Source organism: Vigna unguiculata, chromosome 4 (assembly GCF_037176805.1).
Source record: "Vigna unguiculata cultivar grain cowpea cultivar isolate G323 ecotype 2 chromosome 4, ASM3717680v1, whole genome shotgun sequence".
NCBI lineage: Eukaryota > Viridiplantae > Streptophyta > Magnoliopsida > Fabales > Fabaceae > Vigna > Vigna unguiculata.
In genome coordinates, this window is record NC_140795.1 from 12,176,795 (window position 1) to 12,320,973 (window position 144,179).

At 34.6% G+C, this 144,179-nt stretch overlaps 4 protein-coding genes, 1 long non-coding RNA gene and 5 pseudogenes across 8 annotated transcripts in view; 6 read left to right on the forward strand and 4 right to left on the reverse strand.

Moving 5' to 3' along the window:
• The window catches only part of LOC146886799 (uncharacterized), a 2,060-nt gene extending 1,244 nt beyond the window's left edge, over positions 1–816 (forward strand). The window contains exons 1-2 of the long non-coding RNA XR_014994210.1: positions 1–240; positions 381–816. The exon at positions 1–240 is cut by the window's left edge and continues 1,244 nt beyond it. This is a non-coding gene — a long non-coding RNA (uncharacterized LOC146886799). The remainder of the gene's footprint in view (positions 241–380) is intronic.
• Positions 817–10,643: 9,827 nt separating this feature from the next.
• LOC114181472 (putative disease resistance RPP13-like protein 1) lies at positions 10,644–15,055 on the forward strand (annotated as a pseudogene). Its single transcript, XR_014994284.1, has 2 exons — positions 10,644–14,547; positions 14,654–15,055. The product of XR_014994284.1 is annotated as a putative disease resistance RPP13-like protein 1 (transcript).
• Positions 15,056–26,511: 11,456 nt separating this feature from the next.
• On the reverse strand, positions 26,512–28,455 carry LOC146886800 (uncharacterized; annotated as a pseudogene).
• Positions 28,456–28,764: 309 nt separating this feature from the next.
• LOC146886801 (uncharacterized) lies at positions 28,765–29,503 on the reverse strand (annotated as a pseudogene).
• Positions 29,504–30,001: 498 nt separating this feature from the next.
• On the reverse strand, positions 30,002–34,711 carry LOC146886802 (uncharacterized; annotated as a pseudogene).
• A 23,552-nt stretch (positions 34,712–58,263) lies between these two features.
• SOX (sulfite oxidase) lies at positions 58,264–65,771 on the forward strand. The gene is made up of 12 exons (XM_028069242.2): positions 58,264–58,474; positions 58,580–58,695; positions 58,773–58,835; positions 60,349–60,385; positions 60,479–60,560; positions 60,973–61,091; positions 61,206–61,301; positions 62,851–62,961; positions 63,047–63,148; positions 63,700–63,747; positions 64,463–64,678; positions 65,403–65,771. The coding sequence occupies exons 1-12, from the start codon at positions 58,400–58,402 to the stop codon at positions 65,517–65,519; spliced, it is 1,182 nt and encodes a 393-aa protein (XP_027925043.1). The 5' UTR covers positions 58,264–58,399; the 3' UTR covers positions 65,520–65,771.
• A 19,987-nt stretch (positions 65,772–85,758) lies between these two features.
• On the forward strand, positions 85,759–99,497 carry LOC114182701 (Ribosomal protein S24e family protein). The gene is made up of 7 exons (XM_028069626.2): positions 85,759–85,875; positions 86,066–86,248; positions 88,204–88,339; positions 89,101–89,185; positions 89,289–89,336; positions 97,930–98,030; positions 99,026–99,497. The coding sequence occupies exons 2-7, from the start codon at positions 86,083–86,085 to the stop codon at positions 99,165–99,167; spliced, it is 678 nt and encodes a 225-aa protein (XP_027925427.2). The 5' UTR covers positions 85,759–85,875; positions 86,066–86,082; the 3' UTR covers positions 99,168–99,497.
• Positions 99,498–112,596: 13,099 nt separating this feature from the next.
• LOC114181894 (SWI/SNF complex component SNF12 homolog) lies at positions 112,597–115,715 on the reverse strand. 2 transcript variants are annotated; one of them, XM_028068544.2, is made up of 3 exons: positions 115,429–115,715; positions 113,601–115,191; positions 112,597–113,117 (listed from the first exon to the last, which is right to left on the reverse strand). In XM_028068544.2, exons 2-3 carry the CDS (start codon positions 115,169–115,171, stop codon positions 113,045–113,047), a joined length of 1,644 nt encoding a protein of 547 aa, XP_027924345.1. In that variant the 5' UTR covers positions 115,172–115,191; positions 115,429–115,715; the 3' UTR covers positions 112,597–113,044. The 2 variants fall into 2 exon arrangements, with proteins under 2 accessions (XP_027924345.1, XP_027924343.1); XM_028068542.2 differs by having other exon boundaries at positions 113,601–115,715.
• An 11,594-nt stretch (positions 115,716–127,309) lies between these two features.
• LOC114181009 (DNA polymerase alpha-associated DNA helicase A-like) lies at positions 127,310–133,311 on the forward strand (annotated as a pseudogene). Its single transcript, XR_014994254.1, has 9 exons — positions 127,310–127,566; positions 128,598–129,173; positions 129,378–130,203; positions 130,339–130,663; positions 130,817–131,072; positions 131,157–131,373; positions 131,602–131,966; positions 132,062–132,400; positions 132,737–133,311. The product of XR_014994254.1 is annotated as a DNA polymerase alpha-associated DNA helicase A-like (transcript).
• Positions 133,312–135,282: 1,971 nt separating this feature from the next.
• LOC146886803 (uncharacterized) lies at positions 135,283–136,386 on the forward strand. The gene has a single exon (XM_085671876.1). It carries the CDS (start codon positions 135,283–135,285, stop codon positions 136,384–136,386), a length of 1,104 nt encoding a protein of 367 aa, XP_085528002.1.
• The last annotated feature ends 7,793 nt before the right edge of the window (positions 136,387–144,179 follow it).

The window sequence follows — 144,179 nt, forward strand, 5'->3', positions numbered from 1 at the left end:
AGTTGAATGGAGGACGGGTTTAGTGTATGTCTCGTTTTCAACCATTAATGCAACAACGGTCTCCACACATAAACATATTGGAATCGTGAACCAGTAACAGATCAAATACAACCAATCCAACACACAACTAACAACTAATCAAGTTGACACATAAGTATTGAAGGTACAAACGATGCTTACTTCTCGGAAGCTCCTGGTGGTGGTCTTGGTCTGTTCGTTCAAGATGCAAGTGTACCTCTTGTACATCCTCAATGCCTATGACAGTTCCTTTCTTCTCGCCCTCCTCTGTTCTGTTCTTCTTCTTTTTATCTCTCATTTTTGTTCTCTTTTTGTGCTCTCACCGTGTGTGCTTTTCTGATACTTGGAAGTTGCGTGTGTAGGTGGAGGAGAGTAGACTTTGGGTTGTTGTTCAGTGTGAGTAAGTGTTGGGCCTCCCAGGACAGATAAAGGAAACGTGTTATAGGAGAGAAAAAATCCTTGTTGGCGGTTGCGTGTTGATCATTGAGGAAACCACAAGAACGACAACTTTTTGATTAAAACAGAGGAGATGTATGAAGATTAATGCATGGAACCGAGGGTTAATGCATGAAATCTACGTGGAGAAGCGACAATGTAAGAGAGAGTTGCAGCGGGTAGGTTGTGCTGGTGCAGAGAAAAAAAGAAGCCTTTTTTGCATGTCTAGAAAATAAGTTGAGAGAGAAAACATGGGACCCGTGGCAATGTGGTAACGTGTGATTGGAAGAATCTTAGAGTGCAAAGAGAATAAAGGTGGGTGTAAAAAATAAGATGATATGAACATGATAGAAACTTGTTACACTTTTAACAGAATGAAAACAAGGTAAAAATAAAGAAAAAGAATGCTGCAGGTACATAAAAATGAATTAGGTTGTTACGAAAATGAAAATGGATATGCATAAAAAAATGGAAAACGACTAAATAAAAAAGAACAAGATAAAAAGCAAATATGAAATAAAAGTGCAGTAAAACATATTAAACTCAAAGAACATAAAATAAAACAACAAAATAAAAACGAAACTAAATAAAGAGAAAGAATAAAATAAAATAAAATAAGACAAAATAAAATAAAATAAAAAAGGTTAAAATGGATATAAAAATAATATAAGATAATAACAATAATAACATTAATAAAATAAAATAAAGTGAAATAAAAGCCATAAAATAAAAACAAAACGAACAAAACAAAAACAAGATGAAAATAAAGTTGAAATAAGATAAAAAGTAAAAAAAGAAATATATATTTATGCTCAATTAAATATTCATTTTTTGTATTATTTTTTTACTTTCTTCCTAATTATTATTTAGGTCAAAATTTATTTTTTTTATTTTTTACCCGGACGAAATTGGGTGTTAACATTATGGTCATGCAATATACACAAATAGTTGGTGCTATTGTTGCATTATTTGTATTGGTTATACATGTATATGTATGTTTGATATATTTTTGTGTGTTTTAATTGTTAGCTCACCCTATCTGCTTGTGTTTGGCGATAATCGTGTACGCGGTACACGTGAGCTGGTAATGATGCAGGTGGAGCTGGTGAGGTTTAGCTGCGGAGAGGGGATGATTATGGGAACTTTTATGTTTATGTCTTTGTTATTCCATTTTGAAAATCTGATGTAAAGGCTCATGGCCTACTTGACTAAACTCACCATTTTGTATTTGTGGACTTACTGGTAACTTAATGAACTTTTACATTTCCCGTGGTTTGGGGAAACGAGATATTATTATTAAATGAGATTTAATAAATGATGCTGACGTATTTAATTCTAATTTTTTTAATTCGTAATATCCGGGTGGGATGTTACAGTGGTGCCTCATCTAATGGACTTAATTCCATGAACCTCGAGGTGAGAGTTCATGGTGGTGCCTCAGCGGCAAGACATAATTCCACGAGGGTAACGTGGTGGTGCCTCAAGGCCAAGATGTAATTTCACGAAGGCCACGTGGTGGTGCCTCATGTAAGGATATAATTCCACGAAGGCCTCGTGGTGATGCCTCACTGCTAGGACATAATTCCACTGTCGCCTGGTGGTGCCTCATTATGCGTATCCGGATAGTCGAGTCTTGGGGTCTTAAATGATTTGGTAATCCATGTGTGAATGTCTGTTATTTATGTTTGATCCTGAAACTGCATGTTGACTGTGATGATATAAGATTCCTTTACACTAGCTTACCCTTTTGCTTGCTTGTATGTTGTGTGTGGCTTTCTCTATTGCGATGATCATCAATTTTATTGATGTGAGTAGACGTGAGAATCCCTGACATTGGTAATGATAGTAGAGACGCTGCAGCTTGAGGGTTGGACGGGTTTTGGGCTCACTATGGAGCCTACAACTGAAGAAGACCTAATAGTTTATGATTCTCTTTTTTTGGACAAGACCTTGTACTACCTTTAGAACTATTTCACTTTGTTTTAGGCAGTCTGGTGCCTCTTCTCTTTTATTATGGATATGTTTGGTGTACTGTGTACCTTCATATCCCAAACTCCATACTCTCTGATTATTCATGTATGCGACGCTTTATTAAATTGGTTTTATCTATTTAATTGGGACGTTACAAGCCTTATCTCAAATCTATCTCTTCAACTGAACACAGACTTAGTGAACTACGAATAATTAATTGTCCAAAAGTGGAGATGTTCCCAGTTGGAGGTTTGCCACCAAATGTAAAACCGGTGTCTCTTTCAAGTTTCAAACTTATGGCCTCCCTAAAAGAGACCTTGGGTACCAACATATGTCTTGTAAGCTTGTCTATTAAAAAGATGGATGTGGAGTTTTTTTTTCCCGATGAAGTTTTGCTACCACACTCTATCACTTTTATAAAAATCTTTGATTGCCCAAATCTTAAAATGATGGAGTACAAGGGTCTCTGCCACCTCTCCTCTTTCACACTTCATCACTGTCCCAACCTCCAATGCTTACCAGAGGATGGTCTCCCCAAATCGATCTCCTCTATTAAAATCTGGAATTGTCCATTGTTGGAACAATGTTGTTAGAATCCCGAAGGCCAAGACTGGAACAAGATTGCTCACATTGAAGACCTAAGTGTTGGCTCAAAAGTTTAAAATTAGATGTGCAATAATTCTCGTTTGTCTGCCTCTTCAACAGGTGTTGATACTCCACATTATCTCTCTACCTTTTCAATTACAATCTTGTTAGGCGAAAATATTTGACTATGTAAATGGAATTTACATTGTTGTGCTAATACATTCATCATTTTGTCTAATGATTTCTTTTGTTAGTTGTTGATTGTTAATTTTTAAACTAATGATTTAATTGGAAGCCGACATCTGCTGCTAATCGTATTTATCTTTGTACAACATTCCTATCTGAATCTGAAGGGAGTAGAAGACTAGGGATGGCAACGGGGCGGGGCGGGTACGGGTATCATGATCCCATCCCCATCCCCATAATAAAAATTCATCCTCATCCCCATCCCCAAACCCAACGGGTATACAACTTTTGACCCATCCCCATCCCCACCGGGTAACGGGTATTTTCTTATACCCATACCCATACCCATTTTTTTATTGTTCCATATATCAATTAAATATTTTTTATAAAAAAAATTTAAAAATCACACCAACGGAATCATGATACTATCAAAATATTCAATATTAAAATAACATACTCTTTTTGATTTTCATGATGTCAAATATTAAGAAAAATATTATAATAGTATAAATCTCAAATTAAAGTATCAAATAACAACTAAATAAAATTCAAATAATTATATAAAAGCTAAAAAATTACACATTACTAAAATTTTATAATAACCAAAATATTTATTAATTTTACAAATGATCAGTGGTTTCATTTGCATTCGATCCACCTACACATAGAAAAAAAATGAAAAATTAGATATGATATAATAATTGAAATTGAAAATTTTAATTACTAGAATATAATGTACCTTCTTCATCAGATTCATTTTCACTCATGAGAACATCTTTTCCTTTTAATTTTTTAACACCTACAAACACCAAATGTAGAATATTAGATGAGAATTCACAAAAAATACTAACAAAAAATATTAATAAATTTGAGTAACTTACCTAGATGGTTTGAGTTCCATATCCAACTTCATGTACACATCAAAGCCTCTATAGTAATATGATGAAGTCGACTACGGTGAGAAGTTAATATCTGACCACCAGTACTAAAAGCAGATTCAGAAGCTACAGTTGTTATTGGAATAGCTAAAACATCCCTTGCAATTGCTTGAAGGGTTGGAAACTTTAACCCATTTGTTTTCCACCATGATAGGATATCAAATTCTTGTGTAACCGGTAAATTATCTTCTTCCAAGTAATAATCCAACTCTGTTTTCATAACTGTAGTTCTAGATTTTTTCTTTTTTGCCATAAACTCTAAAAATTCATTCGCATCATTATCAACATCCTTTCCCAACTCCAATGATGTAGCTCTATAAGAAGAAGTTTCATTCTTTTTTTATTGATATTCCAAAACCAAATCATAGCACATTTGACGAATCCTACTAAGTTTCAGATCAAAATCATTACCATACAATTTATAAAAATAATATTCTAACATGTCCATCTTGTACCTTGGATCTAAAACTGAAGCAATTGCCAATATGTTATATAACAAAAAACAAAGAGAATGAGAAATATGTTATATATATATATATATATTTATAGATATATATTTATTTTAAGTATATATTATATTATATTATATAATAATATAAATATAATAATATATATTATATTATTATGTATATATATTATATGTATATACGTAGATATTTTATGCTTTTATATATATATATATATATATATATTTCTTTTAAATTTTTATAAATTTGTAATGTTATAAATTTGTTTATAAAAGATCTCACTAGTTAAATGATTAATTTGTTTTATACGTATATATTATATATATTATATTATATTATTATGTATATATATTATATGTATATTATATTATATTATATTATATTATATTATATTACATGTATATGTGTAAATATATATATATATATATATAAAAGTATATTTTATTTATATGTATATATACTATATTATATTATATTATATTATATTATATTATATTATATTATATTTTATGTGTAAATATATTATTTATTTATATATATTTTTTAGATTATTTAATAAATTATAAATAGTTTAGTAATTTAAGCGGGGACGGGTATTTGGGCGGGTATATATATATCCCCATCCCTAGTTGAAAATTTCGGGTATTACCCATACCCATACCCATACCCAGTCAAAGCGGGGATTCCCCGTCAAAACGGGGACGGGTTCGGGTGATACCCACGGGCACGGGTTTATTTGCCATCTCTACAGAAGACACCTTTATCGGCTGACCCTTGACTTGATTCTAAGCTGGACACTGAACAGAGTAAGTAGTTGTTCAGGGACATTCTTCTTGAAACAAATACAATTGTGAAAATGCAAGTACTTTTATACTTCCTTTTAGAGTAAGTAGTTGTTCAGGGACATTCTTCTTGAAACAAATACAATTGTGAAAATGCAAGTACTTTTATACTTCCTTTTCTTGGGACTTGAACATGTATCTATTCTCATCTTGTTGAATTTAAATTCTCTATTGATTTTTTTTGTGTTATTTGTCTGTTATACTTTTAAAATACACTGATAATGACTGATATCTCAAAAAATAATGTGTTTTTAATACTTAATAGAGAACAGAAAAAAAAAAATAAACAGAAAAACTGGACTTAGTTTTGGGAATTGGCATTAAAACAGTGGACATTACAATAATAGCTTTCACTACTTACGTTACAATTTTCTTCCCCAACTTTCCATTTATTTACTAAATTTGCAGGGGCAGGATTTTATGTAGTTGTCAGAAAACATGTAAAGTTTGTGTAATTGTTGAACTGTAAAACGTGTACGTGTTTGTTATTGGAAAGGATAATGATACTTAGATATTTTACAATTTTAGATAAATGATCTCTACATAAATATCTAGATTCCCCCTTTAATGTGATACACATGACAGTATAAAACAAAACCATTGTCTCCTCATCTAGTTTCTGCCCTGCATGGATTTTACTTGCTATCAGAAGAATAAAAATGTTGTCTTGTGTGAATATTCAAAGCAAAGGACGCTTATATACTTATTGGAGGAATCATAAATGTAAATAAATAGAAGGCAAAACCATTTTTCCACAATATGCCACATGATTGTTGTTAAGTTTTGGAAATATGACACAGCCAACGCCCTTTAGAGGTTTTGATTTTATTATATGATATTTTGTAGTTATATTTTGGTTATCATCTCTTCTCATATCATGTTTATTATAAAGGATTATTGCAAGAAATTTAAAATAAAATAAGGAGAGAAAAATTTGCTAGTGTATATATCACATCAACTAAAACCTTTGATGAGACACAAGATGAAGTGAAGAAGTTAGACTAATTGCATAACTAGTCTATTGATGGTTTTCTTATTTTAGAATAATCTTTCTTGTTTTACACGATGGAGAATGAAAAATTTTGATGGAACAGAGTCATCACATATAGAAAACATTATCATATGACATCTAAGTTTAAGAATGACGAGGAAATTAAAAGAATCATTCTACCATAATCTCAATCATTATTTCTAAATTTATAATAGTTTTATTTGAATCACAAAAATAATATATTTTTTTTCAATCAAACTACCTTTATGAGGAAAACAGAAAAATAAGAGGAAACTAACCTAAGCTACCATATTTTTTTTTTGTCTAGGAAATTAAAAGATCATAAGGTTAAAGTGGAGTTGGAGCCATGAGTTGGTGTTTCGCATTGGGTATAAATAAACATGTTAGGAGAAAAGACTCATAAACCAATAAACCAATGTCTATGGCTATGCATCGAATGTGTCTTGATTTATTGGAGTTTTACATGATTTGTAACTGTAACGTCCCATTTAATTAATACACGTAATTAAAGAAACGTCACACAATTATAATATAACGAGGCAGTCTTAGAGTTTAAGTATAACACCATACAGACCAAGGCATACCGCGATGCCACCAAAAGAAAAAAGAGGAAACATATTAAACAATTTACTAGGTTTACAAGAGAAATATAAAGGCAGACAAGTACATGGGCCGTAGCCCCAAAGATAGCCCAAGAAGAACAGAAAGTCCAGCCCGAAGAGGCTAAGCAGCAGATTCGTCTCTCCCCTGTTGACCACGATTACCTCTCGCATCTGCTCCCATCAATAAAATTGATGATCATCGCGAAGATAGAAGAACAACATACAAAGCAACCAAAAAGTAAGGGTAAGCTAGAGCCAACATATTTACCATGCAATCAAATGTACTTTCATAATTCAGTGTTCACACATACAATATACGTCTATCACCCAAGCATGTTATGATCCTTCAATCAATACACTAAGACTCGACTCATCCTGATACATATAGCCTGGTCGAATTCAGCGGATGCTTGCGCTTGTGGTGGATACCTCTACTCACCCCCGAGCTGCTCACCCCCGAGCTAAGTGTTACAAGTGTTATAATGAATCAATTTCCCTCACACACAAGGTTAGTCCTTAATGAATTTCAGGCCTCCTACTACTCTCACCACATGAGTCAGTCCGCTCTAAGTGAGACTAACTCACCCCTTAGAGTGTTAGGATGCAACCTTACCTTGAATCCTTACCAGACCATATAGATGAGGCACCACCATGGACACCCACTAACAGGGGTCATGGAATTATGTCCCGACCACTGAAGCACGACCCTGAAAGTCTCACCTAGAGACTCCAAGGAATTACGCACTGACACAGACCAACATGATAAACAACTAAGAATTTTCACATACATTACACATAATATTTCATACCATCATCCGTAAACAAATCCTCATTTCCTAACATGCCGAATCAATACCAACTCGTTATTCCCAACCAAGAGTAAAGTGTTTCTCCTCATACCAAAATCATGCCACTGGTTTACCAACCATCAAGATCCATTGTTGCTCATGCCACTGGTTTACCAACCATCAAGATCCATTGTTGCTCATGCCAAATTTGTGACCACACGCACATATATATGTATCCAACTTCTCATGTACAACTCATATAGAAATCATGCAAAGCTCACAATCACCCACATATAATCTCTTCCCAATCATGCATATTCATCCCCATCAAGCCATCATACAATAACCCACATAAACACAATTTAAACATCCAATCACAGAGAACACAACATCTCGGGACGCATCCTCGCCCAGCTCCTCGTTCAGTCTAGAGGGTCTCGCTCAGGCGAGTTCTCCTCTGCCTAGGCGAGAGCTCGACAAAGAGTACAGTGGCCCATGCGTAATCTTGCTTATGTGAGACCCCTTCCGCCTAAGCGAGACATCTGCTCGCTCAAAAATACGTTCGGGTCACCTGGGCGACCACTCGCGCAGAAAGCACTGGGCGAGCCTCTACACATCTCGCCTGGGCGAGGCAAGCTCGCCTGGGCGAGACTATCAGTGTCCGCTATTGTTCGCACCTGCACAACGCATACACACACACCCAACAGAGGTTCCAGCCAGTCCAGACACTCATAGCAGCACACAATCTCAAAGAATCCACAAACCACAACGATACAAGCCAAATCACACCACATGAAGACGTTCTAGCTTCCCTTACCTAGAATGAGCTAGTTTTAAGTGCCTCGACACCGAACAACGGAGTACCACAGCTCTAGGAGAAGGTCGCAAAGCTGGAAAAACGAATAGAGAGTGTTTACTACGGAGACTCTAACACTACACACGAAAAGTAGGACCATAGATTTTAGAAGCATGGATTGGAAACACTTACGTGGGTCAAGAACGGAGTCAAGCGGAACGCGAACTGAAGGTGTGCTCTGGAACCCTAGCAGATGCGGCAGCAGCTCAAAGGGAAGGGAAATCTGTTTTTACGAAAATGAGCTCAAATTAGGGTTTGGGCACTTTAGGTCAGAAACGAATTGGGTCGGCTCCCCTTAGGCCAAAAGATTGGACAGTCTATGAAATAAAACAAAACGGGAGATATTGGGCCTTACAATAACACTCGATTTTTGTCGCTTTCCTATTTGTAACACTCCATTTAAAATTCATTTTTTACAAAATTAAAATTAATTAAGTATAAATATTTTTACAAAAATTAACTATTAATATTTATATTAAAATTTAATGATAAAAGTCATTTTTAAGTTATTTTTAATAAAAAAAATTATGACTATAACATTCATACAAATAAAAATTTTAGTTTAAAATTAGTGAGAGACAATATTGTTCTATTTTAAAAAAAAAAGTAATAATTAACAAAACATGAATACTTAATAAAAAGTAATTAATAAAGTAATATGTTAAAAAGTCATTTTTAATAAATTTGATCCACAATTGGAGAGAAACAATATAAATATCAATACCTAATTTTGTAAAAATATTTATAGTCAATTAGTTTTAATCTTATAAAAGATGAATTAAAAAAATATTTTAATTATTAAAAAAATTTGGGACAAAATTGAATCAGATACACATAAGTAGATATTAGATTGAAGCAGAAAACATATATGAGGACTAAATTGAAATTAACACAATGACATTTGATGGTGACACTGACATATAGGCATTGCATTGCCATGTGACACTGATAGTGCCACGTGTCAAACTGGGGACATGACATATGACATTTTTTTCTTGCAAAAAAAATTAAAAATTAAAAAAAAAGTAAAAAAAATTAAAAAAAATCAAAAAAACCTCATACTGACATGTGGCAAGCCGTTAACGACATTAATAATTGTTGCCTAAAAAGACCTAATTGAATCATTTGTTCAAAAGTTGGAATCCAATTGACACTCTTTTAAAAGCGGGTACTACATTGACACACCAAAGTGGGTACCATCCGAGTAATTAAACCTTATTGTAAAAAACATTATCACTTTATTTAAATCTCAAATAAAAAAGAAACTTCATGTCTTACGTCTACAATATAACTTGACAAAATTGAAAACAAATAACAATAAAATTTGTAAGACGGCCTAAACATCAATCGGTCTTGCCCAACTCTCACTTTTCATCATTGTGCATCTTTCTCTACACATATACAATCATCTACTTCTGTATAAGGTACAATCGATCATCGCAAGTAGAAACAAGAAATGCAAGTGTAAACACCTAATTTCATCCGGACAAATAAAGGTTATTAGAAAAAGAAAAAACAATCATAAATAGATTTTTAATTATTAATAAATAAAAGTTTCTTAAAAAAATAATTTGCCTTTTTGGATTTAAAAATATAAAAAGATTAAAAAGTTAATTAAGAAAATTAAAGAATAAGAAAAATCATTTTACAAATAAAGGATAAAGGAAAAGCAAACAAAATAAATAAAATAGTTTTCAACACAAGAAAATAGGAGAAAAGAGAAGTATGGCGTAGCTTTTGTTAGGCCTAAATCTCTTGAAAGAAAGATTTTTGTTTACTGTTTGCCACCCTTTTTTTACATCTCTCGCAAGCCCATCTTTTTAATCTTCCACTCCACCCACTTCAATTCATTATTCTCCATAAGTCCATTTTTATTGACTTCCTCACACTCCTATATATTTTCTATGTACACTAGACATACAAAACCCTCCCAATCACGAGACAGAAAATCCCAAGCTCTCCACCTCATTGTTTGAAAATCTGCATGTGACTACGTCATGTGCAATGTCCTCTTGTTTGGGAAACAATCGATCAGATATTTTGTGCTAAGTCAGTCAAAATATCCATTCAAATACGTACCTTTATCTTAGTCAAAGTCAGTGATTCAATCGTTCATCAAATGCAGTTCTGAATTCCAATGAAAACTCAACAGGCACTGTTCCAAGCCATTGTCATGACCTGCGATTGAAGTTACTCATTTCAATTCATCCACACCATTTCCTATTCCTACCATGGCAGCAGCATGCGTTGGTGGTGCTCTTCTTTCTGCTTTTCTGCAGGTTGCATTTGACAGGGTAACCTCTCCTAAACTTCTACACTTCTTTCGTGGAAGAAAGCTTGACGAAGCACTCCTCAGAAAACTCAACATCAAACTGTTGTCCATCAATTCTCTCGCTGATGATGCAGAGCAAAAGCAGTTCATGGATACACGTGTCAAGGCATGGCTTTCTGCTGTCAAAGATGCTGTGTTTGATGCAGAGGATCTCTTGGATGAAATAGACTACGAACTCACCAAACGTCAAGTGGAAGCTGAGTCTGAATGTCAAAGCCTCAGTAACAAGGTATCAAGTTTCTTCAATTCTACTTTCAGTTCATTTAACAGGAAAATCGACTCAGGCTTGAAACAAGTCCTTGAGAACCTAGAATATCTTGCCAGCCAAAAGGGTGATCTTGGTTTGAAAGAGGCTACTTATTTTGGTCTTCAACCAGGCAGTGTCAGTGAAGTGCAACAAAAATTGCCATCAACTTCTTTGGTGGCTGAAAATGTTATTTATGGAAGAGATGATGACACAGAAACTATCTTTAATTGGCTCACATCTGAAACTCACAATCATAACCAGTTATCAATACTTTCTATTGTGGGTATGGGTGGAGTGGGTAAGACCACACTTGCCCAACATGTGTACAATGATCCAAGGATGGAGGAGGTTCATTTTAGCATCAAAGCTTGGGTTTGTGTTTCAGATTATTTTGATGTTATGGTGGTGACAAGTACAATTCTTGAGGCAATCACTAAATCCAAAAATGATAGCAGAAACCTAGAAATGGCTCATGGAAGACTGAAAGAAAAATTGTCTGGGAAAAAATTCTTTCTCGTTTTGGATGATGTGTGGAACGAAAGACGAGATAAATGGGAAGCTGTGCAAACTCCTCTTAATTTTGGGGCAACCGGAAGTAAAATTCTCGTAACAACACGTAGCGAGAAAGTTGCTACTACAATGTGGTCAAGTAAAGTGCATCGCCTGATGCATTTACAAGAAGATCATTGCTGGGATGTTTTTGCAAAACATGCATTCCAAGATGATCATCCTCAATTGAATGCTGAGATGAAGGATATTGGCATAAAGATAGTTAAAAAGTGTAAAGGATTACCTATAGCCCTGAAAGCAATTGGAAGTCTTCTGCACACAAAGTCATCTTTTTCAGAATGGGAATGTGTACTGGAAAGTAAGATATGGGACTTACCGAGAGAAGAGAATGAAATTATGCCTGCTCTTTTACTGAGTTATCATCACCTTTCTTCGCATCTCAAGAGGTGTTTTGCTTATTTTGCTCTATTTCCCAAAGATTACAAGTTTGACAAGGAGAGTATAATTTTGTTGTGGATAGCTGAAAATTTTCTACACTGTCCTCAACATAATAAGAGCCCAGAAGAAATTGGTGAATTGTACTTTGATGATCTATTATCAAGGTCTTTCTTTCAACGGTCAAGCGGATTGGAATCATGTTTTGTCATGCATGACCTTCTCAACGATTTGGCAAAATATGTTAGTGGAGATATATACTTCAACTTAGAAGTTGATAAAGCATTATCGATACCAGAAAGGGCTCGTCATTTTTCATTTGCAATCAATGACGTTAAGTATTTTGACAGTTTATATGATGCGAAAAGGTTGCGCACATTTATTCCACTTCCTACATTTATAAAATTGTCCCCTCTAAACGATCCATGGCAATGCAAGGTTTCATTTCATGAGTTGTTCTCCAAGTTTAAGTTCATACACACCTTATCTTTGCTATGTTGCTCTGGCCTCCTAGAGGTGCCTGACTCGATAGGTGATCTTAAACATCTACGTTCTTTAGACCTTTCCTGTACTCATATAAGAAAACTACCCGATTCAAGTTGTTTGCTCTATAACTTGCAAATACTAAAGCTTAACTATTGTCTCCTTTTGAAGGAGTTGCCTTCGAATTTGTACAAACTCAGCAATTTACGTTGCCTTGAATTTATAGGTACTTCAGTGAGAAAGATGCCAATGCATATGGGGAAGTTGAAGAATCTCCAAGTACTGAGTTCGTTCTATGTTGGCAAAAGTAGCGGTATTCAACAGCTAGTAGGGCTCAATCTTCATGGAGGGCTTTTAATTGGTGATATGCATAATATTTTGAATCCCTCAGATGCTTTACAAGTAGATTTGAAAAATAAAAAGCACCTTGTAAAGCTAGAGTTAGAATGTAATTCGAACCAAATCCCTGACAATCCAAGGAAAGAAAAACAAGTACTCGAGTATCTACAACCTCCCAAACACAAAGAATTTCTCAATCAGTCACTATGGTGGTACACAATTTCCAAGTTGGTTATCTGATAGTTCCTTATCAAACGTGGTGTCATTAAGATTGATAGGTTGTAAATATGTTCTGCAATTGCCTCCCCTTGGGCTTTTGCCATTCCTCAAGGAGCTGACAATTATAGAGCTTGATGGGATAGTGGGTGTTGGTGCTGAGTTCCATGGGAGTAGCTCTTCTTCATTTACATGCTTGGAAACATTGTATTTCTATAATATGAAGGAGTGGGAAGAATGGGATTGTGAAACTCCTTTCCCACGTCTTCAACATCTTTCTATAGTACATTGCCCCAAGCTCAAAGGGCTGCCAAACCAACTTCTTCACGTAAAGCAAATAATTATCTGTGAATGTGAAAGGTTCACCATTAGCGGACACAACACGGAATCATCAACCCTGGAAAGGATAGGGGATACCATAAATAATAATTCTCTTGAAGTCTTACACATTTATTCTTGTCTGTACATTAATATTCCATTGAGACTTCGCTACAATTTACTTGTAACACTGGATATAGATGGAGGCTTTGACTCTCCAATGACCTTTCCTCTAGATTTCTTCCCAAAACTTTGTTCACTCAAACTCAGGTGTTGTAATCTGCAAATGATTTCACAGGATCACACTCATAATCATCTCAAGGATCTGGATATCAGCAAATCACCTCAATTTGAATCATTTCCCATGGAAGGATTATCTGCCCCCAAGCTAGTAAAATTTAGTATTAAAGAATTGAAGAACTTGAAATTATTGCCTAAACGCATGGATATCCTCCTTCCATCTCTTACAGACATACGAATATTAGATTGTCCACAAGCGGAGTTGTGCTCTGATGGAGGTTTGCCATCAAATCTAAATACCATGGATCTCTCAGACTGCTCCAAATTTATGGCCTCAATGAAAATGGCTTTGGGAGCCAACAACTCTCTAGAAGTCTTGTCTGTTCAAAAATTGGATGTGGAGTCTTTTCCTGATGAAGGTTTCTTGCCTTTCTCTCTTACTTCTCTGGAAATCAGTAACTGTTTAGATCTTAAAAACCTTGACTACAGTGGTCTTTGTCACCTCTCCTCTCTTCAGGAATTGTTGTTGTTTAACTGCCCCAACCTCCGATGTTTACCAGAGGAGGGCCTGCCAGAATCCATTTCAGAACTTAAAATTGTTGGTTGTCCATTGCTTGAACAGTGTGGTCTGAAACCAAAAGGCTTAGACTGGGAAAAGATTGTTCACTTGAAAACATAGTGATTGAAGATGTGAGACATGAACTTGAAGTTTGAAATCACACATCAGGTAGTTGCTTGAAGTTTGAACCTTTTGAAATACAATCTTGGGCTATTGCCATATACTTCAGATCAAATTACTGATTTCCATTAGTCACTTTGTTTCCAATTCATAGGATGGCAGCAGAATTTGTTGGTGGTTGACAAGCTGGCTTCCCCTAAAGTTTTTAGACTTTTTTTTTTGGAAGAAAACTTGATAAGAAGCTACTGGGAAACTTGCACATCACACTGCACTCCATCAATGCTCTAGCTGGTGATGCAGAACAGAAACAGTTCAAAAATCCACGCTATAAAACATGGCTTTTTGATGTGAAAGAGGTCATGTTTGATGCAGAGGATCTTTGGGATAAAAGAGACTATCAACTCACCAGATGCGAAGTGGAAGCTGAATCTCAAATTCTAACTTTCATCTTAATAATTTAGCAGCTTAAAAAAAGTGAATGCACCTTATTTTAACCAACACTTTAGCCGAGTTTAACTTAGATCAAAGGAATTAATCTCCAATAATTAAATTCAAGCAATGCATATGGAAAATTGCATCCAGTAATTCGGTACTGCACCAATTTCACGCATTGTGAAAGAATAAAGAAAAATAGTATTATTGATTATGAAGTGATGATTTACTATATAACCCATTAGAGGGCTATTTATACAGAGAAGGAAAATAACAAACAACAAAATTGAAATAAGTAACTTGAAGTAAGTTAAGTAACAAACTACATACAGCATTAGAACACAAAGAACAATACCTTCCATCTTGATATTTTCAGTTCTCTGCTTGGAAAGTATGTTAAGAAAACCATTATGAGGTGATTTTGTAAAGATGTCAACCAACTCATAATGTTTTAAAATTTGGATTCTTTGTTGAGTTTTTTATATTGTTCCTTTGTTGTGTCTTCTGTTAGGCTAATGAAAATAATACGTCTTGAAAAGTTCCATATCGTCTAGGATAAGCGAGGGAGTGAGTGTTGGTGAATATATAATGGACTCTAAGTCCATGGTGTCAAAGGCATTTTAAGCTTATACTTGACTTTTCTTATACTCTTCTAGTAGAGTGTTTTGAGTTAAATTATTACTTTGGAGAGTGTGAGTGTACTTGGAGTTAAAGGGCATGGTAAGTGGTCTGTGTTGTACAAATTCACAGTGTTATTCTTTGGTTGTCTTTAGACAACAATCATGATTTTTTTTCAATTTTGGGGTTTCGACATTATATCTTTGTGTAACCTTGTTTTAATCTTATTTCTCTATTAGTAAAGCGATTCTTAGGAGTAAAGATGATAATTTTCTTAATTGATGATGCATTTTTTTCCAACAAGTGATATCAAAGAGTTATTGTTCGATAGGATTTTTTCTTAGTATGCTATGTGGTTGCAATTTAGTCTGATCTCCCACATAAGAAAAGATTAAGTCCTTGTTTGTTAGAGAGTCATCCTTGTTTATTGAAGTTGTAATGAGAAATTTGATGGAAGGATCATTGTCAACATCGTGTTGGTGTGGAGAATCTACAGTCAGGTTCTAAGAGGTGCAAGGACGGTGAATCATGCCAGATTTGTAAAGGAGCTTGTGTTTTCTGGCAACTGTTCTCTTGGATTTGCAGTGGAGGTCGTTGTTGGTGCTTGTGAGTGGCTCAATGAATTTCGTGCTTTACAAATTTTGCTTCGATTGTTCATGCATTGTAGCTCGTGGATTTGGGTTGAGGCGTTTGTGGATCTACACGAGATGGAGCTCAGGTTTTCAATGATCTATGTGTAGTGGATCCGCGTTGTGGTTAACGCTCTCCAACAAGGCATATGAAGGTTGCGAGATGTAGTGAATTTTCCAGTGGCGTTTGTCTAGTGATGGTGGAGGTTTGATCTCCAACGATAATGTTTCATGGCTCACGTGGTGGTGTTACATCGCCAACAATGTTACGCGGTGGGGGCACGATTGGGTTGTAGATATGCTTGATGAAGAAGGAGATGACGTGACAACTCTTGGTTGGTCAGATTTGAAAGTGGAAGACCATGACACATGGAAACTCCTGGTTGGGCAGATTATGAGTGTTAGGATAAATTTTTCTAGCAGTAATTTTATACACGAGCATTGGTTAATATTGATGCAAGGTGTGTGGGGATTATGCATGGGTATAGGTTAGCATTGATGTAGGGTGTATGATGTTTATGCACATACATTGGCTAATATTGATGCATGATGTATGGGGATTATATCGGACATTAGTTAGCATTGATGTAGGGTGAATGAAAATTCTTGGGATGATTTAATTTCAAGTGAATATGCTCTATGTGGTGGAGTATGATTGCTGGTATAGGCAATGAATATGTGTTTATTTTAATTAGGGTGGAGATTGTTGGGCTGATGAAAATAATATGTCTTGGAAAGTCTCACATTGTGTGGGATAAGCTAAGGAGTAAGTGTTGGTGACTATATAATGGATTCTAAGTCCATGAATTTTTTGTCGTAGTCAAAGACATTTTAAGCTTGTATATGACTTTTCTTATACCTTTATAGTAAAGTGTTATGAGGTTTGAGTTAAATTCCCACTTTGGAGAGTGAGAGTGTACTTGGGGTCAAAGGGCATAAGAGAGTAGTCTTTGTGCTGTACATATTTTCACATAATGTTATCTTTTGTTGTCTTTAGACAACGGTTGTTTTTCTCCTGTTTTGGGGTTTCCACGTTATATCTTTGTGTATCCTTATTTTTATCTTAATTCTCTGTTAGTAGGTGATGACTACTTCTCAACAACCATTTCCCAACACGTGTATTGGTACGTAGTAGTATCAACAAGTGTCGTGTCCACAAGGATTTAGCAAGTATATTGGTAGTTTAATTTTTGGGTTTTATGTTTGTGATAGAGAGTGCAAGTAAAAATAGATAGTAGTTATTAGATAGATTGAGTGGAGTAGGGGCTATGAATTGATTTCATCTCATCTTTTTCTACTACACCACTACCATCTTGTTTACTTACTTTACAAATCACTCAATATCCTAGGAGTACTCTTTCTATGTAAATCTAGGTTCATCCCTAATACACTAGAACCTAAGGACTCCAAACCCCAATGCAATTCCTCAAGTCCTGGTAGAATGAGTCCTTGCTTTAATGTGCAAGACTTTCTCCTCTAGCATCCACTTTGGTATGCCATAAGCATCCAATACATGTATGATGATTTGATTGGACCACAGTTTGAGACCGATTGCTAACTCAAAATCCAAACCAGTTAAATAGATGAGTGATCAAGTCATCATTAAGCATAAATTAAACCACAAACAATTGAATGAAAGCAAAGATAAATACCCAATGAGTAGAAGTGAATGGAATAAGAATTAATTACATCAAACTTGGACACAAGGGAGTTCAACTACTCATAGAATATTATAATGCAATTCCAACAGCATCTACACATAAGATCTACACTAAGAGCACCTCCCTCGTGCTTCACAGACCCTATTTTATCCTACTGCTACATTGTGGAGCCTCCACTCGATGCCTAGAATGAAGACCTAAGCTCTTTATTTATAGGAATTTTTGGGCGGTGATGAGCCTAACTTTTGGTGTTCAGCCACATAGGTTACTTCATAAGTGGATTTCCTTCTCAGCTTAACCCCTTGTCCTGATGCTTAGCACATGACCTTTCCTTCTTGGAAGGGAGTTCTTGGTTGCTCAACCTCATGGATTTGGGTTCCAAATTTCCTTGCAAAGAGGGTTTCCTCATGAGGCTCAACTCCATTTCTTATGCTCAGCCAAAAAGTCCAAATATGTTAGCATGTCTTTTCTAATTCCATGGCTTAGCTCCAGTATTGTGGCCTGACTTCATACTTGATATTTTATTTTATATTCACTGTAAAATAGCAAAAATAATTCATAAAAATATTATTCTAAATACTTCATTTTGTATCTTAAGCTAAGGAGGGTTGTTTTATACACAAATAGCATCATTTGATACATGATAAGTGTCAATTTCAAATGAAAAATTTACTTATTCTTGACAATTATCAATAGGGTGATTCTTTGGGGTAAAGACGATAATGTTCTTAATTGATGATACATTTTTCTAAATATCTTCAAAATATACTTATGGACACTGATATTTTTTTTAAATCTATTAAAAAATAATAATATACCAATATCAATGTATTTTTAATGTTAAGCAGATGATAGTACCAAAAAACCTAGCAAAAAGTCTTGACTCTGATGTTTTATGACATAAATAAATTTCATTACTCCTTTTTCTACTTTCTTTTTGATGCAGGAAAGATTGATTTCAAGATGTTTGGTTCTCTTATGGTAAAAAGGGTTGGTGGAAAATGTGAATAACAACCTTGTTGTCACAATAGACAACTGCATATGGTGCTTTAATAATTAATCAGTTAGTAATTTCTCAACCAAGTAAGTTCAACAAATACAAAAACTAAGGATCTACATTCAACTTTTCTCTTTAAATCCATAGAATTTGTTGCCTTCGTTTGTTTTTTATTTTGGGTGAAACCAAACAGACCCAGAACTAAACATACACACCCACCCAAAGTGAGTCTGAGAGTGAAAAAGTTGTATGAAGGTGGAGGTTGGAGAGGATGAGAGAGTTGATAGGGGTGGAGATGGATTATGCATGTTCTCTATTTTTTGTGAGTGTTGGGTTCGTGGAGAAGAGAAGATGAAGGAGATTGGTAATGGGTGGTTAGGGATTTGGTGAGGGGGGTGGTTAGGGATTTGGTGAGGGAAAGTGAAATGAAGCCACATCAGACAGACGAACTAGGCCACATGTTCATTATGTCGTTAATTATTTAAACGATATTACCAAAAAGGACAAAATTGACAAAAATTAACGAAAATTGAGACTTGATTGAAAAAAAAGGACTACATTAAATAGACTCAACAAAAACATGGATGTTACAATATTGGTAAGTGTACCAAATCGCACAAGTAATAAAGTGGATAAATCCAGATATCGTTTGTTTAAAAGACTCGTGTTGTTCAGAAAAACTTTTTATATGTCAGTTAAGGATAAGAACTTTAAATAATAAAAAGTATGGATTTTTAATAAAATAATTCAGAATACTAGAAAACATTAACTTAATGAAATTAACTACATGGAAGAAACTTCACCACGGTTAGATTTCATGTACAAAATCAATACGAAAACACTAAACAATATACCTCCAATCAGTGATAAAACTTGGACAAAAATTCGAGGAAGCAAATTATATTTTTTTTATATAAAAATTATTTTTTCTAATTATAAAAATAGTTTTCATTTTCTCTCATCATTTCCTCTACTCAAAACCATCACAAATCCAAAAAAAAGATGACAATAATATATATATATATATATATATATATATATATATATATATATATATATATGTGTGTGTGTGTGTGTGTGTGTGTGTGTGTGTGTGTGTGTGTGTGTGTGTGTGTGTGTGTGTGTGTGTGTGTGTGAAAGTGAAACATCAAGTAATCAACAATGATATATTAAAAAAACAAAGTTACCTTTAGTCAACATGTTGCTGTAGGATCTTTGAATGACTTAAAATTTTCAATAATTGAATTAGAGCGGATAATTGTCTAGATGCATTTGATATGAACCTCATTTTAGATAAACCCTTCATACCTTATCATTTTGATTTGGTGCTATCAATAGAATGGATTAGACTTGATTTATTTCATTGGCCCACCACCGTATTCCTGGTCCAAAGTAGATTTGAACAATTTAAAATATATGAAAATATTTTTTGGTTTTTCATTTAGTGTTAAATATTAAGTCACAGGACTATAAACTTTGAAAGAAAAATGCTTAAACCTTGAAAAATCTTTGAAACATGATAATTTGTTTGATCTTGATAGATTGAATTTATTTTCATAATTAAATATTTTAAAGGAAATTATAAGATTGGATAAATGATAAACCAATTGACATTCTTAATTATAATAAAAAGAATATATATTTTTTCTAAATGCATATATAGCTCAAAGAATAATGTTAACAATTGTAGTATTAGTTGCTTCTCTTGAAAGAAGTTTTTCAAAGGTAAAGATAATAAAAGCTTATTTAAAATTAACAATGTCACAATAAAGATTAAACTGATTCACCTTATTATCAATGTCACAATGTCACACCAGTTCGAGTTTGCTTACCCAACGAGCCAAGCTAGTTCGCCCAGCGATAGTGTTTAACTCGCCCAACGACTTAATTTTCCTAACAAATTGTGCATTTCGGAAAAACATTAAATAGAAGGCTTTATAGATTTAGAAATCACCTTTTGAGGCAGAGACACATTTTGGAAGCTGGAGGCATTTATCATTATTCTTTTCTAGTGTTCATAACGTATAGGTGTAACCAACTCCCTTATTCACGGGAGTTGAACGTAATGTGTCTTAACTCTTTGTGATTTCTACTATTCAATATATTTCTTTTCCATTACTTGTGTTCTATTCTCGTTCTTAACAATATGATAATTGATTGATTGCATATTTGTGGGTATCTAATTATTGGACAGAATATTAAACCTAGACTAGGATAGAGCAACTAATAGATTTAACTATAGAAATGGAAATTTAATCATTGGTCATTCTAAACATCCGAACTTAATACTTAATGCGGAATTTTAATAAAAAGATCTAAGACAATAGGCTTTTTATTAATAAGTTTAGACTTATCTCTAAGACATTAGGACTTGTTAAATAATAGTATGAATGCTATAAAAGGACAATCCTTTTAAAGGATAGAGGGGAGCCACGACTCTCCCAATATTTTTTTATTTTATTTTATTCTTTATACAAATTTTTAAAATATATTTATATATTATTTTATTATTTATACTAGTTTAGTTTAAAAAAATATTTTTAAAACATGAACCTCTTCTCTTATTTTTTTGTTTCTTATTTTTATTTAGTTTCTCTTTCTTCCCTACCTTCACCTTGTTTTTTACCTCTTTTTTCTATTTCAATTTTCACCCTTAATCTCTGATCATTTTCAAAATCAAAATGCACTAAGGCGATATTGAGGAACTAAGTAACATTTTGGATGGAACAATTTTTTCTTTTGAGTAAGTTGATTTTCTACCATTTTTCTGAAGCAATTATGTTGCTTTTCTACGTTATAGGCAGTTAGAGATCATAAAATCATGATTTAATTGTTGATCAAACTCTTCTTTGTGTAGATAGGGTTATTTTAGGCTTTGAAGCTATGTAAGGGAAGAGCATTATTAGAAATCTATTCTAAGTAAAGGAAACTAATCATTTAGAAGTTGTTAATTTTCTTAAAATATTAAGTATTGGTTTTGAGATTTAATTTGGGGTATTCATAATTATCTTTTCCTAAGGTGGGAGGTGACAAATTTATATTAGAAAAATTATGATAAAGAGTAAACAAATTAATTCGTTTTTCAAGAGGAAGGCTTGTAATGAAGATGAAAAAAATACATCTACGTCAACTAAACTTGAGAAACTTCGTGAGAATTCAAAAATTGAAGAAAATGAAAAACAACTCTCTAAAGTTCTTAGAGTTATATATAATGAATTTGAAAATTCTTTAGAACGCAATTCGAAATGCTCTCCAGTTTGCGATACCTGATTGATAAGACAAGTCTTCTTATGTTTATAAGTTTTTTTTTTAATTCTTATAGTATTCTATAAGACTAATGTATATAAAGTATTTTTTGATTCTTTTATAACTACTCCATAATTTTCAAAAGACTTATATTTTATTTTTGTCTTTTTATTTTTGTTTTCATTTCTTTAGGTCTTTTAAGTAATTTTTTTATTTGTTTTGTCATACTTTATTTTATTCTTGTTTCTTTTTGAGGTTATTTTCTCCATCTCTATTAGATTATTCCTTAATCCTAATCACATTAGATTGTAGGAAAAATCTTGCTAAAAAAAAAACCTATATGTCATTACGAAACAAATTTACTTATATTTTAAATACTTACACGTGCTTGGGTCAATTGATCCATTTTGATCCTAATTATCATTTTACCAATGAGTGAAACTAATTGGATATTTTGGCCAAATTTCTATTGTTGAAGGAGCATAAGACTCAGCAACTAGACAGTGACATGAGCAAAGTGGTCATGTTTGTGACTATGTTGAATTTGAAAGAGGAATAATTACAAACTTCTTTATGAGGTTTTGGACTTAATGTCTTGATCTCTTTTGTTAAGACTTGGACCTTGACCTCGTATTGTCGACAGATGAATGCCAAGTATTGTGTCTGTTTTTCTTTTCTTTTTATTTTTTTGCTTTTTTGTTTTGCATGGTCAATGTTGCCTCATATTTTTGTCATTATTTTGTTGTACTTTTCATATGAGGCTTTATTTAGGCAGTTTTTTTTTTCTACACCTCCGTAAATTTCTCTCTACACTTCATATATATATATATATATATATATATATATATATATATATATATATATATATATATATATATATATATATATATTTTATACAGTACAATTCAAAGTTGTTTTCAAAAATAAAAACTGAGTTCTTGGTAGAGCTGTCACAATGAGTTGGAACCTGTGAGCCAACCCGGCTCATCACATGTTCGGGTCGGGTTGGGTTGAAATTTTTTTATAAATTTCAATACGGGTTGATTTTTGACCTGGATCATTTAGAACCCAGCTCATCCGGGTTGAACCCGTGGTGATCCGAGTTGGCTCACCAACTCGCAGATAAAAGGGTCACACAAGTGTTTTTATTTTTTTTATTAAGTTGGACTTTACATTTGGGTCATGTTAGGTTATTTTTTTATCCAACACATAAATAATTTGTATTTTTTATTATTTTGGTTTGTATTTTGATTGTATTAAATTTTATTTAGATTTTAATTAGAATTACAATTTAGTTTTGACTGAAAAAAAAATAAAAAAATAATATTTTTTTTAATTCAGTGAACCCGTGAGCCAAGCCAACCTTTTTAATCCGCCAACCTGTGATGGGCCGGGCCGGGTTCAATTTATTTTGGCTCACTAAAAAGTGAGTCGGGTTGAGTTGGTTCACTAAATCATTAATCCGTGATAGATCGAGTCGGATCAGACCAAATTATTCGTTTTGACCGCTCTAGTTCTTGGTTATGTAATTAGAAAGTAATTTTTCTCTAAAACTTACAGATTGCATAATTTAGAAGTCAAAGAGAACTTTCATGTATAACCTGGAAGTCAAATGACATTTGGACTGTACAATCTGAAAATTATGTTTTTTCTTAATTCTCTTAATTTTTTAAAGTAATATTTTTTTTACTTACGAATTATACGATTTAAAAGTTGTTGTTTTTTTCACGACTGTGCAATTTGAAAATTTTAAAAAATAATTTCTAAATGTGTTATACAATTGAAAAGAACAAAAATGGAAATTTTATCTTATGAAGGCATAGGAAAATTTTATGGAGGTCTAGGAAGAAGCTATCGAAGCTTTATTGACGGTAGAAGATGGGTCGATCTCTCTAGACGAAGATGAACAAGTTTTCCTCCTTATTAGATTCATTAACCAATGTGGCATAGAATTATTTTTACTAAAGCCTCGAGATAAATGCCAAATATTCTTATGTCGAGTTGTGAGAACAGCTCTTTGGATGGGGTTTTGTTTTCGTAGGTACCAAAAATCTTAATAGAAAAAAAGTTAGTAGAAGAATGAAATGTTAGTACAAAATATTCTACGATCGATGGATGCACCTCCGTATTACATGTGTTCAATGAATTCGTGGAACACGTCACTAGTGCTTGTGGTGAATTTAATAACTTCATAATATCTACTCGACGTATATTTACAATATAATTAGATTTTTAGAAGTTCAAAGAGACCCAATAAAATAAGATCCGAGTATGATATCAGTATCCGAGTATGATATCAGTATGATATATTAGCTACTCTTAAATAAGAAAGAATAATATTTAAGAATAGTATGATATTATGTGATATATGATAAAAACAAAATTTATCGATAATACTTATCGATTAATATATACCGGATATCCATAGATCTAAAAAGATTATAAATGTGTCATCTTAGAAAGTATAATGATATCATAATTACTACTACTCATAAATATTTGTCCAAAATTTTTTAGTGACTTGAACTTGAGATAGTCTTTCTGGGTGAACTTTTCTTTTGTGATGATTCGAAATTCAGTTACATGTCAACAATCAAATCTACTCACCTTAAAACTGCTCAACCAAACTTAGTAGAAACAATAATTAATTAAATTTAGTAGGATAATCAATTTTAATAAAATAATATTTTATTATCATAAAAAGTAAAAATTAATCACACTAATGTATGATAAATTTTAAGGCACATATTATAAAATTTCATTATGTATTCTATAATTTAGGTATCATTATATTTTAATTTTTATTATTTCTTTTTTGACATATTTTTTAATTATCTAATATTTTATCGATCAAAATATGATATTACATCAAGTTCTTCCATTAATGCTAACTACCTCAATTTCTTTCAAATCAATAATTTACTTTGGACGACGTAATCAATGAGTTACCATCATAAAAAATCTAAATAAATATATGGGTTAATTATGTTTTTCGTCGCTGTACTATTATCATATTTTGGAAATGGTCCCTTCTAGAAACCTTAAACCATTTTGCTCCTCATGCTTTCAAAACTCATGGTTTCAGTCCTTATTTTTGGAAGGTGCTAATTATGTGACTTCGTGGCAAATTGCAATCCAGGTGGGCTCATAATTTTGTGACACGTGTACACGAGGATGCTGGCACGTGTAAAATTATTTTATTTTATTGATTTTTTTAATTGATTTATTTAATATATTTAATGTTAAAAATTAATTTTAACATGTGTTTTAAACTTAGCACGTTATCATTTGAAGTTATTTGAAGTGAGAGTGGTGTTAAAGAAAGTGGTGTTTCTAGATTTCGTTCTTTTGCGTGGTGAAAAGGAAAGATGAAGGCCATAGACATTGGCATTATTTGCATGGTGCGCAATATGTGATTGACATCGTGGTCGAGGTTACAAGACTAACATTGCAAGGAAATAGAGGTAAGGGCTTTCTTTCGTTTGATTTTTTTATTTAGGATTTTGATGGGTTTGATTTGAGGGAACATTAATTTTGTGTTTCCATTTTTTGTGTTAGTATTTTTTGGATTTATTATTGGTGTTTATGGATTTAGGATTTTGTGTTCATTGACGCACAAATGGGTTTCTAAATCGTGTTCCGTCACATGGGCAAGTTTGAAAGATTTAGGGGACACTAAAAGAAAAAATGGTTTTAACGGAGGTTTATTTTTACATTACCTAGGGTTAAAACCTCTGCTAAGTTCTTTACTCGGGGTTTCGATTTCTCCCGCTAAACCATATTGGAGAATGTGTTAGCCGAGGTTTTTACGAACCCCAAGAAGCACCAATCAATAATGGAGATTTTTTATCCTCTGGTATTTAATAGAGGTTTTAAAACCCCAGTTATGTTTTGTGGGTTTAAAACCCCCGGTTAATTACCATGAATTTTGAAACCTCCATAAAATATCGTGGATTTAGAAACCTCCGTAAAATACTATGGGTTTTAGAACCTCCATAAAATACCGTAGGTTTCAGAACCCCCAAAAAATACCATGGCTTTCAAAACCCCCTAAAATACAATGGACTTTAGAACCTCCATAAAATACTATAGGTTTCAAAACCTCCGTAAAGTACCATAAATATTTAAATTATTAATATTTTATTTTTTTACTCATTTATCATTTATGTATTCATATATATTTTTTTAATCATAATTATTTTCAATTATTATATTCTTTTAATATATATTTAATGAAGTTATACATAAATAAATATAAACTCATCAAATTGATAAATTATTTATAGATGACTAAATGTATATCAAAGTATAACAAATATACAAATTCAAATTCAAGTACATTATTAGTCAACAAAAACTATCATGAAGTACTGCAATGGTTCTCAAAATATAAAATGATTTAATTAACTTTAACATTATATTATATTCTTCAATTATCACATATGATTTTCCTCATGTCCATAACTTGTTGTATTATTTGGCACACTTCCTTGATCAGAAACCTATAGTATAAATGTGAATCATAATTAGAAATGTAAACTCTAAAAAATAAAAGAAGTTATGCAGTCTTAAACTTACCGGTGCAGGATTTCAGGGGGCAATTGAACTTGATAATTTTGAGAAAATAAGTTCATGATTGCATCAAGTCTTTTGTCACATTCTTCATTTCCTTTATTTTGATCATCCAAGTGTGACTTTAATGTAGTGACCTATATTAGAACACAATCTATTATTGAAATCGTAAAAAACACATAAAAATTATAAAACACTCAATCTATCAACAAAAATTATACTACATTTCTTACTCCTACTTATAGAAAACAATCCAAAGTAACACAACAACAACATTAATAATGTCCAATAATATTCAACACAACAACATTTACAACCTTGGCATGACAATCCAAAGCAAACAACATCATATTGCTACACATGAAAATGAATGTTCAATAACCTGATTTTACAATTCTGAATACGAAGGACAAGATGAGGATGTCCCAATCTCTCTTGCTCCATCATTCACAAATTTCCCATTAGCATGTTTATGTGTTGCTATCCAAACTTCTCCCCTACTAACTTTGCGACCAAGCTCTTACTCCTATAAAATTTAAGAAAATCATGAATCATATATGATATAACAAAACTGATTGAAGAATAAAGTTACCATCTCATCCTTCCTCCGTGCCAGCTCTTTGATCCACCTGTGTGAGGATCTGTTTGCTTCTTTCTATTATCCTTATTTTTTTGGGCAATTTCCTAAGCATATATGTAGAAAATTACTAAAAATAAGTAAAGTAACACTTAAAACAATATAAAAGATAGTTTTTATTACCTTAGTCATTGAATTTAAACGGTAGTCAACAAAAGAAGCCCATTGGTCTCTATTCATTCCTTCTAGACACATTGTAATAATTTCATCTCTTTTACATGTTCTATCATCTCTTTGTTGCCATAATTGTTGTCTATACTCACTCCATTTTATGTTAAGTGATTTGAAGATATATGTCACATGAGCATCAAATTCCACTAGAAACTTAGCCTTCAAAATTATTACACAACTAGTTTAACAACAATTGCAATCTAATAGGAATCAAAACATATAAAAAAATTATAGGTCAATTACTTGAATGGTTTTCTTAAGTATATCTTGTTTGTAATCATTGAGAATCTTCCTCCAACTTTGATAGCTAAGTGGAAAGGCATTAACATTTCTTGCAACACGACCTAAAAACCTATTCAACAATGCTCTGCTATCATCAATTGGTTGGTTGTCACTATTCCATTTCACAAGAATCCTTTCATTGGGAGATAAAAACCAAACATCATTCAATGTTAATTGTTTTCTAACTTGTGTGCCTTCATCATTTGTCAAAATACATGTGAAATATATTGTTGGTTTAAGACAAACATAAAACACAAATACTATATGGCTTTGACAATTACACATAAAAATCAATAAATTAACAATCTTACCAATGACATCAACAAGCCATGACCTTTTACGTGATACATGCTTTGATTGATTACTTTGCATCTCAATATCCACATTTTCTTCCCTTTCACTATCAGATTGTAACCTTGGTGTTGATTCAGAGGTAGAATCATGCACAAACTCATTTCTAGGTTAATTATTAAATTCAAATTCAAATTCTTGTGTATAATTGGTCTTGCTAGTGGAGAATAACCTCTTCTTCAAACATTCTACAAATTAACTAAATCACTAAATAAATAGATAATACATGAAATTTAAAAGCACCAAAATCATAGGCAAATGAGACATCTTACTAGATTTAGATGTTGAAAGCATTGAATTCATGTGAGGTGGGGGGGGGGGAGGTTGCTCATTATTATTCTCTATAGGATGGGAATTCATGTGACATGTTTTATAATAATTAGATTAATACACAAAAAAAGTAAGATACTTTTTAACATGGAAATATAATCATCATACCAAATTAAGATGCACATTGAGGTGTTATGTTGGACTGTGGTGGAAACGGAAGTTGAGGTGGATTACTAGGTCCTGGAGTATGAGTAGGTGAAACTTTTCAATTCTTACTGTAGGTGAAACCCGTGGTGAAACTTAGTCAACTTACTTGGGCAAGATGGATGAGGCGCATGTGGACACATTGTAGATGACGGTTGGCCACTTCTATTTTGGGTAGGGGTTGAAACTTGGTCATTAGTCTTCTCCATGTATATTTTCTTCATCATCATGAATTCTATAAACAATAACATTAATACAAGTCAATTCACATTCATTAAATTATGATTATCTAATATAATGCATGTATAAGTAATATGGATGATAATTTAAACAAAAACTAATATAGAAATGTTCAATTTCTCTATGACCTTGTTAATAGTATATTCCCTTCTCCATCTGGAAATAAAGTTTCCAAATTTTGTTATTCAAATGTTCACATTCATGGAAAGTGACATCATTATCTCCACCAATGTCATATAAGTCTCATGGCTTTAAATGTAGAGGAATGCTCCAATTTTTATCTAATTCATCCACTACATAATAAACCATTTGAGCTTCTGCAGCCTGAATGTATGGTTCATCATCATCATTATCACCAATGTGTATTAAACGTGTAAAGTTTACTAATCTAAATCCCAAGTCATCTATTATAATCCCTCTAGAAGTAGTTGTATTAGCCCACATACATTTGAACAAAGTAATAGAGAATCGACCATTATAGTTTATCTCAATTATGTCTACCAATTTTTCATAATAAGGCATACCCCCAAATTGCATTTGATTGTCAATGCTACTTGCATAGCTCCTTGTCCTAAAAGTACCAAATATTCCACTATTTTTGTGTTTTAGGTCCATCATCTCTCTCTAACGTACGAAACTTGAAGCCATTAACATTGTAAGCATTGTAGCGTTTTGCACAATCAATTGGACCCATAGCTAAGAACTATAAATCATCTGAGTAAGGTCCATTTAAGTCATTCTTTATCTAAAAAAAAGGAAAATATGATCAACATAATTGGATATCTTTAATATTATCAAATTTAAGAATGTAAATTAGACATTCCACAAATTCTCTATGAACCCTCTTATCTATCATAGAGGATGATCGTGTACGACTTCTTAATTGTCTTGGTACAATTTCTTTAAATTCTCTAATTTAAATAAATGAAATAATTACATGGTTAGTCCTCAATGTAGATGAATTATAAAAAGTTGTAAAGATAAAGTACTTACTGAAGAAAAAGGTTAACTTGGGCACAATTAGTCAATACATGACGATGTGCTTGTAACTTTTCCTTTGTTGATAAAGAGAAGTAAGTAAAACCCCCAACTGGTTTTTCAACTAGTGGAAACAAACCACTTGTACTAGATGCCATGGTGTCAGGTTCGTCATCAACATGACTTATTCAATTAAATATAGTCTCAATTCCATCTAATATCTAGAACAAAAGATTAAGGACTCTTTAGCTAGGTAGCCTTCAGCTATTGAGCCTTCTGCTTGATCCTTATTACGCACATAAGACTTCAATTTTCCCAAATATCTCTCAATGGGATACATCCACCTATATTGGACAAGTCTTCCAATCTTGGCATCTTCCACCAAATGCACAATCAAATGAACTATAACTGTAAAAATGCAGGAGGAAACAACATCTCCATGTGACATAATGTGAGAACAACTCTATTTTGCAATTGGTTGAGTTCATCCACTTTTAAAACTTTATTACACAAGTGCTTAAAAAAGGAACACAGATCAATCAAAATAGAGCACACTTCTTTAGGGAGCGTCTTCCTCATTACTAAAAGTAGAAGTTGCTCCATCAAAACATGAGAATCATGACTTTTCAATCCTCCAAGCTTAGATTGTTTGACATCAACACATCTACTAATGTTACTTGAGTAGCCATCTGGAATAGTGATGTTCTTCAATGTTTTTAAAAATATATGTTTATTTTATTTTGTCAATGTATATATAGTCGGAAGATATCTGTTATTTGCATCAGGCCGAAGATCGGTCTAACACCCCAATCTTTTAAGTCATTTTTGTGCCTTTAGGTTGTCCTTTGACTTTTTACCTTGGTTCAATAATGTATAGACCACATTATCACATACATTTTTTTCAATGTGCATAACATCTAGATTGTGGTGCAATAAATTGTTCACCCAATAAGGAAGTTCGAAAAATATACTCTTTTTTCTCCATTGTAGAAGGCCATCAATAGGGTGGTGACCTTTCTGTTGCCTTTTCCCCCGTTCCTCAACTTCCGGTTCTTTCCCAAATACAATATTAACATTTTGAAATTGTTGTAAGACACTTGTTCTTGATATTCTCAAAGGAGGATTTCTACTTTCAACACTTCCATCAAAATGACTACGACATAATCTAAATTTGTGCCCTACATTTAACGAACGCCGATAATTCGTGAAATAAAATTTACCATGAATCTTCTTAGGAGTTGTGTCAAAATTACACCTAGGGCAAGCCAACCCAGTATGTGTGTTCCACCCAGATAAGGTTCTAAGACCAGGAAAATCACTAATAGTCCATAATATAGCTGCATGCATATGAAACACTCTTTCTTATGTGAATCAAACATTTCAACCCTAGTGTTCCATAGCTCTTTTAATTCTTCTATTAATGGCCTTAAATATACATCAATATCATTTCTCAGTGCTCTTTTACCAAGAATGATCAAGGAAAGAATGAATGAACTTTGCTTCATACACATCCAAGGAGGAAGATTGTAAGGTATAAGTACAATAGGCCAAGTACTATGACATGTACTCAAATCACCAAATGGATTGAACCCATCAGTAGCCAAACCAAGTCTGACATTTCGAGGGTCTGAAGCAAATTGAGGATTCATTAGATCAAAGTTCTTCCATGCTTCAGAATCGCTTGGATGCCTTAATATGCCTTCATGTGTACTTCTTGATGCATGACATTGCATATGCTCAGCTATTTTAGAAGACATAAACATTCGTTGTAAACGTGGCTTCAATGGAAAATACCTTAAACCTTTAGCTGGAGTTTTCTTTTGTTTTTTAGTAGCACCAATAATACTATTGCTCTTCTTTGTTTTCTTCAATCTAGATTCATTGCATTTCATACAAAATTCCTTATCTTTATCTTCTCCATAGTATAACATGCAATCATTTGGGCAACCATCAATTTTGGTGTAATGAAGGCCAAGATTATTAATGATTTTCTTAGCTTCATAGAATGAAGATGAGATTTTAGCATAATCAAAAGCATCTGCTAACAACTCTAATATCATTGACAATGCCTTGTTAGTCATTCTACATAAACATTTGATATGGTACAATTTGAGCAAGAAAGAAAGTTTAGAATATTTGTCACATCCTTCATACAAACTTTCTTGTCCATCATGCATAAACTTCATATACTGAGCAATTTCATCAGGCATCATTTGGCTTGATTCAGGCCGCATATTCTCATGATTGTCCACATTCTGATTGTTTACAAAATTCCTGAATGCATCATTAACTATGCCACACATGGGATCATTAGCAAAACCTCTATCCTCATTCGATTGGAAAATTGGAGGTGTTGAGATCGTATGTTGTACATAATTTGTCTCACCATGTAGAAGCCAAAATGTATACCCTTTTGGAAAAGGATGATGAATTAAGTGTTCATATGTGGCTCCTCAAGTTGCCATTTCTTAAGATTGTATTTCAGACATGGACAAATTATCTTACCCTCAACGCTCTTATTAGCAAATGCAAAATCCAGAAATTTATTCAATCCATCCATGTATTGTTGTGTATTTTGAGACAAATCAATCCATCCAAATCCATTAAGAATACTCTATTTATGAGAACAAAAAAAAAATTAATAAAGAAAAAAAAATGTAACTAATGGTATAAGAATAGAAAAATGTATTGATTTTCCCACCCACGATCAAAGGAGAATAAGGGTCAAAATAATTTTACAGTGGATAATAAATAACAGATAATGTCTTCAATCACAGGACATAATAACAATTTTACTTTTTACCAAGATTAGATTTAATTTAATGGAGCAATCAGAGCAGGTTCTACCACGTGATGTGATTACTGATACATGTACGTTTGCTTTTTCCTAGAAGCAGGTTTTGTGAAAAAGATTATGGTGTTTTTATGAAAATGTTTTCATTTCATTTTTTTTCCCATGTAACATGTTCCCTTTTGATTCAAAATGACATTTTCTTGGAAAGGTTTGGTGTTCTTACAGGAATTGGACACTAACAACATTTGAGGGTAATGGTATTCCTTGAATAACTTCTGTCATTCAAATTCAAGCTTGGATGGTTTGAGATTATAAGGAGCAACTACAAGAGTTTCATCTGTTTTGAAAGATGGGGTCAATTGACTTTGAGCTCTTAGAGGCTTCATCATAGTTGTAATCTTATGAAGTGGAGCTTATCTGAGGTACATGTTGAAGTAAGATGATTGAGCAATTCATCAATTTCATTATTCGCCCCCCAAGTATTACATTTTTCAATTTGTAGTGGCATGTCATTAATGTATATGCATTGCAAGTTTGACTAATACGTAGCTTGTGTTGTCAACAAGGACTTGTGTGTTTAAGTTGGTAGATTCATCTTTTTATTTAATTGAAATTCGGTCTGCAATGTACTTATCAACCGAATGCCCCAATCATTTTAGACAAAGCTATTTAGACAACTTTCACTACATAATTAAATCGCTGCTGTTTTGAAATTTTTTCTAGTGTTCAACTACCTAAATGCCCTTGTGTCCAATGCTCAACCCGTGGTTTTTTTTTCTGTAGCTAATTGAATTACAGTATCAGTGTATCACTTTGTCAAATATACAAGGATGAATATGATCCAAAACAGTACCTATGGGAAAAGGAATTCACCTTTGCAAGAAGAACATGCCAACGACAGAATTTGGAGGCAAGTATGGACAATTTTTTTAGATTCAACTACTAGTGTCCATTTTTAAAAGTTAATTTACTATTACATTTACTGCACATTTTCTCTTCCTTGTGTTATATATTGCCATGAAGACCATGTTAGCCTTGGTTGGCATGAAGTAAGTTACCCATGTATTTATTTCTTTATTCCCAAATTATATGTTTATCCATCTAATTAAGTTTTCTCTTAAGTGTCTTTAAATTTTTTCTTTCACAAAATTAACAATGCAACAAATGTATACACTTGCATCAGTTTCCCATATTATGTTTTTGTAGCTCTTTGTTTTATAATTTATATATTTATGATTGAATGTTTGTCGCAAGAAAAATAATGTGAATAAAGGTAACAATGAATGGAAGCCACCACCAAAAATCTGGTACTAGGAAGTTAATTCCTACCATTATTTATTAAATATTAAGAATTATTTATAAAAATGTAGACCTTGCATAGTTTATCATTATTTATTAATTATAGAGAATTATATTAACAATTGTTATAATGTGTTAATAATCTAAAAGTTTGTATACTTACATTAAATACTTATCAACTGGTTTTTTAATTAAAACACATTAAAACAATTATTATTTATTTTATTTTTTTAATTAAAACACATTAAAACAATTATTATTTATTTTATTTTTTTAATTAAAACACATTAAAACAATTATTATTTATTTTATTTTTCTAATTAAAATACATTAAATACTTTCACTGCAAAAGCTAACCTAACGACCCTAGTTTTTTATTTTCTTCTACCCTGTAATGAAGGCCCACTTAGTTATGCTCCTTTCATCAGATATGAGACTTTTGTGTGTGTGGAAGAGAAGATTTTGACACTCCATCTCACTCTCTCAACGAAACACACCTTCAACTGTCCATCAATAATTCAAGAATAATGATCAAAATACAAAATAAAATTAATAATTTCCTTCAATTATCCGTCCTTTGTATAAACACTATACATTTTCTTTATTTCCTACTCATCCACACATTTTTGAATCAAAGATCAGAGAAACATTTCACGCCCATCCCTCTTTCTTATCTCCATCATATATTCATATTTTATGTAGTAACCAAAAAGAAATTTAACAAGCCCAACCCCAACCCCATTTCTTCAACCCAAGAAATAAACAAAATAATCCAACTTCATCCCCATCTTCATGTACAAGTTTTCCCGCCCTTAATCATACCGTCACCATGGCTCTATTTTTAAAACTAGGCCACAAAATAATCCCAACTACCGTGACCTTCAGTCAGCCACATCACTATATAGTGGCATTAACCAGTCAACTCCAAGATCATTGTAGGGTTTCAAAGGCCTTTTGGTGTATGAAAAGGATCATTTAGATTTTCTTAAATTTAATAAAGGCTTTTCCTTCCATCTCAATGCACTCAAAACTATTATCCTTAGTAGCAGAATTTGGCTCCATAGCTGCCATGACAGAGAATATAAAACTCTAATATCCACTTACATGTAGTGATTGTTTACCAAACTATTAATTTGCTCTTAGTCTATCTGTCAAGTATTACTAATAAATAACTAAAATTTTGCTTTGTCTAATTAAGGGTAGGCTAATAAGGGTGTATTTGATAAATTATGTTAGTTGACTGGAATAGAAAGTTAGAACAAACTACTTGCACTGTGACAAGAAAACATGATGTCATCTCGTGACTACTGAAGTACAATAATTCGTGTTTTATTCTTTCAGAGGAGAAACAATTTAATTTTAGATAGTGAATTACTTGCAATGTTTTCCCTAGTCACATTTCATCTACTAAGAGTAACCAATAATTTAAATCTAACTCCATCAAGCATGAGAGTGGGAAATCTCAAATTTTCATTATTCACTAGTAAGAAGACTTAAAGCACAAGGTTTTAATACCTCTTTAGAAGATACAATATACTATGGCCTCTAGATGCTGAACTCTTACAATGCTCCAGATATGTACAAGAATGTTTGATTTTATAGTTCATGTACCTGTAAAATAGAATTTACCCACATGGCTCAGTTTCACTATGAAAATACGAGATACACAATTCATCATTGTCACATATACTTGTAGACTTATGTAACAGAAGAAGCATATCTATATGTGTAATAAAATGACTTGTACATGAACTAGCTCTACAAGATAATGCTCTTCTACTAATCATCACGAGAACATTAAATCTATAAAATGTAATTTTCATTGAAGATGATCAGTCGAATAAAAAATGCACATAGTTACTAAACCATTCACACTCATAAATGCACGTATAATGTATATATTCTTTTGATTGGAAACTTGAATTGCAAATTGGTGTGCGAAATTGGAAAGTCATAGCTAACATATTGTAACTAGAAAAATGATTCAATCTTCAAAGAAATATATTGTGATTGCGTAGTTTAATGGTCTTGAGCCAAAATAACGTAGCTATATGACTTTTAAGATTCAATCTTTACACTCTACTAACCTAATTTTTAAGAGCTTTGGATGCACTTCCACGAAATGCAAGATCCAAAGCAAGCAAAGTGCATCAGGTTAGTAAAATTATCCCCTTTCAAAATTTTATCTAGCTCGATGCATTAGATGAGAAAAGTTATCCACTTTCAAAATTATTCATAAAGGCAAGATCAACCATTATCCTTTCTAAAATCTTATGATGATCCTTAACACAAAGTTCTTTTGCAAGATTTTAGAAATTTTGTATTGAACTTTTAATTTGCAAAAATTTCCTACTATCCACTTAGCCACCTCTAGTTATAGCACTAAAATATATAATATCACCTTTTTTTCCAAGTCTCACCACCACACGACTACAATTCTTTATGCATATTACAACATTACTTCCCCCTTTCACTAACTTTTACATTGTTAAAAGATACCAAAAAAGTTAACCTATAAAATTACCACAAGGATTGTTGTGTAAAGGATTAGAATATGTCTGTGAGAGAGTTACACAAAAAAGAAATACACTTAAACCACAACTGGAAATGAAAATCAAAGAAAAAGTGAGAAAACCTACGTGTGAAAATTGTAGAATCTCTGAAATGACAAAACACAAGAACCTGTAAAAAATAAAATGCTAGAACCATTTTGATAACATGTGAAAAACACAATAATAATGTGAATCACGGAGAGAACATATGAAAGGGGAGAGAGAGCAAGAAGAGAAAATGAAAGTGCAAACAAAAACTTAAAAGAGAGTGAACCACTAAGATAAAAATTCAAACCTATGTGCCAGGAGCGAAAGACTGAGAAGAATGATGTTGCCAGGAGCAAAGGAGAAAGCAAAATGTGTATGAAGATTATTGCTAGGAAGTGTGAAAAATATTGTGTCGTGCTCGTGTGAAGTAGTTGAAGAAGAAAAATGGACAACGTTTGACAGATGTGAGAGGAAGAATGTCTTATAATTTGAAAAATGGATCTTTAGTTTGCTGCAAATTAATTTTATTTATTATAAAATTACTTTCATATTTTTAAACTAAAAATTATGATAAAAATAAAACACCTTTTTCTTTAATTTGATAAGAATACTTAATTTAATTATTAAAAAAAATCATAATAAGTATAATTACTTTAGGACAATTTTATATAACAAAATCCACGTGAATTAATTGTGGAAGGTTTTTAAAAAAAAATAATCTACGTGTATTCTTTTAATAAATAATTTTTAAGGAACATTACATATATTTTCATTGAAATAAATTGGCAAAAAAGATTACACGTAATAATTATATACATTTCATGGAGTTTGAACTTGGAGTTTGAAAGAAACCTAGACTATTTCTTAGAGGTTTAAAAGGTTTTAACAAAGGTTTTAAAATCCTATGCTACTTTATAACACTAAACCTTTGTAATTTAAGGGAGGTTTTAAAAACCTATACTATTTTTTAGAGGTTTAAAGTTAAACCTTTGTAATGTAATAGAGGTTTTGAAAACCTACACTATTTTATAGAGGTTTAACACTAAACCTTTGAAATTTAACGGAGATTTTAAAAACCTTAGTTAGGTTAATCCATTGCTAAATAACCCCCGTTAAACGCAATATTTTTGTAGTGGGGAGGTTGTTGCATTACGAAGGTGGAGAAAAACATGTAGTGCAAGGAGTGGATCTAGATATGTGGTCCTACTTCGAAGCATTGGGTATAGTCAAGAAGGATTTTAAGTATGATGGATAGGTGTATATGTGGTGGAAGCCTAAGAAAGGGAGAATAGATAGAGATTTAAGGCCATTAACTAAAGATAGGCATGCTTTGCAGTTGGCAGAATACGCAGAAAACAAAAAAGAAGAGGTTGAGATATATGTGGATCATTTGGTTGATTATGCTAAAGTCATTGAACTTGTTGAAGGAGTGAATGAGGGGGCAAATGAAGAAAGCAGTAATGGTGGTGTTAATGAGAGAAATGAAGAAGGGGACAATGTTGGTGGGCAAATGAAGAAGGGGACAATGTTGTTGTTAATGTTGGTGGGGCAAATGAAGAAGGGGACAATGTTATTGTTAAGGTTGGTTGGGCAGATAAAGAAGATGGGAGTGCTGATTTTGTAGGAGAGGGAGGAATACAACAAGAGGGGGATGATGATGTTGTTCAGCAAATGGAAAATGATGAAGAGGTGACTAATTCTGGTGATGAATCTGGTGTTGATTCAGGGGATGAAGAAGTTGATGAATTGGATATGAGTGAGGATGAACGACACAAATATGATAATGATTGTTTTGGGATGGAAAATATGTCACGTAAAGATGTATCTCAAGTTTTAGACTGCTGGAAAAAATTCAAAGAAGGCTGAAAAAATAGGAAGAAGTCAAGAAATGAAGGTTTGGGTACTTTTGAGCCAAACCAAAGTGAAGGTATGAGTACTTTTAACACACAACAAACTATTGATAATCATGAAATAGATTCCACCTATAACACTAATGAGTTAGATAGTGATGTCGATATTGATGATGAGGAGGGTGTGAGGAGATACCCAATATTTAAGGGTGAAAAAATGTGCAAAGAATTCAAATTCAGATTTGGGATGGAGTTTTGTTCCTTGAAAAAATTCAAGCAAGCTCTGATGGAGCAGTCAATGTTGAATGGAAGAGAGATTAAATTTATCAAGAATGATAATGTCTGAGTGAGGGCCATTTACAAGAAGAAGTGTGGATTTCTAATTTTATGCAGCAAAGTTGGAGGAAGTCAGTCTTTTCGAGTCAAGACCTGGTTTAATAGACATAATTGTGGCAAAGTTTTTGGTAATAAAAATGCAAACAAGGAATGGGTTTCTAAAATTGTAGTAGAAAAGTTTAGAAATGTTGGAAGAATGACAGCGAACGAAATTATTGATGATGTGAGAAAATTAAACAGTGTTGAGATAACTCCTTGGAGGGCTTGTAAAGCAAAATAAATAGCCATGGACATTCTTGAGGGGGATGGGCAGAAGTAATACACATTGTTATATGATTATGCGACAGAGTTGAGGAGAGTGTCTACTCAAACAATAGTCAAGATTAAAATTAACCAACCTCAGCCCACATTGCAACCATGGTTTGGGTCCTTTTATTTATGTCTTGATGGGTGCAAGAAAGGGTTCGTCAATGGCTATAGATCATTTATAGGTGTAGATGGATGTCATCTAAAAACTAGTTATGGAGGCTAAGTATTAGTGGCGGTTGCAAGGGATCCAAATGACCATTATTTTCCACTAGCATTTACTGTTGTGGAGAAGGAGTGCAAGGTGACTTGGAAGTGGTTTCTAACTTTATTATTGGAGGACATTGGAGATATTCAAACCAAACACTGGGTATTTATTTCAGATTAACAAAAGGTAAATTAAAATTAGTATAATTAATTTTGAATAATGAAATATAGTCTGTTAATGACTAAGTCTTTGTGTACATTTGATAGGGATTGATGCAAGTATTTGATTGCATGGAGTTGAGCACTGTTTTTGTCTAGACATTTATACAACAACTACAAGAAGAAATTTGGTGGGGGGGGATATGTTTGAAGTCACACAAGGATTCACAATGGAAAAATTCATAGTTGACCTCACAAACCACACTTGTAGTTGTTATTTTTGGGACTTAGTTGGAATACCCTGTAGACATGTGGTGGCTACATAATTCTAGAGTAGAACAACCCTCTGATTATGTGCATGCATATTATAAAAGGGAGGCTTATCAACCTTGTTATGGGTCACAAATTTCACCCATTAATAGCCAGTAGTTATGGCCTAAAACAAATGCACCCTGAATCCTAACCTCAATATATAAGACTCCACCTGGTAGGCCACGAAAATTAAGAAGGAGAGAACCTGGTGAGCATATGAGTCACTCTAGATTGGGGAAGAAGAATCTTAGAATGAAATGTAGTAGTTGTGGACAATTTGATCACAACATCAAAGGCGGCAAGCAGGGAAAAACCAGTAAGGTACATCTTATTTATCATATTCACTTTATTTCTGATATAATTACAATGTTGAAGCTAATGAATGCATGTTATTAATAGGGAAAACAGAAAAAAAAGGTCTACAACAACTGCAAGTACTAGTGCATCTTGAAGGAAGACGAACTTGAGATCTGCTACCACCACCACGAGAAGGACAACTTCTAGGAAGGGAGGAAGGTCATCCAAGCCCCCAAGTGGGGCATCTATTTTAGGTTCTCAAGCAAGTTCAAGCAACCCACCCATTGGATAGCCTATGTGAAGAATATTGGGAGATGTGTTTTTTAGTTGTGGTGACAAAGCATATTTTGATTTAAATGTATTTTTCGGTTAGTTGTGATGAACTTTCTAGTAGTTGATGTTTTAACTTTAGAAGACCGAATTGGACCACTTGGACCACTTGGACAACCACTATCTTTATGACTAAATTATGGATATTGTATTAAGTATTACAACAGTGTTTACGAGTTTTTTTCCTTGCTTTACCACTTTTTGTAGGGTTGTGATAAAGGAATAATAAGTTCATGGAATTGCTAGTTTTTTTACTGTGATAGTGCAAAATTTTTTAATCAGCATCGACTAAGTGGAGGGATTCAAAAATTCTTCCATCAGTGCTAATTATGTTCATGGAATTGGGAAATATAAGTGTTTGAAAGAGTAGTCTACAATTACATCAGACTTCGTAATACTGCATAAATGTTATTCCTCAAATATTTTAACAATCCAACCACTCAAAATTCATTCACTTAACAAGTGGATTATGTCGCGTGAGATCTCCCCCTGTGGTAGTCAATAAATAAGTAGTATAAGAATTCAACATGATGTATAATGTTTAGTGCCAAATCATAACTTATATAGTTTTATAAGTACCATATAATAAGTTGTCAGCTATAATAAGTACCATATGGTAAGAGTAGCAACATCTCCTTGATCACATTCTTTCTTGTCCTAAGATTTACTGCATTAATCAGGTTCTTTGAATTTAAGACTCCAAAATGTAAACTATTACGAAAGCAAAAGTCAGCATCATCTTCAGGTTCTAGTAATAGGTTTGGAAATGCAAACACCACTGGATCACCTACCAGTTCACCTTCAAACATGTTAACTACACTAATGTTTCTCAAATAAGATGATGAATTTAGCCCAAGCCCATTTCAAGGCCCAATACCAAAATAAGGCCCAAACCCAAATAAAGGCCCAATCACCAAAGGAATGCTCAAGAAGATTCAAAATGCTAGTGATGGTCAAAATCCTTCAAGGCCCAATGGAATCAAGCTACTTTTCAAATGGGCTAGGAGGATATTAAAATCCAGATGAACATTTGAGTGCATGTGCAAATTCGACCAATGTAGTTGGGTCATCCTTTGTAAATATTTGTTACTTTGAATAATTGATCAAAAAATCACCAAAGCATTGTTTAATTAGGCTCATGGCCTCATTAAACAAGCTTTGGCTGAATAGGTGTCTAGAAAGCATGCCACACTTAACACATTGAGCACATGTTGCAATGTGGAAGGTGTGACTTGCCACATGGCACTTAATCCACAAAATAAGGACATCTAGATCTAGATTTAGAATGAATTCAACACATGTCATAAACTTAGCCTAGCTGAATTCTTTCTTCTCCTTAGGCTATATAAGAGAGCTCATATGCATTGTGTAAAGGTTACTCTTAATTTGAATGACAAATTCCTAGATGTTGATAGCAGTCCACACATTTCCTTATTGAGAGTCATGAGAGCTAGGAATCTCCTTAGATCTCCTCTAGGATAGCTTCTCCTTCCTAGAACTTCATCACCACACCATCCATTGCTCAAATGCCTTCAACCTTGCTTCCACTCCAAATTCCGCTACACTAATGAAGTTTCTCCTCTCCCAAAAACCGTGCAAGGAGCTTTATCAAGTGGTATCTAGAGCCACTCAAGCCTTGTTCATCCATTTGTCTCGGCTTGAGTAAGTGTTCTTAATCCATTTTCGTTTTTCCTTTGCTTTTCTGTGTGGTTCCACTCTCTTTTCATGTCTTCTTTATGTTTTCTTCTTTTTTTTGCACCAATTATCATTGAGTCTACATGGATCTTAATGGTTCAAATTATAGTTCTCCTTGAATCATTGGTATACAAGTGTTCTTAGGTTCCAAATTATTTTCCAGCACTATTTTTACGTTTTGTTGTTTTCTTTCATTTTTTTGGTGATTCTTCTTCTTCTTTTTGTGTTTAATTTTCAGTTTATCATCTTTTCATGTTGTCTAGTCATGTGTAATTGCTTTGCTTGTCATCAATTCTTAGTTTAAATGTTCCAATTGCATTTTGGAAGCTCAATCATGTTGCAACATCACACAATAAGCAATGATCATTTCAATGAAGCTTGTGGATGTTCATGCACGGATTCAGTCCATTTGCTTGCATTTTCGCCAATTGATTTATGTTTTCTAGAGTCTTAGATGTTCTTATATGGTTCATACTTGAAGTTAGATCACTTTCAAGTTCATACAAATTGATTTCTTTCAAGAATATCTATGATCTCCAAAAACTGCTTGGTGGCGATGAAGGTTGGTGAGGCGACTCATGTGATTCAACTCAGAATTGTTAGTTCTGCGTAGAACCGCCTGACAGCAAGGATGAACAGCTCGACGACACAAACATAAGTGGTTTGGGTGCTATAGTCTTTTTGGAGTTCTGTGATGTTTTTGTATGTAGTGTAAATGCCTATGATTATATGTGAATGCTTGTGAATGTAAATTATTGAAAAAGTGCTACTGTAGAGGGTAGTTGATGATTGAATAATTTTAGGAGTTGGTAAATTTCGACAAAGGAGGGGAATGACTGATACACCTGATTTCAGATTCTGATGATAGTAATTTGGTAAATTGAGACTGTTATGGGTTACGTAAGCATACTACACAATAGGATTGGATGGGTTCTTGTGTTAATTGGATGTGGAAGTCAAAATTTTGGTGATTTAGGGTTTGATTGTAGGGAAAGAATTTCTTTGTGAGAGACCATTATCAACCCCAAGACCACAATTGTTAGCTTGTCCACTTTCTTCTTCCTGCTACTGTTGTTACGCATTGTGGCTGTTAAAAAAATTCATATGCTTTACATTACTTATGTCAAACACCCAATTTCGTTTGGACGAATAACATTGTTTTTTAATATATATATATATATATATATATATATATATATATATATATATATATATATTCAAAAATAAGTGTTAAATAATAAAAAAGGATAAAAATAAATTGTTAAAAAAATAAAAAATTAATTAATAAAAGTTTCTTTAATTTATGTTTTTCAGAGTTCATTAAAATAATTTTTTTGTGTTTTAAAATAAAAAATAAAAAATAATAATATTACTAAGTATTTTTCATTTTTTTAATTAATAAATAAAATTCAGAAATTAAAAAATTGAAAATTGAAAATAAAAACGGTTTGCAAGATTAGAGGGAACAGTTTTTTATTCATATTTCAACTTCTACTTCAACTCCTACTCATGACTTCATTTACACATATTGGACATCGTGGTAAAAAGAAAAAAAACAGAAATTGCTTATCATCAAGTCTGCAAGTTCTTCTTCGTTCTTTTTGGGTTACATCTCTTCTAGCAAAAACAAAAAATTTGGGTTATCAAAACAAAAGAGAAAGAGATCTGCCATTTTCTACTTCGTTCACGCACTAGAGGAAAAGCGGATTCACTTTACCGTGTCAATAGCAACAATGGAAATGACACATGTTTTTTTCATAAACGGAGTGATATGCTGAAACCAAAGGAGCATACAGGAGATATTCAACTTTCATTCAGAATTAAGAGTAATTAAGGTACATATAGTTTTTAACTTTGCTATGATGCCCTTGTTCCTTATGTTATGGATGTATTAATTGTATGAATTATGGGAACAAAATCAACTTTCTTAATCTGATACTATAAGATGATTAACTAACCCACCACGTAAAACTAAAAAAAGTAACAGTAAATAAGAACTGGGTTTAGGAATTCAAGTAAAATTGAGGCGAATGCTACGACAGATAGAATGGTGTTTTGGGTGACCTTACGGTGCTGGCGTTTAATAGTAGACAAAATCTTAGTGTGTTTTGGGACTCTCTGCTTGAACATTTGGGAATCCTAGTGTGAACTTGAAAGGAGAAACGGTGGCTAGCATTGTCGTTGGTGGTGGCACAATGATGGTGGCTGACATTGTCCACGTCGTTGGCAATCGTGATTATATGCTAAGTTGGCATTTTGCGTGGCTTGTGACATAATGATGAATAAAGAAGATGGCTCCTTTGTGCGTGTAAGAAAAGTGTCGATGACGGTGGCCTAAATGGGTATCGAGTAATGGCAAGCATTGTCGTTGGTGGTGGCGCGACGATGAAGGTCGGCGCCATTGTTGATCGCGTCGTTGTCGGTGGTCTGGTTGTAGGTCTCAAGTAGGGGCAACAATGGTGTTTTGTGGAAGGAAGAAGATGAAGTTTAAGGGTTAGGTCTCAAGTGATGTGTTTTGTTAATTAGGGCAGATTTAACTTTTTCTTTACGCATCTCCATAATTTAATTCTCGCACCCCTGCTTTTAATTAGGGTTGACAGATTCATTTTTCTTCATGCACCTCCATAATTTAATTCGCGCACCCCTATTTTTAATTTGGGTTCTGGTTATTTATTTACTTCATGCACTCCCCCAATGTAATAACCTCATACCCCTTACATTAAGTTCTATTTTACCTTATGTACCTGCATTTTCACTAAGCACACACCTCACTCCTTTAATTTCCTTTTCTAAACTTGGATGCATTTACTTTATGCACCACACATTTTCTCTTTATGCACCCCGTTTTCATATGTGTAGTTTTTCTCATTGCACTCACATACTCACTTATGCACTCCCATTTTTATTTTATTTTATTTTATTTTTTCTTTAGGGGACCGACTCCCGGACCCTAAATTTGGTTTTCACTGACTTTATTTTATTTTTATGGTTTTCCATAGTTTTCTAGAATAAACTATGGTGGTGACTTCTAATCTTTTTTTCAAATTAATTTATTTTTAAGTTCGTCGTCCCGTCACGATTTAGGTTGTGACAACTTAATTTTCATATTTTCAAATGGCTTATATACCATGATTGTTTGTATAACTTCAATGTTGATAACATAAATGGTAAAAGTTAGTATAAGTTGTAGATGCAATTTTAGGTGTGTGAACCTTGATATTATTATGTTTTGGACTACTCTACTTTACGATCAACATTCCATTATTGTTTGAGGGTTTTTTTTGTTCAACATTTTTGTTGAATCATTTCCTTTCTCTTAATCTTCTTTAACTCAAACTCCTTTTTATAGAGGAATAATGTGACCATTTTTTAGAAGAAGGTAACAGCGAGGAATGGAGGCACAGGTAGCCCCCAAAGCCAACTTTCTCTATTATATAAAAATTGGCAGAAGTGAAAAAGAGAGAAAGAGATGGAAGAGAATGTTGGATAGCTGAAAATTGCTAACTTTTATTATCATGTTTTATTTTTGTCTATTTTTATCTTTAAATGTTATTTTATTATTATCTTTTTAGATATTTTATATTTTATTTAATAAAATTGGAAAAGATAAGTATTTGGTTTACATATTTAGTATTTTGCAGAAAGTTGGAATATCAAATAAATTAAGAAGAATATCAATAAAGTTGGCTACTCTAATACAAAATAAAGTACAAAGTTGCAAGCTCGCTCCAATTTGAAAAATCTATATATAAGTGTTACATAGATGTCAAAAGGAACAACCCTTCGGGAAGGAAAAAAAAATCCTTTTGGAGACAAAACCCTCTTTAGGGGAGAGAGGGAAAAATAAATATTTTTGGGGAAAAAGAAACTTGACCTAAAAGGAGAGAAGGTATATGTGCATTTTGAAGGCTGCATGCATTCATCTTCATCATTATTCTAGTATTCAAAATATGAAGGAGTAGCTAACTCCATCATTCACGGGGCTAGGTGTAATTTATTCTTGACTTTTTTTGTGAATTCACTCTTCAATCACTAGTACAAAAATTATGTTTTACATCGATTTTTTATGGCTTATTATATCGATTTTAGACCCGATGTAATAATTACCGATGTAATAAATTTGACACTCTTTACATCGGTTATGGAACAACCGATGTAACACATGATATTAAAAAAAATACAAATATTCGAGTGCTCCAGTTATAGCAATCTTCATTGAAAAAGAACAAAAACTTATGCAACATCCACTTTAGCAAATCACAATGGAACTGTGGGTACTTAATACAAATATATTCATATTAAATAGAATAACAATCCAGCTAGTTCGAGCCAAGATCCATCCAAATATTCTCGACATGAATTCATAAGAAAACATTTACAAAGGACACTCTTTAGCAAAAGATAATCAAATCAAATGTTTAAAATTTAACTAATATTTTAATTAACAGTTATGATGAACAGAGACACAACAACTTTCACTCAGTCTTTTAACATGAAAAAATACCTATGTCAAACTAACAATGAACCAAGAATCAATGATGTTGAACTAAGAAGCCTCGACGTCGAACGGAACAGCAGCTGCATCGAACAGAGCAGTGGCGGTGAGTGGAGCAGCAGCGGCAAGCGGAGTAGCGGTGGCGAGCGGAGCTGCAACGACGCTCGGAGCAGAACCAGCGACAATGATGACGAACGAAGCAGTTCCAATGACGACAACAAAGATGAGCAGAGCAGATCTAGTCGCGATGGTGACGAGCATAGTAGATCCAACAATAACAACGACGAGCGAAGCAGATCCACCAGCAACGACAATGAAAATAGTAGATCTAGCAACGACGACAATGAGCGGAACAAATCTAGCAGAAGCGGGGTCAAGCAAAATAGATCCAGCAACTTAAACGATGAGCGTAGTAGAGCGAAGCACCACTAGCACCAAGCAAACCACTATCAGAGTGAAGTTGAAGAGGAATATGATGAGGAAGGATGTTTCGTTGCGGGAGAAGATTTAGGGCTTTGATGGGAGAGAAAATATTTGAAGAAGAAAGAAATAGTGATTGCGTTTGCGTGAGAGTGTTTTTTATATTTTTAATTCAATATTACATTAGTTTTAATTACAACCGATGTAATATGCGATTCTTTAATTATAAAATTGCCACCGCATTTTTATTACATCATTTTTAACTAAACTGATGTAATATATTGTTGTTAAAAGGTAATTTTGCACTAGTGAATATAACTCTTTTTCATAATCTTTTGTATTCTACTCTTATTTTAATTGCATACTCTATATATTGTTGAAAGGGGGAGCCTTTCATCCATAAATGAAGAACAATTTTGATGATGTCTACTGATCTGGGATAAAACATAGCTTGGTCCAGTTAGGATATGCATTAGGATATTAGCTTCTCTTTATCAATTGTATTTCAGGCTTGCTGTGTAACTCTGTATATGATTAGCTCCTTGACTAATTGATTAGCTGTGAGTATTGTACTAAGTAAGTGAAAATATACTCACGATAATCGATTAGGTAAATGGCTAATTGAATTAGTGACAGCAAAAACCTTTGTATAAAAGCTGTTTTGTAATCTGTTTTGGGTCTGGAATTTTTGAGAGAGATCACGCAGTCTTCATCTGAGAAAGAGCAATCTGAGAGACAGAAGAGCTTCAGAAGATTCTGCAATAACCCAAGCACAGATCCAAGAATGATTGATGGTTGACTCTACCATGAAGGATCTTGCTTGATTCAAGGAGCATCAAGTCAAATCTGCACAACTTAGGTGTTTTCGTTTCTTGTTTTGTTTTCTGTGTCTTTGATTACAGTAGCTTCAGTGGTTGAAGTGTGGACCTAGGTGCAATTGTGTGGATGCATTGCTCCTAGGGGAAGTTCTTGATTGTTGAATCAAGTTCTTGGGTTTTGGGGGTTAGAATTACATAGGTGTGCTTGTAATTCTTGGAACCTTTCTGTTTAGTGGAATCCTCCTAAGTGTGTTACTTAGGAGAAGACTGGATGTAGATTCTTTTTGAATCGAACCAGTATAAATTGTGTGTCTTGCTTCTTTCTTCTCTCTTTTAATTCTCCTTGATTGTTTTAAAACAGTCCATTAACCCAGAACTGTGTGATTGATTAACTAAGCTTTAAACCTTAAAGACTCCTTCAAGATACACTTTAAACAAGTGAGAAACTCATTAATCAACACAGATCCCTTTGTGGTTAAGAGTATTAGACAGATCTCATTTAACAATTGGCACCAGAGCTGGCTAATCGCACGATAATCGATTAGAAAGATCCTGATATGTCTAATACATCTCAAACCTTTGCTGAAGGGGCATCCATCAACAGGCCACCTTTGTTTGCTGGTGAAAACTACCCTTTTTGGAAAATTAGAATGAAAATTTTTCTTGAATCAGTGGACAAAGGGGTCTGGGATGCTGTAGTTATTGGACCTTTTCAACCCATTAAAGTTGTGGAAGGCAAAACTGTTCTTAAAGAATTCTCATAATGGACTCTTGATGAAAATAAAAGGGCACACTATGATGTTAGAGCCAAAAATATTATATCCTCTGCACTAACTTTGGATGAATTTTACAGGGTATCTGTGTGTGAATCCGCCAAAGAGATGTGGGATGTTTTGGAGGTCACCCATGAGGGCACGAATGAAGTCAAAAGGGCAAGGAAGAATACTCTCATTCAAGAGTATGAGATGTTCAGAATGAAGGCTGGAGAAAGCATTTGTGATGTGCAAAAAAGATTTACACATATAGTAAATCACCTTCTAGCTCTTGGCAAGATCTTTGACAAAGAAGAATTGAATATCAAAATCTTGAAGAGCTTAAACAGGACATGGCAGCCCAAAGTCACTGCAATTTCAGAATCCAAAGACCTCACTAGCATGAACATAGCTACACTCTTTGGAAAGCTAAGAGAACACGAACTAGAGCTTGGAAGACTCAAGGAAGAAGAGGATGGAGAAAAGAGGCACACAATAGCCTTGAAGAGTGCTGTAAAATCTGCAGCAAAACTGAAGAAAGCAGAAATTGTAGATGAATCTAATGATGATTACAACTCTGACAGTGAAGCCTTGAGACTAATGGTAAAGGGGTTCTCAAAATTTATAAAATACAAGAACAAAGCTACCAGTAATTCTGCAGAAATTAAAAGATCCTCTAGGAAGCAAGAAAAACATGTTCCAACTTGCTATGAGTGTGGAAAAATGGGACACATCAAACCTGAATGCCCTGTCCTCAAGCTGAAGCAAAAATTAGAAGAGAAAGGTGAGACAGACAAGCACAAGAAGAAAAGGAAAGCTTACAATAGTGACTCCAGCTCATCTAGTGAATCTGATGGAAGCATTGAGGAAGAGACCAACCTCTGTCTTATGGCTGGAACAAGCTCTTCTAAGAGTAGTGTGAGTAGTTTCAACTCCAATGATGATGAAAATAATTACTATGAATTACTTGATGCTTTTAATGAATTGCATAAGGAAGCTACAAAATTGCAAAAGTCAAATAATAAGCGTAGAGGAGAAATTAAATGGCTTGAAGGTAGAGTAAAGCAACTAGAAGAGGAAAATGAAAATCTGATAACAAGTCTTGAAAAACTAGAGAAATCTAAGAAACACTCTAGGTCCAAAGATGACACAAGCTCTCCCCAATGTGAAAAATGCCTAGGACAGCTAGAAAAGATAGATTATCTAATGAAAACTCTCTCAAAATTCACTTTGGGAAGATCAAATCTTGATGCAGTGTTAGGATCTCAAAGGAGTGTGCTTAATAAAGAGGGAATAGGTTACAGTGGCAAATCTAATCCATTAGGCACCAGAAGTTTTCTAGATATGAGTAAACCAACATCTGTCATTTGCTCCTACTGTTCTGAACCTGGCCATTTTTCTAATTCCTGCTACTTTAAAAATTGTGGGGTTCCTAAAGGAGAGTACAGATGGGTACCTAAAGGAACACCTCAAACCACTAACATGAAAGGACCCAAGTTCAATTGGGTACCTGCATCTTCTCTTTAATCTTTGTTTCAGGTGTGTCTTGATGCAAGGAAAACAATGTAGCTTTTATATAATGGATGCTCAAGACACATGAAAGGAGATGTGAAGAAGTTCTGCAAGATATCTTACAAAGCCAATTATTGGTCATGTTACAAGAGGTGTTAATAACAAAGGTCAAATTTTAGGCATTGCCAAGGTGAAAAGTTCCTCTTCTATTGTGATATTGCAACTGATTATGGCTGTCTGCACTCTGATGTTAACCTGCGCTACTGATTTCACCTGCTGCGTTGGTAGTATTGTCATACATTGTATGCCTATTGTGTTCAAACTGTGTAGCTGCTTGCCTAACCTTGGCCTTAATCCATTATCGTGCTCTATCTGAAGCCTAGTCTGTGTTAAGTTCTGCATCACATAGTTGCTACTTAATTTCTCAAAAGGAGCCCGCTAATCCATTATGCGAAATTGCTATGCATTCTGGTTGTTATCCTGGTTGTTATGCATTATCTACTGCTGCATCTTTTACTTTGCTGCGCTATTTAGTTGTTTTTTTTTTCTGTCCCATCTTGAATATGTCTTTTTGCTACTGTCCAAAAAGGGGGAGAATTATTTTGCCACTGCATTGATAGGCTATACTGATAGGGGGAGCATAAAATTAAAGTGATATCTGTTATATGCCTATGCTGTTGTTTGCCTTGTGTGCTTGTACTGCTGTTGTGTTTGCTTAATGTGCTGCAGGCAGGCTTATCATAGTCCATGTTTTGGACATCATCAAAAAGGGGGAGATTGTTGAAAGGGGGAGCCTTATATCCATAAATGAAGAACAATTTTGATGATGTCTACTGATCTGGGATAAAACATAGCTTGGTCCAGTTAGGATATGCATTAGGATATTAGCTTCTCTTTATCAATTGTATTTCAGGCTTGCTGTGTAACTCTGTATATGATTAGCTCCTTGACTAATTGATTAGCTGTGAGTATTGTACTAAGTAAGTGAAAATATACTCACGATAATCGATTAGGTAAATGGCTAATTGAATTAGTGACAGCAAAAACCTTTGTATAAAAGCTGTTTTGTAATCTGTTTTGGGTCTGGAATTTTTGAGAGAGATCACGCAGTCTTCATCTGAGAAAGAGCAATCTGAGAGACAGAAGAGCTTCAGAAGATTCTGCAATAACCCAAGCACAGATCCAAGAATGATTGATGGTTGACTCTACCATGAAGGATCTTGCTTGATTCAAGGAGCATCAAGTCAAATCTGCACAACTTAGGTGTTTTCGTTTCTTGTTTTGTTTTCTGTGTCTTTGATTACAGTAGCTTCAGTGGTTGAAGTGTGGACCTAGGTGCAATTGTGTGGATGCATTGCTCCTAGGGGAAGTTCTTGATTGTTGAATCAAGTTCTTGGGTTTTGGGGGTTAGAATTACATAGGTGTGCTTGTAATTCTTGGAACCTTTCTGTTTAGTGGAATCCTCCTAAGTGTGTTACTTAGGAGAAGACTGGATGTAGATTCTTTTTGAATCGAACCAGTATAAATTGTGTGTCTTGCTTCTTTCTTCTCTCTTTTAATTCTCCTTGATTGTTTTAAAACAGTCCATTAACCCAGAACTGTGTGATTGATTAACTAAGCTTTAAACCTTAAAGACTCCTTCAAGATACACTTTAAACAAGTGAGAAACTCATTAATCAACACAGATCCCTTTGTGGTTAAGAGTATTAGACAGATCTCATTTAACATATATATTGCACATGTAGAAGTACCTATTGATACAAAAGATAGTTTGGGAAACCTGATTAGGGTAGAACAGCTAATGGATTTCACATGCTAGACATAGATGTGGAGCATTGGTAATTCATATCATTAGAATATTGGTTATTGATGCGAACTTATAATAAAAATTGATAGACATAGGGTTTTTATTATTCAAGTTTAGATTTGTCGGTAATGCATCATAGTTTGTTATAAAAGGTGTGAATGCTAGATAAGGAATTGGTGTTTTCACTTTGGACTAAATCCTGAAACCCAATCTTAGTGAATCCTTTATCATATATTTTTGCATACCATATGTTTGATAAAAATACAAAAAGTGTTTTATTTTTGTTTTTGTGAAATTTGTTGTCTAATTGAGTTATGAATTGCAAGAGTTGCCAAGTATTTCACAAGTATTTTAGGAAATGATATTTGGACTTTCCACTTTATTACTTGTGTGATTTGGTACACTTGCCAATCCCGTAACAAGTTTTTGGCGTTGTTGCTAGTGACTTTTGTTTAAACACAAAGCAATTTGGGCATCTCTATCTCTTTTAGACTTTGTTATGTGTTTTTTTTGTGTTTTCTTTTATGCAGTTGTTCTATAGATGTTTATGATTTCCATTTATTTGATTTGTGCTTAATGCTTGTCTCAAGGTACGCCTTAGAACATAATCTAGTTGTGGGAGGGTCCTAGACAAGGGATTTAACAACCTAACTAATCAAATCAAACATAATATTGCAATTCACTAGAAGTGGAAAGCATGCTCTGGTTCTTAATATAAGTTTTGATGCATGCTTAGTCCAAGAGATTTGGTAAGGTATGTCAGACTTAGATGGACATTACAAGAGACATCTACATGTCTAATCTTAGAGAATAGGGAAAGTAGTATTCATCATAAATGAGAGTACTGAGTAATTTTGCAACAAGAGACATTTGAGTAAGGTTGCTTAGGAAATTTGTTTAATCATTATGCATATTGGAATTATTGTTTGGTTGTTGTGCTTATGTTTTGAGAAAAAAAATCTTTGTTTCTTATTTTTACTTGTTTCTATAGTTTTACTTGTTTTGTTGTTATTCTTATGTTTATTTCAAATTCTTAACTTTTTTATATAAAAATTGGTATAACTTGTTTGTTTGAGTACCTTTTGTGTTCTTATGAGTGCAAGGTATTGATGAAAATGAAGATAAGACACAAAGAAGCATATGATATTGGTTCAACAAGCGACCACCACAAAAGAAAAAAAAAACTCACAATGAATATCATGCTTCAAACTAAAAGACGTTAGACAAGAGTTTGTAGGGAGGCAACTCATTATTTTTAGTAAATTTTTTCTTTAAAACATTTTTCAGCATCACTCGCTCGGCGAATTCTCTCGCTCAGCTACCATATCGTCACACATTTTTATTCACTAGCGAAGTTTGCTCGTCCAGCGACTACTTGACCTCACATTTTCATTCGCTACGCCAGTTTGCTCGCCCAACGAACATACTGATGCTCACTCAACGAATATTTTTATAGTTTATCTCTAAACATGCATATTTATTAAATTCTCTTTGATTTGTTCTAATCATGTCCTCAAACTATATGAATTGAATGTTTGGATGGTCAACTGAGTTAGAATATGTTTGAGCAATGATTTTCTTGTCTTATAATTATGCATATAGCTGAGATAACTTGTGACATACATTCATTGTAAGATAGTTTGATATGTTTATATTTAGTTAGTCCTTAATCAATGTGAGAGTATGACCATGTTTTTTTGGGATATTTAGTGTGGAAACATTTGAGTGTTGAAAGCATATGAGTGTTATGAGCTTGAGAGTAGAGAGTTTTAAGGAAAGCATTTATTCACATGGAAGTGTTTTTTGCCTAATTCTTATTAATATAATCACATAATTTGTTAGAAAGGATAAAGACATTTGTTTGATATGTTTAAGCTACTTACCCAAATAGTCAACCCTGGTATATGTTAATTGTTTATTGTTACCCTTTTTGAGCCTAACTATTTTATTCTTTTACTCTTAACCTTTAAAGAAAATATATCTTGTCCTACACCTTAGCCAAATAGAATAGGTACATGTTGAGTAAACTAAAGGTATGAGATCATATTAGTTTGGGGTAGACTATAAACATCGTACCAGGGTATGGGATTGAATGAGTTTGGGGTAGGCTTTTGTAAAAATCCTACCCCAGGAAAAAGAAAAACTGAAAGAAGAGAAAAGACAACAAATCTCATGTGATAAAGAAAGGGTTGTATTATGAGAAATATATTAAATTTTTTAGGAAAACTATTTTGTAGAGAATACCAGGATACCATGAGTTATTTACATTTAGTTGTTCTCTTGGGTTCAGTGGTGTTTTTAAATTCCTAAAAAACCATATTTCTTCTAGCTAAACATCATTACAACCTTTGAAAGACCTTTTTGATCTAACCAAATGTGTGCATTGTGTAAATTAGATGATGGGCAAAATTTGATGGAGTGGTTTTATAACATGTTGATTATGAGTGATCATTTATAAACACTTGTGTACAGAGTGAAACACTAATTTATGTAAACTTTTTGATTCAATAGTCTGGTTATTATCTCTTATACTATTTTTAAGATTGAATTGCTTAAACAAAATCATGCCATTTGATCTTAAGGTTTAAAGCCACAAAGTGAAATTCTCTTCTATTGCATGATTAGGATTGATTAAGAAGTCATTTGTTCATATGATATTATGATGGGTAGACCTGAGTTTTTCTTACTTTATAGTTTTAAGTTTTCATGAGGACATGAAAAAGTTTAAAGTTTTGGGTATTGATAATTCACATTCTCTTGTTTCATTTTTTGTTTATTTTTATCTTTTATTGTTATTTTATTATTATCTTTTTAGATATTTTGGGTTTATTTAATAAAAATGGAAAAGATAAGTATTTGGTTTACATATTTAATATTTTGCAGATAAGTGCAAATATTAAAGAAATTAAGAAGAATATCAACAAAATTTAATTATCAAAGTTATCAGCAAGAGGAGATATTGATAAAGTTGGTTACTCCAATGCAAAATCAAGTACAAAGTTGCATGTCTAGTCCGATTTGAAAAATCTATAAATAAGGAGCTTGACAAAGGTCAAAAGGAACAACCCTTCAAGCAGAAAACCTTTTAAGGAAAAAACCCCCTTTTTGGGGAGAGAGGGAAAAATAAATACTTTTGGGGAAAATGACATTTGACCTAAAAGGAAAAAAGGTAGAGGTGCATTTTGAAGGGTACAAGCATTCATCTTCATCATTATTCTAGTATTCAGAATGTTAAAGAGTAGCTAACTCCCTCATTCAAAGGAGTCGGGTGTAATGTATTCTTAACTCTTGGTGAATTCATTCTTCAATATAATTATTTTCCATAATCTTTTGTGTTCTACTCTTGTTTTAATTGCATAGTCGAGATATATTGCACATACGAGAGTACTTACTGATCAAAAAAATAGTTTTGGGAAATCTGATTGGGGTTGAACAACTAATGGATTTCACATGTTAGATATAGATGTGGAACATTGGTCATTCATAATATAAAAATATTAGTTATTAATGCGAATTTATAATAAAAATTGTTAGACGTAGGGTTTTTATTATTCAAGTTTACATTTGTCGGCAAGACATTACGACTTGTTACAAAAGGTATGAATGCTAGATAAGTAATTAGAAGTATATTGTTTGGTGTTTTTACTTTGAATTGAATCATGAAACCCAATCCTTGTGAAGCCTTTAGCATATATTGTTGCACACCATATGTTTGATAAAAATACAAAAAGAGTTTAATTTTTGTTTTTGTGAAATTTGTTGTCTAATTGAATTGTGAATTGCAAGAGTTGCTAATTGTTTCACAAGGCTCTAGGAAAATGATACTTGGACTTTCCACTTTATTATTTGTGCAATTTGGTAGACTTACCAATCCCATAACAAAAATCACTTAACAGAATAGAAGGCAAACACATGTAAGGGGCAAGTGGGACATTTGCTCGAAAAACAAAGGAGGGTCCACAAACCATAAGCCACGTGCATAATATAAGCTAAATGCATTAAGCAATATCATTACTCTCCCATGCGTGCATGAAGAAGAAGTAGAATGACGTGTCGACAATGCAGATGTGGGCTTTGGATGTGACTAACATCATCGTCAATGGTTGGATAAAGGAGGTGTATGGATGAAGATGAAGAATAGATAAAAAGAGAGGAATAAAAAATGGAACGTAAAAAAGAAAAAAAATGTAAAAGAAAATAAAACAAAACCAAAACCAAATATTTTTTAAAAAAATTACACGTGTCAGCCATGTGTCAGTCATGTGTTCACATCATCTTCATTGTTATACGACTCATCAATAAATTAGCATCATTGAAAATGAAGGATGTATTCCACACATTTCAAAGGTATATGAATGAATTTTATATATTTGACACAAAGAAAAATTATAATATCGTATATAAGTACAAGGCCAAAAGCATATTAATCCTTAATAATTTTACTATGCATTATTTCAAAGTTATTAATTATATTGATTTATATTAAATTATTTTTATTTTATTATTATTTTCAATTTATTTCATTATTTAACCATAAAAAAAAAATATAAATATGAACTCTTCTGTAATCAAATTCTTGATATCTTGGACCACTTGAAATACATGTCCATGTGTGCATTAATTTTTTAGAATTAACTATGTTTTTAGTCTTTATACTTATATGTGAAATTGAAATTCGTTTATTTTTCGAAGTTCATATAAAATTTATTCATGTACTTTCGAAATGCGTGGAATACATCTTCATTTTGAACGACGTTAATTTTTTTGAGTTGTGTAACACCAAAAATGATGGGGATGCTTGGCTAACATGTGGTTTACATGTGTAATTTAAATTTTTTTTTTTAATTTTCTTTTACAACTTTTTTTCTTTTTCATTTCCCTTTCTTCATTCTTCGTATGGTTAATTGTTTTTAAATATTGTTAATTATTTTTTGCATTATGTGTGTATCTATTGACAATTTGTAAGTTAAAACTGGAATTAGTATTGTATTTATTTTTTACGAGATTCATTCTGCACAAAATTCTTACATTTTACTTAAACAATGATTGTGAATATACATTTAATTTTAATATAATATATAATTCAAAGTTTAATTATACATTTTAATCATATAATAATATTGTTTTACTACATATAATTAATAATATATTATTATTATTATTATTTCATCATTATTATTAATATGTCTAATTATTTAACTACTATTTATTTATTTATTTATTTATTTATTATTATTATTATATTAGTTTTGATATTATTAATATTATATATTAGTATTATTAGTAGTATATTCTAGTATTATTATTAGTATTGATATAATAATTAGTTCTATTTATTATAATATATTATTTAAATATAACAAAACAAATATTAAAATCATATTATTTATTTTTAATAATATTAAAATAAATATTTATAATTATATATAATTGTAATACTTAGATATAAATATATCAATAAATTATTTATTTAAATAATATAATAACTGAATAAATATTTTGTATACAAATTAAAAAAATAGAACATAACACACACTGTCTGCAACTAGTTCTAATTATAAAAAAAGAAAAATTAAAGAGAGAAAAAAAGTAGGAGAAAAGGTTGGAATGCTCTGAGACAAAAGTGCCCACAGATTAAAAAATATTCCAGGGTGCGCACTGCACTAGTGCATTAGATGTTTTCAATAAATCGGTGAAAAACTCGACAAGTACTGAGATGAGTTTAACAATTTATTATAATTAATTAAAATTTATTACATTAATCATTTTCCGGCTTGAAGCTGTGGCAATTTTGTCTTTATGTTTTAAAAAAAATTAAAGATGTGTAATTAAATTTATTACGCTTGAATACGATATATGAGTATGACATGATATGTATCTAATATATTAATATGTTTGTTTTGGAAACAAGAAGATACTAACACGATATATTTATAATAAAAACATATACAAACTTTTTTAAAAATATGATAAATATATAATTATTATTATTATTATTTGAATCTAAATTATTATCATTACAAGCATCCGATGTAGAAACATGATCCAATGCATCATAAAATTAAATATTTTTTTTACTTAGATTTATGATGGAAATGGTTGACCTGCATAATTTGTAATTTTCTTTTATCATATTTTAATTTTTAAGGTAGACAACACTATTTTATTTCATTTTGTTATTCTTTTACTCTATGTTTCAATTCTAAGCTAATTTTCTTACTTGAATTTATTGATTAGGCCATAATTTTTATGAGAGAGACCACAAAAACTAGTCTATAATTTTCGTTAAGTGGACCGAAACCAAAACGGAGATCATCTTCTTGTCATCTACTTTTATTTCGACTAAGACATATTGAACATTTCATAATCTAATTATTTATTATTATATTTTTCAATTGCCATACATTTTATCAATTAAAATTCTAAATCTGCAACAAAAAATCAGTAAAATATAAAACAAGAGAAATTATAAAAAAAAAAAAAAAAACGAATGTAACTATTTTTTTCAATAATCAATTTTATATATCCGTCCCTTCCTTCAATACCAAAGTGTGAGACATTGTAAGAATCACTCCTCCAATGGCACGTATATAACCACAAACATTCTGGATTAAGACGCATTATCACAACGCACTGCACTGCTCCATTCGCTTTCACCTCTCTGTTTTTCCATCTCAGCGAAAATGCCAGGTCTCACAGCACCCTCTGATTACTCTCAGGAGCCTCCGCGTCACCCTTCTCTTCTTATTAACGCCAAGGCAAGCCAATTCACTATCCCTTTCTCTTTCTCTCTCTCTCTGTTCCCCAATTTTTCGAAACGCTAAGCACAAATCGCCGCCGCGTTTTTCCCTTTTCCGTTTCAGACGCCATTCAATGCGGAGCCACCGCGTTCTGCCTTGGTCGCCTCCTACGTCACCCCTTCCGATTTCTTTTACAAGAGGAATCACGGTCCCATACCCATCGTTGAGGACATAAACAGGTTCCTCCATCGCTGTGCCTTAACTTTCTAGCTTTTAGTTTATCTTGCTTTGTGACGCGTTTGGTTCTGAGGAGCAGATACTCCGTCTTCGTGTCCGGTTTGCTGGAGCGTCCCAGACAGATCATGATGAAAGATATCTGGTTAGTGTGTGTTTGGTTTACTTAATGTTTGAACTCGTGCATTGAATATCGTATTTCGGCTAGGATTTGCCATGCACGATTTGAGGGTGAATGTTGGGTAATATGTCAAATTAATCACTTAATTTTATAGTGTTGGTCGAATTAGTCCTTGCATGTTGTGAACTATGCCTAAGGATTTTTACTGATGACCATGGTTTTGAATTAGAGTCTCGGTTGTGGTTTGGTTGCATACCTTATAATTCAGCTAGGATTTGCTCTGGCACGATTGGAGGGTGAATGTTGGCTAATATGTCAAATTGATCATTTAATTTTACAGTGTTAGTCGAATTAGTCCTTGCATGTTGTGAACTATGCCTAAGGATTTCGATTGATGGCCATGGTTTTTAATTAGAGTCTCGGTTGTGGTTTGGTTGCATACCTTATAGTTCAGCTAGGATTTGCTGTGGCACGATTGGAGGGGGAATGTTGGCTAATATGTCAAATTGATCATTTAATTTTACAGTGTTGGTCGAATTAGTCCTTACATGTTGTGAACTATGCCTAAGGATTTTTATTGATGACCATGGTTTTGAATTAGAGTCTCGGTTGTGGTTTGGTTGCTTACCTTATAGTTTGGGAACTTACAAACAAATGCGGTCGATGCAGCCACAGTTGTAATCTTGTTGCATTCCTTGCACTGGGGAATTAGGAACAAATGCAGCCGATGCAGCCACAATTATGGTTGTGTAGAGGTCACTAAAACTCCAAAAATTGACATTGTGGCCATAAGTGTGGCTGTGGACCGCTTTTAAAGTCTTTTTGGTGGCTAAAATGCATATTCAGATGCCACAGGTGTAATTTATATCTTTCAAGACTGATGTGAGTCCATGTCACGAATATGAATCATAAAATTCATCAATTTGATTTTTTTGTTATTTTTTTTCTTCTGTTCAAGGCTGTTTTGTATAAAAATGTTGAAAAGTTAGACTAGCTTAAAATGTTAAAAGAAAAGGAGAGGAAGTAGTCGTGTTGAACGTACCCTATTTGATTATTCAAATGCTATATTTTCATTTTTCTTATACGTTTTATACTGTCACCTTTATTCCATGCACTACATTCGGCTGTTCCATTGTTCTGTTATGTCTTCAGAAATGGAGTTCATGCCCTTAGTCATGACTTGATGTTTTATTTCACGAACCTTGTATATTGTCAATTTCTGGTTTTAAATGTTACTATGTTACTAAACATTATTTTTATGATATATTTCAATCTATATTTTTTTCTGTGACTAAGTTTTATGTTTTGATATCATTTATGAATCACAATTAAAAATTTAGTTGGGTAGGCGATATTCAATAACCTTGCTTTCAAGAATTATTTGATTATATCAGTAAAAAATTGTACAAGTCACATTGATAGTGACATTTCATTTATCTAAGAGTTATGGACAACACGAACGTGTTCTGGGAAAATAATTCTGTTTTTTTAATATTTGTCATGTTTACAATGAAGTGACCATGTTATTTGGTGACAGGATGCTCCCAAAGTATAATGTCACTGCTACATTACAGGTGTGTGCTCTTTTGCAAAACATGGATTGAATTGGAGCCATGGATTTTGTGCTGTTGATAAGATAGTTACATCCTGCAAATGATTTATCTCAGTGTGCAGGTAATAGAAGGACTGCTATGAGCAAGACCAAAACAGTGAGGGGAGTTGGCTGGGATGTTTCTGCTATTGGAAATGGTTAGTATTGTCAGCTTTCTTGGAATAATGTGATGAAAATTGACATGATGAAGGATTGAAGGAGCTGTTTTTTTTGGTGGGTGGGGGTTAAGAAGGAAATCTAAGGCCTGCAATGGAAGGGGGAGGAGGGGGTAGACCAAAGTGTAAATGACCTAGCTTATGACTGAGTGATTGTTTGGAATCCCATTCAATACGCACATGAAAACTCATGTCAAATCGAAGCTTTTATATTAAAGCTATAATGTCTAGCCTCTGGTCCAAAGCTCATAAAGCTTTTATAAAGGTGGAAACAAAAACACGTTGAACTCTTGATTAATTAATTTCCAAAGCAACTTGGATGGCTCTTGAGTACTTAGCTACAAACTAAAGCTCGTAATAGATATCATATTCTAATCACTGTTTCCTTTCTCAGCTACATGGGGTGGTGCCAAATTGTCTGATGTTCTGGAACTCGTTGGAATTCCAAAGTTGACTAGTGTAACTCAATTTGGTGGAAGACATGTGGAGTTTGTAAGCGTTGATAAGTGCAAGGTGATGACTACGGCTATGTCTACTCCAGATACTTTGACTTCATTTTGATTATTTGTACTAACTCAGTTGAAATGTTCTATTGATTTTTTTCAATAAAATTACAAAAACTGATAGGAGGAAAATGGAGGCCCATACAAGGCTTCAATACCACTTAGTCAGGCCACAAATCCCGAAGCAGATGTTCTGCTAGCTTATGAAATGAATGGTGAAGTAAGTAGCTTTGACTATACTATCTTCTTGCAGCACTAAAGTTTTCAAGACTTTTATTATGAGATTTCATTATATTGTTGAAGAAACAAATATAAAAGGGTTCCCTGTTCATGCCACACTGTAGGTCTCTGATATTTTTACTAGAAGTTTTTCTCTGTAGGTTTCATTGTTTAATTTGTTTGTGAGATGTTGAACGAATATAGTGCATGTTTGTCACATGAATGGTTTCCTTTTTCTGTTTTTTGTATGTTTTGGTCATTGAGAACACGATTTCTCCTTTCTTTCACCTAATTCATTATATATGCTGCCAATCTATTGTTTTAAGGTTGTCAAACCTTAGAGTTTACCTAAACTCGTAAGAGCTCTCCCAATTTGTAAGAGTTTACTACGTATAAAAGCAAATATTAAATGCCTATCAATATTATAATAAATCAACATGTCAATCCCACGATGAAGTAAAATAATAAACCTCAGTAAGGAAATAATGAAGTCCAGTAGCACATTGCTACACTATAAGTTCAAACTGCACCAAATAAAACACAAGTTCATACAACACAAATAAAACACAAGTTCTTGACATGATAACTTTTCAATAACTAAATAAAGACAAATGTCTTCAAAAGTCCATGTCTCATCCTCCAATATCATCATCATCATTGTCACCATATCCATTTCTTGTCAGCATCATCACCATCTCCACCATGTCCATCACCATCAAGCTCCTCGTCATATGAAAAAATGTGCACCATCAACGTTGACATCCAAAACTATATTAAGAAGATCAAATGAAAGAACAATTAAACTCTAGCAGGGAAGGCTTTGAATGGCTATTTGTTAGAATAGGTCGTCTTAAATAGACTTTATTGAAACAGTGCTATATGCTTTGTGTTGTACCTAGTTTCTAGATATGACCTTTCTTATTCTTTTCTCTTTCCTCTCATTCATTGTTTTTGAACTTTTAATGTCATTATAAATATAAGAACCTAAGAGAGGGGAATAAATCTCTAACTTATTCTCTATTCTTTTGTATTCATTTCAAGTCTATTAGAACACTTTTGTAAAACCGTTCACAAATAGCCTATCAGACTTTGTACAGGAACGTTTGATGGTTTTACAAAATACATTCGCAAGCCTTTTGAAAGGGACAACTAATAAGTAATGTAATGTGTGATAGAAAGATTAAATATAGTGAAACTAGGTTTGGGATTAATCTCTCTTGTGTAGAAAATACACATAGGGACTGTATTTATAATAAAGAAAATGTGGGTTAAGTCTAAAATACATACGAAGAATGATAATAATAGAAATTGAAAATAAGATAGAGATAAGATATTAATGATATCTTAACAAGTACAATTCATCATAGGCTTTGACATTGAATCATAAATATTTTTAATGTATCTTTCCTTTGTAATGCAATTATTATACATTATACTTTCAGTGTGAATTGACTTCTTGGAGTTTTCTTTTGGCTTTGGGTGGTAATGTATATTATGTTATTGTTATTTTAGTTAGTGTTTTCAGCTTAGTTTAATATCACTTTCATTAGCCTCTTAACAGGGATCATGGATATCCATTACGTGTGGTTGTTCCTGGTGTCATTGGAGCCCGGTCTGTTAAATGGCTGGAAGAGATCAATATCATCGCAGAAGAATGCCAGGTCTAATATATTATTTAGAGTTGTATCGATATATCAAAATATTCCCGTTCGAAATGCCCTATAACTTAACATTATCATGTATCAGGGTTTTTTCATGCAAAAGGACTACAAAATGTTTCCACCATCAGTAAATTGGGATAATATTGATTGGTCCACCCGCAGACCCCAAATGGATTTCCCAGTTCAGGTATTTTGATTATTTTACTGTTTCTGCTTTCCTTTTTAAGTAAAAAACCTCAGTATTTCTTAAACCATGTTTACATATAATTTGTTACATGTTGAGTAATCAGGTCATGCTGAACCAAGCAGAGTAAGTTTATGATTGTTTTACCAAACCTCTTTGAAAGTATTGAAATGGTGACAGGACCCAAAACAAGTGGGGACGACCTTCACAGGTCTATCATAGAAGAAAAAGTTGTAATTAGTTGTAGCCGGGTAGTTAGTATGTGTTTTGCCCTGGTAAATATGTCCTTTGTTGTAGCGGAGTATTTTTCAGCTCATGTTATTACATTGATGTACTGGGCATTTCTAGTGTGAAAAAGACAGTGCTTCCTTTGTGAGGGCGGTTGGGTGTGGAGGAGTGGTGTAATTTGTTTACCCAGGTGTGTGTTGCTACAAGGTTGTGAAGGAATACAAACTCTTAATGTTACTCTTTTTGTAGCAGAGTAGGCGTTGTGTATTAGGATTTCCGTTTCTTGGTTTCCTAACAAAAACTAATACTTATTATTTTTGTGGCAGTGTGTTATATGTTCTCTAGAAGATGTGAGCACAATAAAGCCTGGGAAGGTTAGTTTATTTAATCAAGTGTATACCTGTTTGGATGGGCTTCTCCATAAGTTCCTTTTAGGAGAGAAAAATTGAAATTGGCTTATTCATAAGCTAATTTGTAGAAGCTCTCTCTCATATGGCTTCTCTAATTTTATCTTATTGCCAAATCAAAGTCGTTTTTTTCTTATTTTTCTTCCCTAGTAGAGTTTACTGAGAAACTCATCCAAACATGCCTATAATGGGCTATTCATGCATGAAAACATGGGAAGCATTAATTCTCCTTTGTTTTTTTTATAAGTTACATGAATGTGTTTTTATTAGTAGCTATGAAGTTCCACAACATATAAATTTGCTTTGTTTTTTCTTTATCTTGATCTCATTAAACATGGCATGCACCTTTGGAACTTTGACTAGAATTTTCTTGTGTTCAATTATCATCACTGTATTTTACTTTTTGCTTCAAAACATATTGTTCATGTTCCTTAATTGATTCCTGAAAACAAAATTTCCTCTAAAATAAATTCAAATTATATTTTTATTTGAAGTTTCCTGAAAATGAAAACACGTACACATCCTTTCTTTGGCCAAATGAATTTTCAATACGCACTTATCCATCCATCTAAACTCAAACTTTGGCATATCTTCCATTTCATGAGTTTTAGCTATTTTTTTTGTACATTTTTCGTCCTTGTCGTAATTGACTGAAATCTTAATTCTTGCACATCGTGTGCAGGTAAAAATTAGTGGATATGCGGCCTCAGGAGGTGGCAGAGGCATTGAGAGAGTAGATGTGTCTATTGATGGAGGCAAAACATGGCTGGAAGCTTCAAGATTTCAGAAAAGTGGTGTCCCCTATATATCAGATCATGCCAACAGTGACAAATGGGCATGGGTATTCTTTGAAGTCACAGCTGATATTCGTCAGAGCACTGAGATTATTGCAAAAGCGGTATGTCGTCCCATTGTTGTGATGCTATCATCTTTTTTAATGTACCTAATGGGTCTGTACATTTGTTAACTTGTATAGATATATCATGTACGACCATGAGGGGATAATGGTCATTCGATTCAAATTATAAGTGGTTAAAAGTCATGTATAGTTGGGGTTAGCGATAAACCCGGTTAAAGTAGTGAAAACTAGTGAAAACTAGGTATAAGATTAATTCTCCTTGTGTAGAAAATACATATAGGATGATATATTCATAATGAAGAAAATATGGGCTAAGTCTATATGCACGTAATATTGTAACATAAGATATTGTAACTAACAATATCTAACAATCCCCAACCTTTGTACCAATTTACTGGATACAAAGTTGCGACTTGTTCCATTGTCAGTCAATACACTGTAACTTCGTTTTTAGTCTTTGATTGTTTCAGTGTTTTTACTGTATGGATTAGTGTTGATTGTAGGGTAAGCTGATAGGCAAGGGAAAAAGGATGGTTCTTTTCAGTAAAAAAATATTACTCTTCTTTCTCTTTTCAGTTCTTGGTACCTAAAAATATTACTCTTCTTTCTCTTTTCAATTCTTGGTACCTAACAAAAACCGTGAGTTTATTCTAGGTGAAATGCAAGGATTTGGATGGATGATTTATTGTAAACTGGATTCGCTCTTCAAATGCCAGAATTCTAGTGAAATTTTGTGACACTTTACCTTTGTTCTAATTTGCAGGTGGATTCTGCTGCTAATGTCCAGCCTGAAAAGGTTGAAGACATCTGGAACCTGAGAGGGATTTTAAACACTTCATGGCACCGAGTAAAAGTCCAAGCGAGTCACTCAAACCTCTAAAAGTAGCACCAATATTTGATGTTTGGCACCTCTTTTTTTGCACTTACCTTTGAGCACTCGAAACATTGAACAAGGCACCAAGGCATCGGAATAAGCTGTGTAGTCTTTATACAAATAAGCTATAGGAAAGGTGTTATATATAACTAATGGCTTTACCCTAGTTTCGCAGAGTTTTTCATGGAATATCTACTCCTCCTTCTCTTCAAGGAAATAATTTGAGATCTTAATTATGATGCTCTTGCTTTTCACTCATTTTATCATTTTCCCCGCACCTTAAATTCTGTCACATCTACGCTTTTTATTTATTGTTATCCTAGTACATTATCATTCTGCACTTTGAAAAATAGAATTAGTGTTTTTGAAACAGTTATTAGAGCAGTAAAAAGTAGTCTAACTAACAAAACAAATATATTAAAGTATATTACATTATTCATCCACCACCGAATAAGCAAATCATGATCCTCTACCGCGTTTTTGATGAAGAAAAAAGATCCTCTATCATGTGTCACACCTAGCACATAAAGAAATTTGCTACAACGTTATAGAAAATAGTCATGTCAGTTTTGTCACGATTCTTTTCTTCTGTATGCAAATGAAACACGTATTCAAAACGTGAATGATTTCACTAGATTTCTTCTAATGGTATGATTGGATAAGACAATTTAAAAGAGTAATTTATTTATTTGGAGAATTTGAATTTTTTTTGAAATAAAATAACTTGTTTGGATGAGAACATTAAGAGAAAATTCAAATTGAAGAATTTTACGAAAGTATTTCAAATAATTAAAATAGTAGAATTTAAAATTCACTCAAAAAAGAAGAAAGTTAAAATTTCACAATTTGTGGAATTTCTCATTGTTCAAGATAAATAAAAGTTGGGGTCGACTTTGCCGACAATTAACCAGGATTGACTCGGTCGAATTTAGTCAAATTTCAATTGGTGCAGAACTTGGCCGAAATTTGGTCCGGACTGACACGGCCGAATTCAGCCAAATTTTGGTTAGGACCGATTCAACCAAATATATGATTAGGGCTAACCCAACCGAATTCGATCATGACCATCTTAGCCAAGTACGGCCAAATTTTGGTTTGGGACGACTTGACCTAATTTGGCCTCGACCGAAATTTTGCCAAATATGAAGTAGTCGACCTCGAGATAAATTCAGCCGATATGACTCCATTCGAAATTTGGCCGAGTTGACCCAGACCGAAATTTGACAAAATTTGGTCAAGTTAACACCAACACAAATTTGGCTAAGTATGACCAAGTTGACCCTGGCCAAAATTTGACCGAATATTAAAATGAAAGTTTATCTAATTTAATTATTTTATCCAAACAAGAATTAAATATAAGGTATTACAATTGCTTTATTCAAACATATTATTTAGAAAATGAAGAGAATTTAATTGCAAGAATTTCAAAGAGAACCAAAAAAAATATAAAAAAATAAGAGAAAAAGAAAAAGGTAAATCTTCCACCAAAGTTTGATTTGTCCATAAAAAGAGAATCCCAAAGCAAGTTGACCACTTTTCTTTTCATTCTCCCTTCTCTCTCCAAACCAAAAAGGAGAAGCATATGCCTCTAACACAAAGAAAGGGGGGATAAATTTTCCAAAACTAGGAGATTCAAGAGTAAAGGTTGGGAAAAACCTCATCGGAAAAGGGAGAAATTACTTCCTCAAATGAAGTTAAACTCAACCAAGAGCTTCAAGAATTTGTGGTCAAATCCCAAGAAGGAGATAATGATGAGCCCCTAACCCCTACCAAGGATGGAGACACATGATTTGAAAGAATAAATATCTCTAGAAGGGAAGCATCTTCATCTTCTCTCTTTTATAGGGGTTTAGTTTTGTGCTAACTTTTTTTATGTTGACTTGAGTTAAGTTAACTTGACTTGGGTTGTTTGTTTTGTAGGTCAAGTTAGTGCCAATTTTGTAACATCCCGTCAGGATATTACTAATTTAAATAAATAAAACAATTAAAACATAAAGCTGTCGCATTTATGAATAAACCTCATTTCCCAAAAACACGGGAAATTTAAATTTTATTAACCTCCAAGGAGAAAAGCAAAATCCATAGTTAATAAAACTGAAATAACACAATAAAACCTCTCATAAAAGTTTACAAAATAGTCCAACTCGGAATATTACAAAAATATATAAAACTCCCAAGCTTTTCCCACGCTCCGTGGCTAAGCCTCACCGGCTCCACCTGCATCAACATCCTCTGCTCACGTGTACCGCGTACACGATCATCACCAAACACAAGTAGATAGGGTGAGCTTATGAAAACAACATACACCATAACAATAGTCAAATAACCAATTATACAACAGTAAACTCTACAAAGAACCAAGATACCATCTCTTACTCAATTCTCTAACGTCTGGCCACAACTAGACCATTCGTGTTCTACCTCTCCTAGTGATTTTCCCAAGATAATTTGCTGCCAAACCTATCGGCCACAACGACAGAGCACGTGCGGGAACCAATGCCACGGATCATACACCGTAACACCAGGTGGAGTTCCCAATTACGAACATAGTCCGTAATTTCCCAAGACTACCAAACTCATCAGCCAACAACTGAGGAGGGCAATCTATCTGGACCCATTTGTATTGGCCACAACCAACACACTCGCACCGGCAACACTCGCCAACCCAAGCTCAACTCAAGGGTTCCTCGTGTTCATCCGCCATCCCGAGCTCAACTCGAGGGATGCCATTCTGAGCTCAACTCGAGGAATGTACGTGCTTAACCCCTATCCCGAGCTCAACTCAAGGGATACGTTCCGAGCTCAACTCAAGAAACCCAGCAATCTTACCTTGGAGGCATCACCAAAAGCCTTGTAGATCACCCTACAAAGTCCAATACTTAGGACTTACAGCAGCCAAATCGCCTAGCGGAGGACACGTACCGCTAGGCGCCTATCCGCTTCCAGACCGCCTGGCGGGGGACACGTACCGCCAGGCGCCAAGCGCCTCAGAATCGCAAATTCATTAACCACCGCCAGGCAGACGTGCTCCAGGAGACCCCTGATTTCGTCGCCATCGCCTAGCGAGACACTCCCCTCCGCCAGGCGCCACCAATTCCAGAACCCCACTGTTTTCTTGCCACCGCCTGGCAGGTGTGACCCCACCGCTAGGCGCCACACCAGTAATGAACTCTTACTGGTTTGTTCGTGACTTTGATTCAAGTTTCTCACATTAGTCTTGCATAATCATGCATTCAGATAGTTGAACCTTCCTCATTTCATGTATATACACTCTTATCCACAACCCTTCTCAATCTTAACTTACCAAGTAAAAACACCTAACTTCCCTTTTGTATACCATCAATCTAGTTTATCAAATTAGTCATGCATAAGCTCAACTATTCCAATAATCTATATGGCACTCTAAACTCATTCCACTTTAAGTTTTATTAATTACTCAGATTACTGTTCAGGTCTCCATCACTTTATATGTACTTTAACAATTGTCTTACCCATAATTTACACACTCTCTACAAATTCGCAATTCCGATTTTTCCTATAAGCTTACGTAACTCTAGACATCGTCTAGGACCACTAATACCAGAATAATCTGGACCATTGGTTTCTCACCCACTCTGATATTTTCACTCGACTTTACCGGTATTTTCTTTCCTCTCCCAACACTTAAAATCAACCCTAATCCTTACCTATTATCATTCATACTCGCATGACATTACTCATTTCAACTGTTCCCGTAGCATGAACATGACTCCCTTCACCCAGTGCCGCCTGCAACACTCTCCACACGTAAAGACTCCAATTTCTAATACGGCGCCTGGTTCTCAGAACTTCCAGCAGCCATGAAATCCACCTCTCGTTCTCTAGTACTTCTCTCTGTTTCCCCTGATGGTTTTCACCCTCAAAACACTTAACCTTGACCCACACTCGAACTTTATCTATCCATGTCTAAAATGTGAGTACACCCAAGACACCATTACCATTGGTTCATTCAAAACGCCCAATTATAACCCTAAAATCATATTCACACTGTTTCATCAAGTTTACCTATTAATTATACTGTTTTTCAATAAATTACGACGTTAGATCATCTCTAAATCACCGACTCATGGTTTCCCTCCGATCAAAATCTTGTCAAAACACCTCAGAATGACAAAACTCCAAATCCCAACCCCGTGTCGCCTGGCGGAAGTTCATCGCCGCCAGGCAGTGCATCAAGAAAACCCAGAATGGTGTAAAACTTTAAGCATCGCCTGGCGGCTGGGAGTGTGCCGCCAGGCGGTTCCTCTTCCAGGAACCCCAAATCACGTATAATTGCATGCGCCGCCTGGCGGCTATGAACAGCCCGCCAGGCGGTTTCTGGGAATTTTCCAGAAACACAAAGATTCAACCAGACACAAACAGCAATCAACAATTATACATATATTCAGCAATTCAAATACACTTATAAAAATTCTAACGTATAAACTCCCCTAACCTGGATCCTTTAGCTTAAACTTGAAAATTGAGAAATTCTCCTTTGAACACCAACCCTCCTTGGCTCCTCTCTATTTAGCCCCTCAAGTCTCACTCCAAACTCACAGAATTCCAGATTTTCGTGCTCTCTCTCTCTCTGGTGTATTTTTCAACTTGCCAAAACCCTTCCCTTTACCTCACTTTGGCCTTTTAAAGGTGTCCTAAAAACTATGTAATAATATAAAACGAACCTAAGACTTAATGGTGATGTTTATTACCATTCATGGACCCCTTTATGATCTGTTTCCAGCCTCTCCCCCCTTGGCTGCCATTTCTCTAGGGTTTACGTTAACCCTTCACCTTCATGCCAAAACCAAAAATGACAAAAAATGTTCAATTTAGGTTCACCAAGATTTGAACCCCTTACCATGTCAAAGCTAAATCAATACCAAACCACCAAGCCAATTCATATTTCATGCTAACAATTATAATTCAATTATCATATTATTTCGCAACATGATTATCATATATTTAAAATAACAATGAATAGTAACACAAAATGGCATACATGGGACTCGAACCCAAGTCCTCTCATAATTTAATGTCATAATTAATTCTCCTACCCGCATTTATTAATTAATTATTTATTTAATTAATTAAATTTCACAGGTCTTACAAATTTGGAGGAGGATAATACTACATGGAATCGAGGGGAGCCTCACCCTTGGAGCCAATCATTCATAGTGCCTATTTTGGAGAGTATTGGAAGGCATGGTTGACCTTATCTTCTAAAAGGTCAATGCACCACATGTGAAGTCTTGGAGATCAAGCTATGATTCTCTCCTTTTAAAGACACCTCCTTTTGACCTAACTTCTAAAATATTAGTTTGTCTTTTTATGTATGCACCCTTTGTCTTGTTTTAATTTTTCATTAAATGGTTTCTCTTCTTTTCTTGAACTCTTGGACGTGCACCTAAATATCTAGATAACAATCATTGGCAGAACATTATAGGGACAAGGGGAGCTATGGCTCCCCCAAAATTTTTGGAATTTTATTTTAATATATATTTATATCTTTTTTTTAAATTATAATTGTATATTATTTATATTAAGTTTATATTATGGAAAATAATAATAAAAAATAAAATGAAAAATTTAATGGAAATATTAATTTATGAAAGAGATTAGGGTTTTTTTCACGCTATAAGATCTTTTCACCATGTAAGTTATTATGAAAGTGTATGAGGAGAAAAAAATAGAAAGAGATAAATTGAGAAACAAATGTTGGAGAACACATAGATTGATATTGAAATATACATTTTTGCATGATCTCTCCCAGATCAAGTTAGTATCTTATAATGATTTATGTATGTTAAATTTATGATTCTTCTTAAGATGTTTATTCCAAATTAGTACAAACCCTAATTATGATTTTAGGGATTTTTTTATGAAATTTGTATGAACCCTAATCATAATTTTTCCCAAATTAGTATGACCCTTTATTATGAAATTTAGGGATTTTGTGTTTTCCTGCGAATGATAAATTTTTTAAAGTTTCAAATTTATACAGTGTTGCTTATTTAATTAAAGTGGTATGAGTTTTGTTATGTTTTGCAATGTAATAATTGTGATTTGTGAATATAAATTTTATCTTTTTCTAAATAGGTGAGAAGTGATAAATTTATACTAGTAAGAGGAAATAAAAAAACAAATCTTTAAAGTTCCTAGAGTTACATATAATGAATTTAAAATCCATTAGAACGTGATCCAGGAAAAGCAAATCAAATTTGACAATACCCACAAAATAAAATTGATGAGGTACGAAGAGGTTATGTAAAATGGTATTCATGGTTTGGTATCATGATATAATAGGGAATGGTAATCATATTTTTTTGAATTCTATTATTATGTGTGTTTGTTTTAAGTAGAGGGAATGAAGAGCTTTTCTTTTTAACTAAAAAAAAAATTATATATAAAAAATCTAATTTAACATCCCTAAATTTTTTGTCCAAGTTCCGTCATTACTAACAATATTATCTTAATGTCCTCTAAAAATATTTTTAGAATTTTCTTAATCACCAAAACATCATATATTGCTATTTCTAAAATGGGTCTTTACCAGTTGGGAGAGGAGGTTCCACATGTAGTTGTTTTAGGTCTTTCCTGAACAAAATCAGTTTTGTATTTTTTAAAAAGGGTTTTACAAATATTATAACATACAATTTATCCCAAGAATTTAAAAAAGAAACACTAGGATCATTATTCACATTCATATAATGAATCTAAACACAATTTAACTATCACCTACGCAATGGATTTTGGAACTCTATCCTATTGAATCATGAATAGCACAATAAAAAAAAAAAACTATTTGTGTGGTAAACTTATAAAACCCTGAAATTGTGTACACAAATACACAAGGGATACATATTTTATATTTTAAGAAATTAAAAAAAATGATATTTAAATTGTTTGTAATTGAAACTCTTTTTTAAATATTTTGTTTAAATAAAATAATTAAAATATCTTATATTTTATATTTTTGTATAAACTAATATGATCTTTTTTAAACATTTTATTTTTCTGATCTAAACAACTAATTTTTCTTCAAAAAGTTTTAAATTCACCCAATAAAAAAATTGTCCTCTTAAATCCGCATCCGACACTAGATTTTTGTAACTCATAGTGTAATACTCATGTTTTCTATTTATATGCTAATTTTGAAATTCTCAAAGTTCATCCATCTCCAATTTGATTTTCCTTTTCATGTTTAACTTCTGCTCTTGTATATTTGAATAACGGTTTTCATGTATTTTCTTTTTTGTAGAAAAGGATGATCATTATATTCATGGTTCAAGAACATATGAACTTCAACACTTAAAAGACAATTCTTTTAAGTAATTCCTGAACAACTAAAATCAATCCACAAGGATAAAAGGTAAACTAATTAGAAATGAATGAGTACCACACCAAGTCAACTTAACAAAATAATGATAAAACGATCACCATATCAAAACATTCGAGTAACCGGCCAAAATCGGTAACCTAGACGTCTAGAGGAACAACCTCCCTAAGATGGCACACGAGCAACACAGACCGCCAAGGGAAGTAGTCAGTTTAGGCCGACAACTTCAATATACTTAGTAAAATGGAAGCCCCCCGTGTTCAATAGGTCTTAAGGACCTGGGTTTGGGCCCAGACCCACTTTCAACCCAAGCTAGAGCCCAAGCCAAGGCCCGGCCCATGGGATAACCAGACATAATTAATGCTTTATAAATACGCGTGCACCCCAATAATTAAAGGTACGCATTCATTAATCACATATTTGACCTTTTTGAGAGTTTTGACTCACTTGAGCTTCAGAGTACCTTCTGTAGGTAACTCCTCCAGGGTCCAAACCGACATGTACCAACCGGGAAGAGGCCAACTGAGGAGATAGCGGACTACATGGGTAAGGTGACGTTTGTGCCTAACTTATCTTGTTTGTTCTCTGCAGGAACAATTAGCGCCCACCGTGGGGCACGAGACGAACACCTTTAGTACCCGTTTTCTCCGAAGATGGTTTCCACCCGTAGCAAAGCTGGAGTGAACAAGCAAGAGGATGCTGGTCCCTCAGGACCTACTGGAATCACCCTTGACCTGGCCGCCATCCTGGACGGCCAAGCGAAGATGCAACAAGAGCTGGCAGATCTGAAGAAACGCAGTGTTGATGAGATGGAGGCGCTGCGACAAGAGAACTCTTGCCTTAGGCGAAAGATCGAAACTTATCCCACCCTGAAGGGAAAGGCCAAGGAAGCCTCTGAAGCTGCAAGGTCCCCGGCCTTCCAGCCCACAGAGGAGGAAAGCGAATACAACCCCACCCCTCACACCTTCACCACCACCCAACAAACACCCATTCATTTCACTCATTCCACTCACTTCCCATCCACTCAACCAGGGCATACCGCAGCCCCAACCCCTGCCGCTACCCTCCCTACCACCCAGATCCCCTACAACATACCCACCACCCTACACACCACACATGTTCCACCATACAACCCGCAATACCTTCCAACAACACGCATCCCCCCTCACAACCTTACCTCCACCTTCCCTGCTATGATCAATCATCCCATCCCACCCCTTCTGCTCCCTCCCCACCAGTCCAGACGTCGTCACCCCTTCACCGACTTTATCGCCAACACTCATCTTCTTGCCCAATGGGAACCCTTCACCCTGGACCGCTATACTGGCGAAACCGACCCTGACGAGCACCTTAAAGTCTACATCACCCATGTCGCCTTGTACACGTCCTAAGACACAGTCTGCAAAGCCTTCCTTACCACCCTCAAGGGCCCTGCCCTGGAATGGTTCACAACCCATCCGCCTTACTCCATCGACAGCTTCGACCTTCTTTCCCACATGTTCTCCACCCACTTTGCTGGCAGCCGTCCACACCAAACTACCACAATCTCCCTCCTGGGCATTAGGCAAGAACAAGGCGAACCACTCAGAGCGTTCATAGATCACTTCAGTAAGGCAGCTCTTCGCACCCCACACCTCAACCAGGAAATGATCCTCCAGTGCATGGCACTTACCCTACAACCCGGCCCTTTCGCCAACAACGTCTACCTCCACCCACCTACCTCTATGCACGAACTCAAATTGTGTGCAACCGACTATGTCCGCATGGAGGAGATGCAAACCCTCCACACCAAATTCTGTAATGACTATGCAGCCACCACCGCCAACCCTACCCCGCAACCTCCCCGCCCTGATGCCCGCCTATGCAAGCCCCGCCAACCTTGCTTCACCAGATATGCCCCTCTTACCGTAGCCCGCTCCCGCATCCTCGATGAGGCTCTACAAGCTGACCTAATCCCTCCACCACGTAAGACAACCACACCTCCTAACGCTGATATGACCAAATATTGCCGCTACCATCGCAACCATGGCCACACTACAGAAGAATGCAAAGCACTCCAGGATAAAATATAAGAACTGGTCCGTGCTGGTCACTTTCGTCGTTTCATCCGTAGAGATGACCATTCCTCTCTATCCCGCCACCCCCCTCGATCCGACCATAGACGCCTTCCACATGACTCTCGTCACGACAGACGCCCCACCCAACCCACCAACCAAGAACTCGAACCGGCCCGCACCGACGTCATTCCTACCGACCCTCCCCTACGTGTAGAGATGGCAAATAAACTTGTCCCCGTGGGTATTGTCCGAACCCGTCCCCGTTTTGACGGGGAATCCCCGCATTGACTGGGTATGGGTATGGGTATGGGGAATCCCCGACTTTTTCAGTTGGGTATGGGGATGGGTATGGGGATGTACATATACCCGCCATAATACCCGTCCCCGCCATATCTCCATTCTCGTTTAAATTATTAAAATATTCACAATTAATCAAGTAACTCCTATATATATATATTTTTTTTTTTCTATTTTTTTTTCTTTTAATTATTTCATTTGTCATGAAACTCATTCTTATCTCCAATATATTTTTTATCTTATCATAACATTTATGTAATTATGTTAAAATGATGTATGTTAATAAAAAAAAATATTATGCCTCACATTTGAATATTTATATTATTTTTTAATATTTTTATTTATTATAAATTTTCCTTTCACATGAGAATGTTTATACTCTCAATTTAAGGTAATATAAAAAAAAATTTTTACTTATTATTATTATTATTAATTTTTATTTAATTTGAAGAACTCTTTTGTTTCATTAAAATAATTTTCGTTATTTTTCAACCATTAAGTATATATGTTGATATTTGAAAAGTTTTCTTAGTTCTCTAAGATATTTTTCGTCTTATCATACCTTAGTTATACATTTGATTTCCTTTGTGTGATTTTTTTCGATAGTCTCTCAAATTATTTCTAAAACACACATTTGTTAGTTTTTTAATATTTTTATTTATTGTTTTTATTTTTATCATGTAGAATAATATTTCGATATATTCTATCTAATTATTTTTTATTTTATAACTCATTATTAATCATAATGTAATTTTTTCACTTTAAATTATGTTTGAAGTGGTTAAAATTATATATATATATATATATATATATATATATATATATATATATATATATATATATATATATATATATAATGATATTTAGGAATAGTATATGATAATTCACTACAAGAAAAACATGAAATGGTGACTGATTTAGTTAGTAACCCATATCAGTCATTATTTTTCGTCATTGGTGGTAGTAGTTGATTTATTGTCTGAATCAATGACTAAATTAGTGACTGATTCAATGATCGAATCGATACTTGATTTAGTGACCAATTTAATTACTAATTTATTTGTAATTTAATGACAAATTTTTTTGTCACTAATGATATTTCTATTTAATTTTAACCACTTCAAACGTAATTTAATAATTAGTTCTCTAAGGTATTTTTCATTTTATCATACCTTAATTATACATTTGATTTCCTTTGTGCGATTTCTTTCGATAGTCTCTCAAATTATTTCTAAAACACACATTTGTTAGTTTTTTAATAATTTTATTTATTGTTTTTTTTCATCATGTAGAATAATATTTCAATATATTCTATCTAATTATTTGTTATTTTATAACTCACTATTAATCATACTGTAATTTTTTTCACTTTAATTGTATAAATAACTTTTATTTACTACAATATAAAAATTTAATGTAATTGCTATGAATATTTTTTCGTCACTATCCAACATATATTGAAGTTCAAAAGATACAAAATCTATGTCAAAATTTTATTATTATGTTTATTATTTGTTCTTTGTGTTATTTTGATCAAGTGATGTATTATAACTTTTATTAATGTATAAAAAAGAGATTTATTATAATTTAAAAAAATTGAAGTAAACAAACATTTAAAATATATTTTAATTTGAATATTTGTTTTTCTTTTATTATTATGTTTATTATTTGTTCTTTGTGTCATTTTGATCAAGTGATATATTATAACTTTTATTAGTGTATAAAAAAGAGATTCATTAGAATTTAAAAAAATTGAAGTAAACAAACATTTAAAATATATTTTAATTTGAATATTTGTTTTCCTTTTATATTTTTTTTGAAATATTTTTTAATTTTATCAACTAAGTTCATAAATGTTGTAGTTTGCAAATTTAATAAATGTTTTGGTTCACATGAAATTTTATTTGGTATTCTAATATAAAATGTAAACAATTATAATTTATTTTAAGGTATTTGGCATCGAAGAAAATCCTCCTAATATTGAATATTTCATAATATTATGTTTTCTTTACCGTAATTTTTTTTCTTTTATAAAAATTAATATTGAAGTAGTTAGAACACGGGTACGGGTATGGGTACGAGATTATACCCGTTACCCGGTGGGGATGGGGATGAGAAAAAAGTTTGATACCCGTTGGGTTTGGGTATGGGGATGGGGATGAATTTTTTATGCGGGGATGGGTATGGGATAGTGAAACCCGTCCCCGCCCCGTCCCGTTGCCATCCCTACCTACGTGGCACCATCAACACCATCTCTAGTGGCTTCGCTAGTGGAGGATCCACCTCTTCTGCCAGAAAGAGACACCTCCGCCATATCCAATCCATTAACCATATCACCCATTCCCACCACAAACGCCGCATGCCTCCCATCATCTTAACGGATGACGACTTTCATGGCCTCGACCATCAACAAGATGACCCCATGGTCATCACTGTTGAAATCGAAAACTACGCCGTTAAGAAAGTCCTTGTCGATCAGGGCAGCTCCGTTGACATCCTCTACTGGGCCACCTACCAAAAACTCCAACTTCCGGACACCGCCATGGTCTCGTATGACGAGCCGATATATGGCTTCTCTGATGAACAAGTATCCACCCGTGGCTACATCGACCTCCACACCATCTTTCGTGAAGGGACCCAAACCAAAACCATCTCAATCCGCTTCCTCATCGTCGACGCGCCAACATCCTACAATATCCTCCTGGGTCGTCCTTCCCTCAACACCCTTGGCGCTGTCGTCTCCACCCCCCACTTGGCCATGAAGTTCCCTTCCCCTTCCGGTGACATCCTCACCATCCACTGCGACCAACGCTTGGCACGCAAATGCTACATGGCCAGCCTACGCCCACAACTCCCAATTCAACAAACCAACCACATTGAGCGACCTCCCGGCTCCGACATCGCCTTGTCAGGCGAAGATCTAGACCCCGGAGTAGGCCGGGATGTTCTTCTCGAACCAGTTGAGGAGACCTCCCCCCTAGAACTTCCCAACGGCCACTCTATCAACCTAGGCACTGGTTTGAAATCTGACGAGCGTGCCATCATCACACCCATCCTCACCAGCAACACAGACCTTTTCGCCTGGTCAGCCGCTGATCTACTTGGGGTGGACCCTCTAGTGGCATCTCACAAGTTATCCATCTACAAAGAATCCCGCTATGTATCCCAGAAAAAACGTAAACTTGGCGAAGAGCGCCGACTAGCAGCTAAGGTTGAAGTCGACAAGTTACTGAACGTAGGATTCATAGAAGAAGCTCAGTACACCACTTGGCTCTCTAACGTAGTCTTGGTAAAAAAAGCCAATGGAAAATGGCGGATGTGTGTAGACTACACTGATCTGAACAAAGCTTGCCCTCGCGATGCCTATCCCTTACCCAATATCGATCGACTTGTTGACGGCGCGGCAGGGAATAAGGTGCTTAGTTTTTTGGATGCATATTCCGGGTACAACCAAATCCCTATGGTCGTATCTGACATGAACAAAACCGCCTTCATCACGGACGATGCCAACTACTTCTATAAGGTTATACCCTTTGGTCTCAAGAACGCCAGAGCGACCTACCAATGGCTAATGGACAAGGTTTTCAACCATCTAATGGGACAATGTGTCGAAGTATATGTTGACGACATGGTTGTCAAGTCTCCAAGCCATCACCAGCATGCAGAGGATCTCTCAGCGGTCTTCTCTGCGCTACGCCAGTACAACCTCCGCCTCAACCCAGACAAGTGTGTATTCGGTGTCGACCAGGGTAAATTCCTTGGTTTTATGTTAACCCAGCGCGGCATAGAAGCCAATCCCGAAAAATGCAAGGCCATTATCGAGATGCACAGTCCCACTACCATCAAGGAGGTCCAACGTCTCATAGGCCGTCTCACGGCCATTTCCCGCTTCCTACCCAAATTGGCTGAGCAAACCCAACCCATAGTCCAACTCCTAAAGAAATCCACCCGGTTCACGTAGACTGACGATTGTGAACAAATCTTTCAAAAACTGAAAACCACCTTCACCTCACCACCTATCCTCCACATACCAGACACCCGTCAACCCTTCCTCGTATACATCACAGCCACCGACTACACCGCCAGCGCCGCGCTTGTCCAAGAAATAGAAGGCACGCAGCATCCTGTCTACTTCGTTAGCAGAACACTGCAGGATCCCGAAACCAGATATCAAATGGTGGAAAAATTGGCCCTATCTTTAGTCCACGCAGCTCGCCGCTTACGCCCACACTTCCAAAACCACAGCATCACCATCAAAACCGACTGCCCAATCCAAAAAATTCTGCAAAAACCAGATCTAGCCGGACGGATGTCATCCTGGGCCGTCGAGCTGTCGGAATTTAACATTCGCTACGAACCCCATGGCCCCATTAAAGCTCAATGTCTCTTAGATTTTGTCAATGACCTCCAGTACACACCCACAGAGGACCAGTGGACACTTCATGTAGATAGTTCCTCAAATCCAAAAGGTGTCGGTGCTGGCATTGTGTTAGAAGGACCCAACGACATCCTCATCGAAAAATCCCTTCACTTTGCCTTCAAAACATCGAACAAGCAATCCGAATACGAAGCTATCATCGCCGGCCTTTCCCTTGCCCGCGAAGTAGGTGTCAGGACGCTAACATGCAAAACCGACTCCAAGCTTACTGTAGGATACCTAAATGACGAATTCCAGATTAAAGACCCCATCCTTCTACAATATTACCATCTGGTCCGAACAGTCATTCAATCCGCCTTTGAGCGAGTCCACATCGAACACATCCCAAGAACCGACAACATCAGAGCCGACATCCTCTCCAAATTAGCCAGCACTAAATTTAAAAGCCACCACCGATCCCTGTTACAACAAACACTATCTACACCCTCCATAACACATACTTGTCAAAACCTAACCCATGCCCCAACAGACAACACCGCTCCTCCCCAAAGCCATAACTGGACCACCCCCTATGTCCAATACCTAAAAACCGGCAACCCCCCACAAGATGCGGACAAAACTTGGTTGGCTAAGGCTGTCAGGTATACCATGATAGGCGATGACCTTTACAAACGCGGGTACAACCAACCCCTCCTCAAATGTGTCACGGCAGAGCAAACACAGTATATTATTAAAGAGCTACACGAAGGCATTTGCGGCTACCATTCCGGTGCACGCATCATGGCCACTAGAGTACTTAAAGCCGGGTACTTCTGGCCGACCATAGAAGCAGACTGCCAGGACTATGTCAGAAAGTGCAAACCATGCCAAAAACATGGTAACCTCATCCACCAGAAGCAGGAACAACTCCATCACATAATATCCCCATGGCCCTTCGCAAAATGGGGAATGGACATCCTTAGCCCCTTCTCACCCGACAAGGGACAAGTGAAATTTCTTATTGTAGCCGTCGACTACTTCACCAAATGGATAGAAGCCAAACCACTAACCACTATCACGGCCCAACAGGTTGAATAGTTTGTTTGGAAGGATATTGTATGCAGATATGGCGTCCCACACACCATCATCACCGACAATGGCCGACAATTTATAGATAAGGAGCTAGCCAAATTTTACACTGGCCTGGATATCAAACACATCACAAGTTCTGTAGAACACCCATAAACTAATGGACAAGCAGAGGCGACCAACAAGGTTATCCTAATGGAATTGCGCAAACGATTAGATAGCGCCAAAGGCCGATGGCCCGAAGAGTTAGTAGAAGTGCTATGGGCTTACAAGTGCACCCCTCAATCAGCAACAAAGGAATTCCCTTTCAACCTAGTTTACGGTGCAAACGCCATGATACGAGTTGAAATTGGCAAACCATCCCTGCGCCGAGAACTGTACGACCCAACCCATAACCAGCAAAACATGGCCACCCATCTCGACCTCCTACCCGAACTCAGAGAAAAAGCCCAGATACGAAACTTAGCTGCCAAACAAAAAGTTGCCAGAAAGTATAACGCAAGCCTATGTCCACGATCATTCGCCATCGGGGACTTAGTATGGAGAATGGCCAGTAGTGCTAGAAAGAAGGATGGCAAGTTCTCTGCCAATTGGGACGGCCCATACCGCATACGCGAAGACGTAGAAAGAGGAGCTTATCGCCTGGAACACTTATCTAGGGAAGAGATTCCCAACACTTGGAATGTATCTCACCTCAAATTCTACTTTAGCTGAATGTATACTGTAGTTGAACCAATACTTGTAACCATGGGTGTACTCTTTTTCCTCACCTAGTCTTTTTTTCCTAAGGAGGGTTTTGGCCAGGGAGGTTTTAACGAGGCACCCCATATTCAATAAATATAACGAAGGGTTCTCAACTATACAACTTTCCTACGTTTTTACTCTAATATTCGTTTAAGTTCCCCACCCTTACCACAAGTAAGCGGCCTGGGTCGAACACCCTTAACTTGTGCTTAATTCGTTTAAGTTCCCCACCCTTACCACAAGTAAGCGGCTTGGGTCGAACACCCTTAACTTGTGCTTAATTTGTTTAAGTTCCCCACCCTTACCACAAGTAAGCGGCTTGGGTTGAACACCCTTAACTTGTGCTTAATTCGTTTAAGTTCCCCACCCTTACCACAAGTAAGCGACCTGGGTCGAACACCCTTAACTTGTGCTTAATTCGTTTAAGTTCCCCACCCTTACCACAAGCAAGCGGCCTGGGTCGAACACCCTTAACTTGTGCTTAATTCGTTTAAGTTCCCCACCCTTACCACAAGTAAGCGGCCTGGGTCGAACACCCTTAAGTTGTGCTTAATTCGTTTAAGTTCCCCACCCTTACCACAAGTAAGCGGCCTGGGCCGAACACCCTTAACTTGTGCTTAATTCGTTTAAGTTCCCTACCCTTACCACAAGTAAGCGGCCTGGGTCGAACACCCTTAACTTGTGCTTAATTCGTTTAAATTCCCCACCCTTACCACAAGTAAGCGGATTGGGTCGAACACCCCTAACATACAATCGATCGCGTCACACATACACCACATATCACCAAAACCTGACATACACAATAACATACAAAACATCAATCGTATTAACCATAAACGCAAAGTATACCAACGTAACATAATGTATCAAATATTACAGACATAGGCTCAATAATATTTTCAAATCAATAAAGATTAAAGTCCTATTCTGCCGCATCAGGAGCCACCTCCTCAGCATCACCCGCCTCCTTCGCCTCTTCAGCCGCCTCCTTCTCCTCCTCTTCATCCAGACTGCTCTCATCTTCCTTGACGAGCTTACCATCAATAACATCCTTGTTCACATCAAACTTTAAGTCCGTAATGTCGACCTCCTGATGGAAAAAGGCTGCTTGACGTAATCCCTTCTCAAAGCCGTTGATGTGCTCTTGTATGATGCAGTTCTTTAAGTCATCAAGCTCACCTGTAGCACCTTCATACTTGTCTTTTAACTCGTCATAATCTTCCTCCAACTCTTCTATTTTCTTCTTCAACTTTCCCTCTGAGTCCAAACAGCGAACCCTCCAAGTTGCCAACCTTTTTCTCTCTTCCTCCGAACCCTTCCTTTCCTTCTTCCACGCAGCCCTCTCTTTCTTAAACTTGTCGACTTTTCCCTGTAACTCCTCCACCTTTTCCCGACCTCCCTTCTTCAACTCCCTCCGATATAAAGACCCTACACGGCGGCTTAATATCAAGGCTTTGCTTCCAAACTCCACCATCGTCCTCACAATATGGTCCGCCTCCATACTATCAATAGAATTTATAATGGTATCTGGGAGGTGGATCGCAATATCCTTCCTCACAAATACTTCTGGCAACTCAATTAAACCAGACTCCGGCCCTTTCTCCCCACTAGCCGACCCTGCCCCACTGGCTGATCCCGCCCCGAGCAAGACCGCCCTCACCTTCTTCATGTCCTTTCCCTTGCCGGGACGAGGCGGCAACTCGACTTTCCTTTTCGTCCCACCATGAACATGTACTTCCACCACAGACTCTTGCAAATTAGGAATGTCAACTTTTGCCGCTGCCTTAGCCTTAGCAGCAATCTCCTTCCTCAACGACTGGAAGAGCTACAATGATATATTAAACCTCGGATTAAAACAACTTAGAATCATTAACACAATTTAAGTAACAAACAGATACCTTCAATATCTATAATCAGATGCACCGAATTATAAACTCTAACTAAGCCCTTAGTGGGCAACTTATCAACAAACTTCATTAAGATCTCCACCACCTCCTTATCCCCCGCCGATAACTCATCCATCCTCATATCCTTGTACCGAGAAGGGGTACCTGTCCAGCTAAATGGGAATTTTGTACTCCCATCTGCGTTCAAGAAATAACGCTTGCCTTCTCCCTTCACCACCACTTTGAAGTACCCGTCCTTGAAGTGCTTGAAAGACTGGGAAAATGCGTCCAGTCTGCTGATACTAGGACGACTTATCAAAGACAGCCAAGTAGTCGGCTGCCGGGGTCTGGTGTCATAGAAGTATAGGAAGGCGTAAGGAGAATGCTCCAAGTATAGAGATTGGCACAAGATGCGAAAGGCTTGCAAGTAAGCCCAACTATTCGGGTGCAACTGTGTAGGTGCCACGTTCAATGCGCGCAACACACCCATAGTGAAATCATCTAACGGTAGTCGTACATGTAGCTGCGAAAAGTGACACATGTACATATAGAAGAACTTCTCCGCGACCCCCTCCTGCCCGTGACACACACGGTCAACAACGCTAACCCTCTCCAGGGAAACGATATCACCGCTTACACCCTTCGAGATGACAGGCGTACAATTCAGCCAGGAGTTCAATAAACGAGACCACCGGAACAAAGATGATTGATTACGGACATCGGCAGCCACCCACCCATAACCGCCTTTGGCCGGCCAGTCACTCTCGGCCAACTCTTCAGGGGGATCTTCTCGAACCTCCCTCACCGTCTCCATGGGAATCCCACTTATCATACCTCCAGAACTAGTACCCTCTTCATCTACTTGCCTATCTCTACTCCTCTCCGACCCCATACTCTCACTGGTAGATGTGGACAATGATATACTATCGCTACTAGACATACCTTTTTCGTGTTTACGGAAAGATGTCGGCTGAAATTGGGAACTAGTCGGACAGTAAAATGCACACAAGACCTCTGAATACAAAACTCTCGCAAATGAAACAAGTAACCCCTCACTCATTTTGAAATCCATATTTATAGGCCAGAATCCCAAACGGCGAAAACCCCTTCCCGCCAAAACAATAACTCATACCAATCGACACCATCATTACAAGAGACGTGACTCTTAAAAATGACGGCGCCAGAACTTCTTGATTTGACCCCTGACACCCCTTCACCTACCTTCAAACTGTTACCACTTTTTAGCCTTAACACTGTTCATCACACTTAAAGGTTGGGGGACTGGTGTATCACACCTAGCCGGTTCCGCTAGCATATCAACACATATCACCCTTAACCGACACCTATGTCGGTCAAGGCTGGGGGACTAGTGTACCACACCAAGGCAACTTAACAAAATAATGATAAAACGATCACCATACCAAAGCATTCGAGTAACCAGCCAAAACCGGTGACCTAAACGTCTAGAGGAACAACCTCCCTAAGACGGCACACGAGCAACATAGACCGCCAAGGGAAGTAGTCGGTTTAGGCCGACAACTTCAATATACTTAGTAAAATGGAAGCCCCCCGTGTTCAATAGGTCTTAAGGGCCTGGGTTAGGGCCCAGGCCCACTTTCAGCCCAAGCTAAGGCCCGGCCCATGGGATAACCAGACATAATTAATGCTCTATAAATATGTGTGGATCCTAGCAATTAAAGGTACGCATTCATTAATCACAGATTTGACCTTTTTGAAAGTTTTGACTCACTTGAGCTTCGGAGTCCCTTCTGCAGGTAACCCCTCCTGGGTCCAAACCGACATGTACCAACCGGGAAGAGGCCAACTGAAGAGATAGCGGACTACATGGATAAGGTGACGCTTGTGCCTAACTTATCTTGTTTTTTCTCTACAGGAACGGAATGAATTCATAGAATATCATAGATTTTTCATTAGTTAAAGATAGAATCAAATTATAATATATATAATTAATTGTAACCTTTATTAAGATAGTTGATGAAGTTGAGTTACAATTAAACTTCACTTTTTAAGATGAACAAAGAAGCATGTAATACTAAGATACCAATTCATCTATATTTCAATATAAAATCATGTTATGTACTTTTGTACATATTTAATAAATTTGTATTAATTTATTTTTCTATATTTATATGTTTTTTGAGAGAAATACTTGACAAGGAAAACACCGGAAACATATTAAATTTAAAAAAAAAAACATGTCACAGATAAATTTACATTTGATCTAGAAAATATATTCTACATTGGAGAAATATTACAAATACTCTTTTTCCTTAGTTGAAAGTTTTTAAAAATCTCATTCTTAATAATTCTCTCATCTCTTTGTCAAAATCACTATTATGTAATTATAATTATGAAAATTTCGCAATTCGCATTTGTTTTCTTGGGCTCAATTGATTTGAACGTTCAAAGTAGGTGGGCCTTTTGGGAATAGTAATGGGCCAATCTGGCACCCAAAACAAATTCCACTGCCCTGAACTTGCTTTTGTGCGCTCCTTCTCGCTGCACTGCTTCCCCAATCTTCTTCCAGGTGATCAAGGAATCAAAATCGAAACAGGTAATTTCGCAAAAAGCATAACCTTTTTACGTACCCATTTTCGTTTTTGTTTTCAAAGTTCCTTCAATTACATTTCCATTCACAAAAGACTTGTTTGTTAATTTATGCTTGATATACAAAAATGAATTGAGTGGTGTCTATGACCTTGTCTTTGTTGTTTGTAACTTTTCATTTTATGGTTTGGAAATAGCAGGCGTGTTGTGGAAGATGACTTGCATTGTTAGGGCTGCATTGAGATCCAATTGCAGTTCAAGTGTTTGTGCATTTGTTCAGAGAAGTCTTGGCCACCCAGTGAGGTGTTTCTCCACTGAAGCTGAACAGCCACCTCTGAATTCAACTACCCCTCCTCCATTCTTTGACGTTGAGCATTCTGGTACCACCTTATTTATGCACTTATTTTCCCATTTCTATCGCTCTTAGACTTGCTTTAGCTTTTACGAAAAAACTGTTCTACTGCAGCTCGAGGTTATAAATTCCTTGACGTTGTGGCTGATGCAGCCACAAAAATGTCATAGACTCCATAAACCTTGACATTGTGGCCAAAATTGTGGTCACAGTTGCTGGGTAATAGCTAAAACCTTGTTGCTGCTGTTACTTTTAGGACTCGCTCGGTGGCTAGGATATGATATAATCGGATAATATAACTATAAAATAATAGCCGTTCTAATCAGTTGTTTGGTTTTGTGGTACAGGGTAATTATTTCTATCATAGCAACTATCACTAGCACTACATGGTCACTACTACCATTAGTGTCACTACATCTGTCATAAAAAATGCCACCCTTATTGTCATATAAGGATTACCACTCTCACCATTGTTGCTATCACTCTCTATCATCGACCTTGTTAGGAATTCAATGTGAGTTCAAGTCCTACATTAGGTCAAAATGAGTAAAATGACTAGTATATAAGTTGAAAGAACCATAAATCTATTAACTTAATGTTTTATGCTAGAAGTGGTGTCCTTGTCTCTTATTTGAGCTTATTCACGACTCAATGGTGATGATTCTTTCGGGTCTTCCCTTAGAAAAACCTCACAGTTGTCACCATCATTCCTTTATTATACTGTCATCATTGTTACTATCGTGATTATCACTTCCATCTTTGTCATCGTGCTTACCATCTCATTATTATATTGTTGTCACTGTAACCATTTGCAGTGACATCACCACTAACGCAACCTATTATTATTTGGTCCTTATCATGGTATGCACCAAATATCATATATGATTAGTGCTTTTCTTGCTCTTATTTTATCATGTTCCTATCCTACTTTTGTATCTCATCCTACCATATCCTGACCACCAAACAAGTCCAGAGTAGTAGTATGTTGTTATCGTTCTTATTTGGAGTAGGAGGAGGTTCTTGTTTCTATGAGAGTATCAATACCTTTAGGCTATGTTGGGAGTTGGGTTTTGGAGAAGAGTGGGAGGGGTAAACTAAACAAAAGACTAGCATTAAGTGTTTTTATTCTATTGGGTTTGAAGGAGAAGAAAGGGTGATATTTTACTTTAAATTAAGAGACTTGTGCAATTTTTGTAACAATAAACAAAAGATTAATATATTAAGTATGTTAATACATTAATTTATTTCTTTTGTTGATAAAATTATCAAATTAGAGATTGTTTATTAGAAAGAAAAAATTTGTCACTCCATTCTTTCCCATCCTAAACCTAACTCCCAAACACGGTATGTTAGGATGGAAAATTTGGAAGAAAAGAAAAAAGGTGGGCTTATCATTCATTTTTAAGTAATAATGATTTATTCAAATGAGGAACGCTGTGTTAGATTATCTTGTAACCTTCTAATTACTGTGTATATAGTTCTTTAAAGTTTACTTGGGTCCTACATGAGGCCCATGGTAGGGGAGAGGAGATAAGAGTGAGAAAGGAGGAGTGCATCCCTTTCTCTCTAATTGTTAATTTCAAATAGGTTGCTGTATATTTTTCAAATAATTGGGATGCCAGGCAAAATCCTCCTTCTCCATGTTGTCATCATCATTATTGTCATTGTTTTAAGTTTTTGCTCAATCCTCATGTCTATTCATGTGTATTACTAACATTCAAAAGCCAAATAGTTTTCGGATTTGAGAATGTGAAAATAAAAAATGCATAAAATTATAGAAATTTGACATACAGTAAATATCATTGATGCCAGTGACTATATTTTTGCATACGTTTGGATTTTGAAAATAAGATGTTAGGTTTCTAACCAATTCACTGCTAGCTATGTTATTTAAATAATACCTTTCAACACTTTACAGTTCTTTTATTTTAAATAATTTCCATCCAAGGTAATGACTGTTTTCCTTTCTCTTTCTTTCTTTAGGAGTGACATATGGTAGGCTGTTTGGTATTCGTAAACATGTACTGAAAACAGATATCATCAACTTCCTTGAAGGTTGTAATTTGACTCTGGAGGATGTTAAATTGGATTACAACCGTAGCCTTATTCCAGTTTCAACGTAATGTATTCCATCTTTTGTCTTGCTTTGGGGTTATTGTGAAAGTTATTTTTGTCATAGAAATTTAATCAGTGCATTTTCATGCCTATCACAGGGAATTGCATTTTCTTTTCTTTTTCTTTTCGGAAAACAAAAGAGAAAGTTCAATTTAATTATATACTTGTTTGTTACATGTCATGCTCACAGAATTTGGACTTTCAATCCCTAAAATCCTATAAAACAACCAACTTGTCAGGAGAGGATTGTCCAAGATATATATAAGTTCTATTTAAGTCATACTTTTAGTCACTGTGAAACTAAACACCATAAAAAAAGCACCATTTTGAACTGTAATTAAGGTGTCGTTCCAAAATATGGAGTGCTAGATTTTTTCATACTCGTCCTGTTATATGAACCCATGGATTTCATTAAAGACAAGTAGAAATAGTCCCAATTGCTGAGGTAAAATCAGAATACAGGAAAAGTGAATAGATAAAGAGTAGCTTTTTGAGGGTGTGCTGCCTTCCTTTCCAATCCTTATCCAATTATTGCATACCTATTTCTTCATTCTTCCCTTTTTTTCTAACTGATTTACTTATCTTTTTCTTCCTCAATTGCTACAATTAGCATTTTGTTATTACCTCGATTCATCTACATGACTCTCCGTAATCATCTAGCATAGCTAACATCCTGAAAGTGAATTATCATTGTGTTTTTCTAAATGGGCCTCATCTTAGATTCTATACTTGAAATTATCATTTAAATGTTTTGGGTATAATCAGGTTGTTGCAATTCCCTTCTCGTTCTTCGTATGACAACGCTATAAGGGTGATTGTAAGGAACGGACGCTTGTACAAATTGGATAGGGTATGCTGCTCTGCTCACATGTCTTTTTTCTAAAATCAAATAGCTTTTTATGTTTGTTTATAGTTGGAAACTGTTTGATATTTGTTCCTTTTTCTAATATCAGGCTGATCGATCCCAATGGGACATAGTAAAGCCATATGATGGAAAAACTGTCAGTACAGATTCTTACCTATATTTGCTTATCTTGTTTTTTGAATAGTAATTAATTTTTGATGGTTTGTAATATATTTAAAGTGCCCAAATGCTGAAACTGTTAGATGTTGTGTTTAGAAAATTTTGATCGAGTAAAATAGAGAGCATGATGTAAGTCAGTTATTTCCCATAATCATAAGGTTCTCTAATTGTTCGATTTTTAAGTTCTGAGCGGATCACACCAATTTGGAGGTAAATTCTTAAAAGTTGTAGTCTTTTATATATTACTACGTCTTTATTCTTTGTTAAGAGTGCAAATTATTGTTTTTCTGTTTTCCTTGGTAAATGAAAAATTTAGAACATTGGTCCATTTTGTTGACTTGTATAATTAAGGAATGTTAATTGAGCACATTTTACAAGAATTACTTGATATTAAAGTACCAAGGATAACGGAGAAGGATCCGAGAAATGTAATTCTGTTGTATGAGGAACAATAGGAGAATAAAAATTATTCATGAATGTCTAAAAATCTGAAGCTTGAACCATCTCAAATAAAAAGTTTATTCCCTTAAATTTTGAAAGTCTAGGGTGTTGTTATAGTCAGGATCAAGCAACGCAATGCAATCTCATGTTATTGTTTTTTGTTTAAAAAATAGAGTATGAAAAAGCATCACTGTAAAACATGATCCCATCCATGTTGGCATCCTATGTTATATCAATTATTTGCAGCTTATGAAAAAAAGTATAAAATTAAAGGAAATAAATACAAAATAGTAGGGGGTCTATACCAAAAACTACTCAAGAAACAAATCTATAGTAAGGTTGAGAACACCTATTTCTAAATAAATCTTATTTAAGAAAATCCAAAATGTCATCCTACCAATGACTATATCTTTCAATTGCATTGGAGCATGCAAGTTTATCAGCTTAATGATTCCCTTCCCTTCCTTTCCCTATAAATATGAGAAACATGAAGTCTCATGTTTACATTTAAACTTCATATTTGGCCATCAAGAGCGAAGATACCAAGGAACAGTATGACCATTCTGAAAAGCCTATACAACTGGCATTGAATCACTCTCTAGCCACAAGCTATGCCAACCTTATATCAAGTGCATGAATGACTTTCATGATTTTAGCATGAATGGAAGATTGAACTTCAAGAAAAACCAAAAAGAAACCAAAAATAGAAGCTGCTTATGAACATAGACAATGAAGAGAGAAAGCTGAGAAACTGAAAAGATCACCGAGACATTTTTGTCTTTCTTATTGAAGAAAGGGTACAACTAGAGAATTTATATAGATGGCGACAAGCCATGATTGATGAAATGCATGTACTTGAACACAATGGTACTTGGAAGCTTGCTCCCCCTACTCTTAGTAAGAAGCCTATGATTGTAAGTGGGTTCATGCAATTAACTTGGTCCTATTGGTGACGTAGATAGTCTCGAAGCTCACTTAGTAGCTGTAGAAGTAATTAGTATATCTAGGTAATCATGATGTGTAAGCTAGGAGGTTGAGTGTTGGATAACCTCTAACCTAGCACCTAGTTTGTAGCCTTTAATGTTTCAACTTCTTTGTATCTCCTTCATCATTTATATAAATATCAGGAACAATAGAGGGGACTAATCAAGCCCTCAAACATATCTTTGTCTATTTTAATCTAAACTTGGTATCAGAGCGGGTCGATCCCGCTCTAGTTTCCGTCTGGTCTGTCCACCGACACTTGTTGCCATCGTCTGCGGCTGTCCGCCGCCATCCGCCACTGTTAATCACTGTCTGCAGCTGTCCACTGCCATAAAACACTATCCAAAGCTACCCACCATCACTGTTCACAAAATCGTCACTGTCTGCTGCCGTCCGCCACTGTTTGCCGCCGGTTGCTGTCTTCGGGCACCTCAGTTTTCACTGGAGACCACTGGATCTGAAGCGCCTCTCCGAGCGACAGCCACCCCGCCGGAACCAGCCTCCCGTCCACGCGCCGCATCTTCTCCGCTGCGAACAGGCGCGTCGTCTCCGGCCACCTCAGTTTTCGCCGGCGACCACTGGATCTGGAGCGCCTCTCCGAGCGACAACCACCCCCACCAGTGCCGGAACCAGCCTCCCGTCCACGCGCCGCATCTTCTCCGCTGCGAATAGGCGCGTGCAGCCCACGCGCCGCCTTCTGCTGATCGGAACGTCACGGCACCACCTCCGTAGCTCTCGTCGGAGCCTTCTGCTGCTGTTCTAACCCTCAAAACTCCGATTCAGTGAGGTCCAGACGTCACCCTTGTGGACATCTCCCTAGGTCGTTTAAAAATCTGCATTGTTTTTTGCGTTTATGCGTTTCTGCTCTCTGTTTTTGTTCCCTTGATCAGAAATGGCCTCTGGAAGTGTTATTTCATTTTCTAGAAGTCCTTCCATTACTTCCCAGAAGCTAGATGGACAAAATTACCTCTCCTGGTCCACTGCCGTCGAGATGTGGTTCCTTGGTCAAGGACATCATGACCACCTTGAGAAAGACGGAAGCCATGTGCCTCAAGAAAAAGCCGAACAGTGGAAGCAAGCAGATTTTCAATTGTGTGCCTTGTTGTGGCAATCCGTGGAGTCGAGACTGTTAATGTCTCTTAGGGCATTCAAAACATGTCACTCGTTTAAGAAGAGGACTCAGAATATCTATGCCAATGATATCCAACGCCCATATGATTCGGCGGACAAGTTGGCATCTCTGAAAATGACCAATCATGACATGATCTCCTTCATGAATGAAGCACAATTAGCCATGGAAGACCTGCGGATGTTTCTCAAAGTCGACACTTCAGATGAAATGAAGAAGTTGGATAAATACTATATGGTGATGATTCTTCGCGCCATTCATCCAGACTTCAATCACATTAGAGATCAACTTTTGACCTCTCATGAGGTCCCTTCCATGGACTCCCTAATCCAATGTATGATTCGTGTCCCGAAAGTCCCAACACTTGAAATTCCAGAATCTCATGCTCGAGTAGAATCATCTGTTATGGCCGCAACTTGAGGAAGAGGAGGACGTGGACCTAGAGGAGGTGGACGTGGAGGCCGCGGACGTCCTCAATGCACGTATTGCAAGAGGATGGGTCACACTCAGGAAAATTGTTACTCCTTACATGGTTTTCCTTCTAAGACTGCCAATGTCTCTCAGGCTGACACTACTGAGTCCAAGTTCACTGAGGACGAGTATCAAGAGTACCTACGTCTCAAGTCCAACAGCCTGACACAATCATCTCAAGCCCCGAGTACTTCAAAAGCTTGCATTTCTCAATCTATTGAAAGTCACAATTCATGGGTAATTGATTCCAGTGCTTCTGACCACATCTCTGGTAATACCTCTTTGTTCTCAACCATTTCATTTCAATACAAACCTCATTTTATAACCCTTGCCAATGGCTCTAAAACTTCCTCAAAGGGAGTCGGTCGAGTCATCCTGTCTCCCTCCCTAACTCTAAAATCTGTCCTTTTTGTCCCTAATTGTCCCTTCAATTTAATTTCCTTAAGCCAGTTAACCAAATTGTTCAACTGTTCAGTAACCTTTGATCACAAATCTTTTGTTATACAGGAGCGTGGTTCGGGGAGACAAATTGGAGAAGGATATGAAGCCGGCGGTTTATATCATTTTGGATCTCGTCCACGAGTGTCATGTGTTACAGCTCCTAGTCCTAAATTGTTACATGATTGGCTTGGTCACCCTCATCTGTCCAAGTTAAAAAAAATGTGTCTTGAACTTAGTGGTCTCCAAACCTTAGAATGTGAATCATGTCATCTAGGCAAACATGTTAGATCTGCTTTTCCTAAAAAGTCTCTATCACAATGTAAATCTAGTTTCTCCATCATTCATTCCGATATTTGGGGACCTAGTCGTATTCCGTCTTTTGGTTTTAGGTATTTTGTTACTTTCATTGATGAATTTTCACGATGTACTTGGGTTTATCTTATGAAAGATCGTTCTGAATTGTTATCCATCTTCACATCTTTTTTACACGAAATCAAGAATCAATTTGGTCGAGTAATCAAAATCTTAAGAAGTTATAATGCCAAAGAGTACTTCTCCTCTGCTTTGTCTGCAGTTTTAAGTTCACATGGTATCTTGCATCAGTCCACTTGTCCACACACACCACAACAAAACGGTATAGCAGAAAGAATAAATCGACACTTGGTTGAAACTGCTCGTACACTTTTGCTTGGTGCACATATTCCTGTCCATCATTGGGGAGATGCCCTCTTAACTGCATGTTTTCTTATTAACCGGATGCCCTCCTCCTCTCTCAATCATAAAGTCCCTGTCTCCATCTTGTTTCCAGATAACCCTCTTTTTCACATTCCTCCTCGGGTTTTTGGTTGTGTATGTTTTGTTCATGACCTGTCTCCAGGTCTAGATAAGATTTCTGCTAGTGCTCTCAAATGTGTCTTCTTGGGCTATTCCCGTCTTCAAAAAGGGTATCGGTGTTACTCTCCTGAAACCAAGAAATACTACATGTCTGCCAATGTCACATTCTTTGAACAAACCCCTTATTTCTCTTCCTCTGTTCAAGACACTCATGTCATACAGCAAGTCCTCCCTCTTCCTGTGGTTGAGTCCCTTATTTCAGATGTCTCTGTCAACCCGAGTCCTAATCAACGTCCTCCCGAGCCCCCATCCCCACCTATTGATACCTTCCTTAGTCCCGACCTCCAACACAGGACTCTGACGGATAGTCCAATTATCCAAGAATATGGTGAATCCTCGACTTCAGATCCTTCTCCTTCGTCTCTTGCTCCCATGCCTCCTGATGAAGGTAATTCCGGTTGGCCCATTGCTCTCAGAAAAGGTATTTGTTCCACTCGGAACCCCCATCCCATTTATAATTTTCTTAGTTATCATAGATTGTCGCCTTTCTATTGTTCTCTTTTATCTTCAGTGTCTTCTGTTCCTATTCCCAAAAATGTGAAGGAAGCACTTGATCATCCTGGATGGCGACAAGCAATGATTGTAGAAATGCAAGCTCTTGAACACAACCATACTTGGGAGCTCATGCCCCTCCCACCAGGCAAGAAGGCGGTTGGTGGTCGATGGGTATATGCAGTTAAGGTTGGCTCTGACGGTCAAGTTGATAGGCTCAAAGCCCGATTAGTTGCCAAAGGGTACACTCAGATTTATGGCCTTGACTATTGTGACACTTTCTCTCCTGTGGCGAAAATGATTGCTATTCGACTCTTCTTTGCAATGGCCGCCATTCGTCATTGGCCACTTCATCAATTGGATATCAAGAATGCTTTCCTTCATGGTGATCTTGAGGAGGAAGTCTACATGGAGCAACCTCCTGGATTTGTTGCTCAGGGGGAGTCTAGTATGGTGTGCAAATTGCATCGCTCTTTATATGGCCTCAAACAATCACCATGTGCCTGGTTTGGAAAATTCAGCTCCATTGTTCAAAGTTTTGGGTTAAGACGCAGTGAGGCAGATCACTCGGTCTTTTACTCGCATACTTTTCCTGGGAAATGTATCTACCTAATAATATATGTTGATGATATAGTCATTACAGGAAATGATATTGTTGGCATATCTCAATTAAAGGAGCACTTGTGTAGGCATTTTCAAACCAAGGATTTGGGAAGCCTCAAATACTTCTTGGGCATTGAAGTGGCACAGTCTAAACATGGCATTGTAATCTCTCAAAGGAAGTATGCTCTTGATATCCTACAAGAAACTGGTATGATTGATTGTAAACCAGTAGAGAGTCCTATGGACCCAAATCAAAAGTTAACAACTGAAGAAGGTGAATTATTCTCTGACCCTGAAAGATACAGGAGGCTGGTTGGAAAACTAATTTACCTCACCATTACAAGGCCAGATCTATCCTTTGCAGTTGGAGTGGTTAGTCAGTTTATGCAGTCTCCATGTGTTGGCCATTGGAATTCTATCATCCGCATTCTAAGGTACCTAAAAAAGGCTCCCGGGCAAGGGTTGTTATATGAAGATAGAGGAAGCTTTCATGTCTCTAGATATTGTGATGCGGATTGGGCAGGATCTCCTATGGACAAACGATCTACTATTGGATACTGTGTATTCCTTGGAGGTAATATTATTTCATGGAAAAGTAAGAAGCAGAAGCTAGATCGACAGCTGAAGCTGAATATAGAGCCATGGCATCACTAACATGTGAACTTATATAGGTGAAGCAATTTCTTCAAGAACTTAATTTTTGTGACATCAAGACTATGAAGATGTATTGCGATAATCAAGCTGCTCTCCACATTGCTTCAAATCCAGTGTTTCACGAGAGAACAAAACATATAGAAATAGATTGTCATTTTGTTCGTGAAAAGTTGTTGGCAAAGGAAATATGTACTGAGTTTGTGGGATCGAATGACCAACTCGCAGACATGTTGACCAAGTCATTAAGGGGACCTCAAATTGAGTTTATTTGTTCCAAGCTAGGTACATACAATTTGTATGCTCCAGCTTGAGGGGGAGTGTAGAAGTAATTAGTATATCTAGGCAATCATGATGTGTAAGCTAGGAGGTTGAGTGTTGGATAACCTCTAACCTAGCACCTAGTTTGTAGCCTTTAATGTTTCAACTTCTTTGTATCTCCTTCATCATTTATATAAATATCAGGAACAGTAGAGGGGACTAATCAATCAAGCCCTCAAACATATCTTTGTCTGTTTTAATCTCAACTGTAGCTAAGGAATACACTCAGATTTATGGTCTAGAATATTTTGTGATACTTTTTCTCCTATGCTGAGTTTAATTATGTCCATATTTTCCTTACCTTGACTGCCATTTCCAACCGGGCTCTTCTCCAACATGACATTAAAAATGTATTTTTCATGGTGCTTTGGAGTTACATGGAGCAACTTCTTAGTCTTTTTGGTTTAGTTTGGAAATTACATCTAGCTCTATGGCATGAAGCAATCACCTTGAGCTTGTTTTGGTAAATTTAAGTGAATTTTGTTGATTTTTGGATTGAAACGCAGTGAGGCAAATCATTTAGTGTTTTACTATCATACTTATCCTGGGAAGTGTGTTTATCTTGTGCTCTTTGTTGATATATTGTTATTACACAAATAGATATCACTAGAATTGTTCAATTCAAAAAGCATTTTTTCCGCCATTTGCAGACCAAAGATTTGGACTAACTAAAATATTTTCTTATTATTGAAGTGACACAATCAAGAGGTGTTATCATTTCACAAAGAAAATATGCTCTTGATATTTTGTAGGAGACAAACTTAGCAAATTGTAGGCCCATTGATAGTCCTATGGACTCAACTCTAAAGTTAATGAGAAACCACTTAAATTTTCTCAAACCTATAGAGATATAGCAGGTTGGTGGGAAAACTCATTTATCTCACAATAACATGACCTGATCTTTTTTATCCATTGTGAGTTATGAGTCAGTTTATGCATAACCCTTACATTGATTACTAGACTATTGTGATTCACATTCTCATATATGTATAAGGGATCATGGGATAGGGATTGTTGTATGAGAACATGGGCAATGCTCAAGCCTTAGGGTATTGTAATGCAAATTGGGTATTGTGATGCAGATTGGGCTGATTGGCCCATTGATAAGAGATCTACCATAGGATGTCTGTGTATTCCTTGGAGGGAAGTCTTTTATCATGGAAAAGTAAGAAACAAAGTTTTGTTCCTTGGAGGGAAGTCTTTTATTATGGAAAAGTAAGAAACAAAGTGTTGTTACCTGATCTAATGTAGGAATTTAATATAGATCCATGACTCTAGTAACATGTGAACTTGTGTTGATTAAACAACTCCTTCAAGAGTTGAAATTTTGTGAAAATGAACCAATAAAGTTGTATTGTGACAATTAGGCAACTTTTCATATAACCTCCAAACCAATATTTCATGAGAGAGCTAAATATATAGAAATTATTTGTCATTTTTTTAGGGAGGAGTTGTCCAAAGATCTTATTACTAAGTTTGCCAGTCCTAACAAACTACTCAAACATTGTAACTAAATCTCTAGGAGGACCTAAAATTTAGTTTGTATGTTCCAAGTTTGGTACATATGACCTACATGCTCTGTGGAGTGTTAAAATGTAATGTTATTTTATTATTTTTTTTGGTGTATATACCCAGCTTTACGGTTAGAGTCCAAAAAAAGAGCCTTACCTTTGGTAACTCCTATGTGTACATCAATAAAAAGCACAACCATGTAGGTGGAATACACTGATTTTCCTCTATCTTATTTGTTCAAGTAAATGAATAAGAAGATTCTAAATATATTTTTCTTTTAGTTACTATAAAGATATTAAAAATATTTTTATCCTAATAATCCTTTATTTACAACAAGCTACGACATCAAATTTATTCAGTTTATTTATGCATGACTTATTGAATGCATTACGATCGCTTGAATTCTCGGTGTGGAAGTACGAAGATTGTGGTGAGAATTCCATAAAGATTTGGTATTTAGTTTTGTGCTTCCATTTACCACTGTTGTGGATATGCTGGCTAAAACGGACTTTACATTTAGAATCAGATTTTAAACTGAAGGCTACTAGTTAAAGTGTTGTACTTTTTGTTTCGTGCAAACATTACTGCGGAAACAACACGTTTACCTAAAAGTGTCTAATTTTTTTTATAGATTTTGATTCAAGGAATGCCTCGAGCTGCTACATATGAAGATTTAGTGCGAACCCTGTCCGGTTGTGAATATGATTCCTCCTCCGTCAACTTGTTTTTGAGGTTAGCATCAAATATACTTCAAATTTTATATTTTATTTTTGAGTTAACATGTTTTTAGTCTTTGTAAAAAGGGCAGTTTTTAGTTTGGTTAAGAATGTGTTTCTAAACTTCTTCATGCATACTTCTAGGAGAAGATAAAATTAAAAATAAGTGAAAAAACTTCTACAAATTACTACTTTACGCTTTAGTTAAAAATCTTATTTTTTGAGAAACTAACGAGAGAACTTCTTCTAAATGAATAAATCAAATTTAGTTTATGGAAAAGTTTAGTGCATTTATTATTTTCTTCTCTTACAAGTGCTTTTAGTCACATTTATGGAAATGTATCATGTGTGATCACCATTTTCACAAGAGGCCTAAAAGAGAAAAACTTCAGTGGTGGACAAGGGTCACACTTGACAAGAGACCTAAACCCTAAACTCTAAACTAATGGATCTGATGCGATAATTTTAGTTTTAGGGTCTCAAGGTGAACAGTTCTGCATTGAGAAGGACTAAAATAATGTTTAACCCTGAGAGTTGTTTTAAGGTATGCAACTGTATTCTTAGAAAGAGATGCTTGGAATACACTCTTAACATTCTGAAAACACTCATTTATTGAAATTTACTGAAATTAACAAAATTTGGCAGGTCTCACTTTATCTAAGGATCTCTCTCAATTTTGTACTCTAATAAATTGTACCTATCTTCCCAACCCTCCTCTTCTCCAGAATCACATTCTCGGGAACATTATTCCCGATAAATGCTGGTAGTATATAAAAAAATTAGAGTTTATTTTGTTCTAATGGGAATACAAAATACTTGCATAATGGAGTAAGGAGTAACACAAATGCGTAATTTATATTCCTTTTCATGAACCAATCCTGAGAATATGTTTACAAAACATGTCTCAAACATGAGAATGCCATATTCTCAAGATCACTTTCTCGATACCTTGAAACAAATGGCTGCTTGATTATATGATTCTCGAAATGTTGATTCTTTTCTTATTTTCAGGCCAGGAGAAGGGGGGACTGCAGAACCTATTAAGTTGGCCACTGTACGTTTCCATTCAAGGACTCAAGCAATGAATGCCTACATAGCAAAAAATGGAACCTTTTGCCAAAACAGTCGCATTTCGATACAAGTTTTGCAGTAATTCATGCCCCTCACTACTACTTTAACAAAGCTTAGAATATTTAGCAAGTTTTTTTTTTTTTTTTTTCATTCCATGGTTATTTGGGGGTTCATAATGCCTCTGGTTTAAGGTGATGCAAGGAAATGTTAAAAGTATGGCAAAATGTCTACCTTGAGTGGCAACACTTGACGAATTAGTTGATCGGTTAGTGATGAAGAGGTTGGTTTTTCTTTATATTGAAATGCGTTTTTATGTAACCAATTATTCAAGGTTTTTCAATGACTTGAAATCGTGGTGTTGATTGTATGAGAATTTGACTTTTCAAATTCTATATATCAATATGTCTTGGTATTTGCATGCTGATATAAAACTAGCAACTTTTCAGTTATTAATTATATGTTAGCGTATTCTAGGTTTTGAATAAATATATTTATGTGGATATTTTGTGGGAAAGTTATGTAAATATGTTAGCAAACACATACATGTGCGGAAGACGTTATTGCCAAACATGAATTTGGTTAAGAATGTGATGAAGTTCCCAGAGAGAGGAAGAGTTAAATTCAAAAAAGAATATTGAAGAAAAAAAAATATTAGACACTCGTAAAAGAATTATTTTCTCATTTATATCCTACTGAGAATAATATATTCATTTGAGCCAAAATTATGGCTAGTGTTGTACGACGACTCATCTATGGTGAAAAAAGCACACTTAGGTTGAAGTACAGTAACGACAGTAAATTACAAAAGATTTTGAAGTTGCCAATTATTTGTCCCTGCTGATAATTTGGTCTCTATTCTAAAAGGTTGACTTTTGACTTTCTTTGATTACCTTTGTCTCTATTTTAGTCTAGTTAGTTAATGTTAGAATTGAATTAATTCTTTATGTGCACGTTATTTTCATCTTAAATTGAAGAGTTTAGGTTTTGGAATTATTTGATTTATCCAAAAACTCGACTAAAATACCAGTACTAAGTCAAAACTTCAAAATAACGTAATATTTGCTTGAAAATTTCAAAACAGCACTTTTTATCATAACTTAAACAATTAAATTATATTTGATCATTTTATCTTTAAATAACATGACTTTAGAAAATTTATCATGCTTACATCTCATCATGCTTGTTTTTGTAACTTGTATTGTTCACAATATTTTGTACATGTAGTTAAAATTGTGTATAGTGATAAAGGACCAAGTCTCATTCTCGTTCATTGCATATCCATTTGATCCTCGTATTCATAGACATTTCATGTACTTAAAAGAGCTTAAAAATAATTTATCCATTCATTTAGGTAGTATTATTCATAGTTTAGATTTTACCCTTCTATTACATAGTTTTGTTCCATTATATTTTAAATAATGACGTCCTAACATTGTGCTAAATCATGGGACTTTTAAGATTTATTGCATGTAATGTTAACCATCAAACTGTTAGAGCAAAAGTTTAACATCCTATACTTTGATTAAACACTTAAATATAACAACATAGAGCTTAAAAATATGAAGAAATTGTGTTTTGATACATATTGATAAAAATATCCGCTCATGTGCTTCGTTTGACTAATGATAGAGTACCATGTCAAATTTCAGTTTGTTTGATAAGTAAATGATATTCAATTAGACAATAAGTACAAAATAAAACTGACTTGACATGAACTTGAAAAATGTTCTAAAGTTTAAATTTGTGCACTAGAGATATAAGTATTGTCACCAATCAAAGAAGTTGCATACAAAAAAAGAAGAACAATTAATGATACATGGAAGGCGTTCAATGCTTCCCTACGTCAAAGATCGATAAACAATAAAATAAAGAAGAAGAGATTAAATGACTTCAAAGTTGTTCAATTGGAAAAGAGTGTGTTACAAGCCTATATAAAGACCTTTTTTGAAGAAAAATCTTTTGCAAGTGTCAAGACTCAGCCAAAATTTCTCCTTGTTGTTTAAGATTTTTTTAAGAACCTTGCTTGTGTTCAATCAAACAAATTATGATATCTTGATCACTCAAACTCTATGTTTGTATAAGTTAGAAGTGAGTTGTTAAAACAATATTTACTTAAGTTAAAAGCGACTTATGAAAAGAATACTTAAACGGTGTCACTTAAGAGTGGTTAGGAGCCAAAACAATATGCAGGTTAAGTTAGAAGTGACTTGTTAAAAGAATATTTGGTTGAGACAAAAGTAACTTGGTAAATGAATACTCAAACAGGGTCAACCAAAAGAGACAGAGTCAAAAGAATACTTGATGTATTTCATAATATTAGCATGCTTGGTAGAACTTAATTGGTTAAGAAGTGGACTTAATTTGTATGATCAAACGAACTAGTATAAAAAGACTCAGTATCTTTTCTTTCCTTGATATTTATATGACTTATTACAATTGTTTCAACTAACTAAAAAGGAATAAATAGTTAAAACTAAACTTGCAAAAACATTTAATATATTATCTTACATTTATTTACGTATATCGACTAATAATGCTTACACAAGTGATACAAAAAAAAGGCTGTGAAATTTTTAAAACGTAATTAAACTTCCCCTTCTTGTGTTATTTTTGGCTTTTCACACAAACTCTACACATTCCATATCTAGAGGTAAAGGCTTCATTTATGCTTAAAACTTGCCTCATACACTTGTTTCTTAGATTTATGGTCTTGCATATCTCTTCCATACAAACATCTCAAAGAATTCCATATTGTTCTTCATGTGACACTTCATGGAGTTTTGAAGAACATGTCAAGCTTAAATGATTTCTCTTCTCCCTGCAATATACTCCTAAAAATTGATTAAGCTAAATTTTGCAAGTAATTAATTCTCTAATTTTGTCCTTGGTTCATTGTGTATCACTAATTTCTAAGTTTATTTATAATCACAAAATAATACCTGTGAGTTTCTAAAATTATAATTCTAAATAACTAGTAAGATTGATCAAGTGAGTTTGATTCAAACAAGAGTGAATAAAATCTAAAGAGAAACAATCATATAGAACTGAATTCAATTCAAGGTGTAATTGAAAATGTTTAATCAAACAAATCCAATTGCACATCAATAATATTGAAATCTAAATGTTTAGAATGATAGAAAACCAAAACTTAACTAATGAATCAAAAATAAAATTAGAAAATTAACCTAGAAAATTAAAAATCAATTAAATGTAAAATAAGTTATTTATGGTATTTTGTAATTATAAAGCATTTATTGAGCAAACATGTTCGCGTCAAGTAAATTGATAGTTAAATAAGTTATTACAAGTTTTAAACATTCATTGGAAAAAATTGTAGTTTTCTTGGAAAATTCTCTCTAATTCCAATGTTTATTGCTCATATTTTTGTCTCTATCCACCTAGAATAAGAAGATTAACCAAAATTAGTGAAAAATACACAGAATATTAATGACTAATTCCACTTTTAAGACTCATTAACCACACCTAATCAAAATATCACTTAAGCACAAAAAATGTGTGGTAAACAATATAAATTACCGAGCTAAAAAGTGTGCAAAAAAAAAATGTGTTGATCTATACGAAGCTTTTGTGCTTCCAAGCAAATATGATATTGGCAATGCAAGGCTAAAAATGTAATAGTGGATAAGATAATTAATAAGTACAATAAAAAAACAAAAAAAAATATTGTTTGACTAATAAATTTTAACAACTTTCTCTTATAACCTTAGGTGTCATTTTCTAAATAGTTTTCCATTTTTTTCATTTTCTCATTCTCAATATTCCAAAATTATTTAAAAAATGTCACCTCATATTGTAAGAAAAAATTGTCAAAATTTAGTAGTCAAAATATCATTGTGAAAAAAACAAACATAAAGTTAATCTTTGAACTATGGTTCATACTTGCATCAAACGTTTTATTCAATTAAAAACAACAAAGTAAGTCTAACAACATTTACCTATTCACCAGTGAACTCAAGATTAATAATGAGATCAATTCAATCAAGATCAATCATCAAACACTTAAGTAAAAATGTTACAACTCACATTTTAACTAATAATTCTAGTAATCAAGATCAATCATATGTCATTTAAGTAGAACTATTGATCAATTATTTCACTCAATCTCTTAAGTGTATAGGATGGTGTTTACTCTCAACTTACATTATAAAAATGAAAATGACAATAGGTTGGACAAAATACAATTAAAATATCAATAAAAGAATATCAATACTCTTGCAAGATGTATCTTATTAAGTTATTATGAGGTCAGCATAAAAGTATGATAAATACAGGAGATACAAGGCTTCAAATCAACATGATTAATAAAAGAATTGAGGAGTGAACATTAAATATGTACAAGACCAATCACAAACAATTTTTTCCATGCCCTTTCCTTCATTTTCTATTATTTTTTTTCTCTTTGAAACAAATTCAAATTTTCACAATGTGCTGCAAATTCATTGATCAAATTTTATTCACTCAACAAATTATGCAAGTTTTTTATTTTCCATTCTCTGGTTTAATTTTTACATAATTGTCTCATCAAATTTGGATTTTTTTGAGCAAATAACATTTGTTGTACAATTATATTTTTGGTTCCAAATATGTCATCAAAATGCACCAAAAAATTATTTCTATGACCATCCAAAAACAATAAATGATTTGTAACTTAAATGAGCACTTCTAAAACGACAAAAATAGTAAAATAAACATAAATAGGGCAAGAGTGTCTAAGTGAAAGATAAAATTTCCTACTCAACACTTGTGATCAATGTAAACTACTAAGGAAAATATAATAAAAAACAACGAAAATATAAACAAAGTTAGCTGCATATTAGTTTAGACAATTAAAAATTGCAACAAAATGATATTCAAAACGTCACTAGTAGAAAAATAGGATTTTATGACAACATATTATGACCGTTTCAATTCACTCATCATAATAAGTGATAGAATGACATTTCTATAATAAATTACAAATTTATTATATTGGTTGCAATAAAAAATGAGTTTATAAATAGTTATTGTAACTAACATAGTACATCTCGATTATACAATTTGATTTTTAATTTGTTCCTCTATCTATGTGGCACTCCTCCTCCACTCTCATTCTCATGCTATTCCCTTAACACTACTTTCACCATATTCTTTGTCCCCCACACTCCTTATTATTCTCTTTTTTTTCATCTTCTTAAACATTGGTTCATCCTTCCTCACCAAACTGTCCCCGCTTACCAAAGTCCCCATTAGTGCCACCTTCTTCAAGTACCATCTCCCCTGCTAGGATTATGACGCTCTCATCTCCATCACCAACAACAATGACCTCCACAATATGGTGCTTGAGTTTGATTGTGGTGGACAATTTCTTCCTAGACTTGAGCTCCTCTGACATGGAAATGCATTGGGCTTCTCTTGCTAGAGGTGAATCAGATCTACCATCTCGCACGTCTAAAAGTCCAATGTAAATCTTATATTAACTAAATATTTCACGGTCCAATTTATAGGTAAGAAGGTTGTATATGCTTTAAGTGAAAGTCTTGGTGTGATAGCATGTATTGAGCAACTGTTAAAAGAAAGAGAGAAGTTAGGAAGACTTTTGATGTTTGTTTCCAGCAAATGAAGGCTTTTGCAAGAAAATATTTATATTTATTATTTTATCTTCAATTTTTATGCACTATCAGTATCTATTTTTATACCAGTAACCTGTCATTATAGGTATTATAAAACATATGAAATTTACCAACAAAAATTCTTACAGTATCGATACATGGATTATGTACTATTCTTAATCCATTTGAAAGTCAATTTGTTTTATGCGGAGAAAAGAATAAGAGGAAGAGGTGATTGTTATGGTATATTATTTTAGGATGTACGTATTTGCAAATCTTAACATAATTTATGTCCTTCTTTTGTAGTATAATAACTACTACAATAATTGGTTAATTTAACATCTTGATTCTTGTTATTATGTTAAATGAAATTATGCAAATAGCTATGTTAAATTGAATAATAATTGTTCCTACAACACCCAATAATTTCACATCACTTAGAAGTCGAGGTCTAAGGCGATTTAGATACCCCTTTATCCTCCCACCCTTTAAGACACTTTTTAAGGATAAAAAAATGACGGAGCACATGCCTTAAAGCAGACAATATCTCGGATGCATGGTAGTTGACCCTAATGATGACAATCAACGAACTTGGGATCGAAACATTGACATCCACTATAGGGTTGATAACGAAACATTGGTCCCTTAAGCCCTCATTGAGGTTGATCCATCATTCTTCTTGGACCTCGACTGAGGCACTTATGTTCCTACTACACCTGCTTAGAAGTCGAGGCCTAAGGCGGTTTAAATACCCATTTTCTCCTTCCACCCTCTAAGGCATCTTTTAAGGACAACCATGATGAAGCACAAACTCAAAAGCGAACAATACCTTGGACGCATGGAGATTGACCTTAACGATGACAATCAACGAACTTGGGATCAGAACATTAGTGCCTACCATGGGACGATAACGAAACCATTGATCGATCCTTAAGCCCTCTATTACGGTTGATCTGTTGTCATTTCCCTTATACCTTGACTAAGGGCTTATGTTTCTACCAGGCCCAATAGTCCCACATAACTTAGAGGTCAAGGCTTAAGGTGGTTCAAATACCCCTTCCTCCTTCCATCCTTTGAGGTGTCTTTTAAGGAAAAAACTATGACGGAGCACACGCTCCAAAGCGAACAATACCTCAGATGCAAGGTGATTGACAATGATTCTATCATCAGACTTGGGATTGGAACAATAACCTTTTTTATTCTGTATGTATCCTAGTAAATGGTAGACATTCAAATTCGCATCACTTTCTGATTCACTAAACCCTTGGGAGTTATAAATGTTAGGTATATCATTTGATATATGTTGTTTTCTTCAATAGACTTTGATTTTCTTTTTAAAGAACCTGAAAGAAATAATTAGAGTGATGTGGTATTATGACAATGATGAACATGCTTCAATATTTGGGGTTAGGTAAGTTTTGCATTACCTAGTTCAAGTGTTCTATGTTATCCATTGAGTCTCTATTTGTACTTCTGAGTTGGATTTTATATTTATGTAAATTCATTATTTTTCAAAACTAGAGATTTCTAGATATATGTTTGAATTGTGTAGTCCAATTAATTGTGATGATTTATTTTCTCTCATTATAGCCTATCTATTCCTATGGAAGGCTTAAGTCTTGAGACTATGGAAGGCTTACTTGGATTAGGTATGCAATGATCTAGATGTCAAGATGAGATTTTTAGAATTTATGTTATTATCCAAATTTATTCTATGATGATTAATTAGAAATGAGATTATTGGTTAAAGACTAATTAAATATGTTAAAGAAATACATGTAACACAACACTAGTTATTAGGCATTCTTCCTTCTTCATGAAATGAGACTTTTTGGACTCACATTCAATGAAAAAATAAGTTTTAATATTGAAGCAATCACTACAAGAAAAAGAGGTATTACCTACTATGAAAGTCTATAGGTAACAAAATTCACATGTAAGATTGATTTACCTACGGATTATTGATGGACAAAAATTTGTAGGTAAATTGGTCGTAACTAAATTACTTATGGATATATAGGAATATATTCATAACTAGGGATATATCCTTGGTGAATGGAGATTAGGACACGACAGTTGTTCGAGCATGAGAGATGTGAATCAAGAATAGGGCATGAGAGATGACAAACGAAAAATGACGACAATTAACGAAGGACGAGTGCAATACACGAGGAACAAGGACTAAGAGACGACGAAGAGGGGATGAGGGTTGTGAATGCATGAAGGGACAAGAGTTGTGAAAAGAGAAAATGGGCTTAGGTCAATGTGAATGGAGGTTGTGAGTGAGAGTTGTGAAAAGGGTTTTAGGTCAAACGGACTAAAGTGGCATGATAGAGAAGAGAAAAAAGGGTGTTCCAAATTAAAGGGGTATGATAGGAGAAAAATTGTAATTTTCAAAGATCTGTATGTAACATTTGTAGATAATTTCCTATTATATTTATCTAAGAATCTAAATAGAGCTACCTACGAATAAAATCCTTCGAAATTTAATGAGACCAACTTTTTATTTTTTCTTTACATTTGAAAAAATTCATATATAATGTTCCATTTACCTAAATATATATAAATATATATATATATATATATATATATATATATATATATATATATATAATATCCGTTTGTAAAACTATCTATATATTTTAATCCATAAGTAATAATCAGTAGATAAATCAACATTTTCTTACGGTGAATCGATTAAAAAAATCTTTATATTTTAAGATTATAAGTGTATTTCATTTACTTTTAGTGATTTGATAATTTTAATCATTGTAAAATAAGTTTAAGCTTTTATGAGTATTATATTCGGGTCTTATTTTCTAACCCTGATGTCTATACTTTTCTTTTTCTTTTTTCTGCACATGCCGGTCTTGATTAAGTTTTCATTATTCATAATAAGTAGTTATTCATGAATCTCTTTCCCATTGAATAAAAATATTTTTGCCTCATAATCCAAGATAATAATAAATTTAATATTCAAAATTATTTATCAATTCTTTTATGATCAAGCAATATAGAGTGATCCATTCCATTTTAACTCAGAATGGATGAATGAAAAATACTTTTTTAATGTTGTTGATCGTACTAATTAAATTATTTGATATATGACCATTTTGAGAAAAGAAAGGTTAATATCACATAATAATTATCTTTTTTCTTTCCATTTTTAATTTTTTTTAAAATAAATTTATTTATGATTCATTTTATGAAGATAATCTTGCAATATACAAGAGAGTCTCATCTTAAAATCATTAAATATTTTATATTTCATTAAAGTTTTGCATCTGTGAAGTTCGCATGAAAATTTCTAGAAAACTTACTTTTCACAAATTTTGATAGAAAACTTGGAAAACAATAAGAAATATATATATATATATATATATATATATATATATATATATATATATATATAATACATTTAGAACTTGAGAAACTTTTGGCATCAACATGGTTAAATTAAGATGTATAAATATTCATGTTAAATATTAAAATTTTAATTTCATGTTAAATATTTAATTATATAAATATCTAATAAACTATCTCTAAGGATGAAAAGTTACAAGAAATTTAAGAGGAGTGAACGTCATTGTTTTCAAGTATTTAATGTAAATGATTATGTTAGGACTTACAAATTTGTATAATTAATAATTTTGGGTGTAATAAAACATGTTAACTTGGAGTACAATTTATAATTTTTTTATGCAATACATCATTAAAGATTATAAGTGTAACATTAATCATCAAAGAAAGTAACACATTCTATGATGGTTAAAACTCCACGATAACTACAAAAGTTTACAACGCATAAGACGACGATAACTACAAAATATCATGTACACAAAGTATTAAAAAAGATAGGGTTAATTATGTTTTTCGTCCCTTTGAACAATTTTGGTTTTCGTCCCTCATTTAAAAGATGCGCTATTTAAGTTCCTCGCGTTCTGAAACGCATGAAATTAGTCCTCATTTTTTAACTCCGTTAATTTTATTACAAAGCTGATAGACGGAGTGCCACGTCAGGATCCCATTTTTAACTTTCACTCAAGCTACAATAAACACGTGTTTTAAAAGGGGGTCTAAGGTTAATTTTTGAAACCCTATATTTTGAATTGTGAGATAGGATCCTTAGTGAGGATCTTGAGGAGATCATTTTGATGCAGGGGAAACGTAGGTGATAGCGTTTGTGTACAACATTCTGTAGTGATGAAGAGTGGTAGCTCTGGAATTGATTGTAGGCAAAGGAAAAGTGGTTCAAAAATTCGCAAAGCTTAGCGTCGTGTTCAGAAATAGCATCGAAAGTGTATGAGTGTGGGAACGATTGTTGCTCCTAAAGGTAGGTACTGTGAAGAACAAGGGCAGGTTATTTTGAAGATGTAGAAATTGGGCGGTAAGTGATAAATTGCATTTGTTTTACTCGAGCTTTTTTTGGTGTCTGTTATAATGGTTTCAATTTTTTGCAGTCCAATTCACATTGTAATTATTTTCAATGGGTTAATGAAGAGGAATGTAGAGGTGAAGGTGAAGAATCTAAATTTGAAGCTGGCGTAGGAAAAAGAGTTGAAGAACACAAAGTTTGTTTGGAAATGGAGAAACTAATACTCGACTTGATTATAAAAAACTAGAAGTTGAAGAGGAAATTGGAAAAAGAGAAAAGATTTGGCGCTGCAACTTTTATTTGTACTGTCGTGGACTTTTTCAATTGTATTTGTGGTTATGTTTTTGTTCAAGTTTAACTGTAATTAGTTTTCATAGTAGTATTTGGGAAATTCCTTCAATTGGTAGGTCTTGCAGAGATTGTTTATGTATTTCTGGGGAATTATTTTGTAATGATGAAAATGGTATTACTAATGATATGAGTATTGCATGCCATTCATTTGCCCAATGCCTTATGTTTTACGTTTTCTTAGTGGTTGATTCTGCTTTCTAATCTTGACTTTGCCATAACCAATGGGATCCAAAATATTTTTTAGGCTCGTTAATGTAGAGGAAAATTGATATCATTGAAAAACTGATGTCTTTTTCTTTAAACATTTTGTATTTAAAGGGTTCAAATTACAATCAATGGCTTATATTTGCCATAACCAATTCAATCTTTTACTGCCGCAAATTAGGACTGAATTAAGTTCTATAATTTATCCACCTATCCGGCCAATCTTTCTACGACTTGAATTGTTGTCCATCCCAAATCCATCATCATCATCAGTCATCCTTTCTTCTTCATTATCATCTAGTCTATCTTTAGGTAGATCTTCTTCCTCTTCAGCCTGTACTTGTTCATCAACCACATCCTCTTCACCATTCACTTCTGCCTCCCTAACCACATCCTCTTCACCAATCACAGCCTCTTCACCATTCACTTCTGCCTCCCTAACCACATCTTGTTCACCAATCACAACCTCCTTAACTACCACTTCCTCTTCAGCGATAACTTCCTTCTCACCTAAACCTTCATCCTCACACACAACTTCATCCACTCCACCAATGAAGTGAACTATTTCAGGCTGACTAGGAACATGTTGCACATAGATATCAACTTCCTCTTTACTCTCCTCTGTAAAGTTAGCTAACGCTATAGCTTCCTTATCATCACTAAGTAGTCTAAGGTTGTTTAACAAACTTTGTTTTGAACCCTTCCACCAAAGTTTCACATCACCACCGTATTTGAACTCTTTCACTATACCCAATGCTTCAAAGAACAACCAAAAATCCGGATCAATCCCCTTAACAACATGAATTTCACCCCCAACATACTTCAGTCCCCTGTTTCTTTCGAACCTACCCATATGATGAAAGCTACATCGAACCTCATTCCCAACCCTACATTTCAAATAAACACACAGACCACATTAATCGAACCATAAACGGAATCAACAAACAACCAAAGCAAACCCTATACAATCGAATAGGGAAGAACAACTAACCTGCTTTCCATAATTGGAATGTCGTAGATGACAACACTATTTTCTTCATTGAAATCTCTCAACTTCTTATTGGTTCTCTAATTTCGTTGTCCCTCTTGATGATTCTCCTTCACGGTCGAATCTGAATCTTTGTCGAATCCCTTTTCTCGTTACCAAAAGCCCCTTCTTTCTAATTTTAACCTAAACCCTAATCTCTGATACATTAAACATTACAATTAAATTGTTCTACCACGTGCTTAATAATACAAATGCAATGCTTTCTTTACCACGTGTCAATCATAACTTAAACATTGTTAAAAATGGGATCCTGGCGTGACACTCTGTTTGCCAGCTTTGTAATAAAACTAATGGTGTTTTAAAATGAGGACCAATTCCATGCGTTTCAGAACGTGAGGGACTTAAATAGCGCATCTTTTGAATGAGGGACAAAAATAAAAAACGCCCAATACTTGAGGGACGAAAAACATAATTAACCCGAAAAGACACAAGACATGATGTAGTTAAAGACTCAAAATGCAATACACAATCCTTATACACATCATACACGAGTTCAACACAAGAAGCATTGAAAAATGTGAGACATCTAAAATGTTACAAAAGATTGCTCCAAAACACATCTCATGGATATTTTAACACAATATACCTATGCTCACAATGATGTTGTCAAACCAATAGAAGTAAAAATGAAAAATATTTTCCTTTTACAAAACTTCGAGAGCTACAACAAAAAGCTTCAACCAAAAGTCAAATATGTTCTAAGAAAGCACTAACACAAAAACAAGTAACATATCCTAAGTAAAATTAATATTATAGAAGGAACATTTATTGAAAGCTCTAATATAAACACCAAATAACATTTTTGTTTTAAATCTTGAGGAAATGTTTTGTACTCATTGCTCAATTTCACAAGAAGATTAGTAGATACCAATAGTAACTTTATGTACTCTTTGCAAATTGTATAATTAACTCTGCTTTATTATTTAAAAGCTATGATACATCAATACTTCAATTTGAGTCACTTACATATGTCTGTCCGAAATACTTTAAGATACTTTTCTAATACTTAATAATAAAGTATCTAACCTATAAAGTAATAATATTTTTATGATGATAGTAACTTATAATTTTTTATGTTAAAAAATTTAATACATATAATTTTAATTTGAAGTTACAGAATAACAATTGTATATTTATCATGTTTTTAAAAATTATTATACATTTTTCATTATACATATAAAACATATCATATCCTATTATTTTCAAAATAAATATATTGAAGTTTCAAATAAATGTTATATCCAATCCATGTATCGTATTTGTATTTCATAACTTAAAAAATAATATCACTTAGTTTTGATATTTCAAACTATAATAATTTTTTGCTAAACAATATTTACCTATATAAACAATGGTATTTATATACACCTACTTCATAACTTAAAAGTAATATCATTTATTTCTGCTTTTCTTAAAAGTAACATCACTTATTTTTGCTTTTTCAAAGCATAATTTTTCCTAAACAATATTTGCCCATATAAAAAACGGTGTTTGTATAAACCATGCCATATTATTTGCTCCCGTGATAACTTGTGTTAGTCAACAGTTATGTTAAGCATCAAACAACTTATGTTAGGCTACAGTTACGTTATGCTGCAAACAAACGTATTGGAGATGACCTAAACGATTTCACACCATTAGAACCTTATGTTGCTATGATAACTAAAATGAAACTATGTTCAACAAATTATACTAGAATAAATCAGATTATTGAGTATACTTTTCATGTATAATCATTATAAATTATCAACTAATCCAATAACCATTATTTGTAAAGTGTACGCCATGGTTATGCCTGTTGCATAGTGTTGCATTGTTTGAAGTTAAGTTGAAGTAAAAGAACAGCAACCAAATTTTACTGTTACAGAATTATTTATGTACCACTAACACTAACATTCATACTGAGCAAGTAACAGTCCAAAAATCAATGTGAACAGAACCTATAGATGGATGAAATAGGAGCCATGGGGTGCAACATTTGTTCTTTCTCGTGTTGTCGCATGACAACTGAAGATACTGTACACCAATCAAATCCTTCCTAATACAATTTTCCATAACGACAAGCATCTTGGGCGGAGAAATGAACTGTGAGGTTACCAAAGAATTCACCACAGTTGACTACAACTAGACGTGAAACTGTGGTACCATTTATCCTAACAAACAATTATCAGCACTGCAACTAGTTGTGCTCATACTACCCATACAACAACATATTGTATATATTAATTACCATGGAGCAGCATTCCTTCCCGCCACTAATAAAGCATGGAAGTCGGAAAACTAGCTACTTCAGAAATTCTCGTAGTATATATCTTCAAATACATCGCCAAAAGGGATGAATTACTGAGTATGAGGCTCTCGAATTCCTGGTGTCATGTGCTTCCTGGAGCATCACTTCCCACAGCTGGTTTGCGATTCAGATATCGAATAACAGCATCTTCAACCCTGTTCAAGTTGTCAAACAAGATCAAATTTCACAATGATTGTAACTGACGTGCATTTGTATAAACATTGAAGAAAAAGCACATAAACACTGATCAAGTCTACCTTTTACTTGGCACAAACACTAACAAACTACTGAGACTTAAAACTGATGTGAATATAAAAAAAGGAAGAGGGTAAAGTGCAATCTTGAGAAGCCTCAGGGGTGTCAATATGATTTGCTCAGAGGAAAAACATGTTATGCACGTTTAGTAACTTCTGAATTTTGAAATGAAATCCTTCCGTGGATATGAATTGGTGAAAGTGCATCAGTCAACTTAATTAGAATCCAAAGAATATCATACATCACCCTAAACAAAGGCAACATATCCAAGTAACTATTAATCTCTAAACTATAAAGCTAGATTTTAAATTATTCTCATTAGATCAATGATAGCAATGCTGACAGTATAATGAACAAAAAATAAGGTAAATGTTAAATCTTACCATGGTTGGTTGAAGAAATCTGATCGACGCTCTTTTTCTGCATTGCGACTGGGTTCTCCGGAAACAATTTTCAGATCCCTGCTTTGAGATTCAATCAATGCATTAATAAATTCTACTGGCGATTGACTGAAACCAAGAAAGAATGACCGTCTCCTTCTGTGCTCATGAATTTTTCTAATGATTCCACATATTGCTTCATCACATGTCTCAATCTCTTTATTCTTTTCCACATTAGCCAATAAAGCAGACAACTCCCTCTGAATTGGGAAAGGAACATCAACCAACACATCATAACAAGCAGTTCCAACTGGACTGTTTCCCGATAGCTTGATCTTGTGTTCCAAAAGTATAGGCTGTGGAGGGAACAAATGTGAAGATATTTTCTGCGAAACCATTGTAAACTTCATCTTTTCTTCTCCAAATACTTTCTGAAGAGGCTGATCACAGTGAAAGAAAGAAGGGTCATTAGGATTTTGCAACTTCCTGGCCTTTACATAGTGCCAGATCGCAGCAACAATCCTTGGGCGGGTATCAACCTCAATACCAAGAACCTCTGTCAAAGCAGGTGAAAGCTTAAACTTCTCTGGCACGTAATTCATTTCCAGACGTATATTCACTGCAAACTCTTTATCCCCTTTCCGCTTTACTTCAAAACCTTCATGTGGAGCAGGTGATCGAGCATTCTCCCACATAATAATGTGATTATCTGGATATAGTCTCTGATCTAAAGAAATGGTTACTCTTTTGAAGAAAGCTGAAAACTTCGGATACAAAGGAGTGGACTTCTGAACCACTCCTGGCTGATCAGGGTCTACACCATCTTCCAATATCCTTCCAACTATCTTCAGCGTCCAGGTTGGAGGCTCTGCAGTTGGCTTCTTTGGAATTGTGCGAATTTGATTAGCAAAAGTGTTAAATACATAGATGCGAAGAGTTTTCTGAATACAGGGTGGGTTTTTGAGCGCTTCCTGGATGTCAGCCTTCTTTCTAGCAAGTGCTGCATCAACACGAGACTCAAACTCTAGAAGCTGTGTGTACAGTGCAGACTCAGGTAGTATAGCGGCCACTTTATCTTGCAGCTGTTTCTCGGGAAGCTTCTGCTTCTTCCTCCGCGAAGCAGGCGTGAGCTCCATCGGTCTCAAAGGGGAGAAGCTGTTAGGAGGGGAAAATCCCACTGGCCGAATTGGGGGTTTTAGAGGGATCCGTTTCCCACTTGCATTACCCGGTGTGGAAATAGCCGACGACAGCCCCAAACTCCCCAAACCACCACCTTGGTTCTGATTAAGACTCAACCCCTGTGCTTGCAAATGAGCCTGGATTTGAGCATGGGCTGCAGCTGCTGCTTGGGCATGGGCCTGAGCCTGAGCCTGGGCCTTGGACTGAGCTTGGACAATAGCATGAGCCTGGGAAAGTGGAAACTGCCCTTGAAAACCAACGGGAATCTGGCCTTGTCCTTGGGACTGTGAAAAACCATGGTTTGCAGGTATAGAATTGGAGGGTATTCCAGCATTGCCAAACGATGAGGAAGAGGCCCCAATGCCCTTAGAAGGGTTATTATTGTTCACAGACATCACTATCCAAACCTAATCCACTAGTCAACAAGAAATGGGCAAAACAAAAAACAAAAACAAAAACCTCAATACCAAAATGAAAATATCCTATCTTTTAACTCTCGATCTTAACCAGTGAACCAAGTGGGAAAACAACCAACAAATTCAAGCGTCCAAATTCAGAACTCTCGTGAGTCGCCACCAACTACGAATTTGCATTGCCCCGGAAAATTACAGAAAACCGAATATGAAAAACCACTGAATCGACTAGGGTTTACCTCGATCTGGCTTTGGAAGGATCCGCGTAACTCCAGGTGGTTAGAAGAACACGAGATTAGCTTCGGCGCGTGGGGCTTGGGTTGGAGAGAGGGATGGATTGGAAGGATCTGGAATTTGAGGAGAGAGTGGGCTAAATTAGAGAAATGGGAAAGAGTGAGAAAAATTGGGGATGGTTCTTTTGTGGAAGGTGGACGATGATGGCGGTGAAGCGTGGCTAGGGTTAGGAAAATGGCCCAATTTTGGGAGGTCAAACCTCAAAGTTTAGTCACTGAATGAGTATGCGTTCCCTTCTAAAGCTTTCCAGCAAAACGGCGTCGTTCGTGTTGCGTCATTCTTCCTATAAACTCATATTTTCCAAAAATACTTTAATAATAAGTATGATTACTTTCTTTTTATTTTCATTATTAATTTATTCTATTCATTTTAATTTCATTATGAATGATTGCTAGTTGTTATCTCATCCTATGTGTGTGAACTAATCATATATATATATATATATATATATATATATATATATATATATATATATATATATATATATATATATATAGTTTGACTATTATATAAAATACTAAAATTAGGGACATTTTTATTCACATTTTTGAGAAACATAGTTCAAATAACTTTTATATATTTATGTTTGTTTTACATTAAATATATCTTTGAAAATGTGACCTTTGAAAGATTAGATAAGGAAAAATGTAATCATAAATGGAGAAACATATATATTTTGGTAAGACTTTAAAAATATAATCAATTTTTAATATTAGGAAGAAAATAAACTTTGATATCCGAGTTATGATTTCAAAAGCTTAACTAGACCAACCGTTTTAACTGCAATGGAATTAATTTACTAACTAGTCTGGACTCTTTAAAGTACAATTTTTCCAAAATTGGTAAGTAGTCAAGAATCAGTCAAACTTTGGTGCATTCAACTCATTTGAACAGAAAATCATTGAATTTGTTTTTTTTTAATTTAATAAAACACGATAGATAATTGGTTGATTTTGGAATAAAGTGAATTGTTTCAGTGATTAAAATTCAAAAGAAATAGATTAGAATAAAATCATTTTTAAATTAAGTTTTTAGTACTTTTAACCTATTAAAATGAGATTTTAATGTGTTAAATGCATTGCTAGAGTTTTGAAAACAAAAATATATGCTGTTATTAATAAAGTAAATTAACTTTTTAATCAATTAAAACTACTAAAAATTCCATATTAGCCCATTTTAATGAACTAAAAGGGTTTTTAATATATTAGAAAAAAATAAATATTCTGTATTCACGAAAATTAAATAAAAACTAAAATTATGCAGTAATCAAAGATCTTTAACTTTAAATCAAAACCAATACATTAATTAAAACTGAAACAAAAGTGCAATGTGACGATGAAAATAGAAAAACAAAAAGGTTCAATGAACTAAAGTTATAACGGACTTCTTAAAGATTTTTTATAGTTGATTTTTTTTTTCTTTCTTCTGAAATTATTCAACTCAAACTTTATTTAGAATTGCATTTCTAGAACTAGAGCATTACACCGGAAGAGTCTTACCGACTTGAAATTTTTGATACATGTGAACCTTCTCTTCTTGATAATTTATTTTGGATAGTTTAATTTTAATCGTCAAATAAAGTTTCAAATTCTATATATTTTATCATAACAAATAATATTTAATTGTATTGAATAATTGATTTCATTTGTCTAACACAAATAATTTCAATTTCGTAGGAATTCTTCAAATTTATTTATGCTTTACTTCATAACCGCGTTTCTTGTGAGTTGAACTATTAAGCTTCTTTCAAAACTTCTTATAGATTTTTTATTGTCATTAGATCATATCCAACAAGTAACATAATGCACCTCGAAAGTGTTATAATTCATTATTGTGATGATCATGAGAATGTCAAGGAAAATAACATGTCGTAGATAAAAAATTTTTACTTAACTCTATGATCTTGTAAATGTTATATTTCATTATTATGATGATCATCAGAATGTCAAGGAAAATAACATGTCACGAACAAAAAAAATTTACTCAATTTTATGACATGCTCTCGAGATGGTTCTTGAAAAAAAATTCAGAAATATTGCAAAAGAAAATAGTGTTGAAAGAGAAATCCATGTATTATTATCACTTTTGGTATATTAAGGAGTATTCCAAAAGGCATAGGACAACAAAACGAAAAGAAATCAAAATTACTCTCTAGTTAGGGAAGAAGGGAATTTCAAATAACAGAAAGGAGAGATGTCATGCAATATTCCACACTCCTATAGCCCTTTCTTTCAAAACAAATACTCTCACTCACTTACTCAATCGTAATGGAATCTTTTTACTCCTACTACTTCTCCTAACAAACTTCTACATCGTTTCATCCTTCTCTAAATCTATTGCCATATGTTCCCTTGATGTTTCACCACTTGTATTCTTTATCATAACATTACCCTCTCCATCAAGAGTGACCTAGAAATTGATCTTGATATAAGAAACAAATTCCCAAGTGTAGTCACTAGTACCCTCCCATTGGATCGAAATTTGAGAAACCCACATGTCACAAATTTGAATTTTGAGGGTGTTGAGAATAGCTAGAGGCTGCAACTAAGGTCCTTTTATAATTGTAGTAAGCAATAGAGGAATGTATTGAGAATCTGGAGCACCCTTACACATTTTCAACAAGGAAACATGGAAGACAAGATGGATTTTAGCCTATGTAGGGAGTTCCAATCTATATGCAACATTACTAATGCGATCCAAAATTTTGAAAGGACCAAAATAAAGCATGGACAATTTTTGATTATGTTGCAGGCGCAAAGAATGTTGGCAGTATGGTTACTCGCAAAGAAAAAATCATCAACATTAAATGCAACTTGAAAGTGCTTTTTATCATCATTAAGTTTCAAGTGGGATTAAGCATGGGATAAATTATGCTTAAGTTGAGCTAGTAGACGATCCCTTTGCACTAACTAGGCATATGTGTAACATCCTGCCCGGATATTACGATTTTAAATAATAAAATAAAAATATAATAATAATACTTTATTACACCGATAAAACCAACTCAAATCCAATTTTTATAAACACAATACATTTTCAAAATCAGAGTCATTATAAAGTCAAGTTCTATAATTCCAATGATTACAAGAAATCCTTAAAACTCATAAAAATGATGAAACGTTGCCACAAAGTTTCCCAACTAGCCCGCGCTCGGGATCTACGCTCCACCAGAACCACCTGCAATATCATCTGCTCCCGTGTACCATGTACACGATCATCACCAAATGCAAGCAGCACCATTCAACATCTCCATTTGGTCTCGTCTGTCTCCATTTGGTCACGCTGCCATAACCTCCATTGACGCACCACTCGAGCTCGTCGGACAGTTCAACATCTCCAGCAGCACCTGTACCAACACCTCCACATCCTCCCGTGTGATATGCCATACACGATGCCAGAACCGCAACTTCGTGTTCACGCATCGAACCACCCCGCTGCACCAAGCTCAACACCTTCATGGTAACGCCACCATCGAAGCCATGGAAGCCACCGCGAGTTCGCCATGGAAGCCACCACGAGTTCGCACCTGCATCGTAGCAGTACTTCACCAACACAAATCTATCCTCCCTCTCACACTGCCATCACGCATACGAAGAGACGAAGCCATTCACGCATCTACACCGAGTTCTAATCGTCACAGATCTGCACCAGTTCGAACCAGACTGAACACCACCACGCTGTCGCCGTGAGCCTCATCGAAAGTACATTCTGTGTCATCGCAAACCCCTTACGGCAGCCCGCCGCCATGAGGAAACCCTAACCATGGAAGGACTCATGAGGAAACCCTAATTTTGGAAAGAGAAAGCGCTGCCACATGTCCGCTTCTCAATGGACAGTCCAAAAAGTCAAACTGGTCAACCAGTCAAATCTGAGCAAGGATTGGTCAACCGTGGTCAATTTGTCTATTTTATGTTATACTTGGCAAGTGGTTCCTCTGCAAGAACCCTAAATGGCCTAACAAGGAAAAGATAGTCTGGCAGCAATTCACCACCAACCAGACTAATTCTCTGGAAATTTCCCAAAATCACCAACTTTAAAAATGGAATATAACAATTCATACAAAATCATACCAAATTCACCATATCAATCAAAATTAAATTAATTGACGCATGAAATTACCCTATTTAGCATGTCAATCAAATTAAAATTAAAGTTAACGTGTAAAGCTCCCCTAACCTGGTCTCCTTTGCTTAGAACTTTGAAAATTCTCCCTTGATCACCAATGGCCCTCTTTGGTTCCTCTCAACACTCTCAATCCTCACAAACACTAAATTTTTGTTCTCCCTTCTGCAACCACAATAACAGCCCACCAAAACCCTAATTGGTTGTCTTATGATGGTTTTCCAGCCCTCTTTGACTGTTAGGGTTTTCCTCTACCCTTTCATATTCAATCCAAAACTAAGTTTGGCAAAAATATAGTTTAATTTGGGTTCTCCAAGACTTGAACCCACAACCATGCCAATACCAAATCAATGCTAAACCATCAAGCCAATTCATGTTTCTTGCTAATTCATATAATTCACATATTATATTATTTCACAACATAATTACACATATTATTAAAACAACAATAATTAATTAATACATAAATAGCATACATAAGACTTGAACCCAAGTCCTCTCACACAACTAAAGCACTCTCAACCACTTGAGCTAGTACTTTTCCACATTATTCAAATCAGAATTAAATACCATCAATGTTCTTCCTACCCGCATTTATTAATTAATTAATTAATCATTTATTTATTTAATTTTCACGGGTCTTACACCATCCCTTCTTTGCCTTCACATGTTTCGTTTTGTATTGGAGTAGATCTAAGCACCACCAGCAACCAGTGCCCTCCAGTTCCGTCCATATTTCATCCACACTCCAACATCAAATCCAGTTAAGTTTTTCTCAACCATTGGTTCATATTTTCTTTGATTTTTCGTGAATGATGAACCTGATTCATAAACTTGAATGTTGTTGTGTGCAATGTGTGCCATAGATCCATGTTTTAATCACTTTAATCCACAACCCATTTACTTTAAAGACCCATTTTATTTTTCCGTTAAATTTGCAAAGTGGATGTCGACATCCGCTTCAGAGATCTCTACTGCGGATGTCAACATCCATTTCACTCTTTTTTTTTGTTTTCTGCTCATTGCGGAAGTCGACATCCGCTTCAGATATTTTTGTTGCGGATGTCGACATCCATTTCGTTTTTTTACTTTTTATTTTTTACCATATCGGATGTCGACATTCGCTTTGCGAATTTCAATTGCGGATGTCGACATCCGTTTCCTTTTTTTTTACCATTGCAGATGTCGACATTCGTTTCATTTTTTTTACCATTGTGGATGTCCACATCCGCTTTGCAAATTTTAGTTGCGGATGTCAACATCTGTTTCCTTTTTTTGGTTTTTTGTCATTGTGGATGTCGACATTCGCTTCAGAGATCAAAATTGCGGATGTCGACATCTGTTTCGTATTTGTTTTTCTTTTTTTAGTTTAAATATTTTCCCCAATATATATATATATATATATATATATATATATATATATATATATATGCATGATGTACGTAATTTTGTTCTTCTCTTATCTTACAAACAAATTGATTTCTGTTGTAGGGGTTTAGGGTGTTTGTGCATTTCCTTGTTCCTAGTTGTCTGTTTGTGCATCATACCCTCTAAGGTGGTAGATTTGTTCAATACTAATTGTTACTTGGATTTTCTCAGAAACGCTATGTGATGTTGTCTTGCATGTGATTTATTGTAGCAATCTGTTCTTTAGTTAAAATCTAGAATCATAAAACCTAGAATTTAGTCTTATTTTAGTTGAATGCTACGGTTTGCTTCAAACGAAGTTGAATGCTACTCTTTAAAGTAAAAGTTACCCTTCAAAAAAAATTTAAATTGGAAGATGATTAGAATTTAGTCTTGTTTTATGATTTATGTTTGATTGTAGTGTTTGAAACTTTCAATTTGTTAGATATAGTTTGGACACAAGGTAATTTTTGTAGACATGGTTCACACGATGCACCCGAGAGTTCTGCATAGGGTGCTGCACGGAGGAGACTGACCGCTTCATCTCGTAGAAAGGGGTCAGCACGAGGTTGATGTTGTTGAGGATGATGTTGTTGAGCATGAGGCTTCTGATGTTGCTCAGGACGAGGAGCATGGGATTGGTAACGATGGTGCAGGATTTCCAGGTGGTCCCTCTGATACATCTTTATTGACTCGGTACTAGGATCATGTTGCACGTATCATATGAGAAGGTGATAATGTAGATTTTTACCATTATCTTGGCTATCTTTTGCTAAAAAAATCAACTCCTCCTGAGCTTTTAACCCACTTAATCCTCACTTTTACTTTGTTTTTGTGAATAAATACAATATAGGTTACATAGATCTAATTATACCACTAATCCTCATTTTTATGTCCAATTTAATGATAGGAAGCTTTTTGTCTTAAGCTAAAGAAGTGGTCAACCAGAGAAGAAAGAAGAAAAAAAAAGCCAAATTTGAAGATATGAACTTAGCATTTCAAGGCTAAGCAATAGAATTCAAGGTTGAGCCCCATTCCTCTCGCATTTTTCAGCGCTGAGCGCTAGAATTCAAGGCTGAGCGTCATTCTTCTCGCATTTTTGGGCGCTGAGCGCCAGATAGCCAACACTAAGCGCTAATTGGCTCACAATTTTTGACGTTGAGCGGTGCAGGGACAACGTTGAGCGGTGCGGGGACAACGCTGAGCGGCACCTGTGCTGATGTGGTAATTTTACCATATTTCTTCTAGTTTGCTCGAAAGGAATGCATCTTTGGTAGTTTGGGACGCAATTTTTCACTCTTGGAGAGCTTGAAGGTGCGCTAGGGCTTATGGGAACTATCCTTTGCTCCTCCTTGTATCTTCATCTTCTTCCATCTTCCATTTTGTAAGTTTGGGCTCTCCATGACAATAGAGAGCTAAACCAATTTTGTTGGTGGTATACGTAACCACTAAACTCTCGTGTATTTTGCAAATGCTTTGAATATATTATATGCCTATTCCATTAAATGCTAGTATTCTTGTTTCCTTGCTTAATGCTTTCTTAGTTTGATCACCCATTGCATGATACTTGGTTCATTCGGTATTGGAAAATATCTTTTGAAACCTAGAAATGAAACAAGATACTTAATGAAGGTTGTGTCTAGGAATGGAACTTGACCCATTGGTTGTCTTAAACCCTAGTTTATAAAGCGGGTTTGTTTGTTAAGAGTTCAAGGGATTAATTTTTAATAAGGAAACCTAGGCTCATTCTATTAAGGGATTAGAGTTTGAGTAGACTTGTGGGTTGACATTAGTATATTGATGGAAGGGGTGTGCTTTCTTTTACATGCATGGGAGTGAGGTTGGTGAAATCTAACCCCAACAATACCATTCCATATCAATTCTTGTCTTTTCCACCGTCTAAGCGTTTTAACCGCCAAAGTTCACCTTTTATTTTTTTATGCACAAATTTACTTTCTTGCATGAAACTCAAAATATGGATTCATTCTTTAGTTTAAATTAGTCACTAATTACGCCATTATTTAGTATACACGAGTGTCTTGGGAAATGATATCCCTGTCTTACCGGTTACTACTTGCTGGAGTCAATAACAGAGGGTCAAGTTAGTAAGAAGTTTTTATAAATGTTTTATTTTATTGTTGTTATGTATTCTTGCCTCATAGTTGTCACATTACACTCATCTTTTTCTTTGAGAGTGAGAAGTATATTTGCAGGTTTTACTTGACTTTTAGTCATATCAACAAGCAACGAGTGTTCATTGGACTTCAACCTACCCGCATAAGGGTGACCAACTAGAGTAGATGAGATGTCGTGATTATGGAAACCACATTTTACGTTCAACATCCATCCCTCCCCTTGAGAGATGGGTTTGCCTCTCAATCTAAAGGGACACTCACATTTTCTTGTCCCAGATAAACTCGGTTCTGCATCACATTTGTATTTTATATATTTTCCACCTCTTTCACAACCTAATAATACATGGGTCTTTCTTCCTGGTTGTCCATTATATTTATCTGATCTTAGAATAATAACAACAAATCCAAGATTAAAAGCAACCTCTCTAACCCACTTAATTAAATCTTCACATGTTGGAAAGATATCATCAATTGTAAAGTGAGAGGTATAATCTTGTTCGTATATATCAGGAACGAAAGCAGAAAAGTCTGACATCAGACTAGAATTTACTTGAGAATCCAAGAAACTCAAATAACTAAAATGATGATCATCCATAATTATAATAATGACCTATAATAAAAGAAAATATTATTTAGGAGAGATATAAAACTTAAATGGGTGAGATATAAACACGAGCATATATACGTACGTAGTAGATCTTAAAAGAAACAACATAACACAAAGTTTAGTGGCATGTATATTATCCCACTTTGCTTCACCATTTTTGGTGACATATCATTCTAGTTGACTGCAACATGCTTAAACTCATTAAATCTCTTTAACCAATCACTTTACTCATTTCAACTACTTACTTACTTGCCAAACCCATTTTGTTCCAACACCATGAAACCCAAATAATTATTTTCAAAAGGGTCTTAATACTACAGCCATGTTATTCAGAATAAGGTTAAAAAATCGTGTCTGGTGGTTGAGGTGCAAGATTGGATTAGAAAGAGTGTGAGGAGGTAGATGTGGAAAATGAAGAAAATGGTAGTTTTGGGAGGGAGGTCCTACAAAATTAAGATTAAGGATGTGAGTGTATGAAGCGGATGTCCCGTCATACCAAAAAAAAAAGATACGAAACGGATGTCGACATCTGCAACGCAACTGTCTGAAGCGGATGTTGACATTCATAATACATAAAAAAAAATATGAAACTGATGTCGACATCCTCAATGCAATTGTCTGAAGCGGATGTCGACACCCATAATACCAAAAAACAAAAAAAAAATACGAAACGGATGTCGACATCTGCAACGCAACTGTCTGAAGCAGATGTCGACATCCGTAATACAAAAAAGAAAATATAATTGCGAAATGGATGTCGATATCTGCAACTCAAATGTCTGAAGTGGATGTCGACATCTGTAACACCAGGGACCACTTGGACCACTGGTGGGAGCTTGAATCAGAGAGACACTAGGACCACTAAAGCTTGAATCAAAGAGACACTGACTAGAGGGAGTGAAGAAAAATATTGGGAGGAAACAAAGAGAGTGAAGAAAACGGAACGTGGGAGGAAAGTTGGGGGTGCAGGCTGAAGCAGAGATAAAAAGAAGAGGACTGGTAGCGTAGTAAATTTTCGTTTCATTATTTTCAACCACCAAAGGAAGGTAAAATTTATGAGGGAGAAAAACGTAATTATTGGGGGTACATGAGAAAGGTTGGGGGTGTAGGGAGAAGCCCCCTAAATTAACTTCACACTCGGTCCAATTTGTTTGACAAAAATATTCTTGCCAGAAACAATACACTCCAGAAGCTGAAGAAGAAATTGTCCAAACTTTGTTATAATTGAATTAATACACTCCAAAAATAATCTAAAAGGAATACATATGTCATTATCGTTAAAGTGTATAAACAACATATTTTATTGTTATTAACTTATATCAATAAAGTAATTACACAAAAAGTCAATAATATTTTTTTATTTAAAAAAATTATTTTATTTGGATTTATCAATTTTTTTTATGAATCAAAAAGCTCAATTCCCAATATAAGGCTCAATTATTTTCTACTCTTATTTTTAAGGGTTGCTCCTAATCAGTTGGGCCTAAAGGCTGGCCCAAAGGGTGCCAAGGCCCATAAAGCAGTCAAGGTCCCTCATTCTGCACTCACTTGCCAAAATCGGTGCTCTCATTCTTCCCTTTTCTCTCCATAGAAGCTCTTGCTAGGGTTTGGGTCTTACCCTTCTTCACGTTAGCTCAACTCCATTCTTCAGTCCATGTAAGTTGATTCTCCACCGTACCTTTTTCATTCCCAGCTCTGTCATCATGATTCTAACTGGGGTTCACCATGGTAACCCATTTTGAATCTATTCCACTGTTTTACAGCTTGTGAATCTGCCTCGTGGTCGGTAGTACTCACTTGCTTGGGTGTCTGAATATTCTGCTAGCTTTTTCCAGGTAAGGGAAGCTAGGATTTATGTTTTTAAAGTTATTTTGCCGATTTTTGGTCTGTTTGTATGGTTGTGATGCTTGAATGAGATTGTTGGTCGAATAAAAATATATGGTGTGCGAGTATGTTTGATTGATGTGACACTACTCTTTTTTTTTTTGCATTGCACTACTCTTGATTGAATCATATTTAATTTGAATATAAATACAAAATTTTAGAGCTTTACACAAGCTGCAATTTTATTTCTAAAATCCCAAAATCGTTTGCATAATGTGTTGTTAAGTTGGATTGCTATATTAAAGCATGAAATGAGTGAATATGCATGAGTAAAATGGCGTATGGGTTGTGAATGATGAGTTTGGCATGATCTTGGCGTGTAATGAGTATGGGATGGTTGGTTATAAAATTGACATGGAATTGGTATGAACAATAATGTTATATCGATTGATGGAACATGATGTTAGTGTGGTCAGGACGTAATTCCACGATAGTTTCTTGGTGGTGCCTCATTGGTCAAGGCATAATTCCATGGAACTCTAGGTGAGATCTCCTGATGGTGCCTCATTGGTCAGAACGTAATTCCATGTTGGTTGCATGGTGGTGCCTCATTGGTCAGGACGTATTTCCATGACCCTGTTAGTGGGAGTTTCGTGGTGGTGCCTCATTATATAATTTAGTAAGGATTCAAGGTAAGGATTGCATCATGACACTCTAAAGAGTCAGTTAGTCTCACGTAGAGCGTACTGGCTCAAGTGGTGAGAGTAGCAGGAGGCCTAAGACACTTTAAGGCTAACCTTATGTGTGGTAGGATGAGACTCTTTGACAATTAGCTCGATAGAGCAGTAGAGGCCACCACAAGTGCAAACATCCGGTGAATCCGACTAATTATATGTATCCGGATAAGTTGTGTCTTGAGTCTTAGTGTATTGTTTGCGAGTCATCACATGATTGGTCAATGTATGTATCTTTAACTATGAAAATGTATGAATTGTATGATAAAACGTTTTTCTACGCTAGCTTACCCTTTCTGCTTGTTTGTACGTTCTGTGTATGGTTTTCTCTTTTTGCGATGATCATCAATTGATTGATGTGAGCAGATGCAAGAACTCCTCGTGGTCAACAGGATATTGGAGATTCCGTTGCCTAGTTCATTTTGGATCAGATCCTACTTGTCTGAATTCTCTTTAGGGTTGTAGCCCATGTATTTGTCTGCTTCTTGGACAATTATTTTAAATATTGTTGACCCTTGAATTCTATTTTGTATTGACATCGTGGTGTGCCTCAGTATCTCATTTTTTTATACCTTGTATATTTGTAAGTTGTGATGTTATACTCCTTGACTCAACTTTCATTTAATTATTTTATTAATTAAATGGGACCTTACACCAAAGTAAAATTAATCACTATATAATTTAATAATTAGACTAAAAATACAAATTAGTTTAATTACCCGGAATTGACATATTTAATACATATCCCTTTCCACTAGTTCTTAGAAGAAGAATACGTTAAATTTTAAGTCAGTTATCAAAATAACTCCTAATACCTACATACTTTTCTAGCAATTAAATTTTCCTGTCATCTTTGTACATAAAAAACACTGATTTGATTTGATTTACCAATGTGGATATTTCCTTCTTTTATCCTTCTTTTATAAAATTTTGGATGCTCGATATATTTTTTTTCTAACCTTTTTCACCAAAAAATATGACATCTCTATATAAATTAGGCAATTGTCTTGCCTCGTGTGTTTTGCCTCGTGTATTAGAGAGTAAAATTCTGGAACCTCTCTGTTCTCTCTGCAAGGGCAATTGTTCCTTCCTATTCGTTTCCCCTCATTGATCAATGAGTTTCTGTATCAGTGAGTGATAATCTGATTGATTTTTTTTAGAAACCAAGTGATGGAAACGAGTGAGGGTTTTTCGAGATTGATACTATCTTGGTCTCTTGAGGATGTAGTCAACAATGATCTTTACATAGACAAGGTCAGGTTACTGATGTCCTAGCTTTATTAAGTGGTCATTTGTTCCTCTATGACGTTTTTTTTTCCTGAGCTCACCATAGTTAGTTTTAGGTTAAATTACGCTGTAAATTCTCACTTTAAAACTTTGAGTGTTTTTGTTACTACTGTCTAGTTAGGCTAGTAGGCTTTACGCAACAAACTTGCTGCCTGTCGTATGCGTTGGGTTTTGTTTGGTATTTACAAAGTTCCTTAGTGTTGGTGTAATAATTCAATTTTCCTCTTTACATTGTTTCTTAGTGTAGGATTGAATCAATTTGTTTGACAACATAGGTGGACTGTCTGATTCTGGATCATTTGATTTGAGCCCAATATATAGTGATTTCTAGAGGGGAATATGTGTCACATATCCATATCCTGTACTCTAACATTTGGCAGGACTTATTGATGAAGTATCTTATATATGAAGCACTAATTCTTTTATGATGATGATAGGTTATAGTTTTTCTTACAATGTCTGAGAAATGTGTTTTTACTTGCATGCACGCAATTGCAATTAGATATACATTATGTTTTTAGAATTTTTATACACTTTAGATATGTAAGTGTCACATATAGTAACCTGGCAATTTAAAAATAAACATATCGTATCACCCTATCGGATAGTATTTGATACAGTTATTGTATCCATGCATCATAAATTTATAAGTAGGTGTGATCACCCTGATCACGCATACAAGGGCTACCTGGGGTTTCTTTAGTACATAACAGGCTTGAGGATTCTTCATTGAGTATGTTCTTTGATGTGAAAAAATATTGTTTTTCCTTCTTTTTTATATATTGATTTTTGTACGGATTAATGAGTTATGTCATGTGTAAACGAAAATAATTCTTACAGGCTGCATGCAGTTATTGGTTAGGACTGAGGATTTATATCTTTCTAATATGTTGATAAATATCTGATTGTGTAGTCAACATTCATTGCATACTAGAAGCTCCTTACCTTTTTTGCATATAATTAGATTCTAAAGCTGTTATGTCTGTACGTTTTAATAGGTGAGGCAAATTCCAAAGACATTCTTGTCCGTAGCTCACTATTTGAAATCATTTACTTTTCCTCTTATTGAGGAAACTCGTACAGATTTATGCTCAAGCATGAAGATGTTGTCAGAGGCTCCGGTGTATGAAATAACCGACATTGCTTTTTCTGAAAATTATAAACCACCTCAGGATTTGTTATACCAGATAGAAATGAAAACAGTGGTAGATAGTGATAGAAAAGGAGATATATGTGAGCCTGAGATTGGACAACTTTTTACTTTGACTAATACAAGGCCAGAATGCATAGATGATTTGAACAAGCATGGAAATTCCTATCTTATTGGTTTAATTGGGAAGGTTAGAAAGAAAAAAGACGAGGAAGATGTTTATGAGGTTCAAATACTAGCTTCAAATCCCATTAAATTGGAAATGTACTGGCAGGAGGATGGCAGATATCTATATGGCATATATGGTTTTGCTGCCTATCTTATCAATATAACAACAAATAGGCGTATATGGAATGCACTGAACTCGGATCCAGAAGGTCCAGATATCCATGTAATCAAACAACTGCTCCAACCTGATCCTGCTGTAAGAGCAATGGTTTATTCTCTGCCTTTTACCATAGATATATATGCCTTGCAATGTCTAGTTCATGGTATAACTGTACAACTGGTTAGCAGATGAAGCTAGATCTTTTGTATATACCCTCTAATTTTGTTCCATTACCTTGTCAAGATAACCTTATTGATTGGATAGATGATTAAGTACTTCAAATGTTGCATCTTCTGACAGGTTGGGGGAAATTGTGCTCAATGTTTCTCTAGTGAAAGGTGCACTATTGATGTGTCAAATATTGGTGCTGTTATTCGATCATTCGATTTGAACAAAGCTCAAGAAGAGGGAGTTTTAAGTTGTTTAGCTGCAAGGGAGTGCTCTCACAAAATTATTGTGAAATTGATTTGGGGCCCACAGGGACAGGGAAAACAAAAACAAAAACAGTTGGCTCATTACTATTTGCCCTCCTCAAGCGGAAATGCAGAACACTTACTGGTGCCCCAACTAATGTGGCTGTGCTGGAAGTGACTTCCAGGTTTCTTAGGCTAGTGATGGACTCCATTGATTATCACACTTATGGTCTTGGCGACATAGTGTTATTTGGCAACAGAAAGCGGATGAGTATTGACGATCGAGATGATCTTCTTGATATATTTCTTGATTACCGTGTAAATATTCTTGCCAGGTGCTTTGCACCCTTGTCTGGTTGGAAACATCATTTAGAACTGGTAGTTGCTGTACTTGGCAGGCTAAGTTGGGTATAACCAGGAAAGAATGCCTTAAAATACTGAAATCTCTTGTAAATATCTTCGTTCTTCCTGATTTTACTGATGAATATTCAATCAAAAGCTTTTGTCTCAGAAGATCTCGCATGCTTTTTTGTACTGCTGCGAGCTCTGCTAGATTGCATGCAGTAGAACACTGTAGACTAGAAATGTTAGTTATTGATGAAGCTGCTCAACTCAAAGAATGTGAGTCAAATATACCTTTACAACTTCCTGGTCTTCGTCATGTTGTGCTTATTGGAGACGAGAAACAGTTGCCTGCCCTAGTCAAAAGTGAGGTGTGTTCCAGTCTTGTTATTTCCTGTTTTCCTGACTGTGCAAGCATGTTCGTTATTATGTCTCACTTTTTTAGCTCTATTATGAAATTCATGGAAAAAATATTTCAACATATAGAAATTTTTATGAATATACAGATTTCCAGCAAGGCAGGGTTCGGAAGAAGTTTGTTTGAAAGACTGGTCCTCTTGGGTCATGAAAAACAGCTTCTCAATATTCAGTATAGAATGCATCCATCCATTAGCTTGTTTCCAAATATGGAATTCTATGACAAACAGATTTTGGATTCTCCAAGGGTCAAAGAAAGAAGCTATGAGAAGCATTTTCTATGTGGTGATATGTTTAAGTTCTACTCTTTCATAAATGTTACTTATGGACAAGATGAATTAGATGAAGGGAATAGCCGGAAAAATAGGGTGGAAGTAGCTGTGGTATCTGAGATTGTTTTTGAGCTCTACAAAGGTAATTTTATTATGTGATCTATAATATGACTACGGGTAAAAGTAACCAACTGAACTCTAAATGTTTGTGATAAGTTCTTCATCATGTAATTTATGAATGGTAACTTTTGTTGTAATGTTTGGATTTTAATTATCATCTATTGACTCTTTACAGATTCTAGAACACGGACTGTTAGTGTTGGTGTTATATCTCCATATAAAGCTCAGGTTATTGCCATACAAGATGCTATTGGAAAAAGGATTGGAAGTGATGTTGATCATAACTTTTCCGTGAAGGTTTGCACTGCTGATGATGTCCAAGGTGGTGAAGAGGATGTGATAATAATATCCACTGTAAGATATAATAACATGGGATTTGTGGGTTTTATTTCTAATCTTCCAAGAACTAATGTTGCCTTAACAAGAGCAAGGTATGATATGTTCCCATTTATTATACACGCTATTTGTTCTACATTTTGTTGTAATCATGAATGTCCTGTTCCTTATCTATACAGGTATTGTCTTTGGATAGTAGGTAATGGGGAAACTTTGATGAATAGTGGCTCTATTTGGGAGAGAATAGTCCTTGGTGCTAGGTCTCGAGGGTGTTATCATAATGCTGACGAAGATGATAGGTTATCTCATGCTATTACAACTTCCATTATTGATCTTGGTCAAGTTGGTGATCTACTGCATTTGAGTTCTCCACTCTTCAGGAAAGCAAGGTGGAAGGTAACGGACCTTAGAATCGTTCTCGAGACTCTACTTTTAATACTGAAAAAGACATTAGAATTCAAGTTAACCCCTTAAAGCATACATAACAAGAGACAGAGAACATTTCCAACTAAAACAAAAAGTTTCTCACATCATAAATGCATACCAGATCGGTTATTGTCCTAGTCTTCTGACAATTCTTAAACTGCTTTACCTTTTTCATGAACTCCCGTGACTTTATTATAGGTTTGTTTCAATCAAAGTTTTCTAATCTCTATGGCAAGAATTAAGAGCACTGAGATTTGCCAGAAAATATGTTCCCTGCTGAGGCAATTTTCAAGTGGTTGGCGTCAGCCTAAACGGGAAATAAATCTTGGAGTTGTGGATGATATTTCTTCCCAACTATTGGAGCTGTACAAGGTCAATGAGTCACTTTATCTTGTTTGGACCGTCGATGTTATAAAGGAGAACTCAAATTATGTTCAAATTTTGAAGATTTGGGATGTTTTTCCATTGTCTGAGGTAACCAATTTGGCAAGGAATATTGACATTTCATACAGGAGTTATTCCGTTGATATTCTTAGATGCTGCAAAACCAGATGTTATGATGGGTATAACTCCTATACTAACTCTGTTTAGCTTCACATGGTCAAAAATAGTGGAAAATTTATTTCAAATAGAATCATTAACATATTAGTTACTGCAGGAAATTTGACATTCCAGGGACATGGCTTGCTAGTTCGAATCATCTGACAAATAATAGTCTTCCAGATCCTATGCAAGTTCTATGCAACCAATTTTCTTCACTTGGACCGAGGAAAAACTAGAATCAACAGTATATTACTCTCACCTCCCGTGAATTTTATTTGTTACCTACCCCTCACCTTTGTTTTGAAAAAAATATATAAAAAAAATCAAAAAGAGGTTTGTTATTCGATGGCCATTTTTTTAAGGTGTTTAAACGCAGAAGAGGTTAGTGTGGTGCAAGTAAAATACAGAAGGGGTCAGAGTAATATACTCAATTTCAACCAGTTAGAAGTTATAGGTAAGTTTTTCTTCTTTTGCCTTATTGGGACTTCATTGTCAGGCCATGCCTTATTTTAGATTGTGGTAGTTCTTCTAAATTCTAAAGTAATCCTTTCCTTTGGTTAGTCCAAATAAGATATTGATCTTGGTTTCTCACTTTGTATGTCCATCTTTAAACTTATTTAAGAAATAAGTATCATCAGGGTCTCTCTACACTTTTGAAAGTAAGGACAATTTTGTTTCTGATCTTTCCAATGTGGTTTCTTCATGAGATTTCATATTGTTTATTTAATTTATTTTATTGATGAGGCAGAGATGATGATTCTTTCTTTTCTTTTTTTTTCTTGTTTTTCAGAAATATTAGATTTTGGAATCTTTGGTTGGAGAGCAATATTGAATTTTTTGGGAAAGTATCGGCTTCAACAGCGAGGTCAATAGCAATTGTGTATATATACATATAGAAGAGTATATTCTCTGTGCATACAGTCATAGGTTATATAAAAAATAATCCTTCTTTTGGGTTTGCTTTGGCTATATTTCTGACATGATAAGGACGAAGTATGGTTTGTGACTCAAAGACAAGTTATATTCTTCTACAGGAATTGAACTCTGGTGGAGTAAGCTTTCACTTTAGAGAGAAAGTAAAAAAATCTCAATAATCATCGATGAAAAAGATCAACAGTTCATATTACTCGAACATGTCCAACAAGCCATACATTTGTCAAAATCTTGTCTTAATTTTGTCATTAATGATCGAAATGTCTCACATCTCCTTTGTGTTGCAAACAAAAGAGTAAATTCCTTTCCGAAACATGAATATTTGAGTAGTCTGATTGTATGTGTAAATCAGGCATGAGAAGGGTGTAAGAGATGTCCTTTCTGTTACATTACACGCTGAATATTTCTGATGTATAGTTTCTTTGTGATTTGTGTTTTTTTTTCTTGATTTTTCTGTTTTTAGTTAACTTGCACTTATAAAATCAAGATGAACCAACAAAAGTGAATGTAAGAAAGTTTTAGATGGTTAATCAGATTTAGGCGATTATGCTATGTATTTTTAGTCAGTAGGGTGGTTGTTAGTTGTGAGAGGATTTAAGATGTCTATCTGTGCCAATGCTCTTCCAACTTTCAGATTGTAAAGTTCAGTAATTTGTATTTGTATAAAAATAAAGCATTTGATTTGATGGAAAAATAAATAAAAATTAATCGGTCGAATATGTTATTCAGTTTTGGGCTATTTCTTCCTCCACAACTATGATTTCTTCATGCATCTTCGTATGGGTGGTAGAAAAGTGTAAAATGTCATATTTTAAAATTCAAATCACACAATTAAAAAAATATGTTTTAAATTATCCTATCCGAAATATATTTTCACATTTTATAACTTAAATTTCAAATTATATAATTTAGAATATTTTTTTAGACTCAAATTTATTTTGAATTATGTATTTTAAAAATGCGTTTTATATTGTTTAATCTATAATATATTTTTGAAGTATACAATCTATAAACATATTCAAAACTTTAAATCGTATGTTCTGAAATATATTTTTAAGGTGAAATAAATTTTTGAATTTTAAATTGTACAATTCAAAACAAATTTATGAATTCCACAATTGAAAATGTTTTCGACTAATGGATGATTTGAATTTTTTTCATACTCATAAAAATTACTGAAAGGAAGTATTGAATGCTAAAAAATTTTGCTTGAGTTTGGTTGTGCTTTATAACTAAATTTACATTTGTGCATAATAGAGTTGAATATGAAAAAAATGGCTAAACCTAATTCTAAGCTAAACTTATGATGAGATGGAAATCTTAAATAAATGAAATGGATCTTTCAAATTTTGGATATATATATATATATATATATATATATATATATGTATATATATATATATATATATATATGTATATATTTACATAATAAGAAACTATAGTCCACTATTTTTATATTTTTGTTTATTTATATTTATATACAAATTCTTTATTTATGCCACGTCAATTATCTATAACTATATATAAAGGGGATTCCCTCTTTTGTGTCCACATTTCATAATTCCAACTTTACCCTTTATAATTTAATTATTTATTAAATTTTTAAAAATTAATGGTTATTTGTATAAGTTTTTATAAAATTATTTACTTATCTCCTTTTTCTTTTTTTCTCCTACTATTCATCAACAGTTATTTTTCTCTTATTTTCTCCGTACATTTTATTTTATTTTTTATAAATATACTTTTATTTTATTTATTAACTTAATAACATTACAACATCATCAATTATTAATATAATTCAAAAAAATGTGTACACACAGGTGCGATAGCGCCTGTGTTTACACTAGTAATTATAATAGTAAACTTATTATCCAATTGACATCTTTATATTTTTAAATATTTTAGTCATGTGTTTTATATTTAACTACTAAGTTGGGTGGAGTTAGATTACAACTTCTTATAGTTTTTTAGTCTTGTTCATCTTTAGGCTAAGTGAATTATAATAGTAGACTTCTTCATTTGTTGATCAACAATATTTTTGTGTGTGTACATATTTTAGTCATTTACATATATTTTGTAGGTAGCTACTAGTATTGAGAATATTACTTAATATCTTTTTTTATTTAAATTAGTTTTGGAAAATATTTCAGTTTTAGAGACATGTGTCAGTTTTAGAAATTTGTTATTATTTTAGATTAGGAGTGAGATATTCTAAATATTTTATACTTGATATTTGTTATATTTTGCTCTATATATAGAGTATATCAATAAAATAAAAAAACATGTTCCTCCGTATAACATATCACATATATCTCTCATATATCTTTTATATCTCTCATATTATCAAAAGCCCTAAAAATCCTAACAACTGGTATCAGAGTCATTGTTCTTACTACCGATAGAATGGAAGGAAATATGTCACACGTCGCTATTCCACTCTTTGGTGGTGAAAGCTATGATCTATGGGCGGTAAGGATGCAAACATATCTAGAGGGGCTAGATCTATGGGAAGTTGTGGAGGAAGATGATGTTCCCTTGTCTGAAAATCCCACCGCGGCTCAAATTAAAGCACATAAAGAAAAGAAAACGAGAAAGGCAAAGGCAAAATCATGCTTGTTCGCAGGTGTTTCACAAATGATTATGACCAGGATCATGACTCTAAAGTCTCCCAAAGAAATCTGGGAATACTTGAAAGCAGAATATGAAGGGAACGAGAAGATTCGAGGCATGAAAGTTTTGAACTTGATAAAGGAGTTCGAGATGCAAAGAATGAAAGAGTCAGAGACGATTAAAGAATACTCAAACAAATTATTGGGTATTGCCAACAAGATAAAATTGTTGGGAAAGGAGTTTCCAGATTCTAGACTTGTTGAGAAAATTCTGGTGACGGTGCTGGAAAGATATGAGGCATCTATTGCTTCCTTAGAAAATACAAAAGATTTGTCTACAATCTCCTTTACAGAGGTGATACATGCCTTGCAAGCACAAGAACAACGAAGATTGATGAGAGAAGATCATGAGGCGGTTGAAGGTAATTTAAATTACACGGAAGATAATGCTCTCATAGTCAAGAAAAATAGAAGGAGCAAATACAATAACACACAGGTTTTTCCATCTTGTCCCCATTGCAAGAGAAAAGGTCATCAACCTAACTGGTGTTGGTGGAGGCCAGATGTCAAATGTCACAAATGTGGTCAATTGGGACATGTGGAAAAGGTATGCAAATCTAAAGATTCTCAAGAAGATGTTCAGATTGTGGAGAATAAATCAGATGAGGATAAATCAGAGGAAGATCTACTTTTTACAACATCATGTGTCACAACCAACGAATCTTCAAAAGATTGGATTATAGATAGTGGTTGCACAAACCATATGACTCATGATAGAGAAATTTTCAAGGAGCTGAAGAAATCAAATATTTCCAAGGTAAGAATTGGGAATGGAGAACAACTTGCTGTGAAAGGACAGGAACAGTTTCAATTAAAACTCATTCAGGTATCAAATTAATTTTTGATGTCTTATATGTTCCTGAAATTACCCAGAATTTGTTAAGTGTTGCTCAATTGTTAGAGAAAGGTTATAAGGTCTCCTTTGAAAATAAAGTATGTGTGATAAAAAATGCTAACAACATAGAGGTATTCAAAGTCCACATGAAAGACAAAAGATTTGTGCTGGATTTTATTAAGGAGGAATTTGATACAAAGAAAGTGAACATGAAAGAAGGATCAAAATTAGAAAATAAATATCTTTGGAAGAAAGTAGATGTCCAAGTGAAGAAAGGAGATGGAGGTTCACATTTTAATATTCACAAAAGGTCCAATGCCACTCCAATGAAATCCACATCGGACAAAGAAAAAGAAGATGATCTTGATATAAGAAGAAATATGAAGGATGATGCCAAATTGAAGAAAGATGTAATGCCATGGAAGAAGGAGAAAAACAAATATTGCAAGCACAAAAAGAGGAGAAAATCAAGCATCAAAAGATGGAGAATCAAATCCGAAGATATAAAATAAACAGATATTAAGCAAGGAGGAATATTGAGAATATTACTTAATATCTTTTTTATTTAAATTAGTTTTGGAAAATATTTCAGTTTTAGAGATATGTGTCAGTTTTAGAAATTTGTTATTATTTTAGATTAGGAGTGAGATATTCTAAATATTTTATACTTGATATTTGTTATATTTTGCTCTATATATAGAGTATATCAATAAAATACAAAAACATGTTCCTCCGTATAACATATCACATATATCTCTCATATATCTTTTATATCTCTCATATTATCAAAAGCCCTAAATATCCCAACAACTAGATCAGCAGAGATTAACTTACAAATTTTTAATTTTTACTATTTCCTCTTTTTTTCTTTTTTTTTCTATCTTTGCATTGAGTGAGTGAAATTAGGATTATAACTTGTAGTTTATACTCAACTTATTTCTACTATTTTCATTCTCTCTATATTTTTCTATTTGTTTCGCTTGAGAACCTATTGTATCCTTACAATTTAAAAACTCTCCATTGACTATATTGTGCCATATTTGTTTTTTTTTTTCTCTTCTGAAATTTACTATTTTTATTTACTTTTTCGTTTTTGTTCTCATGTTACGTAGAAATGTACCTAACATGTCAATAACTTCATGTATTCAATTTTTAATTGTATTGTTTCTATTACGGGTAGATAAATTAGACTTTTTTATCATTCTATTTGGAATAAATTATATTTTTAATATTCTCTTTATGATATCTTATTATAGGTTGTGAGTTTTCTCATTAAATTTATATGTTAATGTATATTTTTTTGGCACTTGACCTATAGGCTCAATAAGAAAGATAAATTATAATTGGATTATTTTTTTCTTTAATCATTTGAAAAATATTTTTTTTAGTCGACTATGAAATCTATATAATACATTAACCATATAAAAATAAAAGAAATATAATATTTATAAGATATATGATATATAATAATAACATAACTGATAACATTTATAGGTTAATATACACTTAACATTCAAATACCTAAAAAAGATATAAATATATGTCATTATAAAAATTCTATAATCATCTCATAATTACTTTTAATCATAAATACTCACTACAAATTTCTTAGGTTGAAAAAAATCTCTGCAGGGTGGACTATCCACACCTTTGGCCATCACGTAGGAAACTACTCTGCCACACTTGGTAAGTACACCATGTTTGTTTCAAATTTTCAATATGGGAGACAATTTTGAATATTATTTTTTATTTTAATTTATTGAAAATATCCATTAACTGCTTAATATTGTAAATTTTAAATGTTATCATTTAGAAGAAAATCTTAGTTTGTTTCAAACTCTCCACTGTTTGCATTACCAAAAAATTGGAGTGCTTCCTTCATTCCCAAGGCTTGGGGTGAGGGAAGTGCCTACGCCAACCTAGGTTAGGTTTCATTAAGAGCCCCTCCAATTGAACTTTCTAACACTATTTCAATACTATTAAAAAAAATGTTAATATCACTTTTTATTTTACTTTTTTTAGCAATTAAATGTTGTCTCCCGCTATTAAAATGTTGCTTCCAAATCATTGGAAAATTTTCTTATACAAATTGTTGGAATTCTTTTTACTGAAATAGATTAGACCGGAGAAATTTTCCACCTATGAATTATTTTCTTATAAGAGACTCAACATCGTATTCAATATAAAATTTTAAAGTTAAATGTTTATAATTTTCTTTTTTTTTATATACATCATTAAATTTTCTCATTTCTATTTTCTATTAAATTGAAGTCATATTTAGGTTCCTACCGAAAATTTTCTTCCCACTTCAAAAATTCTGTCACCCATTACAAGCTTTTGTAGTGAAAATTGGAATTAGTCATTCTTGAAAATTTTGAACCAATATAGTCATCTATCTTTTGAAATGTGTAAATTTAGTCATTTAAACCAAATTTTTTAAGTTTATTTGATGTTTCAAATGCGTTTTTCAACTAACATTGATAAATCAATACTTTCATCATCACTTTCTTCGTCGTCGTCAGAAATAACCTTCATAGGTATCATTGGATTTTCATTAGTTGTGGATTGAACTAAGTCATTTCTGTGCAATGAAAAATCATGCTCGTGTGACACATTAGATATCAATAAGATTAAGCTAATGTCTTCATTTTCTTGACACACCTCATTTGTAGATTCCATTGGCATACCATACCAATCTCGTGGTTTTGTTTTTACTACTACTAGCCAATTGGGATCTTTGGTGTCTTTAACATAATACACTTGTTGAGCTTGACTAGCTAAGACATATGGCTCATTGGTCCTCAATTTACGCTTACTATTAATGAGTATAAATCCATATTTGTCTTCCTTGTATCCTCTCCCCTTAGAATGCACATCCCACCAATCACATTTAAATAAAATGACATTATTTCCATTTAAGTAACTAAATTCAATAATATTCGTCAAGACACTAAAGTAGTCTAAATTACTAGTATTCTCGTCACCTCTAACTAAAACTCCACTATTTTGTGATTTCAATGACATGTCTCGATCTTTGACATTGAACCTCCAGTCATTTATCAAATAACTTGTATATCGAAAAACACGTGAATTTGATCCACAAGCCAAGTGGAATAACGACTCATTCATTCTTATGTCATATTCTCTTTTCAAAAGTGCAACCTGTGAAAAAAAATAGTAAAATGTGCTCAATCTATGTAATAATAGTAAACATATATTTAATTAATTCTTACATATTTTTTGAACCATTCAAAAAATTCTCTTTGATGCCTTTGTTCCACATTTTGTGAATTTGCTTTCTCCAATTCTTGTTTGTGTAATTTGATAATAAATACATTGTTATAATGAATTATATATAACTAAAATAATAGGAATATGTAATTTAATAAAATCACTTACTCAAGGAAAGGTGAGACTTCATCACAATTTTGGAGAACATAATTTCTTGCTTGCTCTTGTTCAACTACATTTAACTCTGTTGGTATCGCACAGCGGAATGTTTGGTGTTTAGACAAAAACCAAGAGGGAGGGTGAATTGGGTTCGTAATAAAAATTGTGCTTTTAAAATTTTCCCTTTTAATATCAAAGATCAATTAAAATTCTTTCCTTTATTTTAATAAACACAATAAAATAAAAAGAGTAGAGTAGAGAAAATAGCACAAAGAATTTATACTGGTTCGGATCAAAAGACCCTACGTTCAGTTGTTAATCTCTCAAAAACGAGATTAACTCAATCACTAAAATAAACCAAACTTGCAATCAATGATAAGAAAGATTAGGTTTAGAAAACACATCTCTTGAATCACACAAGAGATGAAGACACCTCCCTTGAAATCCACAAGGGATGAAAACACCTTCCTTGAATCACACAAAGAATGAACACCTCCTTTGAATCATACAAAGGATGACTGTCTTCTCCTAGCAACAGCAGCAACACTCAATCACTCAAGATCCCACTTGATGAAAGTTATCGCTTTACCCACACTAGGTTTTTCAAAGCCTTCCCATAGAGAGTTCTCAAGTACTCAGACTTCTCTAACTTCTGTGTTTGATAATGAAAGCCTACCACTCTATTTATAGAAGCCTATTCAGGAATTAGGTTAAGAATATAAAAAGTTAAGTCACAACTGCCATAGATAATTGATTATCATAAGTGATAATCGATTATCACAAAAACTTTTATGAAAATATTTTTCTTGCTGTGATAATCTATTATAAGCAGTTGATAATCGATTATCAGCAGTGATAATCAATTATTCTAGAGGCTTTTCTCAAAAATCAGTTTTAACTAAGATAATCGATTATCACTAAGAATAATCGATTATTCCAGTGAGTTTTGCAAATAAATAAAATTCTCTTAATGCTCTACTACTTGAGTTTTGCCTTTTGACTCTTGACATGCTAATTTAACTATTTTGATGTCCATCCTTCTTCATAAGTCATCATCATCATCATTAAAGTCCTTATTGGAGGAAGATGTCCATCTTTTTCTTTTTGTCAACAATCTCCCTTTTTTGATGATGATCAAAAATTACTGAAGACTTATGATATGTCCTGTTCTTAATAAACAACTTAAGAGAAAATAATAGTTAATCCAAATAAAAATAATTAATTTTTCTATCCTTTTTAAAACATAAGGTATTACAAGATATCAATAAACACATATCTTCCCTTTAAATAGGTACCACTTATCACAAGATAATAACATAAATATATCTCCCCCTTTTTTATCATAATCAAAAATGAATTCTTTAGACAACTCCCCCTAAAGCAGATAACTTAAGTTCCCCTTAAAAAAATTGTTTAAGATATAAAACTCCTCCTACATGTAATATTTCTCCTTTTTGATACAAACATTTCAAGAACAAATACTCCCCCTTAATCAAAGACTAATCCCCCTAAATGAAAGAGAGACTAAAGATTAAAAAATATGGGTTTAAAGAAGGAAATGTTATATTAACAAAATGAACTCCAACGTACTAATTTGCATTTATGAAGTACCTAGTTGTTGCTCATGGTCTAAATTTTTGAAAAGCTCACTTAAATGGTAAAAAAATTGAAAATATGCATCCTACTATGCAAGATAATCTATTATCAGCTTAAGATAATCGATTATTGTTTCATAACCAAGCACAAAAGTTTCCAAATTTATTGATAATCAATTATTGGTTCATACCCACGAACAAAAGTTTCTAGATTTGCTGATAATCGATTATCACTAGAGATGGCAAATAAACCCGACCCCATGGGTATTGCTCGAATCCTTCCCCGTTTTGACAGGAAATCCCCGCATTGACTGGGTATGGGTATGGGTATGGGTATGGGGAATCCCTATGGGGATGGGTATGGGGATATACATATCCCCGCCAGAATACTTGTCCCTGCCATACTTCCATCCCATTTAAATTATTAAAATATTCACAATTAATTAAGTAACCTTATATATATATATATATATATATATATGTTCCTGCAGAGGACAAATAAGATAAGTTAGGCACAAGTGTCACCTTACCATGTAGTCCGTTATCTCTTTAGTTGGCCTCTTCCCGGTTGATAGATGTCAGATTGAACCCAGGAGGGGTTACCTTCAGAAGAGTCTCCGAAGCTCAAGTAAGTCAAAGCTCTCAGAGAGTCAAATCAGTGATTAATGAATGCGTACCTTTAATTATTGGGGTCCACGTGCATTTATAGAGCATTAATGATGTCTGATTACCTCATGGGCGGGCCTTAACTTGGGCTATGGCTTGGGCCATGAGTGGGCTTGGGCCCCAACCCAGGCCCTTAAGACCTATTGAATGCAGGGGCTTCTATTTTCACTAAGTTTATTGGAGTTGTCGGCCTGGACTCTAATCTTATCGGGTCTGCTGTCCGTTGGAGTAGCCGGCTTGGACCGATTACTTACCTTGACGACTTACATTAGTTATACGAGGTGTAGGTTATTCTTCTATATATATAAGTTGAAACCGGTATAAGTTAGGCTGACTCGGCCTAGGCTGAATACTTGGCTGCCTTGATATATGCATTGTTCGCTTATATGGTCGAGTTTGGCTAGGTGTGGTACACCAGTCCCCCAGCCTTGTCCGATATGAGATGTCGGTCAAGGATGATATATGTTGGTATGCTAGCGGAACCGGCTAGGTGTGATACACCAGTCCCCCAGCCTTTAAGTGTGGTGAAAATTGTTAAGGCTAAAAAGTGGTAACCGTCAGAAGGTAGGTGAAGGGGCGTTAGTGGTCAAATCGAAAAAGTTTTGGCGCCGTCGTTTTGAAGTGTCATATCCTTCGCAATGATGGTGTCGATTGGTCTGGGGTATTATTTTGGCGGGAAGAGTTTCGTCGTTAGGGATCGTGAACTATAAATATGGGTTTGAAAACAGATGAGGGGTTACTTGTTTCATTTGCGAGAGTTCTGAATTCAGAGATCTTGTGCGCGTAATACTGTTTGACTAGTCCTCAATATCGGCAGACATCTTCTTGTAAAAAATGAAACCAGGTATGTCTAGTAGTGGTAGCGTGTCTACGTCTAGTAGTAGTGAAAGTACCGAGTCAGATAGAAGTAAGGATAGGCAACTTGGCGGAGAAGGTACGAGTTCTGGAGTTGTTACGAGCGGGATGCCAATGGAGGTTGTGAGGGAGGTTCGAGAGGATCCTCCCGAAGAGTTGGAGGAGAGCAACTGGCCGGCGAAAGGCGGCTATGGGTGGGCTGCTGCTGACGTTCGTGACCAATCATCTTTATTCAGATGGTCCCGTCTGCTGAATTCCTGGCTAAACTGCACACCTGTCATCTCCAAGGGTGTCAGTGGAGACATTGTTTCGCTAGAGAGGGTGAGTGCTGTCGACCGGGTATGCCATGGGCAGGAGGGGGCTACCGAGAAGTTCTTCTACATGTATATGTGCCACTTTTCTCAGCTTCATGTGCGATTGCCCTTAGACGATTTCACTATGGGTGTGTTGTGATCGTTGAATGTGGCACCTACCCAGCTACATCTGAATAGTTGGGCCTACTTGCAGGCTTTCCACTTTCCGCATGCTTTCTTGTATTTTTACGACACCAGACCTCGACGACCGGCTACTTGGCTCTCTTTGATTAACCGCCCCATATTGTGATGTGTTTATGACGTAGTTTGGAAAGAAGAATCTGACGCTTTTTCAGACGTTGAGGAAAGAAATGGCCGCTAAGGCCAAGGCGGATGGGAAGACTGATGTTCCCAACTTACAAGAATCGGTGGTGGAGGTACACGTCCACGACGGGACAAAGAGGAAGGCTAAGCTTCCGCCTCGACCCGAGAAGGGAAAAGATGTGAAGAAAGTAAGGGCAGCCCTGCTTGGAACGGGGTCGGCTAGCGGGGAGAAGGGGCCGGAAGCTGGGCTGATCGAGTTGCCGGAGATATCCGTGAGGGAGGATATCTCGATTACCCTCCCAGAGACTATCGTAAACTCTATTGACAACATGGATGCGGAGCACATTGTGAGAACAATGGTGGAATTTGGGAGCAAGGCTTTAGTTTTGAGCCGGCATGTTGGGTCGCTTTATAGGAGGGAAGTGAAGGAGGGTGGTCGGGAAAAAGTGGAGGAATTGCAGGGGAAGGTGGATAAGCTGGAGGAGGAGAAGGTTGCATTGGAAAAGGCAAAAGAAGGTTGGGAAGCGGAGAGGAAAAGGTTGGCAACATGGAGAGTGCGTTGCTTGGACTCTGAGGAAAAGCTGAATAAACGTATAGGGGAATTGGAGGAGGACTACGATGATTTGAAGGACAAGTATGATGGAGCTGTCGGTGAGCTTGATGATCTGAAGAA

What these genes read in the sequence shown, in the direction of transcription:
- LOC114181894 (XM_028068544.2), bottom strand. Translation starts at nt 115,171, where the DNA reads ATGTCTGTGAACAATAATAACCCTTCTAAGGGCATTGGGGCCTCTTCC. An exon ending in GATTTCTTCAACCAACCATG is followed by an intron (nt 113,118 to 113,600) that starts GTAAGATTTAAC and finishes CAACTTGAACAG; the next exon opens with GGTTGAAGATGCTGTTATTC.
- LOC146886803 (XM_085671876.1), top strand. Translation starts at nt 135,283, where the DNA reads ATGGAAGGAAATATGTCACACGTCGCTATTCCACTCTTTGGTGGTGAA.
- LOC114182701 (XM_028069626.2), top strand. Translation starts at nt 86,083, where the DNA reads ATGACTTGCATTGTTAGGGCTGCATTGAGATCCAATTGCAGTTCAAGT. An exon ending in GCTTGTACAAATTGGATAGG is followed by an intron (nt 89,186 to 89,288) that starts GTATGCTGCTCT and finishes TTCTAATATCAG; the next exon opens with GCTGATCGATCCCAATGGGA. An exon ending in TCCGTCAACTTGTTTTTGAG is followed by an intron (nt 98,031 to 99,025) that starts GTTAGCATCAAA and finishes TCTTATTTTCAG; the next exon opens with GCCAGGAGAAGGGGGGACTG.
- SOX (XM_028069242.2), top strand. Translation starts at nt 58,400, where the DNA reads ATGCCAGGTCTCACAGCACCCTCTGATTACTCTCAGGAGCCTCCGCGT. An exon ending in ATCGTTGAGGACATAAACAG is followed by an intron (nt 58,696 to 58,772) that starts GTTCCTCCATCG and finishes TCTGAGGAGCAG; the next exon opens with ATACTCCGTCTTCGTGTCCG. An exon ending in AAATGGATTTCCCAGTTCAG is followed by an intron (nt 63,149 to 63,699) that starts GTATTTTGATTA and finishes TTTTTGTGGCAG; the next exon opens with TGTGTTATATGTTCTCTAGA.